The sequence below is a fragment of the Bos javanicus genome, chromosome 5 (assembly GCF_032452875.1).
Source record: "Bos javanicus breed banteng chromosome 5, ARS-OSU_banteng_1.0, whole genome shotgun sequence".
Lineage (NCBI taxonomy): Eukaryota > Metazoa > Chordata > Mammalia > Artiodactyla > Bovidae > Bos > Bos javanicus.
Genome location: NC_083872.1, coordinates 33,856,383 through 34,000,561, shown reverse-complemented (window position 1 = coordinate 34,000,561; position 144,179 = coordinate 33,856,383). Strand labels below are relative to the sequence as shown.

At 38.8% G+C, this 144,179-nt stretch overlaps 1 protein-coding gene and 1 pseudogene across 4 annotated transcripts; one reads left to right on the top strand and one right to left on the bottom strand.

The window, feature by feature from the left end:
* The first annotated feature begins 20,511 nt into the window (after positions 1–20,511).
* LOC133247489 (eukaryotic translation initiation factor 2 subunit 3-like) lies at positions 20,512–22,233 on the top strand (annotated as a pseudogene).
* Positions 22,234–47,421: 25,188 nt separating this feature from the next.
* On the bottom strand, positions 47,422–131,802 carry SLC38A4 (solute carrier family 38 member 4). Of its 4 annotated transcripts, none has more exons than XM_061416363.1 (16): positions 131,498–131,802; positions 83,840–84,072; positions 78,743–78,833; positions 78,121–78,236; positions 75,215–75,288; positions 74,462–74,554; positions 67,175–67,256; positions 67,006–67,088; positions 66,851–66,909; positions 65,707–65,982; positions 65,496–65,575; positions 64,316–64,416; positions 61,981–62,105; positions 53,336–53,480; positions 51,858–51,955; positions 47,422–49,687 (listed from the first exon to the last, which is right to left on the bottom strand). In XM_061416363.1, the coding sequence occupies exons 2-16, from the start codon at positions 83,956–83,958 to the stop codon at positions 49,586–49,588; spliced, it is 1,644 nt and encodes a 547-aa protein (XP_061272347.1). In that variant the 5' UTR covers positions 83,959–84,072; positions 131,498–131,802; the 3' UTR covers positions 47,422–49,585. The 4 variants fall into 4 exon arrangements, with proteins under 4 accessions (XP_061272347.1, XP_061272348.1, XP_061272346.1 ...); XM_061416364.1 differs by lacking the exon at positions 131,498–131,802 and adding an exon at positions 113,488–113,546; XM_061416362.1 differs by lacking the exon at positions 131,498–131,802 and adding an exon at positions 98,138–98,245.
* Positions 131,803–144,179: the final 12,377 nt, after the last annotated feature.

Sequence of the window (144,179 nt, the reverse complement as noted above, 5' to 3'; positions counted from 1 at the left end):
CATTTATCTGATTATCTGTCTGCATTAATATATGACTGAATCCTTAAAAGAGAAACAGATTTAGATGTATTATTTTTAAGAGACAGTATGATTTGGCAGGTGAGAACACATGCTAAGGTAAATCAACTCCCTGAGTTCAAATCCCAACTCTACCGTGTAAGGGTTGTGTGATCTCCAACAAGTTAGTTCATTCCCATCTATAAAGTGGAAAGAATGATTTTACTTAGTTGTGTAGTTGTTGTAAGACTGAAATATGCTAATACACTTTTAAAGAGCTTAGAAAACCTGGTACGTACGAAGATCTCAATAAATGCTGGTACTATTCTCTTATATATTTAATACAAATGTCATCATCTCAAAGAGTCATTTTGTTCTTCACGTTAGAATTAGAATGGCTAAAGGGCTTTCTACAGTGCCTGCCTCCAAATCTGTGTGCTTTCCTGAAGGTTATAGGAGCTCTTTCTCATGAAACCTCTGCTTACTTCTCATGTCCTGCAGTTCTTTGTTCTACTAAAAGATATAGTCTTTTGTCCTAGAGTCCCTGAAGTATCTCCATCACAAGGCCAATTAGAAAATTTTTATGCAAGGCTTAGAGGGTACCAGTGGAGCCGATATCACAGCTCTGCGATTTACCATGAACTCTTAGACACCCCTGATTTGGAAAGTCCATTGAACAGTCCCTTTGCCAGGAAGGTGGCCCAGGCCACAGTTTTGTTCACAGGATAAGTTTCTAAGCCTCTTCTCTCTTTCAGCCTCAACTTCTCATCTCTCTTCCTTTTTAGAAATGGCAACCCACTGCAGTATTCTTGCCTGGAGAATCCCATGGACAGAGGAGCCTGGGGGGCTACAGTCCACCGGGTCGCAAAGAGTCGGACACAACTGAGCGACTTCACTCACTCACTCACTCCTCAGGTCCTATTTCCTGGGCAACTGGAGGAACTCCATCTCTTTTCCTTTATTAGTCATATCAATTAGCCATCTTTCTGTTTCACACTCCCATCTTCCAGAACCATGGCCTATCAGTGTTTTTGTCAGATTAAAAATCAAGTTATGGTTTTAAAAATAATATATTAGCAGAACATGACTGCATTCATCATAATGATCTTGGCTAATCATTTCTAGATGATGACTGATAGCCAGATGCAGTTAATATTAACTGAAATTGTTAAAATTAGAATTATGTAAATGTTTTTCACCATTGAGGACAGCACCATCAGCCTTTGTTCACACCACTGCAAAAATGAGTTAAAATCTGTAGCTATAAGGGCAAATATAGCTACATTGATAAAATAGGAACTATTTAAGAATTATTAGCCTTGATTTCAAAGCTTTAAACAAATAGTGCCTTTCTTTACAATTTAATATCACTATGACACTTTCTCCATATACATAATGAGAATAAATACTGCTTTCTCTTTTCAGTGTTGTAATATCCAAATAATTTTAGTAAAAGATCTTAATTTTGATATTATATAAGAAAAAGGAAATGTATACCCATTTAAGAACAATATTTTTTAAAACCATACACGAATAAAATATTTTAATATTGCATATCCTATACTAATTAAAGACAAAGAACCATTTTCTTTTTCCTTAAACAAAATGGGAAAAAACAATGAAAGGACTGATAAATCAAGAAAAGAGAAATTCTGTCCGTAGGAAAATGCTGCCATTGACTTTTAAAATAAATGTTTCACCATTAAATATAGTTATGTAAACAATGAGTAGGTGCTACATAGTGCTGTTCTAATGTAAATGTCTAATTCCTCAGTATATACTCTAGTGAAAAGTTTCCTTTTATTCAACTTGTGGAGCATTTTTGTATCTTTATTTCTGAGAGAGATTGATTTGCCATTTTCCTTCATTGCAATGTTCTTCACAGTTGTTGGTGTTGAGGCTAAACTGGCCTTAGAAATTGAGCTGGGAATGCTTATACATTTTTCTTCCCTGGGAGAATTTATATACAAATATTATTATTTCTTCTATAATTTTTGGAAGTGTTCACAGGTAGGAACACAGAATCTGGATTTCATGTGTGTGTGTGTGTGTGTGTGTGAAGTTGTATTGACGGAGCTCAAATTGTTTTTAATTTTTCTTATCCATATAGAAAAAGAAAAACTAGCTATAAACTCCATATGGCCCATCATTCCTATACAAATGCAAGAATAAAATCAATTTATATGCTAAAAATCACAAATCTGTAAAACTTGTAATATTTAAAATAAATATTTAAAATGAATTGAGGAGAACAAAATGGAGGGCAGAGGGGTAGGAGAACATGGAGTACATCTCTCTCCACACATACACCAGGAATACACCTTCAGACACAGAAGAGCTAGCAGAACAGCAACTGAGAGGCAGGAGTATCTGACTACTGGAAAAGAATATATAGAACCATGCAAAACTTAGTAGGACAAAGGAAGTAGGGGGGAAAAGAGGAGAGTTAGTAGGACTCACCCTGCCCTTGGTGGGTGGGGGAACTGAAGCAGGGGTCCAATCCCCACATTGGGGCAATTTTGGGAGACAGAGGAGACACCTTTGAGGCTGAGAGTGAAGTAGCTGATCTGATTCAGTCTAAATGGAATGAGAATCACATAGACAATCCTTGCCACAGCCATATGTACGCTAGGGAGGGACGTGGGTCCCATAGAAGGCACAGCAGCTGGGAACTGGAGCAGAGGGATTGTGGAGCAATCCCAGGGTGAGGTCTGCTGTTGACTGCTGGGATATAGCCCCAGGTCATGTGAAGGAGGAGATTGTGGTGGCAAGTGCCTGTGGAGGAAAACCAGGCAGCCATGGAAGCAAGGCAGTGCTGCTGAGTAATGTATAAGGGTGGAGCCATCACTGTAGCCTCTCTATCCCCAGATGCCAGCACTGGCAACTGAACAACAGACAGCCTGGCTCTTTAAGTGCCTGACATGTGGAATAACACAGTAGGACCCAAGCCAAGGGGCCCTTTAAGGGCCTGAATGGAGGGAAGCAACAGAGAAGGACCAGGCAAAGAGGCCTTCTGATCGCCAGCTACCAGAGGCTAGAAAAAGACTCTAATAGGACCATAGTTCCTGTGGCTGAGACAATCCATGTCAATGCACACTTGGCGCCTGGAGGGTCCCTGTGACCCAAGTAGTCCACCACCTTCACACTCAGTGCTCACTAGAGCAGAGCTGCCACAGGCTAGCTCCTGCTGCTGCTAAGTCGCTTCAGTCGTGTCCGACTCTGTGAGACCCCATAGACGGAAGCCCACCAGGCTCCCCCGTCCCTGGGATTCTCCAGGCAAGAACACTGGAGTGGGTTGCCATTTCCTTCTCCAATGCATGAAAGTGAAAAGTGAAAGGGAATTTGCTCAGTCATGTCCGACTCTTAGCGACCCCATGGACTGCAGCCTACCAGGCTCCTCCATCCATGGGATTTTTCCAGGCAAGAGTGCTGAAGTGGGGTGCCATTGGCCACAGGCTAGAGAAAGCCTTAATAGCATGATTTCTTTTGTGACAATAGATGCCAGTGCTCCTGCATAGCCAGCATTGACAGGGTTCCCATGATCCAAGCAACTGCACCACCTCCATGCATGATCCCCACTGGGACAGAGTTGTCAGAGGGTATAAAAAGTCCTGTGTCTATTCATGAGGTGTCACTTCAGTCGTGTTCCGCTCTCTGCAACCCTGTGGACTGAGGCCTGCCAGCCTTCTCTGTATGTGGGATTCTCCAGGCAAGAACACTAGAGTGGGTTGCTATGCCCTTCTAGAACACTATATTTTCTGCTGCCCTAGCTCCTGGCTTCCGTGAGTACCTAGTGCTGCTGGGGCCCCTGCAACCCAAGAAGCTGCATCACCTTCACATCCGGCCCTCACAGGGGCAAACCCAAGTCCTTCAGGGCAGCCTCAGAAATAAACCCTGTGGACAACTCACATGCAGAGGTGGAGATAAAGCCACCAATGAAACCCAGGGGCAGTGTGGCTAAGGAAGAGGACCCAAAACCTTCCTACCACCTGTACAAGCTGTAGATTAAATCCACATGATTAACTAGGCAGACTCTGCATCTATGGAATATATAAAAGGACAATGAGAATTCCCACAAAAGAAAACACACTAGTTCTGACAGCGGTGAACACTGGGGGCAAGAACACACAGGAGTAGGACCAGATTAGAGTCTGAGCTGCCCTCACAGCAGATCAGAGGCCAGCCCAGTGCTGGAGGGCATCCTAGGGAAGCAAGGTGGACTACGACTCCCAGAGAGGGAAAGGACTCTGACATCAGAGACTCAAGAAAAGCATATATTAGTCTTACATTTTGACTTGTTCTGTAGTTGCTTCTGGAATTTTTCTCTTTTTTTCTCCTCTGTTGTAGTTGTTGATTTTATTTGTACTATTAAATCTATTTAAGCTTTTGAGATTTTTTTTAAAATCACACTTTCTTATTCTTTTATATATTTCTGCCTCTACTTTGGGCCTTCTGTGGTTCTGTGTTTTCCGTTTTTCTCTGGTTATTTTTATTTTAATTTTTAAAATTTATTATTTTTTTTACATTTACTCTTTTGTTTGCTTTCCCTACTGTTCTTTTCCCATTGTAGTTAATCTTTAATAATAAATCTTCTTTATCTATCTCTAACTTTGCATTTCTGCTGCTGCTACTGCTGCTAAGTCGCTCCAGTCATGTCCGATTCTGTGCGACCCCATAGACGGCAGCCCACCAGGCTCCCCTGTCCCTGGGATTCTCCAGGCAAGAACACTGGAGTGGGTTGCCATTTCCTTCTCCAATGCATGAAAGTGAAAAGTGAAAGTGAAGTCGCTGAGTCTTGTCCGACTCTTAGCGACCCCATGGACTGCGGCCCACCAGGCTCCTCCGTCCATGGGATTTTCCAGGCAAGAGTGCTGGAGTGGGTGCCATTCTAGCTTTCTTAATTTTCTTCCTTTTGGTTGTTTTTCTCCCATGTTTGTTTGTTTTGTTTTTGTTGCTGTATTCTCCCGTTGGCACCTTGTTTTAGTCTTGTTTTCCAGTTTGTGCTTTAGTCAGTTTTGTTTTTTACTGGTGGATATAATTTTTGGTTTCCTTTGTTTGCCGGGTCAATCTATTGTACTTTATTTATTTACTTTTTGACTGTTTCAGTTTGTTTATGGGTGTATATTCCATTATTTTAGTTGTTACTTGCTTGATTTTATGTTGTCATTTGTCTGAAGTGTGTCTTTTGTTTCTTGTTTTTGTGTATTTGTTTTAATTCCATTTAATGCCATAACAAATCACCTGTGGAATCTCTGTCCCCAGGCCAGAGATTAAGCCCTGAGCCTTTGAAGTAGGAGTGCTGACTCCAGGACCATAGACTACCACGAAACTCCTAACCCTGCTGCTGCTGCTGCTGCTAAATCGCTTCAGTCATGTCTGACTCTGTGCAATCCCATAGACCACCAGGCTCACCCGTCCCTGGGATTCTCCAGGCAAGAACACTGGAGTGGGTTGCCATTTCCTTCCAATGCATGAAAGTGAAAAGTGAAAGTGAAGTCGCTCAGTCATGTCCAACTCTTTTCGACCCCATGGACTGCAGCCTACCAGGCTCCTCTGTCCATGGGATTTTCCAGTAAAGAGTACTGGAGTGGGGTGCCATCGCCTTCTCCACTCCTAACCCTAGGGAGTATTAATTAATGAGAATTTCCACAAAGTCATTCACCTGTATACAAGACCCAGCATCACCCAACTGCCATCAGCACCCTGTGCAGGATACCTCATCCAAACATCAAAGAAGACAGAAGTAAAAATCCAATCATTAGCAGACAGGATTACCACCTTACACAGTCTTGCCCATAAGAAGAAAAAAGAAAAAACAAAAAAAAAAAAACAAAAAAAACCTCACCTCCTCCCACCAACATAAGCACAAATCACATCCTACAGGAAGCTTACACAAATCACTGGACCAACCTTACAAGGGCAGAAACCAAAAGGAAGAAAGAATTCAATCTCAAAGTCTGGGAAAAGGAGACCTCAAACACAGTAAATTTAAAAAAAAAAAAATGAAAAGGCAGAGAAATATGGTGCAAATGAAGGATCAACCTAGAAACACTTATGTCCAAAAAATGAAAAGGAAATAGGCAAATTACCTGAAAAATAATTCAGAATAATGATAGTAAAGATGGTCCAAAACCTCAAAAATAGAATGGAGAAACTGCAAAAATCAATTAACAAAAACCTAGAAGAAATAAAGAATAAACACTGAGACAAACAAACACAATTACTGAAATTGAAAATACTCTAGAAGGAACCAATAGCAGAATATCTGAGGCAGATGAGTGGATAAGTAACCTAGAAGATAAAATGGTGTAAATGACTGCTGAAGAGTAGGATAAAGTAAAAAGAATGAAAAAAACTGAAGATAGTCTTAGAGACCTCTGGGACAATATTAAATGCACCAACATTCAAATTATAGGGGTTCCAGAAGAAGAGAAGAGGAAAGGGTATGAGAAAATTTTTGAAGAGATTATAGTTGAAAATTTTCCCAACACGGAAAAGGAAATCAAGTCCAAGAAGTACAAAGAGTCCCATACAGGATAAACCGAAGGAGAAACACGCCAAGACATATACTAATCAAACTAACAAAGATTAACATAAAAAAAGGAATGTTAAAAACAGCAAGGGAGAAGCAATGAGTAACATACAAGGGAAACCCCATACACTTAACAGCTGATCTTTCAGCAGAACCTCTCCAGGCCAAAAGGGAATGGCAGAAAATACTTAAAGTACTGAAAAGGAATAATCTACAACCAAGGTTGCTCTACCCAGCAAGGATCTCATTCAAAATTGATGGAGAAATCAAAAGTTTTACAGACAAGCAAAAGTTAAGAGAATTTAGTACCCCTAAACCAGCTTTGCAACAAATGTTAAAGGGACTGACATAGTCAGGAATACAAGAGAAAAAAGACCTACAAAAGCAAACTCCCTACAATGAAGAAAATGGCAATAGGAACATAAATATCAATAATTACTTTAAATGTAAATAGATTAAATGTTCCAACAGAAAGACACAAACTGGCTCAATGGATACAAAAACAAGACCCATATATATGCTGTCTACAGGAAACCCACTTCAGACTTAAAGGCACATAGACTGAAAGTGAGAGGATGGAAAAATATATTCCATGCAAATGGGCAGCAAAAAAAAAGCTGGAAAAGCAATCCTCATATCAGATAAAATAGACCTTAAAATAATGTTAAAAGAGATAAGGAAGGACACTACATAATGATCAAAGGATCAATCCAAAAGGAAGATGTAACAAACTTAAATATTTATACACCCAACATACGAGCACCTCAGTACATAAGACAAACACTAACAGACATACAAGGAGAAATAGACAGTAATACAATAATAGTAGGGGACTTTAACACCCCACTTATACCAATGGAAGATCATCAAAACAGAAAATTAATAAGGAAACACAAGCCTTAAATGACACATTAGATCAGAGAGATCTCATTGATATCTTCAGGACATTCCATCCAAATGCAGAAGAATACACTTTCTTCTCAAGTGCACATGGAACATTCTCCAAGATAGACCACATCTGGGGTCACAAATCAAACCTCAGTAAATTTCATAAAACTGAAATCATACAAAACATCTTTTCTGACCACAATGCTATAAGACTAGATATCAATTACAAGAAAAAAGACCTGTAAAAACACAAACACATGGAGATTAAACAATATGTTACTAAATAATGAACAGGTTACTGAAGAAATCAAAAGGGAAATTTAAAAATTCCTAAAACAAATGAAAATGAAAACACAACAACTCAAAACCTATGGGATGCAGCAAAAGCAGTGCTAAGAGGGAAGTTTATAGCTCAAAAAACAAGAAAAACATCTAATAGGCAACCTAAATTTACACCTAAAACAACTGGAAAAAGAAGAACAAAAAATCCCCAAAGGATTTTTTAGAAAAAAAGCATAAAGATCAGAGCAGAAATAAATGAAATAAACAATAGTAAAAGTTAATAAAATTAAAAGCTGGTTCATTAAGAAGATAAACAAAATTGACAAATCTTTAACTAGATTCATCCAGGGAAAAAGAGAAGAATCAAATCAACAAAACTAGAAATGAGAAAGGAGGGTTTACAACAAACAATGCAGAAATACAAAGGCTTATAAGAGACTATTATGAGCACATACATGGCAGTAATATGAACGACGTGGAAATAATGGACAGATTCTTAGAAAAGTTCAATCTTTCAAGACTGAACTGGGAAGAAATAGAAGCTATGAACAATCCAATTGCAAGCATTGAAATTGAAACTTTGATAAAAAATCTCCCCAAAAACTAAAGTCCAGGGCCAGATGGCTTCACAGGTGAATTCTATCAAACACTTAGAGAAGAGCTAATGCCTATCCTTCTAAAACTCTTTCAAAAAAATTGCAGAGGAAGGAACACTTCCAAGCTCATTCTATGATATCACTGTCACCCTGATAACAAAACCAGGCAAGGACAACACAAAAAAGGAAAATTACAGGTCAGTGTCACTGATGAACATAGATGCAGAAATCCTCAAAATTCTAGAGAAAAAAATTCAACAACACATTGAAAAGCTCATATACCAGAATCAAGCAGGGTTTATTCCAGGAATGCAAGAATTATTCTTCAATATATGCAAATTAATCAATGTGATATACCATATTAACAATATTAACAAATTGAAAGATAAAAACCATATGATAATCTCAATAGATGCTGAAAAATCCTTTGACAAAATTCAGCATCCATTTATGATTAAAAAAAAACAAACAAAAAAAACCTCTTCAAAAAATGGGAATAGAAGGAACCTACCTCAACATAGTAAAGGCCATAGGCAGTGCTAAGGCACAGTGTTAAGGCATATGCTAAAACCACAGACAGCATTATTTTCAATGGTGAAAAACTGAAAGCATTCCCTCTAAGATCAGAAATAAGAGATGTGTGCCTACTCTTACCACTATTATTCAACATAGTTTTGGAAAGCAATCAGAGAAGAAAAAGAAATAAAAGGAATCCAGATTGGAAATGAAGAAGTAAAACTCTCAGTGTTTGCGGATGACATGATATTATACATAGAAAACCCTAAAGATACTATTAGAAAATTACTAGAGCTAATCAGTGAATTTATCAAAGTCACAGGATACAAAATCAATACAGAAAAATCACTTGCATTCCTGTACACTAACAATGAAAAATCAGAAAGAGAAATTAAAGAATCAATCCCATTCACCACTGCAACAAAAGAATAAAATATCTAGGAAGAAACCTAAACTAAGGAGACAAAAGAACTCTACAGAAAATTGTAAGACATTGATGAAAGTAATCAAAGACAACACAAACAGATGGAGAGATACTCTATGTTCCTGGGTTAGAAGAATATTTCATTATTTTTGAAATGATGAAATTATGAAAATAACTGTACTACCAAATACAATCTACAGATTCAATGTGATCTGTATCAAATTACCAATGGCATTTTTCACAGAACTAGAACAAAAAATTTCACAATTCATATGGAAAAAAAAAGACGCTGGATAACCAAAACGATCTTGAGAAAGAAGAATGGAGCTGGAGGAATCAACCTTCCTGACTTCAGATTATACTACAAAGCTACAGTCATCAAGACAGTATGGTGCTGGCACAAAAACAGAAATATTGACCAATGGAACAATATAGAGAGCAAGAAATAGACCCACACACCTATGGGTACTTTATGTTTGACAAAGAAGGCAAGAATGTACAATGGGACAAAGATAGTCTCTTCAATAAGTGGTGCTGGGGAAACTGGAAAGCTACATGTAAAAGAAGGAAATTAGAACACTTCCTAACATCATACACAAAGATAACCTCAAAATGGATAAAATACCTAAATGTAAGACCAGAAGCTATAAAACTCTCAGAGGAAATCATACATAGGCAGAACACTCGATGACATAAATCAAAGCAAGATCCTCTATAACCCACCTCCTAGAGTAATGGAAATAAAAACAAAAATAAACAAGTGGGACCTGATTAAACTTAAAAGTTTTTGCACAGCAAAGGAAACTATAAGCAAGGTAAAAAGGCAACTTTCAGAATGGGAGAAAATAATAGCAAATGAAACAACTGACAAAGGATTAATTTCCAAAATATACAAGCAGCTCATACAACTCAATATCACAAAAACAAACAACCCAATCAAAGAGTGGGGAAAAGACCTAAACAGACATTTCTCCAAATAAGACACACAGATGACTAACAAACTCATGAAAAGATGCTCAACATAGTTCATTATTCAGTTCAGTTCAGTTCAGTCGCTCAGTCGTGTCTGACTCTTTGCGACCCCATGAATCGTAGAACACCAGGCCTACCTGTCCGTCACCAACTCTCGGAGTTCACCCAGACTCACGTCCATCGAGTCGGTGATGCCATCCAGCCATCTCATCCTCTGTTGTCCCTTTCTCTTCTTGCCCCCAATCCCTCCCAGCATCAGAGTCTTTTCCAATGAGTCAACTCTTCACATGAGGTGGCCAAAGTATTGGAGTTTCAGCTTTAGCATTACTCCTTCCAAAGAACACCCAGGACTGATCTCCTTTAGAATGGACTGGCTGGATCTCCTTGCAGTCCAAGGGACTCTCAAGAGTCTTCTCCAACACCACAGTTCAAAAGCATCAATTCTTCGGCACTCAGCTTTCTTCACAGTCCAACTCTCGCATCCATAAATGACCACTGGAAAAACCATAGCCTTGACTAGACGGACCTTTGTTGGCAAAGTAATGTCTCTGCTTTTCAATATGCTATCTAGGTTGGTCATAACTTTCCTTCCAAGGAGTAAGTGTCTTTTAATTTCATGGCTGCAATCACCATCTGCAGTGATTTTGGAGCCCCCAAAATAAAGTCTGACACTTTTTCCACTGTTTCCCCATCTATTTCTCATGAAGTGATGGGACCAAATGCCATGATCCTAGTTTTCTGAACATTGAGCTTTAAGCCAACTTTTTCACTCTCCTTCACTTTCATTAGGAGGATTTTTAGTTCCTCTTCACTTTCTGCCATAAGGGTGGTGTCATCTGCATATCTGAGGTTATTGATATTTCCCCTGGCAAACTTGATTCCAGCTTATGCTTCATCCAGCCCAGTGTTTCTTATGATGTCCTCTGCATAGAAGTTAAATAAGCAGGGTTACAATATACAGCCTTGATGTACTCCTTTTCCTATTTGGAACAAGTCTGTTGTCCATGTCCAGTTCTAACTGCTGCTTCCTGACCTGCATATAGGTTACTCAAGAGGCAGATCAGGTGGTCTGGTATTTCCATCTCTTTCAGAATATCCCACAGTTTACTGTGATCCACACAGTCAAAGACTTCGGCATAGTTAATAAAGCAGAAATAGATGATTTTCTGGAACTCTCTTTCTTTTTCGATGATCCAGCAGATGTTGGCAATTTGATGTCTGGTTCCTCTGCCTTTTCTAAAACCAGCTTGAACATTAGGAAGTTGACAATTAACATATTGCTGTAGCCTGGCTTGGAGAATTTTGAGCATTACTTTACTAGCGTGTGAGATGAGTGCAGTTGCGCGGTGGTTTGAGCATTCTTTGACATTGCCTTTCTTGGGATTGGAATGAAAGCTGACCTTTTCCAGTCCTGTGGCCACTGCTGAGTTTTCCAAATTTGCTGGAAAATTTGAGGAAGGCTTTCTTATCTCTCCTTGCTATACTTTGGAACTCTGCATCCAGATGCTTATATGTTTCCTTTTCTCCTTTGCTTTTCACTTCTCTTCTTTTCACAGCTATTTGTAAGGCCTCCCCAGATAGCCATTTTAATTTTTTGCATTTCTTTCCCATGGGGATGGTCTTGATCCCTGTCTCCTGTACAATGTCACAAACCTCTGTCCATAGTTCATCAGGCACTCTATCTATCAGATCTAGTCCCTTAAATCTATTTCTCACTTCTACTGTATAATCATAAGGGATATGATTTAGGTCATACCTGAATGGTCTAGTGGTTTTCCCTACTTTCTTCAATTTAAGTCTGAATTTGGCAATAAAGAGTTCATGATCTGAGCCACAGTCAGCTCCTAGTCTTGTTTTTGTTGACTGTATAGAGCTTCTCCATCTTTGGCTGCAAAGAATATAATCAATCTGATATCAGTGTTGACCATCTGGTGATGTCCATGTGTAGAGTCTTCTCTTGTGTTGTTGGAAGAGGGTGTTTGCTCTGACCAGTGCGTTCTCTTGGCAAAACTCTATTAGCCTTTGCCCTGCTTCATTCCATATTCCAAGGCCAAATTTGCCTGTTACTCCAGGTGTTGCTTGACTTCCCACTTTTGCATTCCAGTCCCCTATAATGAAAAGGACATCTTTTTTGTGTGTTAGTTCTGAAAGGTCTTGTAGGTCTTCATAGAACCATTCAGCTTCAGCTTCTTCAGCGTTACTGGTTGGGGCATAGGCTTGGATTACTGTGATATTGAATGGTTTGCCTTGGAAATGAACAGAGATCATTCTGTTGTGTTTGAGATTGCATCCAAGTACTGCATTTTGGACTCTTTTGTTGACCATGATGGCTACTCCATTTCTTCTAAGGGATTCCTGCCCACAGTAGTAGCTATAATGGTCATCTGAGTTAAATTCACCCATTCCAGTCCATTTTAGTTTGCTGATTCCTAGAATGTCGGCGTTCACTCTTGCCATCTCCTGTTTGACCGCTTCCAATTTGACTTGATTCATGGACCTAACATTCCAGGTCCGTGTGCAATATTGCTCTTGACAGCATCAGACCTTGCTTCTATCACCAGTCACATGCACAACTGTGTATTGTTTTTGCTCTGGCTCCATCCCTTCATTCTTTCTGGAGTTATTTCTCCACTGATTTCCAGTAGCATATTGGGCACCTACCGACCTGGGGAGTTCCTCTTTCAATATCCTATCATTTTGCCTTTCATACTGTTCATGGGGTTCTCAAGGCAAGAATACTGAAGTGATTTGTCATTCCCTTCTCCAGTGGATCACATTCTGTCAGACCTCTGCACCATGACCTGTCCGTCTTGGGTGGCCCCACATGGCATGGCTTAGTTTCATTGAGTTAGACAAGGCTGTGGTCCGTGTGATTAGATTGACTAGTTTTCTGTGATTATGGTTTCAGTGTGTCTGCCCTCTGATACCCTCTCGCAACACCTACCATCTTCCTTGGGCTTCTCTTACCTTGGACATGGGGTTTCTCTTCACAGCTGCTCCAGCAAAGTGAAGCCGCTGCTCCTTACCTTGGACGAGGTCGCTCCTCCTGACCTTGAACATGGAATAGCACCTCTCAGCCCTCCTGCACCCATGCAGCCACCACTCTTTGGACGTGGGGTTGCTCTTCTTGGCTGCTGCTCCTGACCTCGGGTGTTCATTATTAGAGAAATACAAATCAAAACTACAATGAGATATCAACTCACACTGGTCAGAATGGCCATCAGCAAAAAGACTATAAGCAATACATGCTGGAGAGGGTGTTGAGGAAAAAGAACCCTCTTGCACTATTGGTGGGAATATAAATTGATACAGTGACTATAGAAGATGGTATGAATATTCCTTAACAAACTATGGATGAAATTACCATAAGACCCAGCAATCCCATTACTCGGCACATACCCTGAGGAAATAAAAATTGAAAAAGACACATGTACCCTCAGTTTTCACTGCAGCACTATTTTACAATCACTAGAACATGGAAGCAACCTAGATGTCCATTGACAAATCATGGATAAAGAAGCTGTGGTACATATATATGATGGAATATTACTCAGCCATAAAAAGGAACACATCTGAGTCGGTTCTAATGAGGTGAATAAACCTGGAGCCTATTATATAGAGTGAAGTAAGTCAGAAAGAGAAAGATAAATAATATATACTAACACATATATGTGGAATCCAGAAGGATGGTACTAATGAAATTATTTGTAGGGTAGCTAAGAGTCAGACATGACTGAGAGACTTCACTTTCACTCTTCACTTTCATGCATTGGAGGAGGAAATGGCAACCCACTCCAGTGGGAATCCCAAGGATGGAGGAGCCTGGTGGGCTGCCGTCTATGGTGTCTCACAGAGTCAGACATGACTGAAGCGACTTAGCAGCAGCAGCGGCAGCAATAGAGACAAAGACATAGAGAACAGACTTATGGACACAGTGGTGGTGAGGGGATGGGGAAGGAAAGAAAGGATGAGATGTATGGAAAGTGTAACATGGAAACTTATATTACCATATGTAAAATAGATAGTGGGAATTTGCTGTATGACTCAGGGAACACAGTGTCTAGCAAACTAGAGGGGTGATGTGAGGAGGGAGATGGGAGGGAGGTTCCAGAAGGAGGGGAGGTAGTATACCTATGGCTGATTCATGGATTCATGTTGATGTTTGGCAGAAACCAACAAAATTCTATAAAGCAGTTATCTTCCAATTAAAAAATAAATAAATAAAAATTAATTATATTATTTCAATATAGTGGGTAATTGTTTTCCTTGGCTCTGTTGTGATTTGAAATATAAACGCATGTTGTTTGGGCTTCCAAGTTTGCCATCCAGAAGTTGTCCTGTGCCGAGGGCTGACTCAAGTCCCCCATCCCTTTTCTTCATTTAAATATGAGAAACTTCTCTCATAAGGTACACAGTGACATCACCTGGTCTTCATTTAGCTGAAATGCCTCACCTCTACATTAAATCCTCAACTGTTCTTTATTTTTACACTAGCCTGTAATCAGGAGACTAGTTCATTATGTTACTCGCTGGCAGGAATTTGCTTCGTATTGTCAAATCGATCTCATTTATTAGTTAATATAAGAGACAAATTCCATGCTATGGAAAATTTTTTAATTGAAAACAATCATTCCAAAGAAAACTTGCATGTTTCTAAGTGGCAAAATAGTTTAATTTGAGTGTAACTGAGAATAAGAGACACGCATTTCTGTTCTGATTTCTGTTCTGATATTAGAACACTTAAGGTCTGGCTACTGACCTTAAATTTTATTTATTTTATTTTATATATTTTTGGCTGTGTGAGGTCTTTGAAGTTGCCCGAGCTTTTCTCTAGTTGTGGTGAGCAGGGGTTACTCTCTAGCTGTGGTGCATGACTTCTCGTTGCAATGGCTTCTCTCCTCGCACAGCACAGGCTCTAGGGCACGTCGGCTTCAGTAGGTGTGGCTCCTGAGCTCTAGAGCACAGGCTCAACAGTTGTGGCACCCTGGGCTTAGTTGCTCTGCTACATGTGGGATCTTCCCAAATCAGGAATTGAACTCGTGCCTCCTGCATAGGCAGGCGGATTCTTTACCACAGAGCCTCCAGGTAAGCCCCTGGCTGCTGATCTAACATCAGGCAAACATGCTTCCAATGCATTAAAACTTAAATGTGGCCACTTAAAATGACTCCTTATGGCTACTGTAAAGACAAATGGAGAAGTAGGAATTAAAACTGCATGATGCTGTTTGAAGATAAAGTGATTGTCTAGATGATAACTAATATGTTTATAGTAATTTTTAAGATCATCATCTGAAAGAAAATATAGACAAAGAATTTGTAGGGAACACGTGAAATTGAAACAGTAGATGACAGTAAAAATGCTACTATGTAAAACTCAGTTCTATTGTTCTATAATAGCCAATATCAGAGTTTTGTTTCTGTAACCAGAAACTGGGATAAAGCATATATACTGTTCAAAAACTGTATTTTTGACAATAAATGATTAAATGGAAAAAGAAAGAGAACTTAAAGACCCCCATTAGTCTAAGCCCCCTAGGTGAGAAACATTATTTCATATGAAAAGAATCAAGGTTTACAAATTCTGATGCTGTCTGGTGACCTGTTCATTCATCATCTGATTCCATTGTCCTTTCCTCTGTGTCCTCTGCTGTCTCGTCCCAGGCCAAAGTGTACTTTTAACAGGGTCCTTGCTATTGCTCACAGAGATTTTAGGCTTTGCAGCTACACATGCAAAGTCTACTCCAAGTGTTGAGCTAAGAAGACTTGGCTGTCCTGTAACCAATGCTATAAAGGAATAGATGCCAGCTATAGGGCAGGATCACATTCGTCCACACTGGTTTCTGTTAATTATGTTAGTTGCTTACCCTGTGACCTTCTCCTCTTGGAGCTAGAGGATTGTGTGTGTGTGTGTGTGCTCAGTTGTGTCTGACTCTTTGTGACCCCATGGACTGTAGCACACCAGGCTCCTCTGTCCATGGACTTTCCCAGGCAAGAGCACTGGAGTTGGTTGCCATTTCCTCCTCCAGGGGATCTTCCCAACCCAGGGATGGGGGACGAGCATGTCTTGAGGCTCCAACATTGGTAGGTGGATTCTGCACCACCTGGGAAGCAATAAGAGATTTTATTGTCCCCCAAATAAAAAATACAAAAGAACCAAAGAAGTACATTAAGCCCTTGCCTTTTAAATGTTGTAAAAGCCTCAACTGAAACACTGAGCAGGTTCATCAGCCCTTTTGCTCCCTGAAAGGAAGGGTCTTGGACATAGTTGGAGTAAAGTTAGAGGACAAGCAGAGAGCAAGATGCTGGTGAGGTGCCCTGAACAGGTTTGCTGTGCCCTGCTTCCCTGCCTTGTGGTTAGCTCCAACACTGGGAAGTGGATAGCTAATAGAACAATTTTCCCAACTGTGAGAAGCCCAGAGCAGAGGAGCCAGGGGCTCTGTTTTCTCTCCAGAACCCTGGGAAGTGCTCATTCAGCAGCAGCATCCCATGACAATCTGAGTTAGCCAACAGAGCTGTGATTGCCAAGGGGCTAGGATGTGGGGAAGGATGGATTGGGAGTTGGGGTTAATGGATGCAAACTGTTATGTAGAATAGATAAACAACAAGTTCCTACTGTATAATGCAGGAACTATATTCAATGTCCTGTGATAAGATATAATGGGAAAAATGAAGAAGAATGTACATATGTATGTGTCTATCAGTTCAGTCACTTACTCATGTCCAGCTCTTTGTAACCCCATAGACTGCAGCATGCCAGGCTTCACTGTCCATCACCAACTCCCAGAGCTTACTCAAACTCGTGTCCATCGAGTTGGTTATGCCATCCAACCATCTCATCCTATGTCATTTCCTTCTGCACCCACCTTCAATCTTTCCCAGCATCAGAGTCTTCTCCAATAAGTCAGTTCTTTGCATCAGGTGTCCAAAGAATTAGACCTTCAGCTTCAACATCAGTGCTTCCAATGAATATTTGGGACTGATTTTCTTTAGGATTAACTGGTTGGATCTCCTTGCAGTCCAAGGGACTCTCAAGCATCTTCTCCAACACTACACTTCAAAAGCATCAATTCTTCAGCACTCAGCTTTCTTTATAGTTCAATTCTCACATTCATACATGACTACTGGAAAAATCATAGCTTTGACCAGGTGGACCTTTGTTAGCAAAGTAATGTCTCTGTTTTTTAATATGCTGTCTAGGTTGGTCATAACCTTTCTTCCAAGGAGCAAGCATCTTTTAACAGCATGGTTTTAGTCACCATCTGCAGTGATTTTGGAGCCCCAAAGTCTCTCACTCTTTCCACTGTTTCCCCATCAATTTGCCTTGAAGTGATGGCACCAGATGCCATGATCTCAGTTTTCTGAATGTTGAGCTTTAAGCCAGCTTTTTCATTCTCCTCTTTCACTTTCATCAAGAGGCTCTTTAGTTCCTTTTCACTTTCTGCCATAAGGGTGGTGTCAATTGTATATCTGAGGTTATTGATATTTCTCCTGGCAATCTTGATTCCAGCTTGTGATTCATCTAGCCTGGCATTTCACATTATGTATTCTGCATATCAGTTAAATAAGCAGGGTGACAATATACATCCTTGATGTACTCCTTTCCTGATTCAGAACCAGTCTGTTTTTCCATGTCCAGTTCTAACTGTTGCTTCTTGACCTGCATACAGATTTGTCAGGAGGCAGGTCAGGTGGTCTGGTATTCTTGTCTCTAGAAGAATTTTCCAATTTGTTGTGATCCACACAGTCAAAGGCTTTGACATAGTCAATAAACCAGAAGTAGATGTTTTTCTGGAACTCTCTTGCTCTTTTGATGATCCAATGGATGTTGGCAATTTGATCTCTGGTTCCTCTGCCTTTTCTAAATCCAATTTGAACATCTGAAAGTTTACAGTTCACGTACTGTTGAAGCCTGGCTTGGAGAATTTTGAGCATTACTTTACTAGCGTGTGAGATGAGTGCAATTGTGCAGTAGTTTGAACATTCTTTGGCATTGCCTTTCTTTGGGATTGGAATGAAAACTGACCTTTTCCGGTCCTGTGGCCACTGCTGAGTTTTCCAAATTTGCTGGCATATTGAGTGCAGCACTTTCAAAGCATTATCTTTTAGGATTCAATTCCAGTTGAAATAGCTCAACTAGAATTCCATCACCCCCACTAGCTTTGTTTGTAGTGATGCTTCATAAGGCCCACTTGACTTCACATTCCAGGATGTCAGGCTCTAAATGAGTGATCACACCATTGTGGCTATCTGGGTCATTAAGATCTTTTTATGTAGTTCTTCTGTGTATTCTTGCCACCTCTTCTTAATATCTTCTGCTTCTGTTAGGTCCATACCATTTCTGTCCTTTATTGAGCCCATCTTTGCATGAAATATTCCCTTGATGTGTCTAATTTTCTTGAAGAGATCTCTAGTCTTTCCCATTCTATTGTTTTCTTCTATTTCTTTGCATTAGTCACTGAGGAAGGCTTTCTTATCTCCCCTTGCTGTTCTTTGGAACTCTGCATTCAAATGGGTATATCTTTCCTTTTCTCCTTTGACTTTTGCTTCTTTTCTTTTCTCAGCTATTTGTAAGGCCTTTTCAGACAACCATATTGCACTTTGGCATTTTTTTTGGGGTGGGGGGATGGTTTTGATCAGTGCTTCCTGTACAATGTCACAAACCCCTGTCCATAGTTCTTCAGGCACTCTGTCTATCAGATCTAATCCCTTGAATCTATTTGTGTATGTGTATATAGGAGATATACAAACTGAATCACTTTGTTGCACAGTAGAAATTAGCACAGCATTGTAAATCAACTATACTTCAAGAAAATAAATTAAAAATGAATTGAATATAAATAAAACTGAATCACTTTATTGCACAGTAAAAATTAGCACAGCATTGTAAATCAACTATACTTCCTTCAAGAAAATAAATTAAAAATGAATTGAGATGGCTGCATGGGGAGCAGGGCTGGAAAGTCTCTGGTAGTCATAGCAGCTTCCCCCCAACCCATTTAGCAATGAGAAGGATTCAGAAGAAGTTGAGAGGAAAGCAGAATTTTTCCATACTCCAAGAAAAGCACAGAAACCACCTAAATGCAAAATGGCAAACCAGAAGTTGTTGTATCAATTCCAAGGAGATGTCATCAAAAGATCTCAGAGGATAGTAGGTCTAAAAGTCATGGAGAATGTGACCTCTTAGAAGATGCTGGCATAAAGTGTTGATGCCATAACCAGGTGAGACAATGGCCATGGTAATGAATGTCAATGTGGACAGGTGTCTAACAATAGATGCCTCCCCTGATGCTGTGATGGTACCTGAGCCCCAACATAGATGCCACCTCAGGAAAAGGAGGGCAGAGGACAATCCCCAGTGACTGACACTGGGATGACTACATGTATCTAGAACTGACTAATCATATTTTTTATTATTTTTCAGCATCTAAATATGGCAGCAATTCAAAAGAATTGAATCATAAATTGAATTAATGAGTTCTCTTCTATAAAAATATTTATCAAAGAAATATATCCTGAATGAAGGCAAAAAGGTACTATCTCTCTGGGCAAGATGGCGGGGTGAGAGGGGTCAGGGGGACGAGGCTGGTATGAATTTGGGGCAGCCGCACTATAATTAATATAGGTATAGTTCATCATGTAGTTCATGAGAAATCTATGGTTGTAAAGCTATTTCTGTAATTCACACTGTCCTGTTCAAAAATTAACTGGAAAGAAATATTGCAATAAAACTTGACTATGCTAAGATTTGGAGAGGGCAATGGCACCCAACTCCAGTACTCTTGCCTGGAAAATCCCATGGACAGAGGAGCCTTGTAGGCTGCAGTCCATGGGGTCACTAAGAGTCAGACACGACTGAGCAACTTCACTTTCACTTTTCATTTGCATGCATTGGAGAAGGAAATGGCAACCCACTCCAGTGTTCTTGCCTGGAGAATCCCAGGGACGGGGGAGCCTAGTGCGCGGCCGTCTGTGGGGTCGCACAGAGTCGGACATGACTGAGGCGACTTAGCAGCAGTAGCAGCAGCATGCTAAGATTTATAAACTTGATGACCTATATTGTCCTTCACCATATTTATTTTGTTAGGGCTTCCCAGGTGGCACAGTGGTAAAGAATCTGTCTACCAATGCAGGAGAGCAGGAGATGAAAGTTTGATCCCTGGGTTGGGAAGATTCCCTGGAGTAGGACATGGCAACCCACTGTAGTATTCTTGCCTGGGACATCCCATGGACAGAGGGGCCTGTTGGGCTGCAGTCTGTGAGGTCGCACAGTGTCTGACATGACTGAGGATGCACACATGCATGTTGCCTTTGTTGACTGCCCTGGAATATTACGATATTGCAATGACCCCTATGCTGAACAATGCCTCAGTGATGGATGCCGCTTCTCTGTTGATAGCTGGTAATGAGTCTTGCCTTTTTATACTGTTCATGGTCATCTCAATGCAAGAATACTGAAGTGGTTTGACATTCCCTTCTCCAGTGAACCATATTTTGACAAAACTCTCCACCATGACTCGTTTGTCTTGGCTCTACATGGCATGGCTCATAGTTTCATTGAGTTAGACAAGGCTCTGGTTCATATGATCAGTTTACTCCAACACTTTGGCCACCTGATGAGAAGAATTGACTCATTGGAAAAGACCATGATGCTGGGAAAGACTGAAGGCAGGAGAAGGTGGCAACAGAGGATGAGCTGGTTGGATGGCATCACCAACTAGATGGACATGCGTTTGAGCAAGCTCTGGGAGTTGGTAATGGATAGGGCATGCTGCAGTCCATGAGGTCGCAAAGAGTCGGACACAACTGAGTAACTGAACTGAACTGAATGAGTCTTGTTCTCAGCCTCAGACTTCTGAACACTTGACTGCTATGGAAATTATGGAACTGAAGCATATTTTGATTCTACAAAGTAAAATGGATTTTTTTTTTAAAGCCAGACTAAAGAATGGTATGAACAGATCCTCGCATTTGTACAAGGTACAATAGCATAGAAAGAGCTATTATTCCAATTTCTGCTCAGCTAAAATACAATATTGAAGTTGTCTGCAACTACATAGTAAAGAAATTTCCAGTGCCCCCAAGAGACTTCACTTAAGAACCCCAACTTACTGTTATTAGATCCTTTGATGTCAACAAATCTGGATGTGAAGTTGATGACCTTAAGGAGAATGTAGCTGGTGGTAGTGTTCTAAAAGGAGTATTAAATGTGGGTCAGGAGATGGAAGTCAGACCCAGTGCTGTTTCCAAAGATACTGAAGGAAAATTCATGTTTTCATCACTTTTCACAGAGCATAACGATCTTCAGTATGCTGCTCTGTGTGTGTGCTGAGCCGCTTCCGTTGTGCCTGACTCGTTGCAACCCTGTGACTGTAGCCCAGCAGACTCCTCTCTCCATGGGATTTTCCAAGAAAGAATACTGGAGTGGGTTGCCATGCCCTCCGCCAGGGGATCTTCTCGACCCAGGGATTGAACCCATATCTCTTATATTTCCTGTATTGGCAGGCAGGTTCTTTACTGCTAGTGCTACCTGGGAAACCTTAATATGCTGCTTTAGGAGGTCTTTGGAGTTTGAACAAAAATTGACCCTACCTTGTGCCAGGCTGACAGAAAGGTGTGGCAGTTACTTGGTGTGATTGAAACTTTACCTGAGAGCTTCACAGAATTGGAAATTTCCTATTTCCTATTTAGATGGCTCCTAGGTGGATGCACTGAAGGAGACAAGAAAGCAGCAAAAGTGCCAAAGCCATCAAAGAATGAAGTGCTTATGGTGAACACAGGATCCCTGTCGACAGGAGGAGGAATTAGTGCAGTCAAGGCTGATTTGGGCAAAATTGTTTTGACCAATTCTGTGTGCTTGGAAGTAGAAGAAAAAAATATCGGCCTTAGTCAAAGAGTTGAGAAACACTGCTTGGGGTCAAATAAGAAGAGGAGTGGCAATCAAGCCAACGATAGATGATGACTGAAGAATTAAATAGCAGATACGGATGAAGTCAGAATTTCTCTTAACACCCTAGGGGTATATTTTCAAAGCAATAGTAGGGAATTAATTTCACAGTTCATTACCTTAGTAGTAGCTGTAAGGTTATTCTCATTTTTGAGTGATGAAAATTTAACCTTTAGTACTGAGACAGGGTCTACAATAAATGTAAAAGTTGGCATAATGTTGGATTGAATCTACATTTTACCAGAAATTAATCATTTCTAAACAATGTCCAATTTATACAGTGCAGGTTTGAAAGTAAACTGCTTGCTACAACGAGACTTTGCTGTAGCATACATTCCAATGAACCTGTTCAAAATAAAATCTTTCTTCTTAAAAAAAAAAGATGCTATCTGAGAAAATATCTGGGCTTCTAAATTTTGCTCACTTCAATATAAAACTATTGAATTAAGATTTGAATTAAGAATGGTTTCAATTTAGCATTTCCTCTGAGCTTCCTGTATACATTAGCGCCTGCAGAGATTTTCTCAGGTGGATAAAGTTTACAGAACAGGATTATTTGAAAGTATTAATCATTTCAAACCTATTAACCACAAAATGCAAATCTGAGAAATATTTTAGGCATAACATTTCATAAACACCTTATTCAAAAAGATAAATTTGTCAAATGATAACAAGGCATGATAACTAAAGATAATAATGCTAAGAAAGGAATTAAAGCTCATGAATAAATCAAAAATGAATAATTTTTACATGTCTTTGCAAGGAACAGATTTAATTTCAAATTTTACTTGTGAGTAACATAAATATAGACATGAGCAAATTTAGAGTTACATAAACTGAAACCAGCAGCCAGCTGGAAAAACAGGCACTCCCAGGACCCCAGAAGCCTCCCTGAAGTTCGCATCTACCCCTCTCAGAGTACCCATTCTCCTAGCTTCTATCACCATAGATTAGTTTTGCCTATTCTGTTCTTTAGTGTCTGTCTTCTTATGCTTAGTATTATATTTGTGAGATTCATCAGTGATTTTGTGTGTAGTTATATTTTGTGTATTCTTGTTGCTTTGTTCCTCTATTATAAATATACTATGATTTTTTTATCCACTCTACTGTTGATGGATGTTGTGATGTTTTCAGTAGGGGAACTTTTATGAGGAGTGCTGTAAATGAATACATTCTTATATGTCTTTTGATAAATAAATGTACACGTCTATGTTGGGTCTATTCCCAACACAGAATCTATGGGTCTATGAGCGGAATTACTGGATCATGTAGTATACATATGGGCTTCCTAGGTGGCACTATGATAAAGAACCTGCCTGCCAATGCAGGACACCTAAGAGATGTGGGTTCAATCCCTGGATTGCAAAGATCCCCTGGAGGAGGGCATGGCAACCCACTCCAATACTCTTGCCTGGAGAGTCCCATGGACAGAGGAGCCTGACAGGCTGCAGTCCATTGGGTCACACAGAGTTTGAAAGGGCTGAAGTAACTTAGCATGCACACACAGTATACATATATTCGGCTATAGAAGATGCTGCCAAACACTTTGCAAAGCACTGGTACCTTTATGTCCAGGTGCTGCATCAATAGAGCCCCAGATGCTGAGTGTATCCTTATTAACATTTGCCTTTCTTCTCCTACTTCTTCCTTTCCTCTGTCAGAAGAAGACAGTCTTCTCTGTCTTCCCCGCTCCTTCTCCCGCTTCTATCCCCTCTTCCTTCTTCTTTCTCTTCCTTTCGCCCGCCCCCTCTCTTCTCTTTCTCTGCCTCCTTCTCCTTCTGTTTCTCTTCCTTCTCCTATCACCCATCCGAGCACTCCTCCTCATCTTCTTCCTTCTTTTTTACCCTTTCCGTCTGGTGGATGTCTACTGGTAACATATCGTGGATTTAATTTGCATTTCTTGGTATCTGAACTTGAGCATGTTTCACATTCGGAGATTCCCTTTTGTGAAACACCATTTAGAAAAATTGTGTTGCCTACCTGTTTCTTATAGATATGTAGTTCTTTGTAGATTCTGGATATGAGCCCTTTGTCATATACATGTATTTCAAATATATTCTCCCACCTGAAAATTACTATTAAATATGTGATATATATTTTAATTTTAAATACTCTACAAGAAAACAAATTTTCTTTTTCAGTCCTAATCTGCTACAAGTTTATCATAAAAGAGCATTACATTTTATTAAGTGCCTTGCATCTTTCAAGTTGAACACATGCTTTTCTCCTTTATTCTGATAATATGGGTGACATATTATATACTGATTGCATTTGAAATGGTAAACCAGTTTCAAACTCTGGAAACAAACTCAACTTGTCCTTTTCTTTACACTTCAGAATCTCATTTGCTAATATTTTGCTTAAAGTTTTTGCATCTACTGAGAAAGACTGATCCATAATTTTCTTTTCTTTTGGTGTCTTTTCCCAGGATTAATATCCTCATACAGTTCAGTTCAGTTCAGTTCAGTTCAGTTGCTCAGTCATGTCCGACTCTCTGCGACCCCATGAATCGCAGCACGCCAGGCCTCCCTGTCCATCACCAACTCCTGGAGTTCACTCAGACTCACATCCATTGAGTCAGTGATGCCATCCAGCCATCTCATCCTCTGTCGTTCCCTTCTCCTCCTGCCCCCAATCCCTCACATCATCAGAGTCTTTTCCAATGAGTCAATTCTTTGCATGAGGTGGCCAAAGTAGTGGAGTTTCAGCTTTAGCATCATTCCTCACAACATGCCAGTAAATATTCTCTTCTTTTCTCTTTTCTGGAAAAAAATTTTAAGATTAATTATTTTTGTTTCCTAAAATGTTTGGATGAATTCATGCGTGAATCCAGCTGGATCCACAATTCTCTTGTGGAATGTTTTTAAAATGTAGATTTAATATCTTCAATAAATAAAATATTTTTTACTTTCAGTGTCATTTGGGGGAAATTGTATATTGACATAAATTATATATAATGTCTTTTTGTGATTTTAATTATCAGTAATATCCATAATGTGGTCTCTTTTCCATTCCTGATATTGTAATTTGTGTTTTTTTCTCCTTTTTCTTGACCAGGCTTCTTAGGACTTTATTCCTTTCATTAGTCTTCAAAGAAACTCCTTTGGATTTATTGAATATTTCTATAGTATACCAGTTGTAGAGCATTGTTACTTTATTAATTTTTTTCTCTTTATTATTTCTTTTTTCTATTTCCTATAATTTGCTATATTCTTAACTTCTCTTTATGGATACTATTAATTTAAACCTTTTGCCTATTTGAATATGTGCGTTTAACACAATAAATTTCCTTAAAGAGCAGCAGTAGCAGCCTCCCACGTGTCTTGATATCCAATATCTTTACTAGCCTTTAGTTTAAAATATTTTCCAGTTTCTATTGTGATACATTCTTGATCCATATTTAATTTCTAAGCATCTGGAGATTTTTAACTTATCTTTTGTGGTTAATTTTGAGCTTAATTCCACTGTGTTGTGAACATAACATATGAATCATACTTTGTATGATTTTTATATTTGAAAAGTTTTTGAGGCCTTGATGGCTCAGTTGGTAAAGAATCTACCTGCAATGAGGGAGACCTGGGTTCAACCCCTGGGTCATATATACATGTATATATATGTGTGTATATATAAGGAAAATTTTGTTAATCTCTGTTTGTTCAAATCTCTATGTCCTTTCTGATTTTTAATCAATTACTTAGAGATTCCAGCTAATATTTTCCATTATGTTTATGGATTTATCTATTTATCCTTTAATTAAAAGGAATTATTTTAAGTTTTATTTCTACCACCACATGAACTGACTCAGAGTATCCTACTGGAGAATGAGTATTTCGCTGTCATCCCAGTCATTCCAGCTAAGGTCTGAGACATGTAAGTGAACCCAGGCATAAATAGATGATCCTGGTCCATCCTAGAATGACCACCCAGTTGTTCTCAGTCTAAATTGGTAACTACAGACTCATGAGCTAGGTAAATATTTTGTTGCTTTAAGCCACTAAGTTTTTGGTTGCTATGTTATGAAGCAATGAAAGTGAAAGTCTCTCAGTCGTGACTCTTTGTGACCCCATGGACTATATAATCCATGGAATTCTCCAGGCCAGAATACTGGAATGGGTAACCTTTCCCTTCTCCAGGGTATGAAGCAATAGATAAAATTAATTAGCAAATTTTCGTAATTTGGGGGCCATGTCAGCATTTCCTTCCTGGGTTTGACACTCTAATTGGTCTCCTGGGGCATGTTGGAATGTAGTTAAACATCTGAAAGCAACAAGAGGTGGTATAGATGGAACATGAGGAGACTTTGAGCAAGAGCTATTTCAGACAGAGAATGAGAAGATGATTTTATTGTCAAAGAATGATCAGTAGAGTTGGGGAGATTCAGAATCATCTCATTCACCATTTTAATTTTCATGGTTCCACTCTTTCTCCGTCTATGCTCTGCTTTCACATGAAGTTGTAAGACAGTTTTCCAAACAACATGACACTCCACATTTGAGTTTTGACATATTTTTCTTGAGACAAAGAAATTCTCTTGTGATAATCTGAGAAACTGCCTGTTTCTCTGATCATGCCTTGATGTAAAAACTTACAACATCGAGCATTGGATTTCCTTTCTTTAAGCTTCAAAGTATATTAGAAGCATCCAACCCTCAGTACCTCTCTTGCATTTCTTGTGCCTTTCACACTGTGCTGTGGAAGTAGCCCCTATCTGCCAAAAGTGCTAACAGACACTTACTGCATACAGCTTTAACGATGGTTTAAGTAGCTTTTTGACACTGCATGTTGTGAATGACAAGTATTCCATTCCTTAATGGCAGTTGGATCTTCACTAACTTCCATCCACCAAATCAGAGACCCAGTCCCTATCAATTGAGGTACCCCCAGTAAAAATTCAGTAGAGTCAACTGAATCTATTCAAGCCAGTTTAAGCAGGAAGACATTCAGTGTAGGAAATTAGATGCTTTTTAAAACTTTGAAGGCTTAAGCTGAGCTTCTAGGAATGACTCCTTAAATGGTCTTGAAGACCTGATCTCTAAGTGAGCTTCTACGTTGATTACAAGCAGGAAGCTCAGAAAAGAAAAAGCTGCCATCACAACTACTGGTTCTAGGATGACTCCCACCCCTGCTCTCTTCCATGACATGGGCAGGTAAATGGATCCCCCTTGCTCTCAGTACTCATAAAGCCAGAGATGGTCTTAAAAGACCAGCATCTTCTCTATCTGACAAAGAAATACCCCCATGACACTGTTTTCCAGAACTAACAGAGCAGAACTTTTCCCTTTCTAGATACCCTAGAATTTGAATAGTCCAAATCTCATGCAAATATATTTGTTGGCCTAAGCTCTGTGACTAGTTGAACTCCAAGGAATCAGGGACATTCAGCCCCTATTTTCTGACTGCACAAAGTGTATCTGTAGCCCTATGGCATCAGCAACATTTGTGAGGGAACAGAGATAAGCAAGCCCATTGCAGAACCTGACACAAGGGGCAGAGATATGCATGATGCTCAATTTATGTTAATTGTTACTGTTATTGGCCTGGCATTGCTCATCACGGGAATAAACAGACGATGGAGTAAGGAAGCCTGAGGCTTCTTCAGGCCAGAGTAGCAGCAAACCTTTATTTTGTTTCTCTTTTAAAAAATTTTTAAATTTAATTCTTACTCTTTTTTTAACTTTATTTATATTTTTTGGCTGTGCTGCATGGCTTGTGAGATTTTACTTCCCTGACCAGGGATTGAACCTGCAGCCTTTGTATTGAAAGTGCGGAGTCATAACCACTGTACCCCAGGGGATTTTTTTTGTTATGAGTGTCATGCTCTGATAAAAGGCATTCCCAAAATAGTGATGCTGAAAGGGGGCAGTTTTTGATGAGTAACTTTTCAGACTGTTTCTCTCTCATCATGAACTTCTTTCATAAATTAACTTCCCTACTGAAAAAAATTTTCACTTTCTGTCTCTCCTTTCCTCGTTTTCCCATTTCTGTTTCTTGGTTTTCAGCTCTCCCTCCAACTCTTTCTTGCTCTTTTCCTCCCTTTTTCTCTCTCTTTAATGACTTAAAGTTTTTATGTTATTAGAAACATTTTATTGTTTTTCTTCAGTAAAGCCTTTTGGATTTCACTAAAATGAATTAATATTTGTAAAGCATTTAAAATAGTCCAGACACATAGTAAGCATTGTCTGAATGTTCACTTTTATGTATTTACTGGCTTAAAAGAAGACCTACTTCAGGCATACTCTGGGGTCCGTCTTTCACAGTAGGGTTTTTTTTTTTTTTAAACCTTCAGGAATTAAACCATTTTGGATAGGATCCTACTTTTTTACAGCTATAAATAATATCTGTAGATATAATCAAAGCCTAACATTGTATTAGTTTGTGTACAACATAATGATTTGATATACGTATGCATTACAAAGTGATCACCTTAATGAACTTATCCATCACCTCACATAGTTACAATTTCTTTTCTTGTAATGAGAACATTTAAGATTCATTCTCTTTGCAACTTCCAGATACATAATGCAATATTTTTAACTGTAGTCACCATGCTATATACCATATCTCCAGGACTTATCTTATAACTGAAAGTTTGAACCTTTTGACCACCTTTACTCATTTTGCCCCGTCTCCCACCCGCAGCATCAGCAATTGCCAGTCTCTTCTATCTTTGAGTTCAGCTTTTTCAGATCCCACATGTAAGTGACATTATATAGTATTTGTCTTTCTCTGACCAACTTATTTCATTTAGTGTAATGTCCTCAAGCTCCACCGATGCCGTTGCAATTATTTTATACTAAATCTTGCTCTCAAGTGAAACACATAAGACGGTGACTTCAGGGTTGCCAGGACAAAGTTTCTAAGCCTCTAGCTAATACATTGTAGGGAGAATAAAATGATGCTGAACATTTGGTCTAATTTAATGTGATTAAACCACATTTTATGAATAAAGATAACTCAGTTGCTTTAGGTGCTCAGTTTTGCATTTGTTTAACACCTTGTTTCACACCCACTTGCATGACTGCTTAACAAGACTGGATACTGACTTTCAAGAGAAACCCAAGATAAATTGAAAGGAAACTACATACCTATTCATCATAGACATATTTATATATTGGACAATTTTAATTATAACCTATTTTTTTTTTAAAGGACTCTGAAAACATCAAGAAAATAGAAGTACAGTGACAGTGAATAAACACTTTTGAGCCTGAGAGAATGTAGCAGAAACTGAAGGGCCCACATCATATCAGGGCAAACTTTGCCTGTGAAGATGTCCTTCAGATTTGTGGGAGACAGAGAGAGCGATTGTGAGTGGGGACCCCTGAGTCTGGCTCACTTGAGCCCTTACAGCAACTAGCTGATTTGTTTTCCTGCATTTCAGGCACAGTTGAGGTTAATGCAGTTGTTGCATGGTCTTTTCATCTACACATCCTTCCTTATGTTTTCCTCAGCTGTGACCAACCCAAATGGACACTGGGTGCCCCGCTTTCAGCCTCTGAGATAGCAATTTTATCTTTTAAGTCACTTCAAAGGAGCATTTTACAACCCCTGTCTCAGTTTCTTTAAGGTGGGGAAATGATCATTTTAAACAGGGTTGCAGTAGACCTCATGTTTGGCACCTTCTTTGTTAGATTTAACCACTTTGGGAATAAAAAGAATGGCAGAGGAGGAGGTTCTCGACAAGAACAGTCATTAACAGAGCCCAATTCAAGAACTAACAGATCTTGATGTTTGCAAATCACCTCTTACATGAAATTACATAAATTCATCAGAATGTAAGTTCTTCAACAATGATGATGAAACTCCATCGATGACTTGTGGCCAAGCAAGGATCCAGCTGTTTTCTCCAACGTGACAGGGCTCTCTCCAGCATAGTCAGTGTGGCTGACAGATGGCTACGTTATGATCATTACAGATGATCATTTAGCCCCATTTTCCAAGAGAATCCTGGTTTAGGCATATTGTCCCTGCATTCATCCAGTTAATAGCCCCATTCACTCTCATGTGTGTACAGATTTGGATGATACACTGTATGGACAACTTCTTTAAAAAACAAGCAAGTGGTCGGGAACAAGTCACACATGTGTGCATTATCTGCTCTTGTCCTACAGGGTTCCTGGAGTTCTGATAAACTGTGGTTTCTGCTAACTGAATCGGGAGCTTAATGGAATCTTCAGTGACAGGTGTGGGGAAAGTGCTCCCCACTCACCTGTACTCCCCCTCCAGCCTTCCATTAAAACTGTACAAGACAAGACCATTGGCATCATTTTTCTCACTTCCCATGTCCTCACTTCTGTCCTTTATTCCCTTTCTGCTGCTATTCCTTTTCTCCTTCTCTCCCTCCCCATCCCCCTCTTCTTACCTACCCTCCACTCCCCCTCACCATCCTCCTTCTATTTCTCCCTCTTTTTCTTCTCCTCTTCCTCCTTTTTCTTCTATTGTTCCAGATTATTTTAAAATCGCATTTTCTATTTTAGGAATCTTTGCTCAGCAATTGTAATACATATTACAGCTGCAATATAAGAAATTTTTTGTCTTGATTACATGCTCTCCTGGTTACTTTTTCTATTTCTCCTATTCTTGCATTTTTTGTATATCTGTCATTCTTCTTCTTGGATTAAATTTTTATTTTGGGTAATATTTTTCAGAGGGGTCTGTGGGTGGCAAAATTTCTAAATTGCTTGCGTGTTCAAAATTATCTTCTTTTGCTTTCAGACTTGAATGGCAATTCAGCTGGAAAAAATTTACAAATCCTTTTCCCTCAGAATATTTTGGTTATTTCTCCATGATTTTCTGACTTCTTCACTTGCTAATCAGAAGTCTGGTGCCAGATTCATTATAACTCCTTTGTGATATTCCTTCCCTTCTACCTTCTCTTTTTAAAAAATTTCTTCCACCTTCTCTTTTTTAAAAGTTTATAGAATTTTTTTTTATCCTTGGAATTCATGAAAATCATTGGAATGTGAGTTTTCTTAATATTTGTGTAAAACATGCTAAACCCTTTTGATCTGAACATATGTCTTTATTTAGCATATAGAAATTTCTTCCACTGTTTCTTTGATTTTATTTTTCCCTCCATGCTCTCGGTTCTCTCATTTTATTGGGTAAATATTTGAATGTATATTTATCTGGATACAGCTCCAAGTTTATTAATTTCTCATAGTTTTCATTTTTATTTTTTTGAATTCTTAAAAAAGCCCTTAGCCTAAGCTTCCAGGTTGCTAAGTATGCCTGTAGTCCTCTCTGTTTCTGCATTCAGTTCTTCTACTGAGTTGTTAGCAACCAGAATTTTAACTCCCAAGAATTACTTTGTGTTCTCTTGCATTAATTTTGCTTCCCCTGATGATTTTTTTACTTCTCCCATTTATTGCCTTTCTTTCTGTTTTCTCAAATTGTGTCTGCTTCTGTAGTAAGTGGGTTGATGTGATGAGTGGGCTTTTTCTGAAGTCCAGAGAAGCTTACCTTTAAGTGTGAGGCTGCATGTCCTCAGAGAAGCCAGAAATGACCTGGGACATTACACCACTTCTCTCTCTAGCCCAGTGGTTCATGCTGGGCACTTCCTACATGTAAATCTATTGTCTAGAGAGGTATTTTTAGGACTTTAGACTGGGGTGAATTCTACAGGCAGTGACCTCAAAAGCAGATTCCCATATCCTGTTAGGTTTTGCGAACATCCAAGTCTAGTCCATCTGCTTTATACGATACAGAAATTACCTCATATTCTGGTCTGCTAACATCAGCTTTTTGGTTTAATAGTGCTTCTAAGGAGAAGGCAAGGGCACCCCACTCCAGTACTCTTGCCTGGAAAATCCCATAGACAGAGGAGCCTGGTAGGCTGAAGTCATGGGGTTGCTACGAGTCAGACACAACTGAGCGACTTCACTTTCACTTTTCACTTTCATGCATTGGAGAAGGAAATGGCAACCCACTCCAGTGTTCTTGCCTGAAGAATCCCAGGGATGGAGGAGCCTGATGGACTGCCGTCTGTGGGGTCGCACAGAGTCGGACACGACTGAAGTGACTTAGCAGCAGCAGCAGCAGTGCTTCTAAGGATTTGGTTTTTATCCCTTCTATGGTATTGAGGGGACAGCAAGTAAGTAAGTAGTCCACCCATTTTTAGCTTTAAGGCACACCACTTCTCCAACTATTCTCATCCCAAAGATTTGCCCAATCTAAGCCACATAGACTGTATGGTTGATAAAGCTGAGCATAAAACACCTCTTATTATGTGCTTCTATTTACTGCTTTCTAATTATGGCTCCAATTTTGCATTTTTTTTCCCCCAATTTCTAACTCATTCATGCTGAAAAAAATCCTACAGTATGCTTCAACTGTATTATAAGGACATTATTACTAAGTTGAGCCAGTCACAAAAGACAAATATTGCATGATTCCACTTACATGAGGTGTCTAAAGTAGACAAATTCAGAGTGTGGTTGCCAGGGGCTGTGAGGAGGGAGAAAAAGTTGTGCAATGGATACTGTTTTAATTTTGCAAGATTAAAAATTGCTAAGATGGTAAATTTTACATGTTTGTTAACCACACACAAAAAAATCATAGCTTTAAATCTCAGTTTAAGAGAAGCTTTAAATAATCCAGTAAGAGGGAAACAATTGGCTTGAATTTAACCATAGGTGTAAGAGACCAGTGTCAGGCCCTGTTCTAATAGCAGGTTTGCATAGCAGGAAGGGCTTCCCCAGTGGCTCAGTAGTAAAGAACCCACCTGCCAATGCAAGAGACTCAGGTTTAATCCTGGGGTCAGGAAAATGCCCTGGAGAAGGAAACGGCAACCCACTCCAGTGTTCTTGCCTGGGAAATCCTATGGATGGAGGAGCCTGGCAGGCTAGAGTCCATGGGGTTGCAAAAGAGGTGGACACCACTTAGCAGCTAAAACAGCAACAACAAAGGATGGCTGATAGCTGGAGGCTATGGGGCTTCTGAAGGGACAAAGTAGGCATAATATGTTGCCAAAGGGTTAGAAAAATGCTGACTGTTACCCTGGAAAGTCAATGGCTGTTCTGATTCTGACACTTAGGGATTGAGCAACACAACGTTGAGTTGGTAGATGACATTTCTGCCAAATGCCTTCAAGGAGTCAAAGGATGTTTGGAAAATGAATCCTATGGAATATTGTATGTTGTTCAGGAAGTTATGAGCTTCTTTTGAAGATTATGTGTGTATATGAATATGCTATGAAAAGTTAAAAATATACAAGGTAAAATATTCGTGGAGACAAAATCAGCAAAATGGTTTTGACCTGCTTTTCCTTTTTAAGCCCCTTTCATCTAACTTCCCCTAGTCATCTAATTTGCTAAAAGCTAAATTTAAAACGCCTCTGTGTTACAGGACAACTCTTCACACTGCTGTTCTAATTGCATGTTTCCAATTTCATGGCACTGACACCACACTGAGTATCAAGGGGAAGTTATGAAATACCAAAATTCCAAATGACCAAACTAATATATGAAAATCAAGAAATACTAATGTTATCTTTTGATGAAAGATCACGAAAGCAAAAACAGAACACTCAAATTTCTAAGCTGGAGCCTTATTTGGAGCAGGAGGATTTTTGCTATGTGAAGTTAATGATTTTAAACACCAAGTTCAGTTCAGTTCAGTCACTCAGTCATGTCTGACTCTTTGAGACCCCATGGACTGCAGCATGCCAGGCTTCACTGTCCATCACCAACTCCCAGAACCTACTCAAACTCATGTCCATCGAGTCGGTGATGCCATCCAACCATCTCATCCTCTGTTGCCCCCTTCTCCTCCTGCCTTCAATCTTTCCCAGCATCAGGGTCTTTTCCAGTGAGTCAGTTCTTTGCATCAGGTGGCCAGACCATTGGAGTTTCAGCTTCAGCATCAGTCCTTCCAGTGACTATTCACGACTGATTTCCTTTAGGACTGACTGGATCTCCTTGCAGTCCAAGGGACTCTCAAGAGTCTTCTCCAACACCACAGTTCAAAAGCATCGATTCTTTGGTGCTCAACTTTCCTTATAGTCCAACTCTCACATCCATACATGACTACTGGAAAAACCATAGCTTTGACTAGACAAACCTTGTCGCAAAGTAATGTCTCTGCTTTTTAATATGCTGTCTAGGTTGGTCATAGCTTTTCTTCCAAGGTGCAAGCGTCTTTTAATTTGATAGCTGCAGTCACCTTCTGCAGTGATTTTGGAGCCCCCCAAAATAAAGTCTCTCACTGTTTCCATTATTTCCCCGACTATTCGCCATAAAGTGATGGGACTGGATGCCAAATCTTCGTTTTCTGAATGTTGAGTTTTAAGCCAACCTTTTCACTCTCCTCTTTCACTTTCATCAAGAGGCTCTCTTTATTTCTTCTTCACTTTCTGCCATAAGGGTGGTGTCATCTGCTTATCTGAAAGGGAAAACTAATCCAAAAGCCACCTTTTATTTCAGGAGGGTCTTGCTTAAGTGATTTTTTTTGTCCTCCTATCTTCTCATTATTATGAATATTTGCTTATAAATGTATTCTCCCAAGTAATCAATATCAAAGTATCTGCAGATTTAGCATCTGGTGAGAGCCCTCTTTCTGGTTTGAAAGTGGCTTTGCCTCTTCATGGCAGAAAGAGAGAGAGAGCACACACTTGGCTCTCTTCTTCTTTGTATAAGGGCACCAATCCCATCATGAGAGTCTCACCCTCAGGACCTCATCTAAACTCAATTACCTCCCAACAGTTTTACCTCCAAATAAGCATCAGATTTGGAGATAGAGCATCAATGTATGACTTTGGAAGGGGTAAAAACATTCATTCCATCTCAGTGTGTGTGTGTGTTACTGATGAGAGAGAGCTACATGGGGCTGGGATGTGAAGAATTGCATAAGCCAGGAAGCTATGTCCTGGTCCTCTACTTTAATGTGAGATTCTGCCCAAACTTTTGGGCAATCTGTCTTTCAGGGAGATTTTCAAAGTATCACGGGAATTCAGCAATTTTGAGACTTTTACTTGGTAAGTTTTCCTCTAAGTTTTCCTTTAGCTGAAGTCTCCTTCGTAGACTCAATGGGTCTCTGGTTCAGATTATTTGGTTTAATCAGTCCACCAGATGAAGGGCTTTGTTGCAGGGGGGTCTTTCCCAGGATCCCCTGGCAAGGGCTGGTAGCTACCACTCAAACCTTCGAAGCCTCACTTCATTTTTCTACTCTCCCATCAGCAGAGTTGGAGCTGGAGTTGGAAATAATACAATGTAATTCAGTTAACTCTTATTCTAAACAAGTAGTGAAAATAATTACACAAAGCTCTACTAAATAATACTTCATTTCATAACATTATTAAACAGAAAATGATCTATGTGATGAGTATCCTCCATAAGTAAATAATTATTTGATGAAATAGTCTATCTTCTTTTCATTTTCTTGCATAGCAAGACATAAACTACTGTCATTTAAACAGCAGCTATATCCATTCAGCAACCCATCCTGGCCAAGATTTGTACCTTTAGGAAAAGAGAGAGATCCAAAATGGCAACTATTTTTAATCCTCTTTAAGTTGCTGAGTTAGTATAGGCTGAAAGAAATTCTGATTATTCATCTGAGGACAGAGGTTTGGTCTGTAGACCAAGTTTAGACAATATTTTACTCACAGAGTGAAACTTGGTGATTTTCCAAAGTTTTAAGGTGAAAAACTGGCAATAACGGAAAAAATATGCCCATCACTTTATGGAGAGCAATCAAGTTTTCCTTTGAGATGACAGTACCAGGAACAAGATCATAGAAGAATCAGTCTCATGTAGCTTATTCACAAATAACCCTGATTAAATTAGCCACAATCCTGTGCCAGGGAAGCTGAGCTATGAACAGCAAAGAATTGGGGTTCTGGCTTTCTCCCTGCACCCCCAGGGCTGGTGGAAATACTCCAGCTTAGTGACAGTTTCACTTAATGTCAAACTAAGAGTAAAGATTGTGGTCTACGAATCTTGTTGTTGGAGCTATATACTGTGTGATCCAGGATTGAGAATTACAAAGACCAGGAAGGCCAAGTGCAGTGTGGAGATCTTTTCAGTATTACCCCTTCATTCCTGGGCCCTCAATTTCCCTTTTATAATATTTTCTTCTTATGGGTCTACTAACTAACGAGTTAGATCAAAATAGGTCTGATTTGGAAAAAATTCATATTGCAGTGAGTTCATGTTTCATATGGTTACCTTCTGTAACCTTTCTTTGGCTGGTCTGGCCCCCTGCATCCTACCTCCAAAGCACACACAGACACACACACACACACATCACCACCACCACCATCATAGAATTAGAGTGGTACATGGTGGCAGTAATCAGACCATTGTGTTCTACCATGCATAGGAACTCTAAAAAAAAATGGAGCCTATGTCCTTTTTATCAAAGAATGTTAACAATGTTTTTTACAAAAGATATATTTTATTAAAGTTAAGATGTTTTAAAATTTTAAGATACACCATTATTTTATGAACCACTAGAAAAGGAAAATTTCTGTCAAACTAAAACACAATGCTTTATATATTTTCTCTTTTTATTTTGTCAGTCTTGGTAGAAGTTTATCAACTTTCAATTTTCCAAAGAATCAGTTTTTATCAATTTTCCTGTTGTTTTCTCTTTTTGTGTTTCCCTGATACATGCTCTTACCTTTGTTGTTTTTCTTCCTTCTGATTCCTTCTGGTTTATTTTGTTCTTTTTTTCTCCTGTTTCTTAACTTAGGAATTTAACTTATTGACTTGAGAGCTTTCCTCATTTCTAATGTAAACAATTTGGTGCTGCAAATTTTCCTCCCAGCACTGCATTAGATGCAGCCCACATCTTTTGATATGTTGTTTTTAAAAATTTTAGTCAGTTCTATGTATTTAAATTTTTCTTAGACACTTTTTCTTTGATCCAAGGAGGAAATAGAAGTGGGCGTTTAATTTCCATATCTTTCTGTTACTGACTTTTAGTTGATTCCATTAAGGTCAGAAAATACACTTGGTATGACTTCAACCCTCTTAAATTTGTTGAGGTTTGTTTTATGGTCCGTGAAATGGTTTATCTTGGTTGGGGTTCTGTGAGTGCTTGAATGAAGTCTATGTGTTCTGTGGCTGGTGATAGCGTGTTTCATATGTACCAGTTAGAACCTTTTGGCCGACTATGTTATTCAGATGTCTATCTTTACTGATTTTCCGTCTAGTAGTTCTATCAGTCTCTGAGAGATGAATGTGGAGGTCTGCCACTGTAATTGTGGATTCATATTTCTCCTTCAGCTCCATCAGTTTTTACTTCATGTATTTTGAGGCTCTGTGGTGTTGGAGAAGACTCTTGAGAGTCCCTTGGACTGCAAGGAGATCAAGCCAGTCAATCCTAAAGGAAATCAGTCCTGAATATTCATTGGAAGGACTGATGCTGAAGCTGAAACTCCAATACTTTGGCCACCTGATGTGAAGAACTGACTCATTGGAAAAGACCTTGATGCTGGGAAAGATTGAAAGCAGGAGAAGAAGGGGGCCACAGAGAAAGAGATGGATGGAAGGCATCACCGACTCAATGGACATGAGTTTGAGTAAGCTCCAGGAGTTGGTGATGGACAGGAAAGCCTGGTGTGCTACAATCCATGGGGTTGCAAAGAGTTGGACATGACTGACTGAGTGACTGAACTGAATTGAACTGATTTTGAGGCTCTGCTGTTTGTTTTGTGCACACTTAGAATCGTATTTTCGGCTGCATTGATTATTTTATTGTTATTTACATGATAGGGACAAAGGGACATTGCTTTGTCTCTATTATTTTTCTTTCCTCTGAAATCTATTAGATATCGATATAGTCACATTTCTATTATTATTAAGTTTTTGCATGTGTATATTTTTTCACCCTTTTGCTTTCAACCTATGTCACTGAACGTGAAGCAAGTTTCTTGTAATCAGCATGTAATTGAGTCATAATTTTTATTCATTCTTCTAATCTTTTTTAGATTGGTGTACTTAGATCATTTACATTTAAAGTAATTACTGGTATGTTATTGCTTCAGTCTGCCACGTTATTATTTCTTTTCTTGCTGTTCTTTCTGGTTCTCATTCTTCTATTTCTCTTTTATTGGCATCCAGTGTGCTAAACATTTTTGAGGAATTCATCTTGGTTTAGTTACAGTGTTTTTGAATGTGGTTGTTTGGATAGTTTTTGTAGTGGTTACTCTGGATATTGTAGAATACATATATGATTTATCACATTCAACTGGTATCAACATTTAATCATCTTGAGCAAATTGTGATTCACCATTCACCTTTTTTTAATTCACCTTCACCATTAAAAAAAGATATTACCTTGAGTATCAGATGGTATTGTAATTTTTTTTTCTCACAAAAGGTATTGACAAAACTCATGAAGAAAAGAAGCGTCTATTGTATATTTACATATTTCTGGTCTTTCATTTGTTTCTTCTTTACTGATGCTCTAACATCTGTTCTTTTATCATTTGCTTTCTGTTTGAAGGATGTTCTTTAATCAATTTTTAAGACTAGGTCTGGAACAATTCATTCAGTTTTCCTTTTTGGGGGGAGTGTTATCTCCCTTCATTTCTGAAGAATATAGAATTTGCAGTTGACAGTTCTTTTTCTCTCAGCACTTGAAAATTGCTGTGCTGCTTCTTCCTGATCTCCATAGGTTTGGTAGGAAATCCTGTAAGATTTGAACTGGTATTCCTCTGTAGAAAACATTTTGTTTCTCTTGAAATGCTTTCAAGACTTTTTCCTCATCTTAACTTTTTAGAAATTTGACTATTATTTGTTGTGGATTTTTTTTTTAATTTATCCTTTAGAGTGTAGCTTTGTATCTTTCACAAATTTGGAAAATATTTAGTCATTATTTCTTTAAGTTGACTTTTAAAAGCCAATTTCTTCACATTTTCTTCTAGAATTCCAATAGTACAAATGTTGACTTTTTGTTTTCATCACATACATTCACAGCCCAGTTCTCTTATTTCCTTCTCTCTCTCTTTCTCACTCTCGTCTCTTCCCCTCCCTCCTCGCTCTCTCTTTCTCTCTTTCTTTCTTTCCCTAGTGCCTCTTTCCTTCCTTTCTTTTGTTCAGATTAGGTGAAAGTGAAATGAAAGTGAAAGTGTTAGTCGCTCAGTTCTGTCTGACTGTTTGCAACCCCATGGACTGTAACCCTCCAGACTCCTCTGTCCATGGAATTCTCCAGGCAAGAATACTGGAGTGGGTAGCCCTTCCTTTCTTCAGGGGATCTTCCAAACCCAGAGATTAAATCTGGGTCTCCTGCATTTGCAAGCAGATTCTTTATTGTGTGAGCCACCAGGGAAGCCCTCAGATTAGGTGAATTCCATTGCTATTTGCTCAAGTTCACTGATTATATCCTTCATCATCTCCATTCTATTACCAAGAACATCAATGAATTTTTCTTTAAATTTCTGTTATTGTATTTTTCAGTTTATAATTTGCAGTTGATCCTTTTTTGAACTTCAGTTTCTTTGTTAAAATGTTCCATTGTTTTCCTCTGGCTTCAAGAGAGTTTATAATTGACCACTGAAGCATTTTTATGATGGATGCTTTAAAATCCTTGTCAAATAGTTCCAACATCTGATTTGTCTCAGTGTTGGCATCAGTTAATTATCTTTTTCAATCAAATTGTACTTTCCTTGGTTCTCGATATGACTAATGATCTTCAGTTGTGTGTCAGACATCCTGTCCATTTAAATCTTTTACTGTAGCAGGCTGTCACTCTCTTTCGATTGGACACATCGGTCCTGGTCTACTTTGTGACTGTAGTACTAGGCACAGTTTAATTTTAAGAATCTTTGTTGTTTTATTTGCTCTGCTTGATTTGTATGATTCTGCTGGAGCTTCTACTGATTCCTGCTGTTGCTGTGGTAAGATAAGAAAGGATATTTTTAAAGTCACTAAGTGTGTGGCAATTTATTATAGCAGTAAAAGGAATCTAATACATGGTTTGTGGAAGGCATGTGCATACATGTTTATGTGGGGAATGGGGAGGTCAATGAGATGAATCATGTTCTTGTGCATAATACTTGCTATTCCACTCCATCTTTTTACCTGATAACTCCAATTTATTCTTTAGGATTCAATTTATGGAGTATCTGTTGCCAGAAACCCATGACTACTCCTCTTCCCCAAGGCTGACTTGGGCACTCCCTTTAGTGGTTCCAGGGAATCCTGGGTATATTCTAAAGCATTTTCCATTTTTTATTGTAACTATCTGTATACATGTTTTCCCTCCTCAAGAGCCCTTAAAACTCCTTGAAGATGAGTACTGTTCTGTATTCTTGTACCTAATGTGGAATCTGGCATGTTCTTCACTGAGTAAATGTTTATCCAGTAAATTACTCAACCTGAGCAGCAAGGCAGAGTTTTCCTCCGAAGCATTTGCCGTATCTGCTCACTTCCAGGACAAACTGCTGAAATTGTTGTTGCAATGTATGCTTTGTAACTTTCCCGTTGGAGAGAGTTCTTCCAGCACTCATTTGTGACTACTGCCAAATCTTTGCATTAAAGATATGATTATGTTATAAGACAGAATCTTCTGACATTTCCAGTGATTACAAGCTAAATGATCTTGGGAATTACATTATACAGAAATTATTCCAACAAATATGAGGAAACTAAAGCTCAATAAAATTAAATGACTTACCCAGAACATGGATATAAGACTCAAAACTTGGTCTCCTGGCTCTGCTACACTGTTTTCTTCAAGTCATCCTTTTCTCAGCCCAGTCCCACCTCTGGTCAAGGTCTGTCCCATCCTTTGAGGGTCTGCTCCAGTCATTAACGACTATTCCCTAATTATGAATTGCACATTCATTTAATTATGCCTTTAGACTCAGCTTAAAATATAAAAATGTATAGAAATTGGCAGCATGGTTTATTTTCCAGAATAGAATTTGGCAGAAAGCCTTTTCTATTTCTGAAGAGTTTTTTCCTAATGATAAAAGGAATATATAATCTTCAAAGAAAATTTAGAAAATAATAGAAACATATGAAAATGAAAACTAACATTGCTAATCATTTTTCTACTTACAAATATCTACTTTTAACATTAGGTCACTTTCATTTCTTTTTTCTATTTCATGCTTTTATAATATATAAAATTGGGATAAGAAAGCTTTTATTCTTTTTTCACTTAATATTATACCATAGTTTTTCATTTTATTAATGAAAATATTTTTATTAAAATACTTTTGATGACTGCATCATAGTCCAGCCTATGAAGGTACTAGAATTTATTAAATGATTCCACAGTTTTGTACATTTGTAATATTTCAGAACTATAAGATACTATATGTTGAAAGAAGACAGAGTATGTAATAGTCAATTCATTTTTCTGATTATTTCCTGAGAACAGAAATTAGTTAATCAACAGACATGAATATTGTATTCTATAGTTTCATATTGCTGTCATAGCCAAGTATCACAAGTTTAGCAGCTTAAAAAGGCACTCATTTATTATCTCACAGATCTTTAGATCACAAGTCTGGCTGGCTCAACAGAATATTCTGCTTAGGCTCTCCAGGCTCAAATCAAGGTATTGGTGCCCTAGGCTCCTACTTGGAAACTTAGGAGAAGAATCATCTTATTGTCTTATTTAAGTTGTTGGAAGAATTCATTTCCTTCACACGGTTTACACGTGGTCTCCTCCATTTTCAACTCAGCAATGGCAAGTTGAGCCCTTCTGATTTAAACATTTTTGACTTTAGCTGAAGAAAGTTCTCTGATTTTAAGGGCTTATGTGACTAGGTTATTCAGCATAATCTTCCTATTTTAAGATCTGTACTTCAATTCTATTTGCCAAATTCAATTTCCCGACATATTTTCATGTGCCAGGGATTAGAGTGTGAACATCTCTGAGGAAACTACTACAAGCATTTATGAGGATCTGTATAAGCATGGCCAGAATGAGCTCCACATAAGGCTAGCAAAAGAAAGATTTCTGTCACCAGAATGAGAGTGATTAACTCCTCACAGTCATTAAAACAGAACATTGTCTTTTCTTTATTTTATTACTCTGACAAAGCAATTTTTTTAGTTATGTTTTTACTTGCCTGCAGTTGATTCATAGTGAGATCTAATTATTTGTGAATACGCATTCACCATTCATTTCTGTATAGATTTCATGTCTGTTGTCCATTCTTCTATTAGATTCTTGATAGATCTGTATTATCTCTTCAAACATTGAGGATATATTGGTCTGCATTTTGTAGTAGCTATTATCTTTGTTTATTCCTTAATGGACAGAATTATATTTTCCTGCTACATACTTATGTCTAATCATCATTGACTGCCTTTGTGCTTTTTGCCATTGTGCTTTACTTTCCCTGATGGCTCAGATGGTAAAGAATCCACCTGCAATGCAGGAGACCAGGGTTCAATCCCTGGGTCTGAAATATCTCCTAGAGAAGGGCATGGCTATTCACTCTATTATTTTTACCTGCCTTGCCTAAAGAATTCCAAGGACAGAGGAGCCCAGTGGGCTACAGTCCACAGTTGCATCACAAAGAGTTGGACACAACTGAGTGACTGATACCTACTTTAATATCCAGCTATCAAACAGTTTTTCCATAAATGTCTCCTCATTACGTTTTGGCTTTCATAATGATTTTGTTTCATTTTGGTGTTTGGTGTGAAGAAAAGCTCTAAACTGATTTTATTAAACTAATAATTTGTGCAACATTTTTTATTGAAAAAAAAGACAGTCATGAGGATGCATGATACAGAAGCAAAAACTATACAAACTGCTTCTGTACATGAAGGAAAATACAGAGTCAAGAGAAAATGGCAGGATTCCAAGCTGCTAAATGAGAATCGAATAAAGTAATTTCTCTTGTTTCCTCTATATGTGCCTATACCAAGGGCTGAGGGATCTAGTAAAGTTGACTACAAGTAGCTGAAAAAGATGTTGGATGTCCTGGGCCTATATAGGCAGTACCAGCTTTCTGAACTAAGATTTAAAGTGACTTCAGGTCAGGTAAGATCAGGTCAGTTGCTCAGTCATGTCTGACTCTTTGAGACCCCATGAATCTCAGCACGTCAGGTCTCCCTGTCCATCACCAACTCCCGGAGTTCACTCAGACTCACGTCCATCAAGTCAGTGATGCCATCCAGCCATCTCATCCTCTGTCGTGCCCTTCTCCTCCTGCCCCCAATCCCTCCCAGCATCAGAGTCTTTTCCAATGAGTCAACTCTTTGCATGACGTGGCCAAAGTACTGGAGTTTCAGCTTTAGCATCATTCCTTCCAAAGAAATCCCAGGGCTGATCTTCAGAATGGACTGGTTGGATCTCCTTGCAGTCCAAGGGACTCTCAAGAGTCTTCTCCAACACCACAGTTCAAAAGCATCAATTCTTCAGCACTCAGCCCTCTTCACAGTCCAACTCTCACATCCGTACCTGACCACTGGAAAAACCATAGCCTTGACCAGATGGACCTTTGTTGGCAAAGTAATGTCTCTGCTTTTGAATATGCTATCTAGGTTGGTCATAACTTTCCTTCCAAGGAGTAAGCATCTTCTAATTTCATGGCTGCAGTCACCATCTGAAGTGACTTTGGAGCCCCAAAAAATAAAGTCTGACACTTTTCCCACTGTTTCCCCATCTATTTCCCATGAAGTGATGGGACTGGATGCCATGATCTTCATTTTCTGAATGTTGAGCTTTAAGCCAACTTTTTCACTCTCCACTTTCACTTTCATCAAGATGCTTTTTAGTTCCTCTTCTCTTTCTGCCATAAGGGTGGTGTCATCTGCATATCCGAGGTTATTGATATTTCTCCCGGCAATCTTGATTCCAGCTTGTGTTTCTCCCAGTCCAGCGTTTCTCATGATGTACTCTGCATATAAGTTATTATAATAAGCAGGGTGACAATATACAGCTTTGACGTATTCCTTTTCCTATTTGGAACCAGTCTTTTGTTCCATGTCCAGTTCTAACTTTTGCTTCCTAACCTGCATATAGGTTTCTCAAGAGGCAGATCAGGTGGTCTAGTATTCCCATCTCTTTCAGAATTTTCCACAGTTTATTGTGATCCACACAGTCAAAGGCTTTGGCATAGTCAATAAAGCAGAAATGGATGTTTTTCTGGAAATGTCTTGCTTTTTCTATGATCCAGTGGATGTTGGCAATTTGATCTCTGATTCCTCTGCTTTTTCTAAAACCAGCTTGAACATCTGGAAGTTCACAGTTCACATATTGCTGAAGCCTGGCTTGGAGAATTTTGTGCATTACTTTACTAGCGTGTGAGATGAGTGCAATTGCACGGTAGTTTGAGCATTCTTTGGCATTGCCTTTCTTTGGGATTGGAATGAAAACTGACCTTTTCCAGTCCTGTGGCCACTGCTGAGTTTTCCGTATTTGCTGGCATATTGAGTGCAGCACTTTCACAGCATCATCTTTCAGGATTTGAAATAGCTCAACTGGAATTACATCACCTCCACTAGCTTTGTTTGTAGTGATGCTTTCTAAGGCCCACTTGACTTCACATTCCAGGATGTCTGGCTCTAGGTGAGTGATCACACCATCATGATTATCTTGGTCATGAAGATCTTTTTTGTACAGTTTTTCTTTGTATTCTTGCCACCTCTTCTTAATATCTTCTGGTTCTGTTAAGTCCATACCATTTCTGTCCTTTATCGAGCCCATCTTTACATGAAGTGTTCCCTTGGTATCTCTAATTTTCTTGAAGAGATCTCTAGTCTTTCACATTCTGTTGTTTTCCTCTATTTCTTTGCATTGATCGCTGAAGAAGGCTTTCTTATCTCTCCTTGCTAATCTTTAGAACTCTGCATTCAGATGCTTATATCTTTCCTTTTCTCCTTTGGTTTTCACTTCTCTTCTTTTCACAGCTATTTGTAAGGCCTCCCCAGACAGCCAGTTTGCCTTTTTGCATTTCTTTTCCATGGGGATGATCTTGATCCCTGTCTCCTGTACAATGTCACGAACCTCCATCCATAGTTCATCAGGCATTCTATCAGATCTAGTACCTTAAACCTATTTCTCACTTCCACTGTATAATCATAAGGGATTTGATTTAGGTCATATCTGAATGGTTTAGTGGTTTTCCCTACTTCCTTCAATTTCAGTCTGAATTTGGCAATAAAGAGTTCATGATCTGAGCCACAGTCACCTCCTGGTCTTGTTTTTGTTGACTGTATAGAGCTTCTCCATCTTTGGCTGCAAAGAATATAATCAATCTGATTTTGGTGTTCACCATCTGGTGATGTCCATGTGTAGAGTCTTCTCTTGTGTTGTTGAAAGAGGTGTTTGCTATGACCAGTGCATTCTCTTGGCAAAACTCTATTAGCCTTTGCCCTGCTTCATTCTGTATTCCAAGGCCCAATTTGCCTGTTACTCTAAGTGTTTCTTGACCTTCTACTTTTGCATTCCAGTCCCCTATAATGAAAAGGACATTTTTTGGGGGGGTGTTAGTTCTAAAAGGTCTTGTAGGTCTTCATAGAACAGTTCAACTTCAGCTTCTTCAGCATTACTGGTTGGGGCATAGACTTGGATTACTGTGATATTGAATGGTTTGTCTTGGAAACAAACAGAGATCATTCTGTTGTTTTTGAGATTGCATCCAAGTACTGCATTTTGGACTCTTTTGTTGATCATGATGGCTACTCCATTTCTTCTAATGGAAGAGTCCAAAAGAGTCCAAATTTTCTTCTAAGGGATTCCTGCCCACACTAGTAGATATAATGGTCATCCGAGTTAAATTCACCCATTCCAGTCCATTTTAGTTCACTGATTCCTAGAATATTGACATTCATTCTTGCCATCTTCTGTTTGACCACTTCCAGTTTGCCTTGATTCATGGACCTGACATTCCAGGTTCCTATGTAATATTGCTCTTGACAGCATCGGACTTTGCTTCTATCACCAGTGACATCCACAACTGGGTGTTGTTTTTGCTTTGACTCCATCCCTTCATTCTTTCTGGAGTTATTTCTCCACTGATCTCCAGTAGCATATTGGGCACCTACCCACCTGGAGAGTTCCTGTTTCAGTGTCCTCTCATTTTGCCTTTTCATACTGTTCATGGGGTTCTCAAGGCAAGAATACTGAGGTGATTTGCCATTCCCTTCTCCAGTGGACCACATTCTGTCAGACCTCTCCACCATGACCCGCCCGTCTTGGGTGGCCCCATACAGCACAGCTTAGTTTCATTGAGTTAGACAAGGCTGTGGTCCTAGTGTGATTAGACTGACTAGTTTTCTGTGATTATGGTTTCTGTGTGTCTGCCTTCTGATGCCCTCTCACAACACCTACTGTCTTACTTGGGTTTCTCTTATCTTGGACGTGGGGAACTAGATTAGCATACATTAAATGAAGCTAAGTACAAGGCAAAAAGATACAATAACAAAAAAGAGAGAAAATTCTTGTACTCTCCAAATTTGAAAATCTAAACAATTATGACAATTAATTGACCATTCCAATTAATCTCATCCTCATTAAGACAGGAATTGCAAAACACATTTAGGAAAATGAGTAAGCATGCCATAGACTGGGAAAATACATTTGCAATCTGACAAAGGACATGTATCCAGAATATATAAAGAATTCTGACAAATACACAATAAAAAGACAACCTAATTTTAAAAATGAGCAAGTGATTTGAACAGACACTTTACAAAAGACAATGTAAATGGTCATTATATGCACGAAAAGTTTCCCACACTAGTCATCAGGGAAATGGAAACGAAAATCATGGTGAGATAATTTTCCACACCTACTTGAAGGGCAGCAAAGTACAAAAGACAATGTCAACTGCTGGCAGGGATGTGGAGCAACTAGAACTCGTGTATATTAATGGTGAAAATGAAAACGGTAGAACCACTTTGGAGAATGACTTGGAAGTTTCTTAGAAAGTTAAGCATACACTTAGTGTATGACCTGTCAGTCCCACTACAAGTTCATTTCTACCCAGTTCTCAGCACTCCCATGTTGCTTTCCCTTCTCCCAAATATTTCAGATCTTTAACTATTTTCATCCTTCTTCTATTCCCTCTTTTTCCATCCCAGATGAATTCTTCATTAATTCACCATTAAGAGAGTCATTTCTTCCACATTCATTCTAGGATGATACAAAAAAAGCATGATTTCAAATTAGCTGTGTATTTTGCCAGAATAAGATGGCAACTATTTTCTGAAAGCTATAAATATTAGTTTTATGTCACAGTAACAATAAAAATGGAACATATACCAATATAAAAGAGACAATATTAAGATTTAAAACATGTTTTCACTTATAAATAATATTTTTCATGCCTTCAACAATAGAAAATTACATCATAGTCATTTGAAAAATTCATTTATTATATACCAATATACACTTTCTGTAATAAAAAAAAAAGCCTCCCAATATATTGAACCATCCTGTAAATGAAATAAGAAAATAAAATTTTAATCTGTTTATAAATGGGGCTAAATTAACCAGTACAATATACCATATGTATGCCTGTCCTGCAGTCTATGTGAACTCTAATCCTGAAAATGGCCATGAGGAAAAAACGACGCTTTATTATTTGGCACTGTAGTATTGCTCTTGAATATTTATATAATTTTACATGTTGATACTTTCAAGTGAGTCATTTCAAATGTAAAGCATTTAAAATATATACAGATGTTACAGCTTTTCAGTTTTTTGGATCAATCCATTGTATTTACATTTAAATACATTCAGATCAAACATTTTTAACACTCAGAAGGCACCTCTTTTCCATTTTCTATTTTGATACTCTCTTTAGATGAATTGAAAATAGAAATATATCTTAAAAATGCTATTTGGTAAATAATAGTAAGTGAGAAGTCGTGATAGTTTCTAGTAATGCTCAATTTCCCTAATAAAGTGCACCATTTTACAATATTATGCCTCTAGAGAATAATACATAAAACAAATATATATTTAAGTAAGGCACATTCCAGCAAAAACTATTGAAATATGATTTAATATTATCATACTAACATAACACCTGTATTTCATACTAGGCTATACCAAAATATACAACAAATGTGCTTGCTACTGATTGAGAAAAAAAGGAGCAAATCTAGAAATTCTAGGCAATGAGTACTAATTTTTAAATCCATTTCATGTAACTGTGTTGTAAAAGTGAGCGAGAATAGTAATTTGCATCTCTTTGTAGTGTTAGCACTTTTGTTTTTATAGACAATAGCTCAAGACTGTATTAAATGGCAAATCAATGTTAGCAAACACCTATTCAAGCTAAAATGAACTAAATCCTATTTTAGACCTGCTAAATTAAAAGAACTACCTTAGTATTGATAATTATTTGCAAATAGGACACTCATTTTCTTGTAGATGATTATGGTAATATTGTAAACACTGAAGAAGAGCATTACCAAACTATTGAATATATCACTCAGGTTTCAAATTTAACATATGCCCAATAGACAGATACATACATGGGGATTTTTGAGCCTATCAACTCAATTCCCTACCCCAACCCCCCATAACATAAATGTTTGACTGTGAAGAGAGAAAACTACACATGTAAAAAATAAAAATCAAATGTACCATACATTAAAACTCTGATAACCACAGAATAAGATTATATACATAAACATAAAGCAATCACAGTTTCCTGCACTGAATGTTTATCAAATAAAAACGTATTAAACAATACTGGGTAGTGTAGCTCCACATGAATAGTGGTATTCTAAAAATTCTGAATGAAAATGGAAGACGAGAGGGAGGGCATTGTTCAGTGACAAAAGTATGACAAGAGGACTGCGAATAACATTAATAAATGCTTCCAGAACACTCAGTATAGCAATAAGCATTGTTTTGCTGGTGCTCTATAATTTCAGTAAAGCCCCTCTCTATGTTTCATAAGATGTTTTAACATTTACAGAAGAATGATTGAATGAAGAAGTCATTAATTTAATGTCACAAGTGGGATGGGCAAAATTTTTTGTTAGTGTTGAGCATAAAATGCTCCAGCCTAGTGTCTGATCACTCATGTAACTTGTAGAGACAGTTCACAATACATGTCTTTAAATAGACCTGGAGTATTTGGTGCAAGATTGAGGGAAGGCATTAAGTGGTGATAGCTTTGCCATCAGGGCATTTTTGCTTGATGTTCTGAGAATACAGAAATTTGGTACTTTTGCGGGGAGAGGGAAAAGAGTATTATCTGATGATCATTACATGCAGCTACTCTTATTCTGCATACGCAAAAGCAAAAATACATCATCACACACTGCTCTAGTAAAACCTGGGTGGAAATGTGCACCACAGATTTTAAACATATAAATAGCCATTTGTGACAAAAATGATGATTTTCTCTTCTGTAGGTGCTTGGTAATATTGCTGGTAAACATCTTTGGAATCTTCCTGTTACTTCCTATGAATAACATTCCAAACAAGATAACTAAAATGTCTTTGGGAGCATAATTGGTAACCATCTCCAACAGGAAAAGATAGTATTTTTCCTTGGGTTAGTGATGCTTGGAATTTGGAGGATCATAAATCCAGTCAATTATAATGAGTGCCATGCTTCCCATCACAAAGATGATGCCAACCACGAGGAAAATTAAAGCCTGTAAGTCAGAAAGAACTTGTTAGGGAACACAGAAATTATACTTCCTTAGTGCAGTTTGCTTTCATAAGCTGTTTACTTAAGACAGCCATTTGATTTGCATATTGAATTGTATTATTCTTATAGCTGCCCATGCCTAGCAGTTAACCAATTTAGAACCCTACCTCAGGAAAGAGGGAAAGAATACGATAGTAGAGAGATTTAATCCAAATGTTCAATACAGAAAAATGGTTAATTGATTTGGTACATAAAATAATGGAATACCCTGTAATCCTTACAAACCAAGTAATAGAAAAAGATTAAATGACTTACGGAGGGCTCACAATCTTTTAGGTGAAAAGGGGCAGGTTATAAAAGAGTAGCATGTATGATATGATTAAATTTTTTTAAAAGCAAACAAAACAGAGCCTAGTGGCACTAGTGGTAAAGAACCCCTGCCAATGCAGGAGACATAATATGAAATGCAGGTCTGATCCCTGGGTCGAGGAGATCCCCTGGAGCGGGGCATGGCAACCTACTGCAGTGTTCCTGCCTAGAGAATCCCCAGAGGACAGAGGAGCGTGGCGGGCTACAGTCCATGGGGTCACAAAGAGTCGGACATGACTGAAGAGGCCTGAGCACACACACAATATAATGTGCATTGCATATTTCTTGAAAAAAAAAAGCCTCAAGGTATATGTGTGTGTATTAATACGTAATTACATATACATATACTAGTTTTTCCAGTAGTCATGTATGGATGTGAGAGTTGGACTATAAATTCTTCTTCTGAGTGCAGAAGAATTGATGCTTTTGGAACTGTGGTGTTGGAGAAGACTCTTGAGAGTCCCTTGGACTGCAAGGAGATCCAACCAGTCCATTCTAAAGGAAATCAGTCCTGGGTGTTCATTGGGAGGTCTGTTGTTGAAGCTGAAACTCCAATACTTTGGCCACCTGATGTGAAGAGCTGACTCATTTGATAAGACCCTGAGGCTGGGAAAGATTGAAGGCAGGAGGAGAAGGGAACGACAGAGGATGAGATGGCTGGATGGTATCACTGACTCAATGGACATGAGTTTGGGTAGGCTCTGGGAGTTGGTGTTGGACAGGGAGGCCTGGTGTGCTGCAGCTCATGGGGTCGCAAAGAGTCGGAAACGACGGAGCGACTGAACTGAACTGAACTGAACATATACATATATGCCTATACTTGTAATATACCTGTAATTACATAAACATATAAATATTTCACAAATTTAACACTAAAAGGGGCCTTATAGACTACCACATAGACTTCCTAATTCTACATAAAAAGAAACAGCAACTGAAATCTTTTTTCACTAAGAAGGATCTAGGATATAATTTTACTCACTTTTATATCCAGTCAAACTGAAAAAGTGATTTACCAAGGTCACAGTGCTATAAAAGTCAAAGCAGAATGGACTACAAAGAGTGGAAATCTGGGGGCAAGATGATGGGAGGAGCTTTTGATACCAAACTTTCCTAAAGTCCCCAAACCATCCTGAGAGGAGAATGACTCACAGGCAAAATTCAGGGTCAGTCAGTCAGAGGCGCTTTTCAAGGCTTAATACAAGACTTTATTAAGCAGTCATAGATAATATTTAATATTGAATAATTATTTCTAGTATACATTTTTGTAGTACTATTGTGGGAAAGACATATATACTCCCCAGGTTAATAGGACTATAAATTATACGGAAAGAGACTAACTGGACAACAGACGGTTCTGTTCTTAGTCCACAGGGGACAAGGCACTGAGAAGGGAAAAAGAAAAGCAACATTTTTTGGCCTCACCTAGTGACTGTGACCAAAATGTTTATATTTTTTCATAACGCTGCTAAGGAGCCTAATTCCTTCCTGCATATTTTCCTGTGGATAGTGCAACAATAGCTTGGTGGTAGAAACTGTTATAAATGTATGCCTGTGGGCAAACTCCATTAGCATTTGACAGGTAGGAAGGACTTAGCACAAGCTATTTAATATGTGAAGAGAAGAAATCCCAGAATCATCTCAGGGCTAGAAATCTACACCTCTCTTTTTTCCACCAGAGAGTTCCAGCCATCTTCGATTTTCAGTTCTTGTACATCAATTCCGTTTTTGGAACATGTGCATGCATTTCCTGGTTTACTCTAAATAGTGGAAACTTAAAGGGAGAAATTGTAAACCTTACTTACCCCGACCTTTTGGGGTGACCTAAAAGGTTCTTTCTTGACAAGTTTAAGATAGAAAACTGCTGGAAGGATGAAGATCAGCATAGTGGCAGAAGAAGCCCCTGAGGAAAGACACAGGACAAGTCAGTCTTACTCAACAGGCAGAGATGCAAGGGCACACACTCAAAAGAAACCAAGTCTAAAACTACCCTTAGCAAAGCACAAAAAGCACTATAAGCTCATGGTTTGTTGTTCAGTCACTTAGTCATGTCCAACTCTTTGTGACCCCAGGGACTGCAGCACGCCAGGCTTCCCTGTCCTTCACCATTTCCTAGAGTTTACTCAAACTCATGTCCATTGAATGAATGATGCCATCCAACCATCTCATCCTCTCTCGCCCTCTTCTCCTGCCCTCAATCTTTCCCAGCATCAGGGTCTTTTCCAATGAGTTGGCTCTTCGCATCAGGTGGCCGAAGCATTAGCCCATGGATGTTTATTCAAAACAAAATATATTTATAAATAAAATTAAAATGCATCTAACATCATAGCTGCCTAGTAGAGATACATAACACATGATAAACAACAAAAAGGCCGAGTGTTGTAGGTTTAAAGGAAATTAGTAATATAAACACATACTGCTCTGCTAAGTCACTTCAGTCGTGTTCGACTCTGTGCGACCCCATAGACAACAGCTCACCAAGTTCCCCCGTCCCTGGGATTCTCCAGGCAAGAACACTGGAGTGGGTTGCCATTTCCTTCTCCAATGCAAAGTGAAAAGTGAAAGTGAAGTCGCTCAGTCGTGTCCGACTCCTCGACTCCATGGACTACAGCCTACCAGGCTCCTCTGTCCATGGGATTTTCCAGGCAAGAGTACTGGAGTGGGGTGCCATTGAACTCCTCACACACCCTTCTGATCCACTTCTAACTTTTCAAGTTGCTTACATCTGTGTTTTTATATTGTTTTATAAAGTTTTATATTGTACTTAAAATGTGAGTAAACCCTCAAATCAGCAGAATGGAAAATTAAATATATTAATGGGTCACCCAGTTAAAAGAAAAAATATGTTTACAAAGTCAATCTCCTCTTTCTCCAAAGATATCCTTTAATCCTAATCTGATGCTCACAGACCATTTAAGTAGAATCTACCTTCTTTCCTCTTTTTTTTTTTTTTCTTGATGCAGAGTTAAGACCTCAGTCCAAACCCTGGGTTCACTCCAACATGATTTAACTTCTATAGGGCTAAGCTGCATTGTTTGTCAGAAAATGCAGCTAGATTAGATGATCTATAAGGTAGGTTTTAGCACCAACACTTTCTGGTCCTGTCCATCAAGTCCAGTGTCACCTAGGAGGAAGGGATGGTGACCAACTGGAGCCCAGTTGGGCTACTCGGAATTCTAAGAGCCTGAGATGGACTGGGATCCTTGACCTCCCATCACTGGTTCCCTGCTCTCCATTTATGGACAGCTCGAGTTGACTAAATAAAAGCCTTTTGGAAACTTACCTATGAATCCAAAGATGTATTTTATAGTTGGCACAAGGATGACCAAAACATTATTAAGAGCAATAATTATGGCTGCAATCAGGAAATGCCTTATCCAGCTGAATGGTCTTTTGGGAAATAACAGTGTGGTCACTGATGTGCGAATCTGCAACAGGAAAGTTCAAAGGCAAGGTCAGTGCTTTGTGTTGTTTTTTTATTGAAAGTTCAGTTACAATGTTATGTTAGTTTCAAGTACACAGCAAATTGATTCAATTATACATATATATTTTACATATTTATACATGTACATGTATATTACATATATTTATACATATATTATACATATTCAATTATACATATAATTATACATATTTATGTATGACTATATATATTGTCTTTCAGATTCTTTTCCGTTATAGATTATTACAAGATATTGACTGTAGTTTCCTCTGCTACACAGTGGGTCCTTGTTATCTATTTTATATACAGTAGTGTATATATGTTAATCCCAAACACCTAATGTATTTCCCTTCCCACTCCCACTATCACCTTTGGGTCACTGCTTTGTTTTCATCTACTTTTTCAAATATTCTCATCCCTCTAAAGCATTTTCTTTGTTTTTCTTTTCCCCCAGAACAGATCTTGATGCTGATATTTTTCCAAAAATGTAAAAAATTGTGGCAAAGTACAGATAACATAAAATGTATCATCTTAACTATTTTTAAGTCTCTAGTTCAGTGGTATTAGGTGCATTCATATTGTTGTGTAAGTTTGATGCTGATTTTTGATGTTTGGGAGGGAGTCACTTTTCCTTGGTAACCTATCTTGTGCTCACTTTCTCAGTTTTCAGAATTTTTTTCTTTAAAACAATCTCAGTCAGAAAGAGATAAAAGAACAGGTAAATAAGATATATAATTCAGAGACACAGAAAAACCTCTGTTGATTTCTAATTATGTCTCATCAGCCTGGATTAAGTATGAAGGGCAAGCACTGAATTTATTTGCATATGATTGTGAGCAGAACTTTTACCAACCTAGCATCTCTTAAATTCACACTTTAACATTTTTATCACCTGGTATTTTAAGAAACATGATACTTTTTGTGTTTACTTCTTTCTTTCCCACCCGCCTTCCCCGTCCCAGGATAGATTATAAATGCACAAAAGGCAAAGAACAAGACCTAGCAATCTTAACATTCCTCAGAGTTTCTATCTTAGTGTCTCACATGCAGAAGGCACCAATAAATGTTGATGAATTGAACAGAACAAATCTTTCCCCTCCCTTCAGGATTCTTATGAGATTTCAGTCCTATTGCAGCAGCTGAAATAACTAGGTAAAGGGTCAGGGAGGCTCCAATTGTAGCATCGGCTCAAGTTACCCTGATGTAACTGGATGAAAAGATCCTTGTGGGTAGAGGGAGGGAGAGCCTTTTATGTTTGTACAGCTTAACAAAGTTGAAAATATTCTTATCTTTGGAATCTTTTAGGAGACACTTTTGGACTTAGTGGAATTAGTTTATTGGCTTTGTAATAAATGAGCACTTCAGTTAAGCTAGGACTTCTTATTTTTAGAAATGTGGAATTGATTTTCACTTTAAACTTTTGCTTCTGAAGTCTCTTAATAGTGCAAAGATTGGAATTCACTGAAGAGAAAAGTAAAATATATTTTGAAACACACATGCAAATAACAAAAACTTTGAGTTGAATTGCCTCAGTTTCTAATGTAGCATTCTTTTCATGCCAGTCCACCAAAAATTAAAGCTATCTGTTTAGGTTTAAAAAGCAGTTTCATTTCCAGAATGGCAAATCTGTATAGTCTCTGGAAACAGTTTAAGAGTGAGTTTGTAATGGATTTTAAAAATTGGATGAGTGAAAATTACACAACTCTGAAAAGTAGACTGAGGAAAACAAAAGGTTTGACTTTGTTTTTCCTAATAGTTTATTAATTCTACATTATGTCTGACAATTCGTGCTTATTCAATGCTGTCCAAACTTAACACACTTAAAATAAGCTTTCTGTGGTTTTAAGGATTTATTTGTCTGAAAGTGATAAAGTTATAGCATAAACAAGTAGAATACAGGTTATTTTCAGGCAGGGGGTCACATGTTTGTGCTTTTTATTCCTTTGTTGTAATAATGTCTTTAACTGTTTAAGCTAAGTTAGAGACAAGCCTAGAGAAGGTAATGGCACCCCACTCCAGTACTCTTGCCTAGACAATCCCATGGATGGAAGAGCCTGGTAGGCTGCAGTCCATGAGGTCACTAAAAGTTGGACACGACTGAGCGACTTCACTTTCACTTTTCATTTTCATGCATTGGAGAAGGAAATGGCAACCCACTCCAGTGTTCTTGTCTGGAGAATCCCAGGGACAGAGGAACCTGGTAGGAGGCTGTCTATGGGGTCGCAGAGAGTCTGACACGACTGAAGTGACTTAGCAGTAGCAGCAGCAGAGACAAGCCTATGTGTACTGGGTGTCTGAATGTAAATAAATACAGTTTCCTAAGATCTCATGGCTCTCAGAAACATTACAATTTGGCTTAATGATGTAAGAGTACAGAAAGCTTACAGGAATAATGGTTGAAGTAAATGGTGAAAGCTTGTGCTTCAGAATGAACAAGGAATAACAAAATCCCCAAAAGGACTGAAGACGTATAGAGTTGCCCAGTTATTCCTAAAATGTGCGACAGGGCAAAGAGGGAGATGGGAGATTGCTGGTGGTGGTAGATGGTGGAAAAAAATAGAATGAAACTTGCTAGTCGTTCCACATAAGAACACTGCCTTGCGGGGTAAGCCTGGAATCTTGAGGTCCCCAGCAGCTTTACCTATGTCAGGACAGAGGTGACTCTGGCTTATTACTGACTTATCTCAGTGTCCTTTTCTCTACTGACACAAACTGATAAGAACCTGGAAATGTGGGTCAGATACTGTGGGGACACAAGTCCCCCAGAGTGATTCCAGTCACGTTCCATGCAGCTCTAGAGAAAACATTTCCAGATTTAATGTTCCGAACAGGAGCCTATTAGGAGGTACTGTGTTCTAATATGCAGGCCCAATGGGAAAGTGAGAAATGTGGAGGCCAACTGGAAAGGGGGAGACTTCATTCTCAACTCAAAAAGAAAAAAAATCCATTCTATTGCTTAGAAGTGAACCACACTTCACTTTACAGGATTGTGTAGGACAAAGAGTGTAAGAAATACCGATGGTCACTGTGCTATTCCAGACATAGAAACATCTGCCATATTTCTATGCCTACATCCATATTCACTTCAAAAGAGGAAATCTGAAGGCAACATAAGTGAAAAGAATGGTTTTACTAAAATAAAATGAAATAGAAGTAGCTAGAGGATCCGATTGGGGGCAGGAAGAGAGGAAGATGACAGAGGATGAGATGGCTGGATGGCATCACCTACTCGATGGACATGAGTTTGAGTGAACTCCGGAATTTGGTGATGGACAGGGAGGCCTGGCGTGCTGCGATTCATGGGGTCGCAAAGAGTCAGACACGACTGAGCAACTGAACTGACTGAACTGAACAGAGGATCTGAGACATGATCTATCTTTTGTCTTAAAGAGAAAAAGGTGCAGTGAGTAGAATTTGAGTTTTTGCTGAAAATGTCGATTCCATAATAGACAACCCAGCTGCATATCACCTTCTCCAGCTAAGAAAGAAAAAATGTTGAGCAGCTTGTAGAAAAACTAACCTTAATTCTCTTTATTTGTTCAATAAACACTTTGTGCCTTTTCTAAAAAGGAAAATGCTATCTGGAAAAAAGAAAGACAATAAATAGAGAGACAAAAGGAAAACCCAGCCACAACTGACAACAAAACCCTTGTTATCTCTTCTTGGGCTCCTAAGAAAAATGACCAACAGATTTGTTGAAAAATGGAGAACACCAAAAATACCTAAAACTGATAGATTTTAATCCAGATTAAACCTAATCCATTTTAGGTTTTGCTTGTTTTATTATTTATGTGTGGGGATATCAAAACAAAGTAAATAAACTTATTGGTCAAGAGTTTCTTAATTCAAAGAAACTCATCAGAAGAACCATGCTATTTGACTCAGCATGCGACACATGGAAAATTTTGGGTTGAAATTGGAAGAAACAAAGAAATGCAGCACAACCAATTTCTATCATTTTGGGAGAGAAGTGACTAAATGCAGCCTGAATGTATTTGACTAGGGCAAGGAGGCCAAACTCGTTTTTATGTCATCCATCAAAGCATGGAGGCTTGGTTCAGGTAGCCAAGATCCTCACTCAAACTGAAGTTCATGGCAGATGTTGGCAAGGGGGAGAGTCTATGTCTTTTTTGCTAGAAAAGGCAGTTCATACAACTTAAGAAAAGGCAAGCTTCATTTGGAGATCGTCTTCCTTAGCAAATACGTTGACCTCATCCTATGCCGGTCACCGTGCGTACGCCTAACCTCTAGGGGAAAATGTGGACAATTATATAGACCACCTCAATGTAACATTGTAAGGGTGAGGCAGATTTACAAACAAAATGTTTCATAACCGCACAGTTGCACTCATCTCACATGCTAGTAAAGTAATGCTCAAAATTCTCCAAGCCAGGCTTCAGCAATACGTGAACTGTGAACTTCCTGATGTTCATGCTGGTTTTAGAAAAGGCAGAGGAACCAGAGATCATATTGCCAACATCTGCTGGATCATGGAAAAAGCAAAAGAGTTCCAGAAAAACATCTATTTCTGCTTTATTGACTATGCCAAAGCCCTTGACTGTGTGGATCACAATCAACTGTGGAAAATTCTGAAGGAGATGGGAATACCAGACCACCTGACCTGCCTCTTGAGAAATTTGTATGCAGTTCAGGAAGCAACAGTTAGAACTGGACATGGAACAACAGACTGGTTCCAAATAGGAAAAGGAGTACATCAAGGCTGTATATTGTCACCCTGCTTATTTAACTTCTATGCAGAGTACATCATGAGAAATGCTGGGATGGAAGAAGCACAAGCTGGAATCAAGATTGCCAGGAGAAATATCAATAACCTCAGATATGCAGATGACACCACCCTTACGGCAGAAAGTAAAGAGGAAAGTGAAAGTGGAAAGTGAAAAAGTTGGCTTAAAGCTCAACATTCAGAAAACGAAGATCATGGCATCCAGTCCCATCACTTCATGGGAAATATATGGGGAAACAGTGGAAACAGTGTCAGACTTTATTTTTCTGGGCTCCAAAATCACTGCATATGGTGACTGCAGCCATGAAATTAAAAGACACTTCCTCCTTGGAAGGAAAGTTATGACCGACCTAGGTACCATATTCAAAAGCAGAGACATTACTTTGCCAACAAAGGTCCATCTAGTCAAGGCTATGGTTTTTCCTGTGGTCATGTATGGATGTGAGAGTTGGACTGTGAAGAAGGCTGAGTGCCGAAGAATTGATGCTTTTGAACTGTGGTGTTGGAGAAGACTCTTGAGAGTCCCTTGGACTGCAAGGAGATCCAACCAGTCCATTCTGAAGGAGGTCAGCCCTGGGATTACTTTGGAAGGAATAATGCTAAAGCTGAAACTCCAGTACTTTGGCCACCTCATGCGAAGAGTTGACTCATTGGAAAAGACTCTGATGCTGGGAGGGATTGGGGGCAGGAGGAGAAGGGGACGACAGAGGCAGAGGATGAGATGGCTGGATGGCATCACTGACTCGATGGATGTGAGTCTGAGTGAACTCCGGGAGTTGGTGATGGACAGGGAGGCTTGGCGTGCTGCGATTCATGGGGTCGCAAAGAGTCGGACACGACTGAGCGACTGAACTGAATTGAACTGAACTGAATGTTGAATGAAAATACATATTGAAGGATAGCAGTTACTTATGTGTTCTGAAATTTGGTTCTAATGGTCAATTTTGGTTTTAATGGGCATTGGATGGGAAATGCTTCCAGACCACAATGGGAAATACATCTAATGGGAAATATGTTGCCATTCTTGATAGTCAGATTTGTGCCAACGCCTTATTTGTTAAACAGGGGAAGAATTTCTATGGTCAATCTGGATTGTTAATGTCAAAGTGAAATGATCATCATCAAATGAAAGGCTAACTTCTACTTCCCGTAATTATGACTGCAGCCATCAGTGTTACCTGTAAGTAATGCATTAGCTCAACCGTTACCAGCTAGCTGGGTAACCCAACCAAGTCCATTAATCTTCCGAGACCTCGGCTTGAAAGCACCACATTTAGGGCTTATGAATAAAAAATAAAAAACAATGCAGAAGCACATAACAGATTTCTTTTATAAAATGCTTTGATTCAACAATGATATGAGTGCCCACTGTGTGCCAAAATTTAATCAGTAATATCTTTACACACAAAAAGAAGGGTTCCAGATATTCTTTTCTTGGCAATGCTGTCTGCTTGAAAATTTTACCCTATGGTACAGTTTCTAAAGGAGATCAGTCCTGGGATTTCTTTGGAAGGACTGATGCTAAAGCTGAAACTCCAGTACTTTGGCCACCTATTGCAAAGAGCTGACTTATTTGAAAAGACCCTGATGCTGGGAGGGATTGGGGGCAGGAGGAGAAGGGGACGACACAGGATGAGATGGCTGGATGGCATCACCGACTCGATGGATGTGAGTTTGGGTGAACTCCGGGAGTTGGTGATGGACAGGGAGGCCTGGCGTCCTGCAGTTCATGGGGTTGCAAAGAGTCGGACACGACTTCATGACTGAACTGAACTAACAGTTTCTGTCTACAGCTGTCTTCTGCTTTATACCTACAATGGGGCTGATTTTAGGCTAAAGCTGTGTGCATGACATTTGAAATACTTTCAGATAAATGAGAGACAAGACATTATTTAAAAGTAAAGTCTTAGCTGCCGTTGTAATAAAGATCTAATTTCATGCACTCATGAAAAAGGAATGTGCCAACAAATATTTCAGCACACAAGCTGCATTTAAAGTGACCACAGTGTCATTATATGACTAGCCCTCGTGTGTTTGGCCCTGTATGGAACATTCTGTACAAGACAGTGCTGACTACTGTGCTGCTAATTTTCCCCCTAAAATGAATGGTAAATTCAGTGTTTATGAAAGGAAGGAGAGTTGGCAGGAAAGTGCAGACTTGTGTTTCTCCATAGGTAGTGGTTTTAAATTGTAATTCAAGTCTCCACAACCAGCCCTGCTCTATGATCCCCTAACAACTGACCCCAATAGTAAATGCCATGAAGGGACTGTCCCAATACCAGTCTGGCAAGAGGGTATGTGTCAGTCTTAGAAGCATTAAAAAGATATATGATGGATAATATGACTATTTTTTTAAAGGAAATTTGGTTGCAGTGTGTCATTTACTTAACATGAATCTCTTTCTCATTCACCTTCAAGAATCAGATTAAATAGGGTGACTTTTGAATGTTAAGGTAGCATAATAGCACTAGGAGGCAAAAAAATGAAATATCTTCAGAACTGTGGTGAAAATGCAATATAATCTGAAAGTGAACGTGGTTTTGGCTTTCAAACTTCAAAAGTTGTATGAATTACTACTCATTTCTACTAATCTATGAGAGAGAAGCTCAAGATCTGCTTTTTTAAATTTTAGTTTAAAAATAAATTTCAATCTCAATAAAACCATAAAACAAATAAATATATAGAAATAAATGGAAAAATACCAATACAGTATACTAATGCATATATATGGAATTTAGAAAGATGGTAACAATAACCCTGTGTACGAGACAGCAAAAGAGACACTGATGTATAGAACAGTCTTATGGACTCTGTGGGAGAGGGAGAGGGTGGGAAGATTTGGGAGAATGACATTGAAACATGTAAAATATCATGTAAGAAACGAGTTGCCAGTCCAGGTTCGATGCACGATATTGGATGCTTGGGGCTAGTGCACTGAGACGACCCAGAGGGATGGTATGGGGAGGGAGGAGGGAGGAGGGTTCAGGATGGGGAACACATGTATACCTGTGGCGGTTTCATTTTTATATTTGGCAAAAATAATACAATTATGTAAAGTTTTAAAATAAAATAAAATTTTAAAAAAAAAGAGGAAAAAAAAAAAGAAATAAATTTGGTGATTTTTTTCCTTCATTTGAAGAGTACTTCAGTTCAGTTCAGTTCAGTCGCTCAGTCGTGTCCGACTCTGCGACCCCATGAATCGCAGCACACCAGGCCTCCCTGTCTATCACCAGCTCCGGGAGTTCACCCAAACTCATGTCCATCAAGTCGGTGATGCCATCCAGCCATCTCATCCTGTGTCATCCCCTTCTCCTCCTGCCCCCAATCCCTCCCAGCATCAGGGTCTTTTCCAATGAGTCAACTCTTTGCATGAGGTGGCCATAGTATTAGAGTTTCAGCTTAGCATTTAAAAATACTTGCTCTATGGAATTCCCTGGCAGTTCAATGGTCAGGTCTCTGTGCTTTCACTGCTGGGGAGATGGGCTTGATTCCTGGTCAATGAACTAAAATCTGCCAAGCTGGGTGGCTTGACCAATTTTTTTTTTAATTTTAATAAGTAAATAAATAATAAAAACTAAAAATACTTGCTGTATCTACATAGTACATAGTCAGTAGGTTCAAAAGGCTATATAAAATATAATGTTCTCAGGAATTGCATTTGAATTGAATCAACATCAAGTCAGAGCATATGTACTAATCTACGTGGTCAAGCAGGATTCTTTTACCAAACCCAGGTACTTACAGGGAATAGCACTATGGGCACAGTTAGTGTTACTGCCATAAGAACAGCCAGGCGTACCATGAGGAGAGGGGTGTCAAATGTGTACACTTTGCTGTAAGCATGAAGCAATTCATCTTCAACTTCTCCTGCAAAGAGGAAGAGGAGAATGAGTCCGCTAGTGTAGTCAAATCGGCACTGCTCACCTTTGACAACATTTTATAGGAAGAACACAGTATAGCAGGAAGAACCCAGATCTGAGAATCCAGACACCTCTGTTTTTATCCTGTCTCAACTTATTAGTTGTGTGTGTGTGGTAAGTCACTTCAGTCGTGTCCAACTCTGTGTTCCTATGGACTGTAGCCCACCAGGCTCCTCTGACCTTGGGATTCTCCAGGCAAGAATACTGGAGTGGGTTACCATGGCCTTCTTCAGGGGATCTTCCCAACCCAAGGATTGAACCTGCCTCTGCTGCGTCTCCAGCATTGCAGGCAGATTTTTTACTGCTCAGCCACCTTGTGTGATCTTTATTCAAATGAACAAAGGGTCCTGAAATTTGTAAAGTTGCAGATTTAATATAAAATTGGTAAGGCTCTTCTCTGGGTCACTGACATTGTGGTAAATCTCTCTGCTTTACAGAAGCACCACAAAACAGGACAGGCTGAGGTCCTCTGGTTGAAAGGGATGAAACGACTAAGCCTTATCAGACTGTCACTTACATCTTGCCATCTCCTTCGACTCCCACCTACCTAGTGAGCCCTGATGCAGCTTCTCCAAACCCAGTATGGAAACCCTAGGACAAATAATCTCTTAACACTTTTCCAAGCTCAACAGTTATGACCCCATCATTACTCTCATAGACGTATTCTTGGACTTTGTCAAGTTTTTGTTTGTCTCACTGAGTTGAGACTCATTAGACTAAGTAACTGCAAGGAAATCAAACCAGTCCATCCTAAAGGGAATTAGTCCTGAATAGTCATTGGAAGGACTGATGCTGAAGCTGAAACTCCAATACTTTGGCCACTTGATGCAAAGAACTGACTCATTGGAAAAGACCCTGATGCTGGGAATGATTGAAGGCAGGAAGAGAAGGGGACGACAGAGGATGAGATGGCTGGATGGCATCACCAACTAGATGGACATGAGTTTGAGCAAGCTCTGGTAGTTGGTGATAGATAGGGAAGCATGGTGTGCTGCAGCCCATGGGGTCACAAAGAGTCGGATACCACTGAGCAAGTGAACTGAACTGAAACTAAGTAATAATGCAAAGATGAAGTAGTATGATTGCTATAGAGTCTTTCAGTGAATAATGCCCTAAGTTTAAGATGCTGCCCTCCTGGAAAACACAGTTCATTCAGGATTCCAGGCACACATGATAAGGAAATACTTATAGAATCAGATGTATTCTGATTTTCCGACTCCTTCCCTCGAAATCAAAGGAGGATAAAAATACTATCAATGACATTGTCCTGACTTTCATTAATTTACAACCAGCAGAGTTTATGCCCAATCTAAACCAGAGCTTGGTTAAAAACCAAATATTAGTCAAAAAGAAAAAAACCCAAGCAAATGGTGCCCTCTCCAGCCTCTTCCTCCCCAACTTGTCTTGCAATCAATTTAATTTACTGAGTCAGTTAAAAAAAAAATACAAAACTATAGACAGTTTTATTTTAAAAATATATGTAAGTTGATAACATTGGTTAATACTAATGTTTGATTCCCTGAGATTCATCTCTAGGGCCAGTGCATCAGGGAAGAGAAGAACAATCCTGCTCCTTTTGTATCCATAGAAGAAATATTTTCAGCATAATCTAATGTGACCAGAATCACTTTGTTTTTTGAGAGTATGTCCCCAGATTGAAAGGAATGCTGTCATGTCCCTTTCACTTAGAAACCAGTCACTATAATAGAATAGAATGAAATTAGCCAGAAAATTTGTCTAATGCTCCAGGCCTCCAGATCTGACTTGACTGGTAAACAAGAAGCAGGTTCTAACTCAAGGACTTTGTACTTTTTCTGCCATTTGCTTGTTAATTAGTTATTCTACCAAAAGAGCTTTGCAACATACAGCTGAAATACCCTTTATCCCTTAAGAAAAAGAATTATAATTGAGAGGGTTTTTTTTTATAAAATATGAGGGAGTTCACAAATTATTGTAAACTGTTAGGCAGCCTAATTCAATTTTTCTTAAGTCATTTTCTTAGGTCAAATGAGGAGGCTAATATAGCATGCTAATTGAGTATATGCATCTATAGATCATGCTGTTTATTGAGAGTAATTAAAAGAATTATACCTACAGGTTAATGATCTGTCCAACTAGGATTTGCACAAAGAGAATGACTTTGACAGAGTGACCTACCATAAAAGGTTAGGTAACCAAAGAGGGCAGCAAGCAGATACATGACGAGCATCCCTGTGATGGAGACATTCGACACTGTTTGCATCTTCCTCCGGGACCGACTGAAAAAGATAAAGGACATTGAGCTTTGATTTTCTGAACTGATGAAAATACTACATTTTTGCCATTTAAAAGCTAAGAACACAATATACGTCTGTGTTGTTCATTTTAAAACCACATTTTTAGTGCAGAAACATCACTTTTTAAAATTCGCCTTCGAGAATTATGGAGGATTTGCTTCCATTTTTCTTAAATGTTACCTCTTCAGTCTTAGAAATAACTATTTTCCTAGAAAAGGATCAGCTTATTTTATGTTGATAAGTACACTTGTCTATTGCACGTTTGAGAGTGTAATTGACACAAGGGTCAAGCTGGCTTCTAATGCAGAAAGCCTTCATACTTCACAATGAGATAGATTTGAGGGCAAGAATCCACAAGAATCAACAAAACACTCCTTCTAGGAGTCCAGACTACCTGAAAGCTTGATATTTTTACCTGGACAGCTTCTGGAAACCATTCTGGAGGCACCTGGCTGCTTAAACCATCATCAGGCCTCTAGGGTAATTGCTATCACTTCTCTTTGAGCTAAGATCAAGTGTAGATGAACTACTACATAGGACTTTCCAAGTAAATGGAAGTGCTCTAAAAGTTTTTCAAGAAGTATATCTGAATATATGGGGCAAGTTATTGTTGTTTAGTGAGAACTGAGTATTGAAGTCTGGGTAAAGAAGATGAGAATTATTATATGACACCTTCCCCTCAGGGTAAAAGAAGAAGCTGCTTAGCCAGGCCACCCTAACCATAATTTTTGGTCTGCATAGGTGTGGGTCATTTCCAGCTCAGGTGACATCTTCTTCCCACCAATTTCAAATTCCACATGCCTGCCAAAATCCTTGCAGACATGGGCTCCTCCTCCCCCTGGACCCCTCACCTGGATCATTAGGATGAAGGAGTAGGAGAAAAGAAAGTAGCGAAGGGGCTGATTCATACCTTTGTGGTTAAAGCATGTTACTGATGAGTGGTTACAGCATAAACTTTCTGCAAAGACAAAGCTGTAAACTATGCTTCTGTATGAAGCACCTTTGAACATATAAGCACATTTTCAAAGCAAGTTTAAATGTTAAAATGATGGCTGCCTTACTCTTTAAGTTCACTGTAGATAGGAAGGACCTCAGGGTGGCATACAAAAGCAAATGCTAGGATGGGAATTGCATAGGCCGTCTGAAAAACAAAAATAACACCTCATATTTAGCATTCCAACACAGAGGGCTACCTCAGGCCATCTCAGCTTCTGAAATAAAAACTCAGAGACTCCATTGCTAGGCTCTTAGAGGTCTCTGGCTCTCACATACCCTGGAGTTGAAGACAAAGTATTTGGGCTGACACTTGTCATCACTGTGTGCTTCAAACTCTACTCCACTGCCATGAAGAGAGCCCTTGGCCTGGTTCTCATCGAGTCCGGCAGCATTCTGGTGGGTGTAATCCATCATGAAGTTCACACCACTACTCTCAGTGTTGTTGAGTAACATCACCACGTGCATTGGAACGGTATTGTTGAAAGTCAGATTCCCAACACTGTGATCCAGAATGGGCAGAGGACAGGGTATTTGGAATTTCTTGTAAATCACCTAGACCAGATCATTAACAACAACAACAAAGAGTCAGCCTTTTGAGGAAAACAATGAAACAAAAATCCATATGGTTGGTTTATGGGGTAGATATGAGGGAACTCTGCTGAAGATTCCTCTTAGACTAATGGATGATGGAGACTCCCTATAGCCTCTGTTCAAAGGAAGGAGCTGGAGCTATGGCTGGAGTTGGAGCTATGGTTGGCAACAAGACAGCATTTTGTGTGAATCCATCCTAAGCTTCATGCATACTCTTCCATGAGAAAGATGATCATTTTCTTGCTGCATTTCATCTCTTCAAACTAATGAAAATAGTCATCAGAAACTCTTCCTTCCTCCTTTGCCTCTTTGGAGAAATGCTATATAAATGTTGGCATTCATGATATTTGCTGAAATTCCTCCTTTTAGAGGGGAGTGGGATAGGGTAGGAAAGGATTTCTTTCTTTAATTCCCCTTTGGTCACCTTCTCTTCATGGGTAGAATGAGTAAGAGAAAATGGCTGATTCATGCAAATAAGGATAATTCTAGAGTCTATTCATTTATTTTCTGGGTCTCTTCACTTCTTCTTCCTCCACCTTTTTAAACACTGAGTTATTGTCACATTCCTGCTGAAGTGTTCCTTTTGTCCAACTATAACATCTAGTGTGCCTAGAACATACTATTAGCAATGGTCTTGACATTCTAACTCAACTATATTTAAACTCATGACTATTCGTCTCATTCCAAATGAGAATACAAGAAAATCGCTTGTGATGCAAGAACTATTTCATGCGAATGATGTGCTTGAACAAAAATTAGGACACCATTTCAAGCGCTGAAAGCATCACATGCCTACCAAGTTACAAGGATCATGTCAAAAATCACTTACCACACTGACAAAAAACACCATGCAAGTAAGAGAAAATCCGCTGGTATAACCAAGGTAACCTAGGAGTTAGGAAATTCCAGAAGGTGAATATGGCATCTATAGTCAGCTTACCTCTTAAAATATGAAATTAAAACCAAAGTGGAAAATGACTTTACCTAAATTTTTAAGAAGAGAAAGTGGAAGAATTATTCCAACAGACACAAATATGACGAGGTAGTTGCCGTTGAGATACCATTCTCTAGAAAAGAAAGACCAGAATATTAGGATCAGAAAAGACCAAGTAGAATGAGTCTATCGATGTTACAGAGAAAACAGAAGACATACCCAGTATTTTCTTCGAGTCCCATGAATGCTCTGATTACTTCAGGTAGTTCATATTTAATGATAAAGAGGTAGCTTGACATGGCTAAAATGGAAAACGTGACAGCTTAGTGGTGTTCATGGCACCAACGTCACAGGCAGTTGTGAGAAGTCCAGGCACTGGGGACATCCCAACTTCTCAGTACTTCCCAAACCGAAATAAAAGCCACCCACTGTGTATCCTGTATGCCTTCCAAGTTCTTCTCATAAATGGATATTGGGCCCTTTGGCTCTTCCCGATGGACGTTTGCCGACAGTATCAATGCTGATGCTGTGTTAAATCCAGCTCTGGGGTTTTCAGTGAAGCTGCAGTTTTGAAGCTTTCCTGTTAGTAGTCGTCATGGCCTTACACGTATGCCTGTTTGTATCTAAAACTCAGGCAGAGGTTTGACAACCAAAGGTGTCAACCACAAGAGAGGGGGGTAGAACTGCAAGATGGAGTTGGGTAGAGTACGTGTCACTCTGCCCTCAGTAGGTGGACACCAGTTTAGTCCTGTGTGATCTCCATGAGGGCACACAAAATCTCAGACTGCTGATTCTCCAAATTGGAGTCATACTGGATTGATAAAGAAGAAGAGTACAAGAGAGGATAGCTTCTCTAACCTTTATCAGTGAAGTGTTTTTCTGTATCTATTGTCCAAATAAGAAATCATAAAAAAGTGGCAAAATTTCTTGAGCATCTCTATAAGTGATGCACGCGTGAGCATGTACTTTTCTGAAAATTTGACCTATGAAAATGTGCAAACCCTCTCTCTGGAAAAACATTTATATAGACATGCACAATAAGATACAATTTGGGGGTTTTATGCAACATCCCTTTCCAAAGTCCATCCACTCAGTGAAGCATAATACTAATTTGCTATTTCACACATGGTCAAAGGGCTCAACTGAAAATAACACTGACAAGTTTCACATCGCAAGGTTTAAGGGTGTGCTACATCCTTCTAGTGAAGTTTTGCTAACAGACATTTCAAGCAGCGATCCAAGTTGCAAATTGAACTATTAATAGTTTAAAATATTTCCTTAACCTCAAATAAAAGCAATAATAGTGATAATAGTTCCCCACATGGTTTAGCTTTGCATGTGGCCAGCTGAAAAGCCATGTGAAAGAGGAAGATGCCTCTTATTGTCTTCATTCCACAGCTGAGGATATAATGATTATGAGAGCTTAAATGACATGTCCAATATCACACAGCTTGAAAAATGACAGACCACATCCAAAATATAAGCTCCCTAATTTCAGGCCAGTGTTTCTTCTCTATTGTGAAATGAAATGATTTTTACAATATCTGATGTGTCTTCTGTAAACATGACTTGGTTAATCTTTACAAAGACCTTGGCCAAAGCTAAATCTTACAGAGGGTAAACAGAGGAGATATTTCTGATTAACTAGTTCAGTGAGGTACCATCAATTTTAGAGCTGTTAATTGCTGACTTTCAGTGATGTCACCCCTGTTAATGTGTTTGGTCTTCAAAAATTCAGAATGATCCAGACCTGTCTGGATAATGTCAACATTATTCTGCTAATATTGAAACATCCATGGTCAGTGTTAATTTTTCAGGGGATTGAGGGAATTAAATGTTCTAAATGTGGAATTGCCAAATACAGAAATACAAGTGATTTCTTTTAGGCTACAATAACCATTAATCACATAGAGTAACCAAAATGAGAGATTTTCAGGAATGCTGTATGAAATTTCATCTTACTCCTTTAAAGCCATACTGTGTGTGTGTGTGTGGTGGGCTTGATTGAGAGACCAAGCTATAGTTTATCCCATTGTTTAGAAGCATACTAGTAGCTACACTTGGAACAATAGACAATGCTGTTGCCACTCAGCCTGTTGGGATCAGTGCTAAGTATGTGTATGTCCAGTTAGTTCTATGGGCCAAATAAGTATATTAGAATACCTGCAAAGGACTCCCATGAAATCCTTAAATTTAAATTTCCTACTATGAAATGCTTGATACTTAAATCTTCATTGTACCTGTTCAGTCGCTAAGCCATGTCCAACTTTTTGTGACCCAATGGACTGCAGCACACCAAGCTCCCCTGTCCTTCACTACCGGAGTTTGTTCACACTCATGTCCATTGAGTCAGTGATGCCATCCAATCATCTCATCCTCTGTTTCCCCCTTCTTCTCCTGCCCTCAATCTTTCCTAGCATCAGGATGTTTACCAATTAGTCACATCAGGTGGCCAAAGTATTGGAGCTTCAGCTTTAGCATCAGTCCTTCCAATGAACTTTCAGGGTTGATTTCCTTTAGAATTGATTGATTAAATCTTAATAAGGCTGAAAATTTGAACCACATGTAAAGCAATTTATTTGGTGGAGGCTGGGGGACTTTTATGCTTGGAGCTCAATGCCAGTAAAAAGAATGAAACAATTACTGCCAAATTCTACCTGGGATTGTACTCTTACTATATAAAAATATGACAGACATAAATACAAATCACTATGATATGACTGGATTTTATTTATCTTCTTACTAACTATCCATTAGTAGGAGCAGTTATAGTTAGATAAAGGTTTTTAAAGAAATTGCTGCATTTTAGAAATCCCAGATAATTCCAGTGATTTTATTAATCAGAAAGAATGGCCTCCTTGCAAGCTCTCTATAGCAGCATTGTTTGCAATAGTAAAAAACTGAAAACATTCCAAAACTGTTCATGGAGTGATTCAGTAAATCAATTACTGTGCATTTGTACAATGGAAAATTCAAAAACCATTATAAAGAGTAATATGCAAAAACATTCAAGGCATATTAGTAAATAAAAAGCAAGCTATAAATCAGTGTTATAAGATGATCTTATTTTAACAATAACACTATATTTGTTAAATTTGACAGAGAGGAAAACCTGAAGTGGTTTTTTCTAAGAGTGATTTACATAAACATTTCTTTGTAATCTGTTGCTGCTGCTAAGTCACTTCAGTCGTGTCTGACTCTGTGCGACCCCATAGACGGCAGCCCACCAGGCTCCCCGTCCCTGGGATTCTCCAGGCAAGAACACTGGAGTGGGTTGCCATTTCCTTCTCCAATGCATGAAAGTGAAAAGTGAAAGTGAAGTCACTCAGTCCTGTCCGACTCTTCGCGACCCCATGGACTGCAGCCTACCAGGCTCCTCCGTCCATGGGATTTTCCAGGCAAGAGTACTGGAGTGGGGTGCCATTGCCTTCTCCATTGTAATCTGTATATTCATGTAATGTTTTAGTTTTTCACAATTAGCATGTATTTGTCTTATAATTGTAAAAATCTCATTTAAGAACAACCAGAAAACTGGGGAGGAATTATGCACTGAACCCGTATTATTATGACCTTGTGAGAATAAACTACTACTCTCATTTACATAGATGGAAAAAATGGACGCAGATATGTAAAGTGACTTTCCCAAGGTCATAGACAGTGACAGAAACAAACTCAAATTCAGGTGCGTCAGGATCCAAAAGTCTATTCTCCACTCAAAGATTTAAAAACCTCTTCAGATGGTTAGATAGCATCAGCGACTCAATGGACATGAGTTTTAGCAAACTCTGGGAGATAATGAAGGACAGGGAAGCCTGGCATGCTGCAGTCTATGGGATCAAAAAGAGTTGGACACAACTGAGTGACTGAATAGCAACAACATATCGGTTCTATATAAAGAAGGTTAAAGGAGCCCAGAGGTGCTAGTACCTAATAGCTTAGAGAATAGGGGATCATGGGAACAATCAAAGAGGGAGAGAATGCATGTGTGGTAAGGCTGGAGGATGGTAAAAGTAGGGGAGCTGAATGTAGTTAGTTATGACACAAAACACATAAGGAACAGATGATAGATGAGTAAGGAGAGAGAGAGAGACAGATCGATAGGGGGTTTTTCAGGAAAGGTAGGCAAAGGAAAGATGGTTAAGACCTTTATATGTCAGACTAAAGAGTTTAAATTTTATCTTGAAAATAATGAGGGCATGCTGAAGAATTTTATGCATGTGAGAAGCTGGGGTAGATCTGGATTTGAGAAAGTTAATTTGGAGGATGAATTACAAATGGAAGAGAGGAAACTCAAGACAGAAAGATCAGTTAGATGGCTACTGCAACAATTTGAAGTGTGGTGATGAGACTAGAAGGAGAAAGATTCAAAAGATAAACAAGAGAAAGAATAGTTCAGTTCAGTTCAGTTCAGTCACTCAGTTGTGTCCGACTTTTTGTGACTCCATGGAGAGCAGCACGCCAGGCTTCCCTGTCCAACACCAACTCCCAGAGCCTACTCAAACTCCTGTCCATCGAGTCGGTGATGCCATCCATCTCATCCTCTGTGATCACCTTCTCCTCCTGCCTTCAATCTTTACCAACATAAGGGTCTTTTCTAATCAGTCAGCTCTTCATATCAGGTGGCCAAAGTATTGAAGTTTCAGCTTCAGCATCAGTCCTTCCAATGAATATTCAGGACTGATTTCCTCCAGGACTGACTGGTTTGATACCCTTGCAGTCCAAGGGACTCTCAAGAGTCTTCTCCTACACCACAGTTCAAAAGCATCAATTCTTTGGTGCTCAGATTTCTTTATAGTCCAACTCTCACATCCATACATGACTAATGGAAAAACCACAGCTTTGACTAGACGGACCTTTGTTGACAAAGTAATGTCTCTGCTTTTTAATATGCTGTCTAGGTTGGTCATAGCTTTTCTTCCAAGAAGCAAGTGTCTTTTAATTTCATGGCTGCAGTCACCATCTGCAGTGATTTTCAGTTCAGTTCAGTCCAGTCCCTCAGGTGTGTCCGACTCTTTGCGACCCCGTGAATCGCAGCACGCCAGGCCTCCCTGTCCATCACCATCTCCCGGAGTTCACCCAGACTCACGTCCACTGAGTCAGTGATGCCATCCAGCCATCTCATCCTCTGTCGTCCCCTTCTCCTCCTGCCCCCAATCCCTCCCAGCATCAGAGTCTTTTCCAATGAGTCAACTCTTCACATGAGGTGGCCAAAGTTCTGGAGTTTCAGCTTTAGCATCATTCCTTCCAAAGAAATCCCAGGACTGATCTCCTTCAGAATGGACTGCTTGGATCTCCTTGCAGTCCAAGGGACTCTCAAGAGTCTTCTCCAACACCACAGTTCAAAAGCATCAATTCTTCGGCACTCAGCCTTCTTCACAGTCCAACTCTCACATCCATACATGACCACAAGAAAAACCATAGGAGCCCCCCAAAAAAAGTCTATCACTGTTTCCATTGTTTTCTCATCTATTTGCCATGAAGTGATGGGACCGGATGCCATGATCTTAGTTTTCTGAATGTTGAGTTTTAAGCCAACTTTTTCACTCTCCTCTTTCACTTTCATTAAGAAACTCTTTAGTTATTCTTTGCTTTCTGCCATAAGTGTGGTATCATCTACATATCTGAGGTTATTGATATTCCTCCTGGCAATCTTGATTCCAGCTTGTGCTTCATCCAGCCCAGCATTTCACATGATGTACTCTGCATATAAGTTAAATAAGCATGGTGATAATATACAGCCTTGACATACTCATTTCTTGATTTGGAACCAGTTCCATGTCCAGTTCTAACTATTGCTTCTTTACCTGTGTACAGATTTCTCAGGAGGCAGGTCAGGTGGTCTAGTATTCCCATCTCTTTCAGAATTTTCCACAGTTTGTTGTGATCAACACAGTCAAAGGCTTTGGCATAGTCAATAAAGCAGAACTTTCTCTGGAACTCTCTTGCTTTTTCAATGATCCAGTGGATGTTGGCAATTTGATCTCTGGTTCCTCTGCCTTTTCTAAATCCAATTTGTACATCTGGAAGTTCATAATTCACATACTTTTGAAGCCTGGCTTGGAGAATTTTGAGCATTACTTTGCTATCATGTAAGGTGAGTGCAATTGTGTGGTAGTTTGAACATTCTTTGGCATTGCCTTTCTTTGGGTTTGGAATGAAAACTGACCTTCTCCAGTCTTGTGGCCACTGCCGAGTTTTCCAAATTTGCTGGCATATTGAGTGCAGCACTTTCACAGCGTCATCTTTTAGGATTTGAAATAGCTCAATTGGAATTCCATCACCTCCACTAGCTTTGTTCGTAGTGATGCTTTCTAAGGCCCACTTGACTTCACATTCCAGGATGTCTGTCTCTAGGTCAGTGATCACACCATCTTGATTATCTGGGTCTTGAAGATCTTTTTTGTATAGTTCTTCTATGTATTCTTGCCATGTCTTCTTAATATCTTCTGCTTCTGTTAGGTCCATACCATTTCTGTCCTTTATCGAGCCCATCTTTGCATGAAATGTTCCCTTGCTATCTCTAATTTTCTTGAAGAGAACTTTAGTCTTTCCCATTTTATTGTTTTCCTCTATTTCTTTGCGTTGATCACTGAGGAAGGCTTTCTTACCTCTCTGTGCTATTGTTTGGAACTCTGCATTCAAATGGGTATATTTTTCCTTTTCTCCTTTGCTTTTCCCTTCTCTTCTTTTCTTAACAGCTGGTATTTAATGGAATGGTCAGAGTTAGGGAGAGAGGGAAATGCTCAGGTTGATTCCCAGATTTCTGGCTTAAGAAATCTGCTGGTATTGTTTGTTCACCAAGATGAAAGAACAGAAGGATGGAATAACCAGTTTGGGGACTGGGTAGGAGGTGGGAAAGTAAGTGCCACTGTGTGATGATATAGTCTGGATCATGCAAGAGGACATAGCCACAGGACATCAGAAATATGGATTAAAATGTCTTTAGAAGGTCAAAGACATGAGAGGACCAGTGAAGTTGGTGGGCAAGTATAACCTGGAACATGATTAAAAATATATGCTTCTCAGCTCTCTCTGGAAATGATCATTCAGGAGGAATATAAGAATCTGTTTTACAGTGCTTTTGATGCCTCACCAGCATTTTACTTTAGCACAACTTCTATGAACAATGCCCAGTGGGCTGACTGCATAAGATGTGTCTCAATGACCTCAAAATTTACCACGTGCCTCAGATACTGAATATTTCCTTTTGTGAAATATACTCAATCATATATATTTATATATATTTGAAATCAAGAAAGGTTTTATTCTTTATTTTTGTTATAGAATTTATTTCATAAGGTTTATATAGTATTTCATTTCAATATAGATATCACTGTTTTGGGTTACAGAGAGATAGCAAATCTGTCTAGAAAACTTTACTTATTAAATTTAAAAATGATAAAACAGGTATTTCTATTTAAATTCCTGTTCATTGCTATTAAATTTTCTTATTTCTTGAACCTCCTTTAGAAAGTTTAAATGGTTTGTTGAAAGCTAGAACCTTACCTCCAATGTTCTGCATTGTAATGGAGATAAAAGCTCCGATTTTCCCAGGCCATCCAAATGCCTTTTCACCTAGTTTTTCATAAATTAAAGACCCTATAATCAGAAATGAAAAGAACCTTGTTAAGAAACTGGTTTAGTGATGAAGATATTTCTATAATATAATTCTGCACTGGAGCCTCAAACATGTAAATAACAGCATATAGAAATCACAGATCTCAGGTTCAGTCCCTGGGTTAGGAAGATCCCCTGGAAAAGAAATAGTAAACTGCTCCAGGATTTTTGCCTGGAAAATTCCATGGACAGAGAAGCCTAGGGGGCTATAGTTCATGGGGTCACAAAGAGTCAGACACGACTGAGCACGAGCACCTAAATGACCTAAGTGACCACCTATAGAAATCATAAACCCCAAATACACAATCTCAAAAGCCATTACAAAATACGGTGTATGTTCTCCAAACAAGGAGTGATGGCTTCATTCACTTTGGCTCCAGGCAGCAAGTTAGAACTGTTACTTCCATCATCCACCAAAAGCCTTTTTCTGTATTTGGCTTGAACCTGAGCAGGCTGACTTTCACTTTCACTTGATTTTTCACTTGCCTAGATAACTAAGAACACGGAGAGGCCATGTGATTGGGATTAGAAGAAAATTAACTGTAAAATTGATTAACACCATCTTATAGGTATGGAGCTAGAGACTGAAGTGCCTTTAACCAGAATCAAAATGGCATGTCTGGTGTCTAAGGAGTAGCATACCTCCTTCTTTGGCAGTCTTTAATAAAAGATGAACTGAATAAAGAGATAGGACCGCCACGGCAAGCAGCATGATTCTGTGAAAGGAATAGAAAGGAGACAATAAGATTTATGTAAAAAATAAGACATAATAATACATGATGTTACAATACATTATTACACTGGTCTTTTCAATCATTAACTTTCCAACAATATGTGGATTTGGGGAAGCTGGAAAATTCTTTTTCAGAATGTCACAAATACTCTTTAATGCTTCAGAACTGGATTGGCTTTATTTTATGGGTCAAAATGTACTACTGGAAGTCCCTAACCCACCTTTTTTAGTGTGTTACTACTAACAATAGTAGAATCTAGTTTAAAATTTGGATGCTAAGGCACAGCAAAATTAGCAAATACTATGTATACTCACTCAGTATAAGGGGCATATGTATATGTATATCATATTTGCATGATATTCTCATGAATATTTATAATTGAAGGGCTATTCAATGACCTGACTAAACATTCATCTAAAATCTAGAAACAGAGAAGCCAAAGCAAACTCTGAGTTCCATTACTACTGTCTGTGCATTATATGAGAGTGGTCAGAGGTGTGAACCAGAGGGTCTGGCAAATGCCTGTATAATAGAAAAAACAGAAAAAGGTAAGTCTAGGCTACAGGAAAACCTTTGTTGTACTCAGAAAAGAATCGTTTCTGGTTCAGGGCCCTCCACATGTTCACAGGCATATATGGTTTCTTTATGTATTCAGTGATCAGTGCTTTCCAAAAACAAGAACTGAACAGCAAAAATCGAGTGTAGATAGAAGCAATTATATAATAAATTAGGGAATAATAGTAATCTTTACCTGAAACTGAAAAAAAAAATCTTATTCTGTGTCTGTTTCCTATGATGAGAGCACACTAAACATTCTCTCCACAACTGATCTAATTCTTTGGTAATTCCTAGGAAAGTTAAGTTTGCAAACATAGATTTAGACAATGAGGTACAAATATTCTAACAATTCTAGCTCTATTGTGCTCTTATTTATCATAAAATATGTTTGCCAGAACTGTCTAATCAATGTCTTATTAATCTGTTGTTCCATACAGCTTATGAATTGACCTGTTTTTAAGAATTATGCAATTCAGATTACATAATTTTATTCCCTGGAAAAATGATGAGAATACTCTATATTCTAAACATATACTTGCTTTGGTAGAAAATACTAAAAGTAAACACCAATGAAATCCTGTGTCACTTGTTGGGAATTAAGGGAAATTGCTGAATCCATTTTGGGCTACTTGGATACACAAAACACATCTCATGATCTCTAATGATTTAATTGCTTTGGCCAAATTAATCTGGTAAATGTTTACAGGCCTAAAATGAGGCTCTCAGTTTTAAAAGTGGAATATTCTCCTCCCATGAAGATGATCTGCAGCTCTAGAATTGGAGAAAGTATCTCTTACTTCTAACTCATCAGTGATCTAGGAAAATTTCCTAATTATTTTAATGGTATGTGTAATTAGTACAGAGAAGGCAGTCTGTTTGTTTCAAAGGCAGAGTATATTACAAAAGTATACAACTACATATATGACTATACTTCTGGTCATTAAGAATCTGAGAATTTTTTAAAACTACTTTATTTCAAACATGGCTTAGAAAGGTAAAGGTGACATAAAAACCCATTCAGCTAAAAACTATAATCTAACAGTTCAATCAAAGCACTGACACAATATCAATATTTATAGTCCAGCCTGATCCTTAGCCCCCAAATAGCTATGTGGTTACCTAATCATATGTGATGTTTGGAACATAAATAGCATATATTTATAATATAAATGTTACATTCTTAGACAGTTATTCAAGACTCCAGCATTGCATTAGGGATTGTGATCTACATTCACACTGTTGCCTAACTTTATTCTTGTGAAGTATTTCACTGCTGCCAACTGTGTCTTTGAAAATATCAGGCTGCACATAATGACAAATGTCTGTGGCTGTCTGTCACAAGTGGTCTCCACCCTCCAGGTTGGCTCTGTGATGCTGCTGCCACCAGGCAGCATTTGACCAAGTTTGGATAAAGCGCATTGGTTTAGGAATAAACTTTGGCCACTATGCAAAAGTTCCCCATGCCAAGCATTGTTACTAGGTCTTGGTGATACAAACAAGAGGTGAATAAAAACAGGATTGAGCCATCTCCAAAGGCTTAATGCTTTGGAGACGACAGTCTAGCCAGGGAGAGAGCCATTAAACAAATGAATCAGACAACTGCACTAAAATACTAACACTGTGATGAGACTATAAGGTGGTTTGTCCCAGTCATGGAGACTGGAGGAAGGCATAACTGAGGTGTGGCTGAACTGAGTTATGGGGAGTTAACTAGATGTAGAGGAAAGGGAAGACAGTTCCAAGATTATGTGCAAAGGCCCTGTGGTAAGAGGGGATGGCACCTTTAAGGGATGGAGAGAAGACCACTGTGCCCATTGTATCTGGCATACAGAGCAACAGATGATGGGACTTGAGATGGGATCAAGGCACACAGGACCCTGCAGGTCCGGTTTGGGAAGGGATGTTTTTCCTGAGTGTCATAAAGTCAGATTTGCTACTGGGAAAGATCTTTTAAACTATTAAACACCATATTACTTTACGATGAATAATTTTGGACTGGTAGGGCTGTTCTAGCGCTTTGGGGGAAGGGGGTTCAAACATAAACTTTCTGCCATTTGAATAGAGATGGCTGGTTGAACAAGTACCAGGATTAGACTGCTCTGATTATTTCTCATTGCTGTTTTGTTTCAAAAAGAGAGAGAATATGCTAGTACTTTCTCAGATGATTCTTATTCACAAAGATCAAATTTTGTTAATTGAAAGAGCACCAGGTATGCACAGGCTTTAAACTGAGTGTAGATACGACCAGGCACTTACATGAAAAGTATGATCCCTGTGTTGGCCATGGCATAGGACAGGCCCAGGATTCCACTGCCCATGATGGCATTACTCAGGTTGAATGAAGACATTCCAAAGGAGGTGGTCCCAGGATGCTTGAAGAAAAAGGGATGCATGATAAGCAAATACCCACCAAAGGATGAACCTTTTTTGGATTATTCTTATCCTATATCATCTTTTTTTGGAAGAGACTACCACCAAAAATTGAAGATTAAAGTAAAATCACAGCAAATAAAACCATGACTCAACTTCAGTAAAAGCATGTAATTTTCAGTGGAATGTGGTACTTGATTTCAGCAGAGGTCTCGGTAAAAATAAAAAATACAGGTTGAGTAATAGAAAGAAGGGAAAACATGTACGACTGCAGATCACATTTGAGTTAGAATGATTTCTCCAAAAAACAAATAAATTTCATAAATGATTTATGCAGCCATATGGCGAACAGGAAAAACAAGCCCTTATTCCAGTAAGGGCCTGAATAAACAGAGAATGTGCTGATCAAGGCTTGGAAAATTTCAGTCACATTGCTTTCCTGCAGAGACCCAGGTAGATCAGACATCCTCAAGTCCTGTTTACTGCCGGAAAGCAGAGAATCACTTACATGTTCATCGTCATAATCTGCCAACTTCTTTTTCCCCAAAAATCCATTTGTCAGGAATTTCTGACTTTCAGCATCTTCATTAGTAAACTGACTGAACATACATACAAAGGAAAAGAAGACAGTAGAAACAGCTAGTGAATGCTCCGATTTGTATTAATGTTTCCGGTGATCTAAGTCACTGAATCAGGGGAGGAAAACAAGGCATTAAAGCTTTTATTTTTCTCTTCTCCTCTTCATACTAGTGTTCCTTCCAGAAAAAAGGACTGAGCCCTATTTATGAGTATACTTTGGGAGGGAGGGGGAAAGCTCTGAAGGAAGAAAATATTTTTTAGTTGAAATCTTTTTAAAGCCACATTTTTCCTCCCACATTGACTATGCAAAAAATAGAATAATTAGAGCTAATTCCCTTTCTCTCCCAAAGAAAGGGGACAGAGCAGTGACTGCGTTTTCTCAACTGTTAATACACCATGACCACAGGATCTTATTAATTCAATAAGTATTTATTAAGTGCTTTGGCACTGTGATCTCATCTCTCTTCGTGCTAAACTGTCCTCATAAGGGAAACTTCCATGTCTGATATGAAGCAACTATGGCTCAGAAGAGTAAGACAGCATGTCCAGCCCCACCAGATCCCGAGTCTAGGGTCTCCTACAGCACCATGCAACCCTAGACGGAGCCCTTAGCTGGCATTTTCCTCTTTTTTGATTCCACGTTTAATACGCATATCTCTTGCTGGAAAGGAGTTCAAGGGTAGCTCTGTGCTGTGTTTGGTTGTGTGCAAGAATGTGTATCTTAATTACTCTGAAAATGTACTTGGTTGTGTTAGACAATTAATGAATGAAACTAAGAAAACCTTTTAAAGAAACCCAATGAATTAGCAGAAGAGTTGAGAGGGCTGTAAGATGCAGGATTAAAGAGCAGGACTTTAAGACATCACTGTCCACACAGAGCAGGTGGCTCAGTCAGTAAAGAATCTGCCTGGAATGCAGGAGATGTGGGTTCAACCCTGGGTCGGGAAGATCCCCTGGAAAAGGGCGTGGCAACTTCAGTATTCTTGTGGGGAGAATCCCAAGGACTGAGCAGCCTGGCAGGCTGCTGTCCATAGGGTCACAAAGAGTCAGATATGACTGAAGAGACTGAGCAAGCACAAACCCACTAAACACTGTGATAGTGGTCTACTTGGTCCAGGCTGGAAGCTGCACATCCCACGACAGCACTGGTTGGCAACTGAAGCTGCATGCCAGAGATATGAAGGATATGAGGATATGAAGATCTGAGGATATGAAGCTAGTACCAGTCACGTTTCTGAACGTTTGACTAATAAGTTCAGCTGCCACCACTGCATTTTGATACTGGAAAATGTCACAGAGGCTTTTGATTATAGGAAATGTTCAAATATGCATGCTTTTTAAAAGTGCTTCATTATTAGATAAATTACAACTTTTAAGGCATTTCTTGCATGAGAGAGTAAGGTAAAATGATTGGAGTGTTTTTTTAAATAACCCTTAGAAATAAAAAAGGTAAAATAATTATTATAGATCTGTGCAAATCATCTCTTAGAAGTTAAGCCTGAAAATATCTTATGAGAAAGAGGGACAATAAGGCTACTTTTTGAGAACAGAGAACAATATAAAGTGCAGATAGAACTAGACAGATCACGAAGACAAAATCACAAAGTTTCACACGCTTTTCTAAAACCCAGGAAGTGGCTTTTCTTCAACCATGTGGTGTACAAGTTAGGAATATTCCCTGTCATTTTTCTCCTATCTCTTGAAGGAAGAATAAGGCCCTCAGAGGCTATCTTCCTCCATCTCTGTACTCCTTCCTCCCTTTTGTGCTTTATTTTAATAGTCTGTAGTTAATATACTTGCTATGTGGAGACTGGTACATAATGTTCATAGCTGGAAACGGAAAAGATAAGATGAAACAGAGCCCCAAATGGGCCTAATGATAATAAAAACAAAGGTTTCATCTAGATTTAAACTCTGGAATATCCAACATTCTATTTTTAACCTCAATCAATAAGCTAGAATCCTTTAGCCCATGAGTAATTTTAAAGTTTTAAATGTAAAAGTAAATAGACTTTCTCTTTTGAGGCACTTGCATGTTCTTATTTTGACATGAGATGAATTGTAGTCATAAAACATGTCAAGATTGTATAAAATATATGAGAAATGTCCCCAGCATCTTCAGTGATTTAATATCAAGCCCAGCATATATTGAAAACATAAGTATAATGAATCCAAATAAATGTATTATATTGAATTTCCCCCAAAATTTACATTTAAGAGATCAAACCAAACATAAATAAACCCATCTTTTTAAAATGATCATAAAATTGCAAAATAATGACCCAGTAGAGACAGGACTTACAAGCTAAGTCCTTGTAAGTGTTCCAGAACACACTGTCTGAAGCTGACAAAAGCATTCTTGCTCTTTTCATGCTGGCTTTCAGAGGACCAAATCTAATGACTTTGTAGGACTCTTCTTAGGACCCTGTCTCTTTCAGCTCTGGCACTTCCACAGAGCTCATATCTGTATGCACCTTTCTCAGAAACAAAAGAGCCCTTGGATTTGATCAATTTCCTGAGTAACAAAGTGCAGGGGAAAAAACAACAGTTCACTGAGTATCATCTATCTCAAAGGCACTCATTTAATCCTCAGCAAAGTAGGTGTTGGTTTGCCATTTTGCATTTTCCACTGAAGCTCAAAGAAGATAAATACCTTCTCCCAAGTCAGATGACTCCTCTGCTGATTCCAAAGCCCTGGTTCTACCATGCTGTGCCTCCTCAAGAGTAAGTCAGAAAGAGAAAGACAAATATTGTATACGAACATACATATACATACATATGGAATCTGGGCTTCCCATGTGGTACTAGTGGTAAAGAACCCACCTCTCAATGCAGGAGACACAGGAGACCTGGGTTTGATCCCTGGGTCGTGAGGATCCCCTGGAGGAGGGCACAGCAACCCACTCCAGTATTCCTGCCTGGAGAATCCCATGAACAGAGGAGCCTGGTGGGCTATAGTCCATAGGGTCACAAAGAGTCAGACACGACTGAAGTGACTTAGTATGCACGCACATATGGAATTTAGAAAGATAATACTGATGAGCCTACTTGTTAGAGAACAAAGGAGACACAGACATAAAGAACAGAGTTTTGGACACAGTGCGGGAAGGAGAGTGTGAGATGAACGGAGACAGTATCACTGAAACCTATATATTACCATATATAAAATAGACGGCCAGTGGGAATTTGCTGTATGACACAGGGAACCCAAAGCCGGTGTTCTGTGACAACCCAGAGGGATGGGATGGGGAGGGAGGTGGGAAGGGTTTCAAGAGGGAGGGGACATATGTATACCCAGGGCTGATTCATATTGATGTATGGCAGAAACAACCATGATATTGTAAAGTACCTTCTAATTAAAAATTTTTAAATATATTATGCTGAAAAAAAAGAGTCACCCAACCTACAAAGAGTCGTGTTGACATCTCCATGGCCTCTCTTATCCAACAACACTAATGTTTACTGGGCTGGCTTCCTGGAGGAAGAACAGTGCTTCCTCCTGACACCCTTCCTGGGTGTTGTGAATGCAATAAGACATCCTGATTTGAGGATAATATTCTCTACTCCAGACCTAGATTTAATAAAAAATTCACTTCTGAATATCTTAAATCATTAATAATTGGTGTTATGTAATATTTTATAAGAAGTTACTAAACTTATTAAATAACAGTTGTGCAGCTACTCTGTTCCAGGCAGTGCCATCAACCTGGTGTAGTGGCATCATGAACATCTGGGTAGGGAGAAGGTGCACAGAGCAGGTGATCACTTCTAACTGGGGGATGGCTTCATAGGAGACCTGATATTAAGCTGAGTCTTGAAGAAAGAGTGCAGCCAGTAGAGAAAAAGGGGGAAGGTGAGTGGGTAATATTTAAATCAGGGCATTCCAGGCAGACAGAGCAGAGTGAATGAAGGAACAAGAGTTTTAAGTGGCTCAACAAGGCTAGAAGACAGCACATAAACAGGGAACAGGGCAAGGGATGAAGAGGAGAGCTAGGTGAGGGCTAGATCATGAAAGGCCTCATATGCCAAGCAATGTGTAGTATAATCTTTCTCTCATAGCTACTGAGGAAGCACTGAAAGGGTTTACCTTAGGATAGGACATGAGTCCATTTGAAATTGTAAAAGATTACTTTTGCAAGGAATGTGGAGGTCTAGTTGGAAGGGAGTAAATTGTAAGATGGGGACTAATCAGGGCTGTTCTAGTGGATGAGTGACAGATGATGAGGAACAAAAGCAAGATGGCAATAGAATGGATATAGACAAGTGGGTGGACTTGAAACATTAATGAGGTAGAAGCAACTGGATATAGTCAAACATTGTACATGCAGTTCGGCAGAAGGGATGAGTCAAAGTTGATACCAAAGGCCCTTTGATTGAGTTGCTGAATGATGCTGATGACTTTCACCAAGATGAAATTGCTAGAAGAAGGGAAAATTTTGAAGAGGATGACAAGAGTTCAATATTAGACACTCACAAGTGTAACTGAATCAAGGAGGCAATTCAGACACATGAGTCATCCAGTAGAGATGTGTAGTAAACAGTTGGATATGATGATCTGAAATCCAGTTGAGAAGTTTAACAGGCTGAAATGTGCCATATGTTCAGTGGGTGAAGCCATGATGGCTGTGAATAAGCTGTCTCAAAGGACACTTTTAGCCAGAGAAGAATCTCAGCAGAACTCTGGAGATGTAGAAACACTTAACAGAGCAGTCAGAAGAAGAGGAACCTGAGAGAATAACCCCAAAGATAAGAGAAGTGGTGTGTTAATTATAATTTAAATTATTATATATTATTAATAGGAACAAGAACACTGTAACTGCAATTTTAAAGTAATCATACAAAGGACTGACATACAATAATGATATACCAATGTATACTTCAGGATCAGAGAGTTGATGTGTTAACATCAAGATCATTGTTAGCTCTCAAATAGGTAATAAATTCAGTTCTTCCCAACAAAAGTTTTGTTTTCCATGTCCATAAACCTCTCATTTTTCCATGGAGCCTGATCATTTTAACCCCATACCTGCTCATTGCTGCCTTTTCTAAATTTCCCATCCCGGTGTAGCTATCTTGAATACTTTCTCCACTGATGCTCTCATCATCAGGCTCGATGTTGACATTGCTCAGTTCCATGGGATCCATTTGAGTTGTCAGCACTTTCTTGTCCACACACAAGCTCCTTCAGTGTAAACAAGATACTGTACCTTCAGCTTGAGGCTCTTCTACTTGGTGTTATTATGTTCAGAACACTCTGTTCTGCAAACAGAACACAGAATAAATCTTTATAAATTTCTTTAAATTAGATCAATAAGTCCAAACCACCTACTTGTGTGTGTTCTCTGTAAAAACATGAAAAGTAAATAAATTCCTGAAAAATTCACAAAGTATGTCTCCAAAGTTTCCATTACCCAATACAAAAAAAAAAGAAAGAAAGTGAAAGAGAAAAAGGAAAATTCTTAATAAATTGCCAAATTAGCTGGTATTTATAGAATGTTTTTTCAATGGCAGGGGCTTTAATAGTCACTGTAGGAAGAAAAAAATAAATCTTAAGACATGGTAGCAGTCTTCAAGAAACTTTAGGTATTTGTTAGCAAATTGTATTACTTAAATGGGTGACAGTGGTAACCTATTGATAAAGAAAGATCTGCCAAGGTAGAATCTGCCAGTGTCTCCACCAACAGTAACACAGAAAATGACTGTGTTAATTTTTCTTTAATCTGTTAATCGGGCATGAAAGAATTAACCATCAAAATACTTAATAACAGGCAACACAAGGTAGTGTCAGGCTCAGGGAGCCCCTTTTCAGGCACTTGGATCATGAAACCAAAGTTAAGAACAGTAACAAAAGTAAGTACAAGTTTATCTTTGAATCAGCCTCAGTCACCATCTATGCAAAGTTGAAATGCATTTTAACAAGAAAGGGATCGAGCTTTTAGGCTTTGCTCTGCCTTTAATTCACTGGATCTCAGCACATTTAACTTTTTTTAACCTCATTTTCCTCAATTAAGTGAAAAGGGGTGGACTGCTACTTTGCAAAAAAATTGCTACAAATCCATTAATGTTAATATTCTGAAATTTAATTTTTACCATTAGTTTCATTCAATTCTTATTGAATCAATATATTGGGCAAAATATTATCACTCTTGGAAGGTGTGGTTCTGAAACATACACTACCATTTGGTAAGGAAATCCTGAGCAGAGAAACTAACATAAAAATTGCTCCAGTATGCTCAACATCACTCATTATCAGAGAAATGCAAATCAAAACCACTATGAGGTACCATTTCACACCTGTCAGAATGGCTGCGATCCAAAAGTCTACAAATAATAAATGTTGGAGAGGGTGTGGAGAAAAGGGAACCCTCTTACACTGTTGGTGGGAATGCAAACTAGTACAGCCACTATGGAGAACAGTGTGGAGATTCCTTAAAAAACTGGAAATAGAACTGCCTTATGATCCAGCAATCCCACTGCTAGGCATACACACTGAGGAAACCAGAAGGGAAAGAGACACGTGTACCCCAATGTTCATCGCAGCACTGTTTATAATAGCCAAGACATGGAAGCAACCTAGATGTCCATCAGCAGATGAATGGATAAGAAAGCTGTGGTACATATACACAATGGAGTATTACTCAGCCATTAAAAAGAATACATTTGAATCAGTTCTAATGAGGTGGATGAAACTGGAGCCTATTATACAGAGTGAAGTAAGCCAGAAGGAAAAACATCAATACAGTATACTAACGCATATATATGGAATTTAGAAAGATGGTAACAATAACCTGGTGTACAAGACAGCAAAAGAGACACTGATGTATAGAACAGTCTTATGGACTCTGTGGGAGAGGGAGAGGGTGGGAAGATTTGGGAGAATGACATTGAAACATGTAAAATATCATGTAAGAAACGAGTTGCCAGTCCAGGTTCGATGCATGATACTGGATGCTTGGGGCTAGTGCACTGGGACGACCCAGAGGGATGGTATGGGGAGGGAGGAGGGAGGAGGGTTCAGGATGGGGAACACATGTATACCTGTGGCAGATTCATTTTGATATTTGGCAAAACTAATACAATTATGTAAAGTTTAAAAATAAAATCAATCAATGCAAAAAAAAAAAATTGCTCCAGTATGCATGGAATCCATAAATTCCCTGGCAAGTAAGAAACAGGTACTCGAGAATGACTCCATAAATCCAGTGCTGCAGCAGCCCATCTGTGGAGGACAACCCTTGATCAAGACGATTTCATACTCCAAATCACAAAAGTTGCAAATTACATACGGAAACTGAAACTCACTAGGAGAGTCAGTAGGCGCAAGAAGTAATAATTCACACCTGAGTGACTACAAACTGCAAAGTAATTTAAAACGGACTTTATGATAAAAGAAAAAATAAAATGGACTATAAAATTAGCATAATAAAAAGTAATAATAGATTTGAAATAAGAAATAACATCGACAGATTATGAACACAATAGAAGATCAGACTGGTTTGAGAAAAAGGCAAAAAGAATTCTAAAAATAAAATATATAATCAAATTAAAAAAAAAAAAAAACTCAGCTGGAGGGAGAGTAATGAAACTGGAAGATAGATAGGTGGAAATCACTCAAATTATACCACAAAGAAAGAAAGAAAAATATGAAGTTAAGAGACATGGGGAAGAAAAACAGAGTTAAAAAGTTAAACATGTCTGAATAGTTATTCTAATATGAAAGAATTGTGAGATGAGAGACAAAAAGGACAAAGAATTGTTGAGAACTCAAGGAAGAGAGGAGTTCTCAGGATTCAAAAACACCACACAGTACTTCCAGCAGGAGGAAGAAAAATGAATATTTTCATTAATAAAAGGTAGTGTAAGTGTATAACATCAAAGATAAAGAGAGAAATCTTAGAAGCACCAGAGAGAAGCATACAATTAAAAAAAGTAGAAACTTGTATTAACTGAGTACACACTTGTCTCAACATCCCACAGTATCCCAGAGTATCGGTTTCACTTCCCAATAGCAATCACTAATGACAGCTGCTGTTTTTACTTCTTCATTTACAGTTAGTCATTCTAAACTATTCACTAAAACCTCACTGACTTGGTTTATCAACTCTAAACTGACACTTAGGAAAGATAAGGAAATTAACATACTTCTTTCTATACTCCTAATTGCTTCCTCCACACTCCTAATTGTTTCAGCTCATGAAATACTTCTACAATGTTGAGATTCATGATAATGTCATCTATTCTGTAAAACAAATCTCTCATAATTTACCTAAAAAATCAGCATTTACAACATTGCTGTGCTATAATTTACAACATTCAGTTCAGTTCAGTCTCTCAGTCGTGTCCGACTCTTTGTGACCCCATGAATTGCAGCATGCCAGGCCTCCCTGTCCATCACCATCTCCCGGAGTTCACTTAAACTCAAGTCCATTGAGTCAGTGATGCCATCCAGCCATCTCATCCTCTGTCGTCCCCTTCTCCTCCTGCCCCCAATCCCTCCCAGCATCAGAGTCTTTTCCAATGAGTCAACTCTTCACATGAGGTGGCCAAAGTACTGGAGTTTCAGCCTTAGCATCATTCCTTCCAAAGAACACCCAGGACTGATCTCCTTTAGGATGGACTGGTTGGATCTCCTTGCAGTCCAAGGGACTCTCAAGAGTCTTCCCCAACACCACAGTCCAAAAGCATCAATTCTTCAGCATTCAGCCTTCTTCACAGTCCAGCTCTCACATCCATACATGACCACTGGAAAAACCATAGCCTTGACTAGACGGACCTTTGTTGGCAACACGCAGCAGTGGCCATAGGACTGGAAAAGGTCAGTTTTCATTCCAATCCCAAAGAAAGGCAATGCCAAAGAATTTACAACATTACAATTGTGTAAATAGTATGCCCAAAGAACCAAGTGGTATATTTGACTACATAATAAAGGCAATATAATCCTATACTACTAAAACTTTCACTTCCCAGGTGGCGCTAGTGGGGAAGAACCTGCCTGCCAGTGCAGGGGACATAAGAGACATAGGTTCAATCCGTGGATTGGGAAGATCCCCTGGAGAAGAGCGTGGCAACACACTCTAGTATTCTTGCCTGGAGAATCCCATGCACAGAGGAGCCTGGTGGCCTACAATCCATGGGGTCGCAAAGAGTCAGACATGACTAAAACGACTTAGCAGGCACGCACTAGAATTTTGGAAGCAAATTATCCACACTCTTTTACTTTCTGAAGGGCTTCCTCCTCCCTCTTCTGGGTCTTATTCAGCTGCCCGTGTTTCTTGAATACCAGGCTATCTCCTTTCTTCAATTCATTTTGCATTGTGCTGAAATACTCCCTTGAATAACTTTTTTCTCACAGTAGGTCCAGAAATAGAATTTCTGAGCTGTTTCATGTTGGAAAATGTCTTTACTTTATTCTCAAACTTTTTTGATTGTTTGAATTCTAGATTCAAAATCATTTTCCTTTACAAGGTTGAAAACCTTTGTCTCTTGACTTCCAGCTTCCTCTGATGAATCAGATTTTCATCTCTTTGGTTTTTTTTTTTTCCCCTTCTGAACGGTTTTAGAATTTTCCTCCTTAACAAAATCTGAAATTTCTCCAGGATGTAACTAGATATGAGCCGTTTTAAAAATTCTTCTTAATCCACACGTGAAGAGCCCATTCACTTAAGAGACTTGTATCTTTCTTCTGATAAAAATGTTTTACCATTTTAAAATGTTTCCCTTCCTTTGAAACTTGTATTAGTCATGTACTGGCCCTCTTTATCTCTATTGCCAAGATTTTCTCTTTATTTCCCATTTTGCTACTCGATGTTCAGGGATAGTTCCTCAATTTCCAGAAAAACAGATTTGATTTTCAGCTGTGTAACACTGTGATATAATAATACATATACATTTGGTCTTCCTTCCCATTTCTGGCACAAAGCTCCAAATGTAATTATATAACTAATATTTCGGTTTTGTACCCAGTTCCTGAAATAGTTCTGGAATGATAAAGATGTTTTTGTTGTTGTTGTTGTTATTCATACCAAGACCCTTTTAACCACACCTGAGTTTATGATAATGAAGTGGCTTTTGTAAAGCCCTTGGGATGCAGGCTGGTTGCCAGGGGAACCAACCAATTGATTAGAGAGCTGGAACTTCCAACCCTACTTCCAATCAACTGAGAGAGGAGAGAGGGTATGGGCTGAGTCAATCACATATGGCCAATTATTTAGCCATGTCTAGATATGGATGGAGGAGCCTAGTAGGCTGCAGTCCATGAGGTTGCGAAGAGTCAGACAGGACTGAGTGACTTCACTTTCACTTTTCACTTTCATGCATTGGAGAAGGAAATGGCAGCCCACTCCAGTGTTCTTGCCTGGAGAATCCCAGGGACGGGAGCCTGGTGGGCTGCCGTCTATGGGGTAGCACAGAGTTGGACACGACTGAAGCGACTTAGCAGTAGCAGCAGTAGCAGATATTAAACACCCTAACTGAAGGGGTTTGAAGAGCTTCTGGAGTGGTTATCATACAGAGGTGCTGGGAGAGTGGTCCACAAGGAGAGGGCATGAAAGTTCTGAGTCCCTTTCCTCATACTTTGTCCTGTGCATCTCTGCCATCTGGCAGTCCCTGATTATATCCTTTTCTAATAAACCAATAATCTAGTAAGCAAACTGTCTTCCTGAGTTCTGTGAGTGATTCTAGAAAATGATTAAATCTGATTTATAGCTGACTGGTCACAAGTATAGGAGGTCTGAACTTGCCATTGCATCTGAAGTGGAGGCAGTCTTGTAGGGCTGAGCCCTTAATATGTGGGATCTGATGCTAATTCCAGGAAACAGTGCCAGAATTGACTAACTTGCAGGACTCCCTGCTGGTGTGGGAGAATTGGCTGGTATGGGAAAAACTCATACTTTTGGTACCAGAAGAAAGTATTGGGGGTAGAGTAGAAAACCATTGTTTACTTTTAAGCTGTACCCGTTTTCTTTTTCAACCTGCCAGCTAATTATTTTTCACAATCATGTTTTTAATTTCTGATCATTTGTTTATTCTCTTCTTTTTCCATACCATCTCTTTTGTTCGTTTTATAGATGCAGTATTTACACAAATCTTTCTAAGACTATTGATTTCAAGTTTCCAAAAGCTCTTGTTGTTCCCTAAATTATGTATTTTTTTCCTGGAGTTATTCTGTTTGTTCATCTTGGCTCTTCTCTTCCATTTGCCTGGCATTCCTGAAATTCTTAATGATCCTAGGTTGTCTGTTCATATTTATGAGTGAAGAGTATGTTGGTTAACTTAGAAAGCTAGTACTTGGGGTTTCTCTGAAATCTTACAGGCTCATTCCACTGACGGATTGCTCCCTTGTAGGTCTCCTGTAAGAATCTGCCTGCAAATGCAGGAGTTGCAGATTTGATCTCTGAGTGAAGAAGATCCCCTGGAGAAGGGGATGCCTGGGAAATCTCTTGGACAGAGGAGCCTGGCAGGCTGCATTCCACAAGGTTGCAAGAGTTGGACATGACTTAGTGACTAAACAGCAAACAACAGGTCTGGGTAAGTGGCGTCTATGCAGTCAGTCTGTCTGCAGAGCAACTCCAGGACTCCACTCCCAGACATAGCTGGTGCTGTAGACAAGGTTCCTCAGGGAGCAAAACACAATGATGTATATTCCTCTTGGTGGAGCTTCCATTTGTGCTTGTTATCTCTCTTTGCCTGCTGTGGAGGTCTTAATATTTATTATAAAGTCCATTCTTAGGCTCTCTTTACAGACTAGATTGCAGCCTTATTTTTTGACCAAAAGAGGCAACCCAAACAGATGAAGAGTCCACATCAAAGTTCCTTGGTGAACACTTGGTCATTGGTTGCTCGTGAATCGTGCCTCCTCTTTGTGTATATAGACTTAACTTGGAACTCCTACTGGACTGCCTCTGGAAAGAGCCCAATTACCTGGTTTACTCTGGTTCCTTTTCTCTTTCACAGGTTTTCCACCCCTATCTGCTTCCTGGCTTGTAGGAATTCTTAAAACTTCCATTTGTTGCTGATCAGTTCAGTTCAGTCACTCAGTCATGTCTGACTCTCTGCAACCCCATGTACTGCATCACTCCAGGCTTCCCCGTCCATCACCAACTCCCGGGGCTTTCTCAAACTCATGTCCATCGAGTCGGTGATGCCATCCAACCATCTCATCCTCTGTCATCCCTTTCTCCTCCTGCCTTCAATCTTTCCCAGCATTAGGGTCTTTTCAAATGAGTCAGTTCTTCGCATCAGGTGGCCAATGCAGAGTTTCAGTTTCAGCATCAGTCCTTCCAATGAATATTCAGGACTGATTTCCTTTAGGATTAACTGGCTTGATCTCCTTGCAGTCCAAGAGATTCTCAAGAGTCTTCTCCAACACCACGGTTCAAAAACATCAATTCTTCAGCACTCATCTTTCTGTATAGTTCAACTCTCACATCCATACATGACTACTGGAAAAACCATAGCTTTGACTAGACAAACCTTTGTTGGCAAAGTAATGTCTCTGCTTTTTAATATGCTGTCTAGGTTGGTCATAACTTTTCTTCCAAGGAACAAACTTCTTTTAATTTCATGGCTGCAGTCACCATCTACAGGGATTTTGGAGCCCCGCCAAATAAAGTCTTTCACTGTTTCCATTAATTCCTCATCTACTTGCCATTAACTGTTGGGACTGGATGCAATGATCTTAGTTTTTTAAATGTTGAGTTTTATTATTTTACAGATCTCTTGTGATTTTATTCCTTTAAAAAGGATCATTTCATTTGAAGTTTCTTTGCTTGAATTCCTCAAGGATAGGTCCTAAACTCCCTGTGTTTCAATCTACTCCCAAGACTTCATAAACCATGGACTCTCTAAATCACAGTTCTGGCCCAGGCCTTCCTTCTGACCTCCAGTTGCATATCTCCAGTGCCCTAATGTATATATATTTGTGTATCTCAAAGGCAGTTCAAATTCAACGTGCCTAAAATCTAACTTGTGACAGTTCCTCCTTCTTCCAGTATTTCCAGTCCAAAGAATGTTGTCACCATTTATCCAGATCTTCACATCAGAAATATCAGTCTTCTAATTTTTTATCCTTAACATTTACTCCTTTCTAAAGTCTAGTTGATTTTGCAACAATTAAAGTATTTCTCAAATTAGTCCACTTCCTTCTATTGCTTCCACCATTGGTTTTGTCCAGACTTTCTTACATTGTCAATTGCTGCTGCTGCTGCTGCTGCTGCTGCTGCTAAGTCGCTTTAGTCATGTTGGACTCTGTGCGACCCCACAGACAGCAGCCCACCAGGGTCTCCCGTCCCTGGGATTCTCCAGGCAAGAACACTGGAGTGGGTTGCCATTTCCTTCTCTAATGCATGAAAGTGAAAAGTCAAAGTGAAGTAGCTCAGTCGTATCTGACTCTTAGCGACCCCATGGACTGCAGCCTACCAGGCTCCTCCGTCCATGGGATTTTCCAGGCAAGAGTACTGGAGTGGGGTGCCATTGCCTTCTCCGTTTGTCAATTGCAACAATCATAATTGATACCTTCATCCTTTCTTGCCTACCCTCCCTCTCCTCATCCATTTTCTACAAATAGTCATATTGATCTTTTAAAAACAAAACTTAGATCATGTTGTTTATTTGCATAAAATCCTGTATTGTCTTCCCTTTACTCTTAGGATAATATATAAAATTCTCCACATGCCCACAAAGTTCCACATTGTCCCTCTACTCCTGATTTCACTCCTTCCACACTCTTCCCACCTCACTGTTCTAGGTATTCTGGCCTCCTTTCAGTTTCTGGGTCTCCCTGAGTTCTCTACCACCTCAGGCCATTTGCCTGATAAGACAGATTGCATAAAGAATGGCCCCTAATCCTAATTTTGGTCCTGGTCAAGGGACATCTTCTCACCAAAGTTGGAACACAGTTTCACAGCTCTTATCTTTAGCTCTGAAGATTCTATTACTGATCTATTTTAAGGGAACAACAGCTAAAAGCACAATTTTAAAAGAATTAGAACATTACAAGAAACTAGATACACTGAGTCATTTGCCTGCTGCACAAAGTAGGTCCTTTGAAGCATTTAGACTACAGCATAATTGCTAAACCTTAACACATGATTAATCAACATGGAAGTGTATAAAGATGGTATTTATTTATTTATTCAACAAATACTGAGAATGAACTATAAGCCAGAAACTATGAAAGATAAAGCACGAATAAGACAGAATCCCTATACCTGATGAATTCTGTTTAGTAGAGAAAATAGATTTTTGAACAAGCTCTTATATTATAATCTTTACTTTTTTCTCTGAATAAATACTTATTAAACTAATCATTGAATCACTCCCTGGAGAGACTAGAAAAGAACAATGCTGTGACTGAAAAATATAATAACATAATACGTGTGTGTGCTCAGTCGCTCAGTCATGTCTGACTCTTCACGACCTCGTGGACTGCAGCCTGGCAGGCTCCTCTGTTCATGGAAAACTCCAGGCAAGAATACTGACGTGAGTTGCTATTCCCTTCTCCAGGGGATCTTCCTGACCCAGGGATCAAACCTGGGTCTCCTGCACTGCAGGCAGCTTCTTTACTGTCTGAACCACCAGGGGAGCCCTTTTCATAATATAATATATAATATATTAGTTTTCATAGCCATAGATTCTTCTGCTGCTCCCTATCTCAGTACATGGCACTTCATAAGAAGTGCTCACAGTGAAACAGAGCAGGACCCGATAGTCCTTGCCCTCCTCCCCTTGTCCTCTGCCTGCCTTCTGCCTGTGGAAAACCTTAGTTAAAGAATAAGTTTAATCAGAGAAGTGAGAAATGCAGAAACAAAGGAAAACAGTCAAAGGAGACCAAATAATAATAATAATAATGTAGCCATTAAGCATAGTCAAGGACCTTCAGTTCTTTCTCAAGGGCTATAGATAATATTCTGAGCCATATCCTGTGAGCTGTCTTACAGATACTCAAACACCAGGTGGAAGAATTAACTAAACAATGACTAGACTGTACCCAAGACACGAGCGGCCACAATTCTGAGAACTGGCCAAAAAAAAATGGGAACAAATGGACCCTGGAACTGAAGATTAACTATACCCACAACAACCAAGATAAGACTGACCAGACCACCAAGGATCAATTTGAAGATGACTGTCAGAGCTGACTGTGCTGGTTTTGCACATAGCTCCCTCTGTCTATAAAAGCTCTAATCCCCTGCTCTTCAGGGATGGTGGGGGCGGGGGCGGGGAGTTGGCCTTTGGACAGATGTCCGCCCTCCACCATTCCATCCCAGTTGCCAGCATCTGAAATAAAGCAAACTTTCCTTTCCACCAACCTGCCTATGTATTGGCTTTTGGGGGGTCAAGCAGCTGGATCCCATACACCTTTCGGTAACAATAGGAGGGATCTGGCTGAACTTCCCAGGTGGTCCAGTGGCTAAGACTCTGTGCTCCCAGTGCAGGGGGGCCTGGGTTCAATCCCTGGTCAGGGAACTGAATCCCACATGCTGCAATCCTGTGTGTCGCAACTAAGACCAAGTGAAGCCAAATAAATAAAATAAATATTAAAAGAAAAAGAGGAATTTGGTTATCATTATAGGTACTTCCCCTTCTCTATACTGTACCCCCTCTCCCATGTTCAATCTATCACCATATCAATCTTTCTTGCAACATTTATTTAAAATTAATTTACTTTTCTCTCCATGACAATTATGTTAATCCAAATGACTACATGTTGAAGAACCCAAAATTATTTTTCTCATTACCTTTCAGAATAAAGTCAAATTTCCTAACATGCTATAAGGCTCTACATAGCTTAACCCAGACAGAGCTCTTGAGTCCTGCATTGAATCACATGCCCCCCTTACTCACTAGATTCACTGGACTTCTTTCATTTCTTCATTGCCACCTCGAGACCTTTTTGACCTGCTGTTCCCTCTGCCTGGAATTCCCTTCCCCACATTCTTAACAAAGTGTCTCCCACAGTTAACTAAAAGAAACTAAAAATCTTTAAATGCCACACGGTCAGAAGGGCCCCATGTCTAAATTAGATTCTCCCATGGAACATGGTCTCCTCTTCCTTACAAACTCATCACACTTTGAACTTACATTTTTAGTTGTATGACTATTTGATAAATATTAATAACTGTCTCCTCTGCTAGGCAAAAAAAATTCATGAAGGTGGGACAAGGTCAGGTTTGTAGACTACACATATTTTCCATTATCTAGCACAGTACCTGGTGACATATTCTTCGAAGACCAAGGCAATTTTATATGACCTCCTTTATAAATGCAAGTACAATTCTTATTATAGCTTTATAGGTTAACATTTCAAAGTGAAATAAAAATGTTCCCTTCCAGTTCCCAAGAAGAAGAGCAGCTTTGCTGCACAAAGAATGTTCAAAATTCTTTTTTTTTTTAATTTTATTTTATTTTTAAACTTTACATAATTGTATTAGTTTTGCCAAATATCAAAATGAATCCGCCACAGGTATACATGTGTTCCCCATCCTGAACCCTCCTCCCTCCTCCCTCCCCATACCATCCCTCTGGGTCGTCCCAGTGCACTAGCCCCAAGCATCCAGTATCGTGCATCGAACCTGGACTGGCAACTCATTTCTTACATGATATTTTACATGTTTCAATGCCATTCTCCCAAATCTTCCCACCCTCTCCCTCTCCCACAGAGTCCATAAGACTGTTAAAAACCAGATTTGATTTGACAGAACTTTCTATAGTCTAGCCTTTCTCGCTAATGAAGTTAGGTTTCTCTGCAATAGAGATTTTGCCGAAACAGACTGGATATTTGAGTCCAGTGATCTTCTGCATTGCCATTTTACTTTACTCATTCATTAAGGTGAAAAATCAAAATTTGAAACAAAAGTATTTGGAACACTCTCACCATTTAGAAGTCTTTGTTTCATCATACTTATTACATTATCTGAATGTCCTAAATAGCTGATTCGTTATATTTTTTAGTTATTAAACATTATATATAACATTTCTTTGTAGTATTATTTATAAACATTTATTTTACCTGATAAATGAAAGCACAAAAGGAGCTAAATTTCCCACCATTGCTATTTGTTTTTCATGCCAGTCCAGTTCTGATGAATCTACTCTGAAATCTAGGTTCAGGTAGCAGATTTTACCCTTCGGTTGGATGAGCAGGAAGTTGCTGATCTTACAGCAACTCACTCCAGTATTCTTTCCTAGGAAATCCCATGGACAGAGGAGCCTGGCAGGTTTCAGTTTATGGGGTCACAAGAGTTGGACATGACTTAGTGACTAAACCACCACCAATCACAACTTCTAAAAGCCAAATTATCTTGCATCAAAGGAGCTGATTTAAATCCACATCCAAAATATATTTTGGATAAATGAATATAGATTTGACAATGAAATGAATCTAATATTACCTTTATGTAAAATTCTCTTAAACAATTTCCCCAACAATGTCATTATAATCACATGTTGATACTCAGATGACTCATTAGTCTATGGCATGATTTCTCACAGAAATCAGCTTTCATAAAAGTGTTCACTGTCAGTCTGAAGTACATCTTACAAAAGAAACTGCCAATAATAGCAAAACTGTATTCACTTGACTTGGGCTTCACTGGTGGCTCAGATGGTAAAGAATCTCCCTGCAAAGCAGGAGACCAGGTTTGATCCCTGGGTCAGGAAGATCCACTGGAGAAGACAATGGCTATCCACTCCAGTATGCTTGCTTGGAGAATGCCATGGACAGAGGAGCCTGCTGGGCTATAGTCATTGGAGTCTCAAAGACTCAGACATGACTGAGTGACTAAGCATGCACACATTCGCTTGACAACTTCGTATTGCTGGTACTAATATTTTAGCATTTTCATTCCCTTCCTCTACTTAGACATAGCTTAGAAATAATATCAAGGGAGAACTGTAAAGTTAAAAGAATTTACCGTATGTTGAAGTCTTGTCCCTTTGCTAAGAATATTACATGTTTGCTAATATAAGAATTAAAGCAGCCTTTTGATGAAGTATAAAGGACTACTCATAAAATCCATATACATTATTTTACTTAAAAATTTTCTAGCTCTGCTCTTAGAAAAAGACATAGATTCTCTAGTCATCTTAAATATTAAGAAATAGCTTAAATTCCTGCATAAATTTTAGTTCCTATTTTCCCAAACAGTAGTTTGTTTCCAGAAGTGCACCTCAATATGTAGCATATTTAATATTACACAGTGAACTCCTTATGCTATCCATGTTAATGTGCAATATTTAATAATCTGTCATAAATTATGGATATACTAAATTCTAAATGTCTATATTCTATATAATAGATACTAGACCACCTGCAGAGGTACTTATTTCCTTCTGAAATAAACTATTTAACTTTTTAAAAGTTAACTCATATATTAAAAATAATAGCTTCCATAACCCTTAAAGCACACTGTATAACATAGTTTAAGAAAAGTCAAGAGTTGAGCTCTCAAAACTACATTTCTCAGCACTTAAATGTTACTGATATAATTCTTAGAAGTAGAAAGACTTTCCAGAAAATCCCAAAACACTATCTAAATATAAATCTGAAAAAATGGCAGATCTTGTCTTGTAAAACAAATGGCTATCTTTTCTAGGAAACATACCTAAATTTTTTTAGTTTGTCAAGAATAAAACTTAGTCAATGAATTGTCCATGAATATGATGTATATCATCATTTAAAATATTTTTTCACTGAGTTATGAAACAGTTTCATTATCACCTAGACATTTAATTAAAATAATCACCATATGCTCTATAAAAAGCTCAAAATACATTGAGGATTCTCCCACTGTCTGATAAATACATTTGAGGAGTACAGATCTAATTTTTAGATATGATTCCAGCCTTTCTATATCTAAAAGCTTTGCTTATATTCTACTAATCTGTCAGTTTCTTCCAGTAAATTTGCTGTAAAAATACTCCTTCACTAAAATGGTTACATAAAAACACAAGCTAAGACACAACATTTTTTTTTTTCTTTTGAAAATGAAGCCACCCAAACACTTAGCCTTTCACATCTGCTATAGTGGTATGATGTTCCTTCTTTGAGCAAACTAAGTTTTGGTGGGTGTTTTTGTTTTTAAGATAAAGAAAGTCTTTAATAACACTAAGCGTGTACATCTCAAAGGTTATACTTTTCCCTAAGACAAACTGTGTCAGCTTTTCATTCCAGAGCCTCCTCCCAGGATCTGGGTAAATAATTTCAATATTTGACAGTATATTGAATCGATTTTTTATAAGAAAAGCAATAAATAATCAATACCATAAAAAGAAGAAATGAAGCATTATTTCAACACTGTAAGTTTTCATGTAAAATCAGCTTTACCTTAATTATTTATCCAGTCCTGTGCAGTCTTTCCAAAATTGTTTGGCATAGCAGACCCCTGTTGCAGAGTTGACTTATGTGAAATTTTGGGGACCTAGACAATGATTTAAAGACCAGTGGGAGTGATCTAGGCAAGCCAATCACCACCAACCCCTCACCCCAACACCTCCCTCTGTTCAACTTGCGTCAGCTCTTAAAAAAATAGAGAAGCTAAATCAGTTTACTGTTGTACACTTGGATTAAACACCAGTTACACCAATTTCTGTTTGCTTTTAGAATTTTGGCTTTTATACAACAAAACAGTCACTTACTGAAAGCTTTACCTTGACCGGTATCTTTCTGTATCAAGATTCTACAGCTTGGTTGACTGATAAATCTGAAATGTTAATTTTTCTAGAGGTTTATGAACTGAAGTCAAATTAAAGTAATACCATAATAATGGAATCAGACTGCTTAATGAATTATTACAATCAGAAAGTGTAGAAAGTATTAAATAGCAGAAGAGTTATTTTCTTTGGAATCGTTGATTTTATTCAGAGGAAATGTTATATTAGAATAACAGACACTCGCAACAGCACCAAGTTACTCAAGGTGACGTGAGGCTGGAAAACATAAGCCCCTTCAGACTCTGCTACCATTTCAAAGGTAGTGTGCTGAGTAAGCAAAACATTATTTGGAGTTTTTAGAGAATTTCTAAATAGACATTCTCTCCCTTTCAAAAAAATCTACTTGACTTTCCATATATCAGAAGAAGAGTTAAAATGTGTTGGCAAATAATTCATTCTGTTATGAAAATGTATAAAGCAGACAACATTCTGAAAGTTAAGTGAGAAAACAGATTAAAAAATCAGTCCAGAATTAAGAGTTCTTTGCCTCTTTAATATTTATAACATCGATGGGCTCTCCAGTAACCAATCAAAAGAAATGCTAGATGCTAGATTGCAACAGTTGTGTCAATTTCCTATTTCTGGGGGGAAAAAAAAGGACTAAACGTTGTTCTTTGAGAAAATCTTATGTTGATGCAAGAAATTAAACATTAAGCAAAGTGTCCAATTATCCATTTCTCTTTTCCTTTTCAAATAGGCTCATTTCGTCTATTAACTTTAACATGGTATGTTTACTTTCATTTGTCTTTTAGTTCTCCTTCTTTATTTTTCAGAGTTACCTTGTAACTTTGTCCATGATTGGATGAAAAGTATTATGGTCTAGGGGAAAAATGATAACAAATACACTAATTTGTTGTCAACTGAAGCTCCAATACTTTGGCTACCTGATGCGAAGAGCCGACTCATTGGAAAAGACCCTGAGACTGGGAAAGATATAAGGCAGAAGGAGAAGGGGACAACAGAGGTTGAGATGGTTGGATGACATCACCAACTCAATGGACATGAGTTTGAGCAAACTCTGGGAGATGGTGAAGGATGGGGAAGCCTGGTGAGCTACAGTCCATAGGGTTGCAAAGAGTTGGACATGACTGAGCAACTGACCAACAACAACACTAATTTAAATTTCAGATGAATTTAAAGAATATTTCTTTTCAAGTTATTTCCATCATTTAATTATCTTTCCAACTTAAGATTTTTTTCTGTTTGCAAAGTTATCAGATGAGTATAAAATTAAAGCAAAAACCTGTGCTAATTGTTAGAAAATGAAATATTTGTGTTCTAGCAAAATTTAATACTACAATTTTATTTCATAGTATATCTTCATGCAAAATAGAGTGGAGATAAATGAATAAATACCAACAGTTTTACCTCTCAAATTTTAAGTCTTGGCATCCATATAACTCTTATGTTCTTCAAGTTCACTAAGTAATTATAGCAAATTAGCATGCTGAATTAAAATGAAAAGTACACATAAGAGACTTCTATGAAGAGTTTTATATTTTTTTAGAATCTACTCTAATTGCAAAATTCTTACCAGAAAACTTTCCTGACATTGACTCAAAAGTCAAATATACATAGATAAAAACTAACTTGACAAAAGTTGGCTAAATTAAAATGACTTAGGAACATTTTTATTGTTCAATTATTTTCCCCCTAGATATCTGACATATTTGGACGTGCAAAGATTAACAAAGAAATGTATGGTTTGGTCTTGACAAAACTCATAGTAACTTTCCTTTCACAAGGAAAATACAGACTTAAGCATTATAGTTTTATGTTCTGAATATTTCTTAAATCATATCATTATGTAATTTCATATACATTTGGCAGTAGGTCTATTCTCTTTTGATTTTTAAAACATGAAAATGCCACATAATCTGATAGGATCTAATTTGGTACAAGCATCAGTGTACAAAGAGGTAATGAACCAGAATATGTACAGACTTTTAAAAAAATGAATAAAATGAAAAATATGTGGATAGTGAATAATGAAGCAAGTCTGAAGAATGAAATGACAGATATTATGATCCTTTTCGTAAGGAATTCATAGAAGTGCCACCAAGAACAGAGGTGGTTGAGGTGGGAAGTTGGTGAGACTTGGTTGAGGTGGGAAGTTGGTTTGCAAGGTGAAATATATGTCCACTTAAAGAGATACCCAGCTTCCAGATTACAATATGATTAATATTAGCAGAATTATATCATATACTCCAGGACTCTAGAAGAGGAAAAGTCCCCAGGGGGCTAAGATCATCCAAGATGACTTGAGGGAGCCTACGGATCTTGAAGAGGGCCTTAAAGTCTGGGTGAGACTCCAATGGGCAGAGATGAAAGGGAGAGCCATTTTGGACACAAAAGGTAAAAATGCTAGAAGCATAATCTGGCAACAGTGAAAACTAGTCTGGCTGCAGCAGAGACTTTCAGAGAAAAACAGATTGGAATGGAATACTTTAGGCTATAAAAGGCATTAAATCTAGAGAACTCAGATTTCTGTGATCAAGATCTCTTGAAAGCTTCTGAAGAAAATCATAGGATCAGCAGGGAGGGATACAGGTGGGATGATAGGGTAGAGATGGAGAAGAGTTCAAGAAGGATGCTGAGGAGGCTGACTGCTGGCTTGGCTTTGGTGATATTTACCTATCTGAGAATAATGGCAGAAGAGAAGGCAAATGGAAAGGATTTGAAGTGGGGTCAATGGTAGTTTGACTCTTTCTTGTACTACTGTTTCTATTTATCACTTTCACTAGCTCACAACACATGGTGTGAATTTTATGTGATACTTCTCTTAGAAATAAGAAACTTGTAATGAAACCTTTATATTTCTTTATATAGAGAAAGAGAATATATGGTGGTAACTCATCCACTTCAGCACCCCATCAATCTGTGGTTCTCATTTTCAAATAGTACAGAGAAGATCCTAGAATGTATATCCCAATATGTTATCTAATAAAAGCACAAACTTTCTGACTCAAACTGATTCAGATCATACCCATGCATTAAATCAGATTTTTTTTTCTTGCCTGTATTTAAAAGCACTACTCATCTTGTTTCAAATTTCTACCTTCATCAATGTCTTTGAAGGAAAAGTTCCAGCTAGATAAAGTTAAAAATTGATCAACAATATATATATCCTTTAGCCAGACTATGGCATTTTGCAATGACATAGGGAAAGATAACATCTTGTTCTCATAATTGCACCCAAATTTCTAATTTTAGTCACTGGACAAAATAATACTTGGAAATACAATGTGGTTATAGCCAAATTGGAAGAATATGGGTAGAAACAGTAATGACTAAGAAACAAAATCACCTAATCTTTAATAATTTTGTATTGCCTTTGTATCTGTATTCAAGTGCTTTTCTTTGCTCCTACTTTAATTTCCCTTTAGGTCACCTACCTTTTTCCTTGCTTCTGTTTCTTTTTAACTTTTCTGTGCTACATTGTATTTTTTGTATTCTATTTTTAATTGGAAGATAATTGCTTTACAGTGTTGTGTTAGTTTCTGTCTTGCGACAATGTGAATCAGCCTTAAGCATACATATATCCCCTCCCTCTTGAACCTCCCTTCCACCCCCTCTATCCCACACCTCTAGGTTGTCACAGAGCACTGGGTTGAGCTCTCTGGATTGAGCAACTTCCCACCAACTATTTATTTTACATATGGTAATATATATGTTTCAAAGTTATTCTCTCAATTGCTATACTGTCTTTACGAGGCCTTATACTTCAATAAGTTATCTTTTACAATTTCTAGGTTTTAGATTTTTGAACCAAAAATTGAACACGGTTGATCAGTTGCCAAGATTATAGATCTGTCCTCATCCTACAATATTGGTGCTTCCAAACACAGACAATATGTGAATTAATCCAACTGTTTTTTACAGTATTGTAGGTAATCAGCTACAATGACCAAGCCATTCCTAGAAATGGAAGACACTAGCATAACTGCAATTAGAAACAAGACTATGATTACTTCCTTTTAACTTAGGATTTATTCTCTGGCTTTTGAGTCTCCGGCTTCCAGGGACAAAGAGCATTTGTGATCTTTACTGATGTCACTCTTTGGCCCTCCAAATTCTTCATCTTATCTTAGTATGAATACATTTTTTTAAAAAGAAGAAAAACCATATAGAAATGTTGCATAATTCTTCCTAAATCATTCAAATTACAGAATTCATGTTATCTTGGAGGTGATCTGAGTACATAGGTCCTTTGATTCATCTGCAGAGAGAGGGAAGCATAGATGTGCTATAGGTCTCTCTCTTCATAGTTATGAAATTATTAATCTCAACTTACAGAAAAAAATAAGGACTACAAGAAGAAAAAACTGTAACTATGACCCTCAAAAGCCACATACGAAATTAACTGTTAACATAGAAATACAAATGAATAATTTTCTTATTCTTCTTCGGCAGAGGATTCAAAAATGCTTTTTAAATTTTTAAAAAATCCAAAAGCGGATTTCTGAACTGTCATACATTTTTCAATGTTCCTATTTCACAAAATAACACCTCAACACACATATAATACAAGTGACTTTATGAAGAACCTTATTTGATGATACCTTCTAAAAGTCTAAATTTGGGACCCTCTCAAATGTGAGTTCTCAAAAGGCTGCCCAGCCTGGCCCCGGGGAAAGGCTCTGCTTTTCTGTTCAGAAAAAAAAAAAAATTCCCAGACCAAGAGAACAACAATGACCCACATGTGCTGAGGAAATTCCTTGATGGATGGCGTCCCCCTGTCTTGAATCCAGCCTAAACCACCTTTACAGTTATACAATGGAGCATTCTGGAAATGTTTGAATAGTCACCGTGTTGCAAAATTAGCAAACAAGGTTGGGGCAGGTTGACAAATTTACTGACTTGGCCACAGACCTAAATAAAAATTCCTTTAGTCTCAGCTGATGAAAAAAAAAAAAAAGACTAGTTAGAAGACAGCTTATGTTGTTCATGTTTTGTTTTCTTCATTTTGCCTTTCAAGCAGCTAAGATCCTTCTGGTCCATTTCATTTCTTGATCCCACATTGAAACGATGCAGAGAAAAGGGTATCTCAAGTTCATTCTAGGCTTCTGCCTGAGCGGCTACACCAAAGTGAAGAAAGATAAGATCTGTGGGGCCTGTGGATAATTATAACTTAAATAATGTACTGAAATTCTAAGTGTTAATTGTTGTTGTTTAGTTACAAAGTTGTGAACATGAACTGCAGCATGCCAGGTTTCCCTGTCCATCACCATTTTTTCCTAGAGTTTGTCCAAGTTCATGTCCATTGAGTCAGTGATGCCATCCAACCATCTCATCCTCCGTTGCCCCCTTCTCCTCTTGCCCTCCATCTTTCCTTGCATCAGGGTCTTTTCCAGTGGGTTGGCTTTTCACATCAGGTGGCCAAAGTATTGGAGCTTCAGCTTCAGCACCAGGCCTTCCTTGCTTTATATGATTCCTATCATGTAAAATGCCTGCTTGAGAAAATAGCACTACTAGGAGATAGTGATTAAATTATAACAGCACTTCCTAAATAAATCACCTTGATAATTTAAGTTTTTCACACAGAATACAGTGTTAACATTGTGCTAAGACTGCCTTTCTAACAAACAGCAATTAATGTTTTAAAAACGACATACTATCCGGGCGCAGCACATTAATTTTCGTTGCTTTCTCCCTTCCCTTTCCTTTCAAAGCAAATTCCCTTCCAAAACAATTTCTGGGCATTTGGATTTTGTAATTTCATCAGTGATTGGACTTTGTAATTCTGACGTCATCTTGCCTGGATTGGACAACCAATAGTTTCTTAAGCTGGGACCCGATAGGCTGCCAGGCTAAACTGGGAGGAGATAGACAGCAAAGGAGACAAAAAAAAATCACCCAGCAGGATTATTAAAGGGAAGGGGCTCTCCAAAAGGGGAATGACACAAATCCATCCTGTACGAGAATCAGTGTCCCTAATAACAAAAGATATGCTTAAGCTGGCCTCTCCAGAATTTTGAAACCAGGCAAGCAAGTCTACGCTAAGGTGTTCTTCAAAGGAATTTGAGCTGAGTGAGACTTATAATAGTGATGTTGACATTTCTTAATGGACTTTTCTGGGAATGCAGATGATTTCCTGAGTCACATCTCAGTAAGCGAGGGGGCAGCTCTCTCTCTCTGCTGAGCTGTAAGCAACCCCCAGGGCCAGGTCATGGTGAGGTCAGAGCTCTTTGCAGCATGTTGACAGATGTGCTGTCCTCTGCTACAAGGGTTAGCAGGAGCCAACATGGCAAGATTCACTGAACTATTTGTACTTTATGGGTTTTAGGAGTTAGGAATTATACTTCCTGGAGGGCTGGGTAACACCAGACTTTACTTAAATATAGGAAAGCTGACTCAGAAAAAGTAAATGTCTTGACCTCATTCAGCAGGACAGCAGTCAAGAGGGACATTTGGGCAGATGGTATACTCAGGAGGTTTGGGGATAAATTCGAGTATGTCTAGACAGCCAAGTTAGATTAGTTGTAAATAATTTCTTTTGTTTGTTTACCTTAATATTAGACTATGCCTGTTCACAGCAGGTATTGCATAAATGATGAATGAGTGAAAGTCCTTATTAAAGGTGCTGTCTCAATGTGTGCATCCAAAACAATTCTTTAGAACTTATTTAAGGGTTGCAACGAGAAACATTATAATTATTCTAAATGAGGATCATGCCGCATATTAAAAGGGAGTAGTTCCTTCTTGTGCTCAGAGACAGTTGTGAGATGGTATGGTGAATGTCCATACTACATGCAAGGAGCCATTAGTCCTTTTATAGAAAGCTGGATTCCTGGAATATTAAGCAGTAATCACCAATCATGTGTTCAAAGAATATTCAAATAATAATAAGGGCATGAGAAAATTCTAATTATAATAAGTTTTGAAAAGCAAGATACAAAATCTAACAATAATATGTTCCCAGTGATGTTTTTAAAATTATACATTAATATATAAAAACATACGATATATATATTTTCAAGGGAAAGGGAAAAATGCCTTAGAGAATACATATCAGAATATAAAGAGTGGTTATTTCCAGATTGTGAAAATGTTGATAATCTTTCTTTTCTCATCTATCAGATCAGATCAGATCAGTCGCTCAGTCATGTCCGACTCTTTGCGACCCCATGAATCGTAGCACGCCAGGCCTCCCTGTGTATGGATTACTTTTACTATGAGAAAAACAATAAATACTATTAAAATACTAGGTTTTGTAAAAATTGTTAATCAATCCCAGACATTAGCCACAAACTAAATCTCTATTTTTAGTGAGAATATTTTGGATGCTTGACCAGAAACAATCAACACTCTTTAAAAAAAAAAAAAAAAAAAAAAATTCAGTTCTGAATGGGCATTTCAGTTATTTAAGGTATAGATAAAATTATCCATGTCCAGTTTATTCTGGAGGGATAGATTGTTTCTCTTCCCAATCAGCAAGAGGTACTGTAATAACTCTCAAAATATTATTGAGAAAAATAGAGATATTTAAATATATTTGGAGCCTCAATGTTTTCTCATAATGCTGTGAGACAGTCAGTTTCTGTTACAGCCTAGTAAGTAGTCATCTTCATTTATTCATTCAGTAAGTATTATTGAACACCTATGTGCCAGGCTTTATGGTAGGGGCTAAGGCAAGATAGCCCCTACCATAAAGCCTGGCACATAAGTGTTCAATAATACTTATTGAATGAATAAATGAAGATGACTGCTTAATTTAAAGGCTCAAGAGACAGTTTTCTATGACAGTTAACCTGGGGTATGCTCTAATGCACATTAATGAAGTCTCCTTTATGTACAGTTGGGAAGGGCCCCTGGAGGAGGAAATGGCAACCCACTCCAGTATTTTTGCCTAGAGAATCCCATGGACAGAGGAGCCTGATGGGCTACAGTCCATGGGGTTGCAAAAAGTCGGACACGACTGAGCAACTAATACTTTAATAATTAATAATAAAGCAAGATAGACAAAAATATAAGATCCAGTCTCTGTTCTCAAGAAGCCCTGGTCTCTCCAGGGAATCTGCTTAAGTAGGTCAGGATGCTATAATGAGGTATGTGAAGTGCCCAGGGGAATGGGGAGGGGAGTCAAAGAAGTGCAGCACCCAACTCAGCTTGAAAAGGACAGAGAAGACTTACCAGAGAGGTGACAGCTGGGCTTAGACTGAAAGAATAAACAAGAGCTGGCTAGGATCGATGGCGTGGGGAGCAGACTGCAGGTAGAGAGACAGCACAAGAAAAAGCAAGAAGGCAAGAAGCAGCTCCCAGCTGTCTGGTGTCCCTGGAATGTTAAAAAAAACTTGACTGGCAAAGTCACTGGTGGGATCACAGGGGGTTAGGGCTCCATGTTTTTTCTCTATTCTGTTCAGTTCAGATGAGTTCATTTAAAAAGACTAGCCCAGCAATGCCACATAGAGCTCACAATTTCAGATATGTGAAGAAAATGTGCTTTGTCAGGAATGGTGATAGTTTAAGGCTACTGCAAACAGTAATAACAGCCACCAGGGTAGCGTGAGGCAATTCTTTCCTGCACTGTGTGAGCTGGGGTCACTGCTTTGTGTTTGCACCATCAGGGCTGTTGTATTATAATTTTCCTAAGAACAGAAAAATTCACATTCATGAGGTATTTTGCTTAAAATGATGTAAATACATTATTTGTTGTTGAGTCACCAAGTTGTATCCGTCTCTTTGCAACCCCATGGACTGCAGCACGCCAGGCTTCTCTGTCCCTCACCATCTCCTGGAGTTTGTCCAAGGTCATGTCCGTTAAATCGGTGATGCTATCCAACCATCTCATCCTCTGTGGTCCCCTTTTCCTCCTGCCTTCAATCTTTCCCAGCTTCAGGGTCTTTTCAAATGAGTCAATTCTTCTCATTAGGTGGCCAAATAACTGGAGATTCCGCTTCAGCATCAGTCCTTCCAATGAATATTCAGGGTTGATTTCCTTTAAGATTGACTGGTTTGATCTCCTTGCAGTTCAAGAGACTCTCAAGGGTCTTCTCCAACACCACAGTACAAAAGCATCAATTCTTCAGTGCTCTGCCTTCTTCATGGCCCACCTCTCACATAACTACCATAATTATAAGACTTACAGGAATTGAATTTTTAACTATAGAAATCTTGACCCTTTCTTTAGTTATTCCTAGATATTTGAAGATTATATTTTAAGTTGCAATCTAAGGTTCAATCTATTTAAACTTCTCTCTTTTTTCCTTTTTCAAAGTTTTTATTAATTTGATTGCAAAAAATGTATGTCCGTCATGGTAAAGATGGTATATTTTCTAAGGCTGTCAAAACAGAGAGAATTTTGTATCAAAGATGGCCAGAAAGCAGACATAAACTTTTTAATATGGATAAAACTAGGGCAAATTGTTTTGGTCAAAAAGAATTCCTACCATCTTTTAAATATTAAAACGGCAGGAAAGAATTATTACTGTGTTTTTGTACTGTCCTGGTACACTTTCCTTAATTATTTTAAAATACATCTAAGTGAGGATTGATAACCAAGTAAATTATATATGAGTAATATACTTAGTAATATTAATGTCCTAACTTTCAAGTGTCTACAGTCTCTAATTCTTTTTTTTATAGTATCTAGTATAGTGTAATAAATAACAATTGAAAGACTGATACTTGCTTTTTAATGATGGGTGATCTGATTTTTACATGCACATAAGACAATCATGGTGATGCAAATAATTTTGCTTGTGGCCTTTTTTCAATTTTAAAAGACTGATGACATTTCCTTTGAAACTTATGACTTTTAACAGCTTTTTCAGAGGAAGCCTCAGAGGAGTTCACATTTTCTGTCTTGAAACAGTCTCTATTCATCCCTTCTAACCTTTGACACCCAAAGGATTTGAATGGCTAAACAAGGTCTCTCTCTTTTGTTATGCTAACATTTTCCATTGCACTTGATTCTAAAGATTTGGGTTCCTGGTCTAACTCCATCATTTACTAGCTGTGGAACTATCAACTCAGTAAACTCTGTGGGCCTTTGTTTTCTCATTTACAAAGAGTATATAATTCCTGAGGTGACAACAAGACCACCGGAAGAAGTAAATGAAATTCACCCATTCATCTATTGAGGATCTACTGTGTGATGGAAAAACACTTATAAACATAACTATAGTTCATACTGGCAAAACAGTTATTTCTTTCTTCCCATAGAGTCCCTTTTGCCACCATTTGAACCACAAAACTTAGAAATGTAAATAGATGGTAACTATATTTATATAACTGTCAAAGAAATAGCAAAGTGGTTTTCCACTAGAGACTCTTTGGATGTAAAATTCTGATCATTGACATAAAATTCCTATCCTAAATAGTTAAATAACTCATCAAAATTTTAGCAAGCTAAAAGGTGAATAACAGAATGAATTGTCTTTAATCTTTTTTTTTTTTCTTTCCTTTTCCTGTTTTCTATCAGTCAATTAGCAATCACTCATTTAGGGTGTAAACACTGAACACCTCTTATGTATGCTCCTATAACCGTGCCCATCAGTGTTTCCCTGTCTTTAGTCTCTCCTTCTACTTCTGAACATCTGGCTGTTTCTTCTGACAAACCCCGAGTCACAAGAATGACTGGAGAGCTTTACAGTTGGGTTGAGATATACAAGAGTTCTGTGGCTATCTATATATATCTTTTAAATTATATATTCTACATTACATATACGAAAGATCTGTATCTATGTTTACATTTATATCTATTAGGATTCATAGTGCTTTTTTCCCCTTTTAAAACAAACTTAGCTTTTGTCCTTTGGTTCATATGCTAGGGCACTATAAGTGCACTGTTGTTTTCTCACTGTAATTCCCAATTCTTCTACCAAACATGGAGTTGCCCTATGAAATGGAGAGCACACTGACTCTGGAGTCCAAATTCAAGGATTCGGATCTAAATCCTATCCTGCTGCCTACTAGTTGAAGGACTTTACAAAGCAGAGTTATTCCCTCCCTCCTCTGTGCTGTCTCTGCTTTCTAAAAGCTTTGCTACCATGCCAACATGCTCTCTTAGTATATTTGTCTACAGTAGCTTCTAGGCTTTGAAGTCCTCAGGAGCAGACACTGTGTCTCATTTAGTGTAGTTGAATCTAGTATAGGTTCTGGACTTTGACTACCTAGACTTTAATCTGATTCTTATCGCTTCATAATCGTCTGACTTTGGGCAAGTTGTTTTTTATCTCCATGTCTCAGTTTCCTCTTTTGTAAAAAGGAGATAATAATGCCTCCCTCACCCTGCTGTTGTGGAGATTAACAAGTCCCTATTTGTAGAACATTTAGAAGAGTTTCTGACACATAATAAATATTATGTATTTGTTATATGTGTATGCTTAAAGAATTGTCTCTAACTTCGAAAGCTAATATGGTACTTATTTTCTTTGTTGAAAAGTAGATAAAGAAATTTAAATATTCTAGAACTCAGTCTTTAAAATTGTGCCTAATAAGAACCATTATGACCGTGAGGATGAAATGAGATAATGGATATTTAAGCATTATAGACATAAAAAGTATTTTTGTGGCTGTTTGGTTATAAGGGCAATGTGACATTAGCAAAATCATTCGTAGAATTAAATTGGTTTCAACACCTTTTGGTTTGAAAGTATTGTCACTGTTTATTAGAGTATTATTTCATCTGTTAAACTATTGATTAGTGCTGTTGAAAAGCTAGAAAACGGCAGGTTTTGACCCTGACCCGTGGAATCTCAGAAAGCAACCTCATAATAAGATACCGTTTGCAATACATGTTTTTGTTTAACATTAACCAACCTGTGAAGCTGAACAGTACCACGGTACATATTTACCTCTGAATGTGTCCTCAAGAGACAGTGTTTAAACATGCAAATGTGCTGGTAGATCTAGGGAGGTTTGATTTGGCTTGCTTTAGATTTTTTTTTTTCCTATAAGATTGACAAAACACGAAGACCCCCAAATGTACCAAGACACGTGTTTCAGATGCCACAATAAATGATTGACCTTTTGCTTACACTATGGGATTTGAGATTGCTGGCCTTCTTGTATTAATTCTCAAATTGTCCACCCACATAGGTTTGTCTAATCAGGACCAGTTGATTCAAAGGTAAGACCTTTTTAATCATTATGAATCAGTGTCTGGATAAGCTGGCAACATGAATGGATGACTGGCTCTCTTTGAGGCAGCTTCTTGATCAAAGAAGGACCCTACAACTTCCATTTCCTTATCTCTTAAATGCAGGGAAGTCTTATAAGCATGCTCATATGCTACTTCTCACTAGTTTCCAGTTAACTTGTATAAGACTGCTTAGATTTGAGTTGAAGTTTAAATGACTAGCACGTCAAATTTTTTATTTTTTTATTACCTCCAGGTCAATTTATTCTTGGAAATTTAGAGATAAGGAAACATATATGCAGGTGTTTTCATACAGAAAGCTTTATAGAAACAAAAAACAACATTAAAAATCTTTAGTAGTCTTATCAAACATTCTTATGCTTTTTGGGAAACAGGACATTTTTTCCTGGGTGGTATGGGTAGAAATGGAAATAAACACAATGCTGGTAAAAGTTGGTGCTATCCATCCTGATATTTTACTTTCTGTCCATCTTTTCCTCTTTCAAACAGTTGGTCTTCCAATTGCTGACATAATGAACTGTTCTCACATGAGTGTACTTGTACTAACATCAAGTCCTGTCTTTCTCCTAAACAGAATAATGTTGAAGTATATTTATTATATCAATAATGTCTCGAGACTTAATACTTATCTAGACTACTAAGACTCATGGTCTCAACGATGCGGTTTAATTTTCAGAAGATAAATTTAGTTGTTTTTTAAATCTGCCCATTTGGTGGTAGGATAACAATAACTAGTCTGTTGTATTGCTCATTGTCCAATGTGTCACCATGTAGACTGGTTTTCCTGGGGCAATTGTTAAGTAAACAAGATTTTTATCACTCCCATGCCCGATTATGAAAAGCATCAACAGGAGAGAGAGCTACAATATGAAACAGAAAAAAAAATGAGACTGCAGTGAGTTGTTGAAAGTATCTCCCAAAGATTTTTCTCCATGTTTTTTGGTCATGTATTTGTCATAGGAAATACAGCTTAAATATTTCTTTTATATCTGGTATAGATAGTATTTACTGCACTAATATAAGGATTTAGAAGTATGTGGCAAAGAGATGAAACACATATTTAGATGTCTTCTCACTCCAGCTAAAATGAAAAATATGAGACTCTTTTTATTTTTTTCTAGGATTTTAGTGAATAAAAGTGTTCAGTTTCCATATGCATTGTCACCAAATTTAGACCTACCCATGAGGAATGTCTAGGTATACGTACAGGTCATTTTCAAAGTGTAGAAACAGATGCAGTCATATGGCCTCCTGAGTTTCCACCGCAAATGCTTAAGAAACAATTTTCTTTCAAAGCTTTGCATTATCTCATCTAATCATACTTAGTTATTCTCTGTTGTGACCACTAAAATTATATTTGAGAATAATTGTACATCAGATAGTATGCCTACATTGAGCAGATTTGGTAGGGGAGGAATAACTTTTCAGAGATTCTATTTATAAAAAGTTAAAAAGCACCTATCTCGATCTCTGTGTATAGCTCTATGGATCAAATGGAAATGGTCTTTGTTTTGTATCTTAGATAGACTGATAAATTAAGACATTTTATTTTCTATTATATTGCTTTTTCCTTCTTTTTTGTTCTTATTTTTGCAAGGAACACAGTAACTTTGGGTGTTCATTTGAAGGACTGATGTTGAAGCTGAAACTCCAATACTTTGGCCACCTAATGCAAAGAGCTGACTCATTTGAAAAGACCCTGATGCTGGGCAAGATTGAGGGCAGGAGGAGAAGGGGACGACAGAGGATGAGATGGTTGGATGGCATCACCAACTCGACAGACGTGGGTTTGGGTGGACTCCAAGAGTTGGTGATGGACAGGGAGGCCTGGCATGCTGCAGTTCATGGGGTCACAAAGAGTCGGACACAACTGAGCAACTGAACTGAACACAGTAACTTATTAAAGAAGATATATGCATTTGTTACTTACTTTTCCACAAATGAGATCATATATGTACAGATATATGCCAGGCTCCTCTGCCCATCGGATTTTCCAGGCAAGAATATTGGAGTGGGTGGCCCTGCCCTCCTCCAGGGGATCTTCCCAACCCAGAGATTGAACCCTCAGTCTCTTATATCTCCTGCATATGGAGGCAGATTCTTTACCACTAGCGCCACCTCTATAGAAGTAAGCAAATGTTAGTTGTTGCTGTTGGTTGTATATTTTTAAGTACTTGAACCATATGAAATAGCCTAGGAATTTAATGTTTTTATGAGAACCCTCTTAAACAGTAGATTATTTTTGACTCAGAAGAGCAATTATCATGTACTAAGTGAAGTCACTCAGTCGTGTCCAATTCTTTGTGACCCCACGGATTGTAGCCCACTATGCTCTTCCATAAACATTTCATTCTGTATTCTTGGCTGAAAACCAGGTGGCAAATTTAATTCCTCGGCCTACTAGCAAACATTCCAGGAATAGCCTCCAAACTTTTGTTATTTGCAATATTCACAGATCCCCAGGAGAAATAACTTCCTTTCGTGGGCTCCTTTGAGAGAATAGCATTGAAACATGTATATTACCATATGTGAAACAAATCACCAGTCCAGGTTCGACGCATGAGACAAGGCACTCAGGGCTGGTTCACTGGGATGACCCTGAGGGATGGGATGGGGAGGGAGGTGGGAGGGGGGTCCAGGATGGGGGACGCATGTACACCCCTGGCTGACTCATGTCAATGTATGGCAAAAACCACCACAATATTGTAAAGTAATTAGCCTCCAATTAAATTAATTAATTAAAAATAAAAGTCAGCCTTTTAAGCATTAGCATTCATTGTCTTGTGTTAACTTGCCTTGGAGTTAACATTTCAAACATAGGAAACCCTGAAAACATATATATTCATAAGAGAAATACTGACATGCTCTCGATGCTTCCAGCTACCTCTGCCTGCTGTGATGTCTGTTTACTCTGGTCTGGTATTTATTAAAATATACAAATTTGCCATAGCAACCATTGCAACACAAAGCCTATATGTGTTTCTAAGATAAGGAGAACCTTTTTTTTTTTTTTAAAGAAACATACAAAAATATGCTAGTTGTCCAAGTACAGATTAGATATTCTGCAAAATGGAAATGTGTATAGTAATAACATTTTTATATGGAACCATAAGAATATTTTTAAATACTTAGACTGTTTCTAAGTACCTATTATTGCTACCACTATTATTTTTTAAAAAAGAAATCTGAAAGTTGTGGTGTATTTGGATATATAACAGTGAATCTGGCAAAGAAGACAGACACAGCAGTGTAAGAATTTGAGTTAATGGCTATCATTTTACAAAAAATACATGATTTGTAAATATAATGTCTTATTTTTATTTTCCATGACATTTGACATTTTGTTTTCAAGTTTATTTGTTAAAAGTGAACATTGTAGAGCCTGAAAAAACCCACTCTATATCTTTTTAAAGAACAAGTAAAAAACATTCCTTCTCTTTTTATGCTGAAAAAGTGATTTGTGCTTTATTGTCAGGAGAGCAGGTGACTGGGCCTTCCTTTGGCCTCAATATTTAGTATATTTGTTGGCTTAAACCCCATGAAATTTGAAGCCCAACACACTTGACTATTTCCATGCTTTCCCTATTCAAAAGTGGGTTGCCTCCATCTATTTTTCTCACTTAATTTTGGTAGAGAATAAAGGAATAAAAAAAAAATATTCACAATGTATTCACATAGGTTATTGAATCATTTTTTCTAATTTTTTAATAAAACTTAATAAATCTAGAAACTGAGGACATATACCTATATTAGTTTTATTGAAAGAATTACAAAGAGACACAAGTTAGCTTTTTATTTCAATTCAGATCAAAATTCTTAAAAAGTAAGTAGGTAGAAAGCAATAGCTCAGAGGGATTGAGGAATCTGGGTATAGAATAACTTCTCACCAATTGAGAGCATTAAACTTCTGAAAAGTCCATGAGAGGAGAATTCCAGGTTGCATAATTCAATATCTTAAGGGAAGATATGTTTTACAGGGTTAGGGCCAAGCCTGAGTGAATCTGCAAAATACTTTTACACTCATATAAGTAAAAATATCACCAATGATATTATTACATATTTTAAATTGATGATGATAAATACAGTTAAATTCCAACTCCTCACCTTTTGCCCATGAAAATGTCCCTAGAATCTTAAATTTTGCTGTTGCATAGCAGATTATAACAAAAAATTAACTATTATTTACCCTGGTGGCTCAGTGGTAAAGAATCTGCCTGCCAATGCTGGAGATGCAGGTTTGACCCCTGGGTCTGGAAAATCCCCTGGAGTAGGAAATGGCAATCACTCCAGTATTCTTGCCTGAGAAATCCAATGGACTGAGGAGCCTAGAGGGTTATAGCCCATGGGGTCAAAAAGAGTCAGACACGACTTAGTGACTAAACAACAAAATCAATTACTTAATGAGATAATAGAAACTTATTATGAATAGAAGCTAAATGTCCTTTGAAAAGTATTTTCTAGTATATATGGCTAATATAAGCATAAGGTGTTAATTCTCTTACCTTTTCAACAAATAGAACAAAGGGAAATCAAACTAAAGTTAAATGTTGATAGGTTTTGGGAAAGTTTTGCTTTTGACCTTCACCTTGGAAAATAAAACCTGAATTCTCATCTGGCATAATAGCAGGGAAAGCTTATAAGTATGACTGTCATAATCCATCTGAGCATCTTCTCTTATGGGATAATCAAAGGGTTTGGGTCATTCCTCTTCGGGGAGTCTTTTGTCGACTATTGGTAGACTGTAGGGGCATGTTGATGGGTTCCACCACACTAGAGCGTTAAAGAAGGCAGCTTAGTCACATCACAAAACCAATGAATCACCTCTGCACAAGTCACATTTTCAATCGCTCCAACCCCATTTCTCCATTTTATTTAAATATTATTTAATATTGATTTTTTTAACTTGAAAACTAACTTGTTTTTAGACAAACCAAAGTGCATTGTTCCTTAGACATGACGTTTTTAAATTGGAGGATAACTGCTTTACAATGCTGTGCTGTTTTCTTCTGTGCAACAAAGTGAATCAGTCATAAGTATATTTATGTGAATCAGCCATAAGTATATTTATATCTCCCCCCTTTTGAACCTATGCCCCAATCCCACCCCTGTAGGTCTAGATGATTTTTTAAGTGTCCTTGGCAATAAAGTTTCCCAAAATGGAATGTTTCATTACATAACTTAGCTTATATACTGTATTTCATCTTTATTTCTTACTAAGGAATATTTCAAAGTTATACAAATGTTGGTGGAATAATATACAGAAACCTTACATATATGCACTATCAGCTTCAACAATTATTAGCCAGGGTTAATCTCATTATGTGTAAACAACCACTCCATTATTTTAAGGCAAATCCCAAATATGTTAACTTCCAAGTAAACATATCTTTGTGTATCAGTAATAGAAAAGTACGCTTCTAAAAATGCAGTCACATAGCAGAGCTTTTAAAATCAAAACAACCCCTACTATTTACTGGTGATGTCTTGCAATCTTAGAGAAAGTTGAGCAAGCACCTGGGTTAGTAGATCAATACACATTTTGAAACCATACTGAAAGGGCACTCCAGGTTGGCCAGATTCTATCTGGAAGAAATGTTCAGTAAATTACAGATACTATGAGGAAGGATATTTGTGCAAAACTGCACAAAATGTAGCCGGCAGGACAGGACCCTCAAGCAAACAGGCAAAGAAATGACAACAAAGTGCAATTTTTCTTCAAAACAGAAGCAATTTACAAGAGTTAGATTGAAGAAGGCAGAAGATTAGAGTTTTAGGGTGACATTTTTAAGGTTGTATAAATTAACAAAATTCAGAATATTGAAAATTCTATCAGACATATGATTGGGATTTATCATCAAATAAATTACATGAGGTTAAAAAAAGAGAGAGATAAAGTGTGGTTGAACCTCTGGGTTAAAACAGACTTAGGAGAAATATCAACCAATGAGTGTGTTCACCTGTTTCATTCAGATTCAAACACAGTAAGGGTAAAACAAAAGAGAGAATCAGGTATTTGAACACTGCCTGAATATTTGATAATATTAAGGAAACATTGGTTTACTTAAGGTGTGATGACATTTTAGCTATTTTTAAAGACTTCTTATCTTTTTGAGATACATCCTGAATCATGTATGGACCAAATGGTATGATGACTGAGATCTGCTTAGAAATAACCTGGTAATGATTATGGAGAAGGCAATGGCACCCCACTCCAATACTCTTGCCTGGCAAATTCCATGGACGGAGGAGCCTGGTAGGCTGCAATCCATGGGGTCTCTAAGAGTCAGATGCAACTGAGTGACTTCACTTTGACTTTCCACTTTCATGCATTGGAGAAGGAAATGGCAACCCACTCCAGTGTTCTTGCCTGGAGAATCCCAGGGATGGGGGAGCCTGGTGGGCTGCCGTCTATGGGGTCGCACAGAGTCGGACACGACTGAAGTGACTTAGCAGCAGCAGGGAGGAAAGGCTTGGGTATAGGTGAAATGCAACAGACAAGTATTAACAATTGTTGAAGTTAGATAGAGTTACAGAATATCATTCTCTACTTTGAAATATGTTAGAGATTTCCATGTTAAACATGGTTAAGTTTCCTAGTTCAGAACTACTACATGTATTTCCCTTGATATTTCTCCAAGAAGTTTAAAAGCAGAAGGAAGACACTGTAAAGTTCTTCAACCAACCAGAAATTTCTATTAACTGGCACCTTTGAATTTGGCCATTACAGATGAAGTTCATGATGGTGAGCCCAGGGCACTCTGAAACATTGAAAGATTAAATTACATTTGATAAGACTGTGATTTTAAAATGAATCTTGCTATGTTCTAATTCTTTGAAAATCAGCAATCCATAGAAGGTACAATTTCCCCTTAATCAGAACACTGTATTCCTCAGTCATTTAACAGAGGTTTTCCTGGTGGCTCAGACGGTAAAGCGTCTGCCTGCGATGCAGGAGACCGGGGTTCGATTCCTGGGTCGGAAAGATCCCCTGGAGAAGGAAATGGCAATTCACTCCAGCACTCTTGCCTGGAAAATCCCATGAACGGAGGAGCCTGATAGGCTACAGTCCATGGGGTTGCAAAGAGTCGGATACGACTGAGCGACTTCACTTTTCACTTTCCATATCCTTAGTTAGACTAAGGAGACTTTTGAGCAAATGTTCTTCCTCTGTGACTGTGAAATTTGTACAGATCCATGTACATATGTGCACTTCACCTAATATTGAGAACTCCTTTAGAAGATGTTGTTATTCTGAAACAACTCTAGAGTTGTTCCAATAGAGTTTCAACCACTTAATAAAAGAGTAATTATTTACGGTGTGGCCCTAAATAGGAAAAAGTCAAAATTTGTATGGGACCCTTTATTCCAGACTCAGTATATTTTGCTATTTATTTAAAGTATAGCTGTTCTGTTTGTAATTGCATGCTATGGTCTAAACACATCCTTTTTAGGTCTGTAATTCAAAACACAAAAGGAGTTTGTTTAGACATAAGTGTAACCAGAAAAAGAGCTAATAGTTATGCCCTTGATTTGATTGAAGCCATGCTTCAGTAAAATATCAACCAATTTGTAGGGAAGCATTAGAACTCTAATAATTTGGTATTATGTAGCTCGAATAACCAGTTAATTCATGGAAATTTTCACTTGTCTGAGGCTACAGGTTGTGTTTGTGAATAGCTTCAAGGATAGATGATTCATCATGAGACTATTTTAATTACTCTTTGTAGCTAATATCTAGGATTTGTTCCCTTCTTTATAAAAATTCATCCATCACTTGATTATTTCTTACTAAAACTAAAATCTGTGCCAAACCACACCTATATCCATAGATTTAAGAAGGGAAGAATCATTCTGTTTCCATTTGTTTGTATCCAGTCTCAGTGGGTGGGCCACTGGAGACTCTCTCTTCCTTGCTGACAGGCAGAGAGGGACTCTGTTCCTCCTTGTGATATCGATTAGGGTTGAAAGATGCAGAGAAGTCTAAACAATCAAGTTTTCTTCATCCTCCACTCACATCATTATCCTGTTAATTTTGTAAAGTCTGAAATCTCTTATTTAAGTTCTCACTAGTAATAAACATATTCATGACAGCCCAACATTATGCCAGGGACTTGTATCAAGTCAGTAATATCCTAACCTTTGTTCTTGTTCAGTCGTTAAGTCGTGTCTGACTCTTTGTGACCCTGTGGATTGCACCACGCCAGCCTTCCCTGTCCTTCACTCTCTCCTGGAGTTTGCTCACATTTATGTTCACTGAGTTGATGATGCCATATTATCTCCCCATTTTTCACGTGGGGCAACTGATGATCAAAAAGATGGAGTAACTTATCCAAAGACCAAAGCTGGTGAAGGACTGGCTGAGCAGGACATGCATACCCCCATGTCTGACTGCAGAATCCAGTTCAATGTCCATGGAGTACCTACTCCATGTTGAACACTATTTCTAATAGGGTCCCTGTCACCAAGTAATGGACCTAAACTGGAGGGCTCAGCAAGAGAGTTGGGGCAAATAGAGCAGGTGTCATGGAGGAAAAATGGTATGGCTTCCGAGGTGAGAGGGGTCCAGGCAGGAGTAATGGTTTCAGAAGTTTGGACCCAAAAAAGCAAAATGACTACAGTCTACTTTATCTCAAATGTAATGTTCGTGCAGAGTCTGTCTGAGGTTGGCCTTGACCACCAGTTAAGGAGTTTGAACATTCTGTAATTCTAGTATAAAAAGTAATGTAAAGCATTGGATTTTGTTTCATTCTTCAAAGCGTGGATACTGCTATAGGGTTACAACATTGTTTGAAAGTAACTGTACAGCTAGTACTTGATTTCTATGTACATTAATATAATACATGCAGTATTTATATTTTATTTTTCTTTCAGAAAAGCTCTACTTCTTTTCTTTAAAGAACAAAAATTCGAAAACAAACAACCTCCCCATCACCCCTTAAAAAAAATCACTACAGTGCTGGGAACCACAGTTTATGTATGTGCTTATATTTTGTGTCTGCCCCCCTACGCCAATGACTGTCATCATTAGTCACATAAGTAAACAGCATTAATATAAGAAAAGTAAACTACATTCAGTGGGCCTTTTGTTCAGTCTTCCCATTGACAGCCAAGTGTTGGCTCCTTCAAGATTGCAGGGTTGAGTTAACTGCCCTACCACATGCTGTGACCATGTGGTCCAAACACAGGAGACGTGACCCAGAAGAACAGCCTGTAAATCAATATGAGATATCTAACATTTACACAAAATAAAAATAAATCATAAAGACAGTACAAACAATTCTATTTCATTTTGAAAGATTCAGAAAAGCAGATTTGCCTATCAAAGACGTTATAAGTTATTTTAGCTATGACATGCCTGGTCCTTTCTATGTTTTAGGCTTTGGAACGAGCATCCTGTATCTACCTTCCATCCTCAGGCAGAGGATGTGGGATAAGAAATATTTTTCTGGTAACATAAAGCATTAAAATGGAGATTTAGTGGGCAATGCCTTCAGTTAAACTTTCTTCTAGTCAGGGTTCCTGAGTGATAGTGTTATGTTGTGAATTGTTGTGACTCAGAAAGCCCATAATGTAAAATTCTAAAAACTTAAAGGAGTATTTACACTTTCAGATCGTAGTGGATATTTCTTTCTTTCCTCTGCTTGGAGGCATGGTAGTATTAGGGTGGGAAGTTGCCTAATTAGGTGCTGACTGATGGAGGGGCCAAGCTTACCTCTTCCAGTCCTACAGAAGTGATGCACTCCCTTACTCATTACAGCCACCAGCGTCCAGGTTTGTGGGCATTCAGGTGAGCGGTAACATCCTCTCTTAACACTTAAGTGACCTCTAGGGGATGCTCCTCCCATTGGCCGGAGGGATGAAGCAGAGTAAGGTAACACTGACTGTCTCTGGACCCTTGATAGTTGCCCTGGGGCCAAAGATGCTATTTTGACTCTCAGTGACCCTGTCAAACTAAAGTGCCATTTGCTGGCATTTCCAGTCATGTGTCTGTCCCTGAGTTATCAGCTATGTGACTGAGCATAAACTGGCAGGGGATTTCCTACTACAGAGGCTTTGTTTTTGTTAGTTTCAAGAAATTGGAGTTGTCTAGACTAAATGTAAAATCACAGAATAGATTATTAAATGGGTGTGGAAATTTTAACAGATTCTAGATTTTAGAACTTACTGTCTGAAGACATACTTTCTCTGCCCTATTCCTTTTCTCCTTTCCATCCCTCCAATGACCTCCATCTTAAATGGAGATGTAGTTCGTACACCTTTTTGCCCTACCATACAAATGTCATTTTTAAGAGAAACATTCAAATTTTACCTTCACATTTCACGTCATCAAGTTCCTTCAGCACCTCTTTAATCCAACTAAAGTTCTAAATAAGTATATCAAGTGAGAGGAAAAAATACAAAAATATACGAGTAAGTACAGTCAAACAATTGGAATACTACTTGCCAATAGAAAGGCCCCAACTATGAATCAGATCAGATCAGTCGCTCAGTCATGTTTGACTCTTTGCGACCCCATGAATCTCAGCATGCCAGGCCTCCCTGTCTATCACCAACTCCTGGAGTTCACTCAGACTCAAGTCCATTGAGTCAGTGATGCCATCCAGCCATTTCATCCTCTGTCGTCCCCTTCTCCTCCTGCCCCCAATCCCTCCCAGCATCAGAGTATTTTCCAATGAGTCAACTCTTCGCATGAGGTGGCCAAAGTACTGGAGTTTCAGCTTTAGCATCATTCCTTCCAAAGAAATCCCAGGGCTGATCTCCTTCAGAATGGACTGGTTGGATCTCCTTGCAGTCCAAGGGACTCTCAAGAGTCTTCTCCAATACCACACTTCAAAAGCATCAATTCTTCGGCGCTCAGCCTTCTTCATAGTCCAACTCTCACATCCATACATGACCAGAGGAAAAACCATAGCCTTGACTAGATGAAACTTTGTTGGCAAAGTAATGTCTCTGCTTTTGAATATGCTATCTAGGTTGGTCATAACTTTCCTTCCAAGGAGTAAGCGTCTTTTAATTTCATGGCTGCAGTCACCATCTGTAGTGACTTTGGAGCCCAGAAAAATAAAGTCTGACACTATTTCCACTGTTTCCCCATCTATTTCTCATGAAGTGGTGGGACCGGATGCCATGATCTTCGTTTTCTGAATGTTGAGCTTTAAGCCAACTTTTTCACTCTCCACTTTCACCTTCATCAAGAGGCTTTTGAGTTCTTCTTCACTTCTGCCATAAGGTTGGTGATATCTGCATATCTGAGGTTATTGATATTTCTCCCGGCAATCTTGATTTCAGCTTGTGCTTCTTCCAGTCCAGCGTTTCTCATGATGTACTCTGCATAGAAGTTAAATAAGCAGGGTGACAATATACAGCCTTGACGAACTTCTTTTCCTATTTGGAACCAGTCTGTTGTTCCATGTCCAGTTCTAACTGTTGCTTCCTGACCTACATACAAATTTCTCAAGCGGCAGATCAGGTGGTCTGGTATTCCCATCTCTTTCAGAATTTTCCACAGTTTATTGTGATCCATACAGTCAAAGGCTTTGGCATAGTCAGTAAAGCAGAAATAGATGTTTTTCTGGAACTCTTTTGCTTTTTCTATGATCCAGCAGATGTTGGCAATTTGATCTCTGGTTCCTCTACCTTTTCTAAAACCAGCTTGAACATGAGGAAGTTCACGGTTCACATATTGCTGAAGCCTGGCTTGGAGAATTTTGAGCATTACTTTACTAGCGTGTGAGATGAGTGCAATTGTGTGGTAGTTTGAGCATTCTTTAGCATTGCCTTTCTTCGGGATTGGAATGAAAACTGACCTTTTCCAGTCCTGTGGCCACTACTGAGTTTTCCAAATTTGCTGGCATATTGAGTGCAGCACTTTCACAGCATCATCTTTCAGGATTTGGAATAGCTCAACTGGAATTCCATCACCTCCACTAGCTTTGTTCGTAGTGATGCTTTCTAAGGCCCACTTGACTTCACATTCCAGGATGTCTGGCTCTAGGTCAGTGATCACACCATCGTGATCACTATGATCAACTATGAATACAACAACCCATTTCCCAGGTGGTGCTAGTGGTAAAGAACCCACCAGCCAATGCAGGAGACAAAAGAGATGCAGTTTTGATCTCTGGGTCAGGAAGATCCCCTGAAGGAGGGCATGGCAACCCACTCCAGTATTCTTGCCTGGAGAATCCCATGGACAGAGGAGCCTGTTGGGATATGGTCCATAGGGTTGCAAAGAGTTGGACACAACTGAAGTGACTTAGCACGCATGCATGCATGGATACAACAACTTGAATGACTCTCAAGAGCATTATACCAAGTGAAAAAAAAATTGATCCCACAAAAGATCCCATACACTATGATTTCTTTTATGTAACATCCTCAAAATGATAAAAATAAATAAAGAGATGGAAAATAGCTGTTTGCCAAGGGCAGAGAGAAAGAGGAGGGTGTGACTACAAAGGTTCTTCATCTCGGTAGCATGGAAGCTCTGTCTCTTGGTTGTGATGTGGTTGCATAAATCTGTGCATGTGATAAAATGACACGGAAAATATATACACATATTGCACCGATGTCACTTTCCTGGCCTTGATATTGTAAGAAAATTATGTCCCAGGTAACCACTGGAGGAAACTAGCTTTGAAAGGTACATGGGGTCTCTCTGTGTTAACTTTGCAACTTCCTGTGAAACTATAATGGCTAAAGCAATTATAAATTTATACAAATCAACCAACAGTGCGGACTCCTCTGCACAGCAAGTATAAATACAGCATAGCTAACGATGCCAAAAAAGTATCAGATCTTTTTCAAAGGTGTGCTGTCACTAAAGAGCTGCTTCAAAGGCAAGAAGAAATAAAATTGTGCTGAACTGTGTTCTCGGGGCTGTCACAGCGGCCTCCATTTCTGCAGAGCTCTGAACCATCTGTTTTCCAGGAATGCACAAAGTGAGGGTGGAAGCACAAACCCCTTTAGTTGGATCCCACCAACAATCAAGGTCGGTTTGGTCGTTTGGTCTATAAGAACATTCTGCATCCAGGTACCATATTCCTCTGTCCCCTTTGGAAAAATTCCAGAAAATAAGACCATAGCATGTAGCCCCATGTAGCATGCAGGAAACATTTCTTCACCGTAGCCTCTCCCTGTAAAGAATGCCTCTCTCTCCCCACCTTTTTCAGTTCTTTGCTATGTCTCCCTCCAAGTTTGCCTGACTTATTAGCCTGATCTTTCTAGTGAAGTTGTATTAATGGCAAAGCAGGCAAACCTGTGAACGATGTGGCAACCCCAGGCGGTGGCCTTCTGCGGTCCTCCCTGTGCATAGCGACCCAGCTCATGCTCCCCACGAGCCGGCGGGACCTGAGCGTTACCTGTGAACCACCAGTTGCCCCTGGAGAAGCTGCTGGGCAGCCCTCACCAAGTACCAACACTGCGAACACAGCAGCCTGATCAGCTTTTGGCCAAAGTTGCCTCCTGGTGAATTACACCTTTTTTTCTTTTTCTCATTTAACATTTTTATAGTACTGTGAATGTACCCAATGTTATAAAATTATGCCAAAACAAAGAGTAAAGTCCTGGTCTTGAGGAGTATGAGGTGTAAAAGGCACGAATGACGCAAGGAAAAATAACAGCAAGAACACACAGAGTGGGGAGGAAATGTAAGGTAGAATCAATAAGACTTTCAATGAACCAAGAATGGAAAGGCTACGGGCAGGGCTCCAGCTCCTCCCCATAAAACAGAAATACAATAGCAGTAGCAACAGTAACATTTGGGGGTGTTTATCGTTATTAATATGTATCGTGCAGTATTGTCTAATTAATTCTGTAACACAGGTACTTTTACTATACCTACCTGGAAATAAAGAGTTTCTTTTAACTGTTAACAAACACCTCTAATGCTTACAAAGTGCCAAATATGCTTCTGAATAAACTAACTCATTTAATTCTCATAAAATCCTTCTGAAATAGGAACTGTTTCACTCACTTTACAGATAAAGAGAATGAAGCAGTCAGGTTAAGTGACTTGCTCAGTGTGGCTCAGGTAGAAAGTAAGGGAGCCAGAATTTAAACCTGAGAAGTCAGAAGGATGGAGCCAAGATCCAAATCCAGGAAGCCCAACTCTGTGATGGCGCCAGGATTCATATCCACATGCCCTGACTCTCAAACCTGTGTGTTTCCTTATGTGCAATGAAACACAATGAAAAAATAATTTAATTTTAAAATATTTATATTGATTATTCACAATGCAGATTTATTTTGTAAAGGCCTTTAATATTGTGACGAAAAAGTGTTTATTTGAAGAATAAATATTGTTTTTAAAAAAAAAAGGCATGGGATTCTCCAGGCAAGAGTACTGGAGTGGAGTGCCATTGCCTTCTCCAAAATGAAGTGTTGGGAATAGGTAAATATAGCAAGTAGATGATTGTTCACCTAGGACTAGAGTTGTGGGGCTTCCCTGGTGGCTCAGTGGTAAAGAATCTGCCTGCAGTACAGAAGACCTGTGTTTGATCTCTGGTTTGGGGAGATTCCCTAAAGGAGGGCATGGCGACTGACTCCAGTACTCTTGCCTGGACAATCCCATGGACGGAGGAGCCTGGCAGGCTGCAGTCCGTGGGGTTGCAGGAGTCGGACACGACTGAAGTGACTAAGCAGCATCAGCAGCAGAGGGATTGTGAGAAAATGGGTAATGACTGCTAATGAGTATGTGGCTTTTTTGGGGGGAGGGGTGATAAAAATGTTCCAAATTTGATTGTAATGATGGTGGCATAACTTTCCAAATACACTGAAACTCATTGAATTGTATACTTAAAATTGATACATTTTTTTCGTGTATGAGTTATATCTCAATAAACTTCTTACTGAAAAAAAAATAAAATAAAATAAAAATAAAAAAATAAAAAAAAGGGAACATGTTTTCCTCCTTCCTTCCTTCATTCAATAAACATGCATGAGTGTCTGTTTACGCCAGACACTATGTGAGGTACCAGGGTGACAGCAGTGACCAAAAGAGACAAAAATGAGAGAAAACAAGGGAACCAGACATGATGTTCATTTTAATGATGAATACACACTAGATTTATCAGGAGCGCTGGGGGCAAAGAGCCAACAGGAAATAAGGGAACATTTCAATCTTATTATACAGGGAATGACACTGATCTGGGCTGGACTGTCCCACATGAGTATTATTTAGTCCTCTTTTCACTGCCTCCCTTCTGTTTCCCTCATTGTAGTTACAGCACTTCGAGGAGAACACGTTATCAAACAACACTTAGTACAGACATTTGTTTACACATCAAACAGTGCTTTGGGTGACAGAAGGAGTAACATTAATGATAAGAGCTATCACATATTAAACGCTTCTTATGTGTTAGGCATTGGTCTAGAATTTTACATATGTTAACTCATTTAATAGATCGTGAGATTGATTCTATTATGATCCAAATTTTATAGACAAAGAGACTGAAACTCAGAAAGATTAAGAAACTTACCCAAGGATCTAATGCTAAAATGTGGAGGTTTTAATCTGTTAATGGAAATTACGTTTGGGATTACTTATAGGTTTCAGTCACTCTTTGAATTCCCTTCCTCATGACAGTGTGAGTGAGTGTTTTACAAGTCTGGAAATGGTGAAGTGGCATGCAGACCTCTGAACCTGCAATGAAAAACTAGTATAAAAGATCCCTAAAGAAAAACGAGATGCTGGGAGTTAAGTTTTCAAAGTCTACTATCAAAACCTAGAATTTTAATTGGCTTAAACCTCTATTTTGGAGATAAGAGAGTGAAATTTATTACTGTCTTCTCATTTCATTTTTTTAATAAATTTTTTACTTTCTGATTCTTCTTTAGCATGCTAAAGTGAAAAATAAAATCAACAAAAACTAAAATAAGAAGAGAAATCCACATCCCTCCAAGCTACCTTTTAAGAAAAGCATAATAAAGCATTAGCTAGGAAGTCTTTTTCATGATCATGTGGATTGTACCTATACCAAAATAAAATGTCCCCTTGAGAACAAGAAAAATAATTTGGTTTTCCCGTACAGAGGACAACAAGGTCTGGTCTTCCTATCTGAGCTTAGGTTTTAAAACACTAACATTATAAAGAGTTATAGTCCTCTATTATAGGGCCATAATAAAATGATAAAATAATAAAATGTATCACTAACTCTTATTATATTCAGACATTTTGTTCCCTGTTAGCACAGTTCACTTCCGACATTCAAGAGAGAGGCAGAGCTATGGGACATTTGCAGAGAAAGCATGTTAGGACCCAGACCATATACTCACCCAACCCCCACATCCCCACCCATCCCCACCCCCACCCTCACCTCCTCCCAGCAATCTCCACTGAACTCTTAAATTCCCCATATGGTCTCTACCTTCTTTCTCTGCTTAGGCCAGTCTTTCTGTTGAGAATCCTCCCCTACTTCCTTCACTTCTTTGCCTGGCTGACTTTTATTTCTGCTTCAAAACCCATCTGAGGTATCATCTGGTCTAGAAATGTTCTCTGACCCCTTTCCTAAGCCAGATTTGGTGGCAGAGTCCTCAAATCTGATTTTTTTCCCCTGGCCCTTTACATGCTGTTAACACAACTGTTTGCTTATTTATTCTTTCCTTCACTAGACTCATCCTTCTACTCAACAAACATTTTTTGATCACCTGGTATTCGCCTGGGACTCTGGTAGGTGTTAGGGAGACGAGGAGAAAAGAAACTCCCTAATACTTCCTGGGGGATAATGATATTCAATGATTGTTTGCAGAATGAATGAATGAAATTAGGTCACTACAAACAGTGGAAAGAAGACCAGAAGATTAGCAGGCACGTGAAAGTGATTTGTTTTTCTCCATTCTCCCGTTTCTCACAGCCCATTCTGTTGTATAACACCTCTCTAAGCTTCTTGATTTAAGTTTTTGCTCTCCTCCTGGTCTTCATCTTACTGCTGTCTTTATAGGAAGCAGGAACCTTGGCATAGGAGGGACCACAGTTCTGATGCCAGCCCTGTCGCTTACTATCTCTGTGATCCTTGGCTCTTTGCTTAATTTCTCTGAGCTGGAATCTCCTCCTCTGTAAAATGGAAATTACAAATATCTATACAGTGGAGTATTCTGTGGAAAATTCTGAAAGAGATGGGAATACCAGACCACCTGATCTGCCTCTTGAGAAATTTGTATGCAGGTCAGGAAGCAACAGTTAGAACTGGACATGGAACAACAGACTGGTTCCAAATAGGAAAAGGAGTACGTCAAGGCTGTATATTGTCACCCTGCTTATTTAACTTATATGCAGAGTACATCATGAGAAACGCTGGACTGGAAGAAACACAAGCTGGAATCAAGATTGCCGGGAGAAATATCAATAACCTCAGATATGCAGATGACACCAACCTTATGGCAGAAAGTGAAGAGGAACTAAAAAGCCTCTTGATGAAGGTGAAAGTGGAGAGTGAAAAAGTTGGCTTAAAGCTCAACATTCAGAAAACGAAGATCATGGCATCCAGTCCCATCACTTCATGGGAAATAGATGGGGAAACAGTGGAAACAGTGTCAGACTTTATTTTGGGGGGCTCCAAAATCACTGCAGATGGTGACTGCAGCCATGAAATTAAAAAACGCTTACTCCTTGGAAGGAAAGTTATGACCAACCTAGACAGCATGTTCAAAAGCAGAGACATTACTTTGCCAACAAAGGTCCATCTAGTCAAAGCTATGCGGTTTTTCCAGTAATCATGTATGGATGTGAGAGCTGGAGTATAAAGAAAGCTGAACACTGAAGAATTGATGCTTTTGAACTGTGGTGTTGGAGAAGACTCTTGAGAGTCCCTTGGACTACAAGGAGATCCAACCAGTCAATCCTAAAGGAAATCAGTCCTGAATATTCATTGGAAGGACTGATGCTGAAGGTGAAACTCCAATACTTTGGCCACCTGATGTGAAGAACTGACTCATTGGAAAAGACTCTGATGCTGGGAAAGACTGAAGGCAGGAGGAGAAGGGGACAACAGAGGATGAGATGGTTGGATGGCATCACTGACAAAATGGACATAAGTTTGAGCTAGCTTTGGGAGTTGGTGGTGGACAGGGAGGCCTGGCATGCTGCAGTCTATGAGTCACAAAGAGTCGTACACGAATGAGCAACTGAACTGAACCATAGTTATGCATTTCTCAAATGTCACTTGTAAAAAAAAATCCAGTCCTGGGTCTGACAAATATTAATTCTTAAGCTGCTTTTGGCTTTCTTAGGATAGAATTAGTCTCTAATAGACTAAGAAGTCAGTCTTGGGTCTCCAGAACCTGTCTAGTTCTGACTATGATTAAATATAAAGTGAAAGAAGATTGTTCGGTACACTTAAGAATAATTAATGCCTAAACAGAACTTCCAAAGATGTTCTATGTCCCCCACACTGTGTATCTCCATTTCTTGATCTATAATATAGCTAGAATAATAGAATCTAGCTCAATAGGCCAGGGTCAGATGAGGGTCAAATGTTAAAAGAAGCACTTAGTAACATATAGGGAATATAGTAATTGATATGTATGCGTGAGCCATTATTATGATGAATGGAGCAGAAACTAGCCTCTTTGGGGCACCTAGCACTGCATACTCTGGCAGAAGAGCTGACCTCCTATGCCCACAGCCTTGAAAGTTATTTATCCCTTTACCCCAGTCTTCCTGTTTTTTGAGGTTTTGTGATAAAATCAGCCCATTAGAAGCTTTCTGTCTCTGAACACATATGTGTTGTTGTTTAGTCGCTAAGTCATGTCTGACTCTTTGCCACCCCATGGTATTCTGTAACTTGGGGAGATCAGATACTGTCTTCAGTGTCTCTGTGCTTACAATCTTCTACCTAAAACGCAGATTTTCTGTAGATTCATTTGTTAGAATTTGAGACTGTATCACACACACACAAACATTTCTTGTGTTCCATATGAGAGAGTCCACCAGTCTCACCCACTCCTTAGAGACTTATTTGCAGTGTGGGGACAAAAAAAAAAAACCAACCCACAGGTGAATTTACACCTTCTCCCAGCAAAAGTTAAGGTAATGAAAAGTTTTAACCAAAGCTGAAACAAACCCAGGCCCTGGAAATGTGATCTGGGTGTAGGATCCTCTCTTTACAACATAAGACAATTCAGTCATAATGATGTCATAATGCTTATGTCTGCACTGCCTAGGGAGCGAATAAAGATGAATATAGGAAATCAGGAATTTGGGAAACAGACCATTCATAGTGAAAGGCTGGCCACTCCCTCCTTAAGGGTGCCAAAGTGCACCACTACCCAACCAATAACAAAGAAAGCAGGTCCAGCAGCCTTGGGGGATGGGGCACCTGACCAGGAGGAGGTGGAGGTTAAGTGCAAGACCAGGTCTTCTTACACCTCCAGCAGAGGTTACCCTTCGCTTCTCCTCTCTTCTCAGGGTCTAAGATCCCTCTGAGACAGGTAGAAATACACCTTTTGCACTAAGAGATACACATCAAGAGCCAACCTGGCGTCCTCCGGTGAAATCAGGCCCAGGTATTTAAAGGCTCTGCGGAGGACTGCAGGTGGGGATTTCTGGATCATCCCTGGTTTAGTTTACCCAGTTCCTCTAACCAAGTCGGCAACCTGGTACCCACTTCCTGGGCTGGTTCGGTGCACATGGAAGGGACGCTCGCAACCTTTCCCAGCTGGTTCACTAAGGGAAGCTGGGGGACGCGCGGTTCTCCACTTCCAGCCAACGCCCACTAGGGCGCACGCCCACCTGTGCGAAGAGCCCCTCCCTGAACCTCGCGGCGCTCTGGAGCTGGTCCCCGCGCTCACCCCTCTCCTCTCCCGGACTCCGAGGTGCTCCCAGCGTCCCCGCTCTCTTCCTTCCATTCTTTCTCTCCCTTTTCTCCATTTTCCTTCCTACTCCTACACCCCTCTCGGGGTCTGGACCCTTTTCGCTCTCTCCTTCTCTCCTCCTCCTTGGACTTCAACCCTCTTCCCCGACGGCCCCTCTCCGTTCCCTTGGTTCCACTTGTCCTTCCTGCTCGCTTTTCTGCGCCGCTCTTTCCCTGTTTTCTGCGCGCCCCAGTCTTCTCAGTCCGACGGCAAGGAACGCGCTCACCGCCGGCAGCCACGGTCCCCACATCCAGCGCTGATCTCGCCTTCTTCCTCCCCTACAGGAGCCTCCCCGGAGTTTCCTGGGCCAAGCCCGAACTCCCGACCCAGGGAACCGCGCTGGCCTCCCAGGGGGCCCAGCTGTCAGGGAAGATGGGTCTATTTTAGGTCCTGCATCCAGTGTCCCCACCCCGAGGACGCGGGCACTGGTCCCGCGACTCGGGTAACACCTCTCCAGCACGATCCTTAGCTAACGTGGAGCCAGTTCCTCCAGAGGGTCTCGGATCCCCTGGCCAGGCAGGCGGCGGCGCCACGGCTGTGGATGGCGGTCTCAAAACAAGCATCTCGAAATTCGAACACCCAGGGAACCCGGGCTCGCGGGCGGGGCGTTCCAGCGCAAGCCAACCACTGCCAGCCCCCCCCAGGAATAGGCCGCCTTGGCACAGTCACTTCTCCTGGCATAGAGACTCACAGGAGCTTTCCCAGCCTGTGCCCTTTACCTCGGTTTGCCCTGGTTTACTTAATTTCTAGTCAGTCCGGTCATTAGCCTGCAGTAACCCACACGCAGTGGGATCCTTTGGAAAATGATAAGGATTTAGGACCATCAACAAGACACGAGGAGCCATAACGCCTGACCTAAGCCCCAGAAGGTTGAGAGACCACGCTGCAGACGTGTGCCTGTCCCCATGCGCACACGAGCGCGCGCGCGCACACACACACATATCCCAGTTGGGATCCAGCCACAGGTTTGCACACTGACAAGTCTTTAAGTCAACGGAAAATATAAACAGCTTCACTCACCCGCCTTTTTCTTCCCTCTCCCGATTGGGATCCAGGGGAAAAGGGTGGATTGAGAGACCCTTCTTTCTTTTCTTTTCGCCTTTCTAAAGAGTGGAAATTTCCATCATGTGATAGGGGGCAGCATCCCCAGTGTCGCGTTTCCTGTGGACCCTCCCTTCCAGCCCCAGCCACCAATCGTCAGGCGGCAACCTGAGATGTCAACGAAAGCATCCTCCCAGGTGGGGCTGAGCTGTCCAGCTGTCCCCCAAGAGTGAAGCCTGGGACCCGACCCGCCAGCCCCTGCTCCAGCTTTCCTGGACCCACGACAACAGAGGATATCGTGGTGTGAGTTGAGCTTTTCTGTGGGTTTTTTTTTTTTTTTTTTTAACAATTAAGTTCCTTCATTAGTCAAGGTTGCATTTATTGTATCTGTCCTATATGTGGAAATACATGTCCATGCTCATTTTGAAGTCTGTAAAAGAGTCGTTCTTTCAGTAGGTGGCCCTAAACTTCCTGTAGGTTTGATGATGTCAAACCTGAATCTGACATAAAGGAAAAAAAAATTGAGGAAGGGTTGTAAATGAAAAACCTGTCATTCACAGTAAAAATCACTTAATGCAAGAGCAGTGTAGAAGATAGCTTTCCAGCCCTTAACCATGGCTAGGGGTCTTTTGTGGTCATTTCCCACCAACTCCAAGATTCCACTGTAAGCATAATCCTCAGTATATATGAAGAAGGAATTAGGATTTAATAAATAGCACTACAATTTCAGTTCTGCTTGTTAAAGGCACCACTTACCATTTTAAGGAAAGCTGTTTACATTGAAACTTTTCTGAGGTTAAACAAAATTCCTGTTTCCAAAAAGCCTATGCGTGTAACAAATATGTTCACAACCTCCTGTTTATTTAATGCTCGTTTGTCATTCTTTAAGGGAGAAAATGTTCTCCTGTAGATATCTGAGCCCCACAGTTTAACAAACTTATCGGGCAACACAAATTACTTTTTAAATTATCATATACCCAATTTAACTTTATCCAGAATGGTAAGGTTCACTGTTCAGACTGTGAATATATAGAACTGTCTTATTTTACAGTTCCCATTACCTAATGCATCAGCAGCATCTCAGCACTTTAAAAAAAAAAAAAAAGGAAAAAAAAACAAAACAAAAATCCATCCACATAATGCAGATATATAATAATCAGGAGGATTAAAAACTCTCCATTAACACACATACACACACATCAGTTCAGTTCAGTCAGTCAATCATGTCCGACTCTTTGCAACCCCATGAACTGTAGCACGCCAGGCCTCCCTGTCCATCACCAACTCCCGAAGTTTACCCAAACTCGTGTTCATCCAGTCAGTGATGCCATCCAGCCATCTCATCCTCTGTCGTCCCCTTCTCCTCCTGCCCCCCAATCCCTCCCAGCATCAGAGACTTTTCCAATGAGTCAGCTCTTCGCATGAGGTGGCCAAAGTACTGGAATTTCAGCTTTAGCATCATTCCTTCCAAAGAACACTCAGGACCGATCTCCTTTGAATGGACTGGTTGGATCTCCTTGCAGTCCAAGGGACTCTCAAGAGTCTTCTCCAACACCACACTTCAAAAGCATCAGTTCTTCGGTGCTCATCTTTCTTCACAGTCCAACTCTAACATCCATACATGACTACTGGAAAAACCATAGCCTTGACTAGACGGACGTTTGTTGGCAAAGTAATGTCTCTGCTTTTGAATATGCTATTCTAGGTTGGTCATAACTTTCCTTCCAAGGAGTAAGCGTCTTTTAATTTCATGGCTGCAGTCACCGTCCGTGATTTTGGAGCCCAAAAAAATAAAGTCTGACTGTTTCCACTGTTTCCCCATCTATTTCCCATAAAGTGATGGGACCAGATGCCATGATCTTTGTTTTCTGAATGTTGAGCTTTAAGCCAACTTTTTCACTCTCCTCTTTCACTTTGATCAAGAGGCTCTTTAGTTCCTCTTCACTTTCTGCCATAAGGGTGGTGTCATCTGCATATCTGCGGTTATTGATATTTCTCCCGGCAATCTTGATTCCAGCTTGTGCTTCTTCCATCCCAGCATTTCTCATGATGTACTCTGCATATAAGTTAAGCTGTGAAAAGAAGAGAAGCAAAAAGCAACGGGAAAAGGAAAGCTATAAGTATCTGAATGCAGAGTTCCAAAGAATAGCAAGGAGAGATAAGAAAGCCTTCCTCAGCGATCAATGCAAAAAAAAAAAAAATAGAGGAAAGCAACAGAATGGGAAAGACTAGAGATCTTTTCAAGAAAATTAGAGATACCAAGGGAACATTTCATGCAAAGATGGGCTCAATAAAGGATAGAAATGGTATGGACCTAAAAGAAGCAGAAGATATTAAGAAGAGGTGACAAGAATACACAGAAGAACTGTACAAAAAGATCTTCACAACCAAGAAATTAGAATACATCAGAATAATTTTGATGTCTCTTTAAACTTGTTGAAACTAGATTATCTTCACATTATTACACTTTTCCATCGATTCTTGTTTAATAAATATAAGCATCTTTTATAAAAGTATTAAATTGTCAAAATTGGTAAAATTGGAAGAGGATTAATGAGATCATGATAGATATATATTTCTCTCTACCTAAATTAGTAAAAGCAAAATCCAAGTTTCTAAAACAAAAGGTCCTTTCAGAGAAAACACAAATAAAGATGGGATCAATGCAGTCCTAAGACTGATACTAGTTCACTATGCAGCTACTCAACTTTTTAATGAATTGCTTTAGTCATGATGCTGTGAAAGTGCTGCACTCAATATGCCAGCAAATTTGGAAAACTCAGCAGTGGCCACAGGACTGGAAAAGGTCAGTTTTCATTCCAATCCCAAAGAAAGGCAATGCCAAAGAATGCTCAAACTACCGCACAATTGCACTCATCTCACACGCTAGTAAAGTAATGCTCAAAATTCTCCAAGCCAGGCTTCAGCAATATGTGAACTGTGAACTTCCTGATGTTCAAGCTGGTTTTAGAAAAGGTAGAGGAACCAGAGATCAAATTGCCAACATCCACTGGATCATAGAAAAAGCAAGAGAGTTCCAGAAAAACATCTATTTCTGCTTTATTGACTATGCCAAAGCCTTTGACTGTGTGGATCACAATAAACTGTGGAAAATTCTTCAAGAGATGGGAATACCAGACCACCTGATCTGCCTCTTGAGAAATCTGTATGCAGGTCAGGAAGCAACAGTTAGAACTGGACATGGAACAACAGACTGGTTCCAAATAGGAAAAGGAGTATGTCAAGGCTGTATATTGTCACCCTGTTTATTTAACTTATATGCAGAGTACATCATGAGAAACGCTGGACTGGAAGAAACACAAACTGGAATCAAGATTGCCGGGAGAAATATCAGTAACCTCAAATATGCAGATGACACCACCCTTATGGCAGAAAGTGAATAGGAACTCAAAAGCCTCTTGATGAAAGTGAAAGTGGAGAGTGAAAAAGTTGGCTTAAAGCTCAACATTCAGAAAATGAAGATCATGGCATCCAGTCCTACCACTTCATGGGAAATAGATGGGGAAACAGTGGAAACAGTGTCAGACTTTATTTTTGGGGGCTCCAAAATCACTACAGATGGTGACTGCAGCCATGAAATTAAAAGACGCTTACTCCTTGGAAGGAAAGTTATGACCAACCTAGAATAGCATATTCAAAAGCAGAGACATTACTTTGCCAACAAAGGTTCGTCTAGTCAAGGCTATGGTTTTTCCTGTGGTCATGTACGGATGTGAGAGTTGGACTGTGAAGAAGGCTGAGCACCAAAGAATTGATGCTTTTGAACTGTGGTGTTGGAGAAGACTCTTGAGAGTCCCTTGGACTGCAAGGAGATCCAACCAGTCCATTCTGAAGGAGAGCAGCCCTGGGATTTCTTTGGAAGGAATGATGCTAAAGCTGAAACTCCAGTACTTTGGCCACCTCATGCGAAGAGTTGACTCATTGGAAAAGACTCTGATGCTGGGAGGGATTGGGGGCAGGAGGAGAAGGGGACGACAGAGGATGAGATGGCTGGATGGCATCACTGACTCTATGGATGTGAGTCTGAGTGAACTCCGGGAGTTGGTGTTGGACAGGGAGGCCTGCCGTGCTGCGATTCATAGGGTCGCAAAGAGTTGGACAGGACTGAGCGACTAATCTGATCTGATCTGATCTGGTGTCCATATCTTAGCTAGTACATAAAAATAGTGGTTCATTGCCTAATTTTGTAGAGAACTATAGGTTGTTCATTTCGTATGTGCTACTTACTTTAATCATACATGTATTGAAATAAAATGAATTGCATTGTCTATAAAGCCACAAAGTGATGAGCAAAATTCAAACTTGCCATCTTTTGTAGCTATTTTACATTCTTAGAGTTTTAGAAGAGCTCTGAGCAATGTCTAGGTGATATAATACAACTGGCATGCCATTGTCTTTCCTTGATATAATCAAACTCTTGTTATGCTGAATATACTTAACCATCCTCAAGGGCTTGTTTTAAACCAGCGTTCAAAAGAGAAGGGAATGGCAGTCCCTGGAGAAGGGAATGGCAATCCACTCCAGTATTCTTGCCTGGAGAATCCCGTGGACAGAGGAGCCTGGTGGGCTACAGTCCATGGGATCACAAAGAGTCAGACTTGACTAAGCGACTAACACTACTACTACTACTTGTGAGGTTGGTGTTTTTATCTTTACTTTTCAGATGAGAAAACAGAGTGAAGGAGTTAAGGGACTTGCCAGAGGCAGAATCAGAGGAAGGATTAAGCTATATATGATTCCAAAGGTCTCCCCCTTCTGTCCCATTGATAGAATTCTCCTCATTTGGGCTCCAGAAGCACATCATAACACACGAGTATAGGCCCCAGTAGACTTCAAGCTCCCGAGCAACCATTCTCCGTTTATTCTCATCAGTGTTCCCAACATTTGCTGTAGGGTAGCTCTGTAGTTATTTATTGGATGAGTGGATGAACTAATGAAGAACACCCTTACAATTTGTATACTGTCACACACTCTGTGCCTGAGTTATTTGTTAAATAAAGTGATCTGTGGTTTATCCCTAGTGATATTTTGCATCTTCTCTCAATTTTTTCTCTGTAGTTAAGAAGAACCATAATTAGGTGGCCAGTTAGAATTTTGGTGCCCAGAGAGACAATCGCTGATTCAGTCTGCCAGGCTACCAGTTACCCTGACATGCTTTGCATAACTGGTGTTTGAACAGAGACTGACATTGATTTGCTATTGCCAGGTAACACAACAGCATGGCAGCTTTTAGAAAATACCAAATTACTCTCAAAGCAAATTTTCCCCTTTGCAACATTCCTCTGAGAGCTAGAAACATAGTCTTACTTACTTACTCTTTCCTTTATTTGGAAAAATAAAATGAAAGAACTTATCACTAATCTCCCAAAACTAGAGATGTTTAATGAGAATGACCACATTTAAAATAAGTATTAATATATACATGTATGTTTTGCAAATGAATAAGATGTAGAACATGTAAAGTTAAACACTTGGTTTCTGATTTCTGGAACCAGAATCCTTCCTGGATTTGAATTCTAACTTTGATATTTATTAGCTGGTCATTAGTTATTAGTTATATAATAATTAGGTAAATTATTAACTTCTCTATGCCCCAGTTTCCTCATCTGTAATTCGGGGATAACATGGACTTCCCAGGTGGTGCTAAAGAACCACCTACAAATGGGAAAGAACCCACCTACCAATGCAGGAGACTTTAAAGACTCAGGTTCAATCCTTGGGTTGGGACGATCCCCTGGAGGATGGCATGGTAACCCACTCCAGTATTCTTGCCTGAGAAACCCCATGGACAGAGGAGCCTGGAGGGCTACAGTCCATAGCATCACAAAGAGTTGGACACAACTGAAATGACTGAGCATGTATTTTTACCTATTCTAGAGTTGTTCCAAAAAATCAAGTAAATCTCATAAGGCACTTAAATCATCCTTTTTCACATGGAAGATACTGATTATAGTTGTATCATCTGTTACTGAAAATTTCTTCTAATTACCCTAAAACTTCATTCTATTCTCCTGGGCCTGTTCCCTCATTCTTAGTACAAGAGAGCAGACTTTTTGATCCTTGCATCCTGTGTGATCTTAACATTCTACAATTGCACAGCTTATGAATATTTACTTCTTTTATTCCCTTGTTACCACAGTAAAATCCTAGTTCCCTAAAATTTGCCTTCTGAAGTAATGGAGAACAGGAAACTATCATTAACCTATTACTTAAATTTCTTAAGATTGAAATGTAAAGCAATACAAAGTTTGCAGTTTAATTTTGAAACTATGAAAGCATTTAACGTCTAGTCTTCAAATATAAGAGATAGATGTTGTGAAAGAGGTCAAAATTGTGTGCTTACTTTTCCATGGCCCTGTTCCAATGCTGCAGTAGGTTTCATTCTTTCTCATTGTATGATAAATTGTTTACATGGTTCCTCTTGAGACTGTAAGTTCTGTAGATGTGATATCAAAACGTAATTGCTGAATAAATAAATAAGTGAGTCAATCAATTGATGCTTCTGTTTTACAAAAAGTTGAAAAGCTAAGTGATGATTTTCTTCAAGATAAGGATGGAATTTAATCAAACAAAAACATTTCAAATTCAAATACCAGTATGAAGACACTTTTGGAACTCACTGATTTAAAATTATAATCTGGCTTTGTGTGCTGTGCTTAGTCACTCAGTCATGTCTGACTCTTTGCGACCCCATGGACTTCAGCCTACCATGCTCCTCCATTTATAGGTATTCTCCAGGCAAGAATACTGGAGTGGGTTGCCATACCTTCCTCCAGGGATCAAACTCAGGTCTCCCACATTGCAGACAGATTCTTTACTGTCTGAGCCACGAGGGAAGCCCTGGATGAGGGCATGGCAACCCACTCCAATATTCTTCTCTGGAGGATCCCCATGGATTGAGGAGCCTTACAGTCCATGGGGTGCCAAAGAGACATGACAGAGTGACTAAGCACAGTACACAAAGCCTGGTTATAATTTTATTTTATTTTTTTTTACATAACATCCCCTTTTTTATTTTTTTATTTTTTGTTTCATATATGACATACATGTTTCAATGCCATTCTCCCAAATCATCCCACCCTCTCCCTCTCCCACAGAGTCCATAAGACTGTTCTATACATCTGTGTCTCTATTGCTGTCTCGCATACAGGGTTATCGTTACCATCTTTCTAAATTCCATATATATGAGTTAGTATACTGTATTGGTGTTTTTCTTTCTAGTTTACTTCACTCTGTATAATAGGCTCCAGTTTCATCCACCTCATTAGAACTGATTCAAATGTATTCTTTTTAATGGCTGAGTAATACTCCATTGTGTGTATGTACCACAGCTTTCTTATCCATTCGTCTGCTGATGGACATCTAGGTTGCTTCCATGTCCTGACTATTATGAACAGTGCTGTGATGAACATTGGGGTACATGTGTCTCTTTCAATTCTGGTTTCCTCGGTGTGTGTGCCCAACAGTGGGATTGCTGGATCATAAGGCAGTTCTATTTCCAGTTTTTTAAGGAATCTCCACACTGTTCTCCATAGTGGCTGTACTAGTTTGCATTCCCACCAACAGTGTAAGAGGGTTCCCTTTTCTCCACACCCTCTCCAGCATTTATTGCTTGTAGACTTTTGGATCGCAGCCATTCTGACTGGCGTGAAATGGTACCTCATTGTGGTTTTGATTTGCATTTCTCTGATAATGAGTGATGTTGAGCATCTTTTCATGTGTTTGTTAGCCATCTGTATGCCTTCTTTGGAGAAATGTCTGTTTAGTTCTTTGGCCCATTTTTTGATTGGGTCGTTTATTTTTCTGAAATTGAGCTGCAAGAGTTGCTTGTATATTTTTGAGATTAGTTGTTTGTCAGTTGCTTCATTTGCTATTATTTTCTCCCATTCTGAAGGCTGTCTTTTCACCTTGCTTATAGTTTCCTTTGTTGTGCAGAAGCTTTTAAGTTTAATTAGGTCCCATTTATTTATTTTTGCTTTTATTTCCAATATTCTGGAGGTGGGTCATAGAGGATCCTGCTGTGATTTATGTCGGAGAGTGTTTCACCTATGTTCTCCTCTAAGAGTTTTATAGTTTCTGGTCTTATGTTTAGATTGTTAATCCATTTTGAGTTTATTTTTGTGTATGGTGTTAGAAAGTGTTCTAGTTTCATTCTTTTACAAGTGGTTGACCAGTTTTCCCAGCACTACTCGTTAAAGAGATTGTGTTTTCTCCATTGTATATTCTTGCCTCTTTTGTCAAAGATAAGGTGTCCATAGGTGTGTGGATTTATCTCTGGGCTTTCTATTTTATTCCATTGATCTATATGTCTGTCTTTGTGCCAGTACCATACTGTCTTGATGACTGTGGCTTTGTAGTAGAGCCTGAAGTCAGGCAGGTTGATTCCTCCAGTTCCATTCTTCTTTCTCAAGATTGCTTTGGCTATTCGAGGTTTTTTGTATTTCCATACAAATTGTGAAATTTGGTAGCTTGATAAGGATTGCATTGAATCTATAGATTGCTTTGGGTAGTATACTCATTTTTGCTGTATTGATTCTTCCAATCCATGAACATGGTATATTTCTCCATCTATTAGTGTCCTCTTTGATTTCTTTCACCAGTGTTTTATAGTTTTCTATATATAGTTTCTTTAGGTAGATATATTCCTAAGTATTTTATTCTTTTCGTTGCAATGGTGAATGGAATTGTTTCCTTAATTTCTCTATTTTCTCATTATTAGTGTATAGGAATGCAAGGGATTTCTGTGTGTTGATTTTGTATCCTGAAACTTTACTATATTCATTGATGATTAGCTCTAGTAATTTTCTGGTGGATTCTTTAGGGTTTTCTATGTAGAGGATCATGTCATCTGCAAACAGTGAGAGTTTTACTTCTTTTCCAATTTGGATTCCTTTTATTTCTTTTTCTGCTCTGTGCTGTGGGAAAAACTTCCAAAACTGTGTTGAATAGTAGTGGTGAGAGTGGGCACCCTTGTCTTGTTCCTGACTTTAGGGGAAATGCTTTCAATTTTTCACCATTGAGGATAATATTTGCTGTGGGTGTGTCTTATATAGCTTTTATTATATTGAGGTATGTTCCTTCTATTCCTGCTTTCTGGAGAGTTTTTTATCATAAATGGATGTTGAATTTTGTCAAAGGCTTTCTCTGCATCTATTGAGATAATCATATGGTTTTTATTTTTCAATTTGTTAATGTGGTGTATTACATTGATTGATTTGCAGATATTGAAGAATCCTTGCATCCCTGGGATAAAGCCCACTTGGTCATGGTGTATGTTCTTTTTAATGTGTTGTTGGATTCTGATTGCTAGAATTTTGTGAAAGATTTTTGCATCTATATTCATCAGTGGTATTGGCCTATAGTTTCCTTTTTTTGTGGCATCTTTGTCAGGTTTTGGTTTTAGGGTGATGGTGGCCTCATAGAATGAGTTTGGAAATTTACCTTCCTCTGCAATTTTCTGGAAAAGTTTGAGCAGGATAGGTGTTAGCTCTTCTCTAAATTTTTGGTAGAATTCAGCTGTGAAGCTGTCTGGACCTGGGCTTTTGTTTGCTGGGAGTTTTCTGATTACAGTTTCAATTTCCATGCTTGTGATGGGTCTGTTAAGATTTTCTGTTTCTTCCTGTTTTAGTTTTGGAAAGTTGTACTTTTCTAAGAATTTGTCCATTTCTTCCAAGTTGTCCATTTTATTGGCAAATAATTGCTGATAGTAGTCTCTTATGATCCTTTGTATTTCTGTGTTGTCTTTTGTGATCTCTCCATTTTCATTTCTGATTTTATTGATTTGATTTTTCTTCCTTTGTTTCTTGATGAGTCTGGCTAATGGTTTGTCAATTTTATTTATCCTGTCGAAGAACCAGCTTTTGGCTTTGTTGATTTTTGCTATGGTCTCTTTTGTTTCTTTTGCTTTTATTTCTGCCCTAATTTTTAAGATTTCTTTCCTTCTACTAACCCTGGGGTTCTTCATTTCTTCCTTTTCTAGTTGCTTTAGGTGTAGAGTTAGGTTATTTATTTGACTATTTTCTTGTTTCTTGAGGTATGCCTGTATTGCTATGAACTTTCCCCTTAGCACTGGTTTTACAGTGTCCCACAGGTTTTGGGTTGTTGTGTTTTCATTTTCATTCGTTTCTATGCATATTTTGATTTCTTTTTTGATTTCTTCTGTGATTTGTTGGTTATTCAGCAGCATGTTGTTCAGCCTATCCTGGAGAAGGTTTCGTGTGCACTTGAGAAAAAGGTGAAATTCATTGTTTTGGGGTGAAATGTCCTATAGATATCAATTAGGTCTAACTAGTCTAGTGTATCATTTAAAGTTTGTGTTTCCTTGTTAATTTTCTGTTTAGCTGATCTATCCATAGGTGTGAGTGGGGTATTAAAGTCTCCCACTATTATTGTGTTATTGTTAATTTCCCCTTTCATACTTGTTAACATTTGTCTTACCTATTGCAGTGCTCCTACGTTGGGTGCATATATACTTATAATTGTTATATCTTCTCCTTGGATTGATCCTTTGATCATTATGTTGTGTCCTTCTTTGTCTCTTTTCACAGCCTTTGTTTTAAATTCTATTTTATCTGATATGAGTATTGCTACTCCTGCTTTCTTTTGGTCTCTATTTGCATGGAATACCTTTTTCCAGCCCTTCACTTTCAGTCTGTATGTGTCCCCTGTTTTGAGGTGGTTCTCTTGTAGACAACATATATAGGGGTCTTGTTTTTTTATTCATTCAGCCAGGCTTTTTCTTTTGGTTGGGGCATTCAACCCATTTACATTTAAGGTAATTATTGATAAGTATGATCCCATTGCCATTTACTTTATTGTTTTGGGTTCGAGTTTATACACCCTTTCTGTGTTTCCTGTCTAGAGAAGATCCTTTAGCATTTGTTGGAGAGCTGGTTTGGTGGTGCTGAATTCTCTCACCTTTGCTTGTCTGTAAAGCTTTTGATTTCTCCTCCATATTTGAATGAGATCCTTGCTGGGTACAGTAATCTGGGCTGTAGGTTATTTTCTTTCATCACTTTAAGTATGTCTTACCATTCCCTCCTGGCCTGAAGAGTTTCTATTGAAAGATCAGCTGTTATCCTTATGGGAATCCCCTTGTGTGTTATTTGTTGTTTTTTCCTTGCTGCTTTTAATATTTGTTCTTTGTGTTTGATCTTTGTTAATTTGATTAATATGTGTCTTGGGTGTTTTGCCTTGGGTTTCGCCTTGAGTGTTTGGGACTCTCTGGGTTTCTTGGACTTGGGTAATTATTTCCTTCCCCATTTTAGGGAAGTTTTCAACTATTATCTCCTCAAGTATTTTCTCATGGTCTTTCTTTTTGTCTTCTTCTTCTGGGACTCCTATGATTCGAATGTTCGGGCGTTTAACATTGTCCTGGAGGTCTCTGAGATTGTCCTCATTTCTTTTAATTCATTTTTCTTTTTTCCTCTCTGATTCATTTATTTCTACCATTCTATCTTCTACTTCACTAATCCTATCTTCTGCTTCCATTATTCTACTATTTGTTGCCTCCAGAGTGTTTTTTATCTCATTTATTGCATTATTCATTAAATATTGACTCTTTTTTATTTCTTCTAGGTCCTTGTTAAACCTTTCTTGCATATTCTCAATCCTTGTCTTCAGGCTATTTATCTGTGATTCCATTTTGCTTTCAAGATTTTAGATCATTTTCACTATCATTATTTGGAATTCTTTATCAGGTAGATTCCCTATCTCTTCCACTTTTGTTTGGTTTGGAGGACAGTTATCCTGTTCCTTTAACCTGCTGGGTATTCCTCTGTCTCTTCATCTTGTTTATATTGCTGTGTTTGGGGTAGCCTTTCTGTATTCTGGCAGTTTGTGGAGTTCTCTTTATTGTGGAGTTTCCTCGCTGTGGGTGGGGTTGTACGGGTGGCTTGTCAAGGTTTCCTGGTTAGGGAAGCTTGTATCAGTGTTCTGGTGGGTGGAGCTGGATTTCTTCTCCCTGGAGTGCAATGAAGTGTCCAGTAATGAGTTAGGAGATGACAATGGGTTTGGAGTAACTTTGGGCAGCCTGTATATTGAAGCTCAGGGCTGTGTTCCTGTGTTGCTGGAGAATTTGCATGGTATGTCTTGCTCTGGAACTTATTGGCCCTTGGGTGGTGCTTGGTTTCAGTGTAAGTATGGAGGCGTTTGATGAGCTTCTGTCAATTAATGTTCCCTGGATTCAGGAGTTCTCTGGTGTTCTCAGGATTTGGACTTTTTAAGCCTCCTGCTTCTGGTTTTCAGTCTTATTTTTACAGTAGTCTCAAGACTTCTCCATCTGTACAGCACCATTGATAAAGCATCTCCTTTTGAAGACAATGGGCTGCTTTTCTGGGTGCCTGATGTCCTCTGCCGGCACTCAGAAGTTGTTTTGTGGAATTTACTCAGCGTTTAAATGTTCTTTTGATGAATTTGTTGTGGAGAAAGTGGTCTCCCCATCCTATTCCTCTGCCATCTTAGGACTGCCTCCAGGTTATAATTTTAAACCAATGAGTTTCAAAAGTGTCTTCATAGTGGTATTTGAATTTCAAATGTTTTTGTTTGATTAAATTCCATCCTTATCTTAGAGAAAATTATCACTTAGCTTTTCAACTTTTTGTAAAACAGAGAAGCATCAATTGATTGATTCATTTATTTT

Coding starts and splice junctions, on each gene's coding strand:
- SLC38A4 (XM_061416363.1), bottom strand. CDS start 83,958: ATGGATCCCATGGAACTGAGCAATGTCAACATCGAGCCTGATGATGAG. Junction 78,237..78,742: donor CAGATTATGACGATGAACAT/GTAAGTGATTCT, acceptor TTTTTCTTCAAG/CATCCTGGGACCACCTCCTT. Junction 67,089..67,174: donor GGACTCGAAGAAAATACTGG/GTATGTCTTCTG, acceptor TTTCTTTTCTAG/AGAATGGTATCTCAACGGCA.